The sequence below is a fragment of the Drosophila obscura genome, unplaced genomic scaffold, assembly GCF_018151105.1.
Source record: "Drosophila obscura isolate BZ-5 IFL unplaced genomic scaffold, ASM1815110v1 contig_36, whole genome shotgun sequence".
Classification (NCBI taxonomy): Eukaryota; Metazoa; Arthropoda; class Insecta; order Diptera; family Drosophilidae; genus Drosophila; species Drosophila obscura.
In genome coordinates, this window is record NW_024542824.1 from 2,122,438 (window position 1) to 2,224,288 (window position 101,851).

General features: G+C 45.5%; 8 protein-coding genes across 16 annotated transcripts; 6 read left to right on the top strand and 2 right to left on the bottom strand.

Annotated features, from left to right (window-relative positions):
- Window positions 1-776: 776 nt before the first annotated feature.
- LOC111080585 lies at window positions 777-25,827 on the top strand. The gene is made up of 12 exons (XM_022376292.2): window positions 777-1,087; window positions 17,807-18,434; window positions 18,708-19,271; window positions 19,351-19,556; window positions 19,725-19,866; window positions 21,182-21,355; window positions 21,444-21,745; window positions 21,815-21,970; window positions 22,023-22,184; window positions 22,241-22,412; window positions 22,473-23,178; window positions 23,966-25,827. The coding sequence occupies exons 2-12, from the start codon at window positions 18,074-18,076 to the stop codon at window positions 24,393-24,395; spliced, it is 3,375 nt and encodes a 1,124-aa protein (XP_022231984.2). The 5' UTR covers window positions 777-1,087; window positions 17,807-18,073; the 3' UTR covers window positions 24,396-25,827.
- A 4,769-nt stretch (window positions 25,828-30,596) lies between these two features.
- LOC111080405 lies at window positions 30,597-41,944 on the top strand. 2 transcript variants are annotated; one of them, XM_041594749.1, is made up of 18 exons: window positions 30,597-30,782; window positions 30,946-30,992; window positions 31,550-31,687; window positions 31,749-31,930; window positions 31,997-32,200; window positions 33,228-33,305; window positions 33,369-33,652; window positions 33,714-34,026; window positions 34,093-35,635; window positions 35,700-35,944; window positions 36,003-36,127; window positions 36,641-38,257; window positions 38,330-38,464; window positions 39,623-40,035; window positions 40,096-40,301; window positions 40,380-40,543; window positions 40,637-40,778; window positions 40,845-41,944. In XM_041594749.1, exons 1-18 carry the CDS (start codon window positions 30,677-30,679, stop codon window positions 40,894-40,896), a joined length of 5,994 nt encoding a protein of 1,997 aa, XP_041450683.1. In that variant the 5' UTR covers window positions 30,597-30,676; the 3' UTR covers window positions 40,897-41,944. The 2 variants fall into 2 exon arrangements, with proteins under 2 accessions (XP_041450683.1, XP_041450682.1); XM_041594748.1 differs by lacking the exons at window positions 30,597-30,782; window positions 30,946-30,992; window positions 31,550-31,687; ... (8 more) ...; window positions 36,641-38,257; window positions 38,330-38,464 and adding exons at window positions 39,089-39,287; window positions 39,364-39,489 and having other exon boundaries at window positions 40,845-41,942.
- A 2,691-nt stretch (window positions 41,945-44,635) lies between these two features.
- On the top strand, window positions 44,636-59,489 carry LOC111079751 (protein bowel). Of its 2 annotated transcripts, XM_022375030.2 has the most exons (4): window positions 44,636-44,703; window positions 45,437-45,736; window positions 55,337-56,194; window positions 57,433-59,489. In XM_022375030.2, exons 3-4 carry the CDS (start codon window positions 55,365-55,367, stop codon window positions 58,823-58,825), a joined length of 2,223 nt encoding a protein of 740 aa, XP_022230722.2. In that variant the 5' UTR covers window positions 44,636-44,703; window positions 45,437-45,736; window positions 55,337-55,364; the 3' UTR covers window positions 58,826-59,489. The 2 variants fall into 2 exon arrangements, with proteins under 2 accessions (XP_022230722.2, XP_022230732.2); XM_022375040.2 differs by lacking the exons at window positions 44,636-44,703; window positions 45,437-45,736 and adding an exon at window positions 54,156-54,366.
- Window positions 49,887-51,091, bottom strand: LOC111079761 (proteasome subunit alpha type-3-like). Of its 2 annotated transcripts, none has more exons than XM_022375057.2 (3): window positions 50,958-51,091; window positions 50,333-50,901; window positions 49,887-50,266 (listed from the first exon to the last, which is right to left on the bottom strand). In XM_022375057.2, the coding sequence occupies exons 1-3, from the start codon at window positions 50,982-50,984 to the stop codon at window positions 50,107-50,109; spliced, it is 756 nt and encodes a 251-aa protein (XP_022230749.2). In that variant the 5' UTR covers window positions 50,985-51,091; the 3' UTR covers window positions 49,887-50,106. The 2 variants fall into 2 exon arrangements, with proteins under 2 accessions (XP_022230749.2, XP_022230743.2); XM_022375051.2 differs by having other exon boundaries at window positions 49,889-50,275; window positions 50,958-51,083.
- A 1,473-nt stretch (window positions 59,490-60,962) lies between the features above and the next one.
- On the top strand, window positions 60,963-82,936 carry LOC111080508 (protein bark beetle). 6 transcript variants are annotated; one of them, XM_041594757.1, is made up of 13 exons: window positions 60,963-61,057; window positions 65,225-65,873; window positions 67,433-67,611; window positions 67,672-73,934; window positions 73,990-74,201; window positions 74,268-74,623; window positions 74,689-74,814; window positions 75,052-75,075; window positions 75,141-75,238; window positions 75,300-75,670; window positions 75,733-75,957; window positions 76,052-77,898; window positions 82,849-82,936. In XM_041594757.1, the coding sequence occupies exons 2-12, from the start codon at window positions 65,349-65,351 to the stop codon at window positions 77,123-77,125; spliced, it is 9,453 nt and encodes a 3,150-aa protein (XP_041450691.1). In that variant the 5' UTR covers window positions 60,963-61,057; window positions 65,225-65,348; the 3' UTR covers window positions 77,126-77,898; window positions 82,849-82,936. The 6 variants fall into 6 exon arrangements, with proteins under 6 accessions (XP_041450691.1, XP_022231867.2, XP_041450690.1 ...); XM_022376175.2 differs by lacking the exon at window positions 82,849-82,936 and adding an exon at window positions 78,212-78,412 and having other exon boundaries at window positions 60,963-61,063; XM_041594756.1 differs by lacking the exon at window positions 82,849-82,936 and adding an exon at window positions 78,212-78,412.
- On the top strand, window positions 81,581-84,727 carry LOC111080545 (uncharacterized protein DDB_G0271670). Its single transcript, XM_022376226.2, has 4 exons — window positions 81,581-82,767; window positions 82,849-82,936; window positions 83,333-83,658; window positions 83,724-84,727. The coding sequence occupies exons 1-4, from the start codon at window positions 82,696-82,698 to the stop codon at window positions 84,429-84,431; spliced, it is 1,194 nt and encodes a 397-aa protein (XP_022231918.1). The 5' UTR covers window positions 81,581-82,695; the 3' UTR covers window positions 84,432-84,727.
- A 2,361-nt stretch (window positions 84,728-87,088) lies between these two features.
- On the bottom strand, window positions 87,089-90,020 carry LOC111080535. The gene is made up of 4 exons (XM_022376214.2): window positions 89,902-90,020; window positions 89,128-89,826; window positions 88,035-89,064; window positions 87,089-87,976 (listed from the first exon to the last, which is right to left on the bottom strand). Exons 1-4 carry the CDS (start codon window positions 89,941-89,943, stop codon window positions 87,468-87,470), a joined length of 2,280 nt encoding a protein of 759 aa, XP_022231906.2. The 5' UTR covers window positions 89,944-90,020; the 3' UTR covers window positions 87,089-87,467.
- Window positions 90,021-97,175: 7,155 nt separating this feature from the next.
- Window positions 97,176-98,647, top strand: LOC111080087. The gene is made up of 2 exons (XM_022375493.2): window positions 97,176-97,387; window positions 97,448-98,647. The coding sequence occupies exons 1-2, from the start codon at window positions 97,243-97,245 to the stop codon at window positions 98,509-98,511; spliced, it is 1,209 nt and encodes a 402-aa protein (XP_022231185.2). The 5' UTR covers window positions 97,176-97,242; the 3' UTR covers window positions 98,512-98,647.
- The last annotated feature ends 3,204 nt before the right edge of the window (window positions 98,648-101,851 follow it).

Genomic DNA, 101,851 nt, shown 5'->3' on the forward strand with positions numbered 1-101,851 from the left:
GAATGTCTGGGAATGTAATAATCCATGAAATTTCAATTACAAGACCAGAGGAAATTATGCCCGAGGATAGTGAGGATAGTGGTGCGCCTTCGGTCTGTGGCATGTCTAGGGTGCATGCCTGGTGGTACAATTATATTGTAATCTTATGAGTGTAGAGCTCCCGACTCTTGGCTGCTGCTCTCTCGATGGAATGTTGTGGGGGAGCAAGTGAAAAACATGAACAAAAAGCGTTACTATATTTTTGCCGACAATTTTGCAGAGTTTTCCAGTTTTTCTTTTCGTTGCGCGGTGAGAGTTGTGGTGGTGGCGCTGGAAAAAGCTCTCTCTCTCTCTCTCTCTCTCTCTCTCCCAATCAATCTCTTTCTCCTTCGATTGAAATTCCTCAATGAAGCTTGCTCTCTGCCACAATCTCTCTCTCTGTGTCTCTCTCTCTCTATTTCTCTCTCCAGTTGGCCAAATTTCTCTGTAGCTATTTGGCTATTTTGCATTGCTCCGCAAAAGAAAGTCTCATGTCTCTGCCGCTCTCTGGGGGCACTCTCTGCCTCTCCAGTTGGGGGTACGGGATGTCTCTGCTGCCACTGCTGACTCTGTGTTGCCGGTCTGGTCTGGGTCTCTGGTCTCTTGTATTTGCCTCTGCCACAGCCTGGTCTACTGGCTGTTGCCTGCCACCGGCCTGCTGGCTGGCTGCTTGCTGCCTGCCTGATGTCGATGCCGATGACTGCCTTTCTGCCTGTCCGGAGTTTTCAAGCATTTTAGTTGAATTTCGACTGCGCGACGTGTAAGTCTCCTCCGTTTCTCCTCCGGAAACCATTCGTTGGCGGCGTCAGTTCGGTGGCTCCGTCAATTCCGTGGCACTCTTTGTGTATTTGCGTACTCTGGGACTTTTGGGACAATTTCGGTCGACAATTGTCCATCAATCCAGCCAAAAGAAGCAAAATAAAAAACGCAAGAAATCCACAAAGAAAATTCGCGTCTCGTCTGGGAGCAAAATATAAATATAAATTTCTTGTGCTTCAACAACGTCTGACAGCGGTGGCGGCGGCATTTTCCCAGTATGATGTTATTTCTGTGCATTCGGCGATTTTAGGTTGGTTTTTTTTTTTTTTTGGTTTATTTGGTCGGCCGCTTGGGTTTTGCCAATTTTCCTATTTTGAATATTAAAAGCCAAGTGCCGGGCCGCAATAGCGATGACGCTGACAGTTTTTGTGTGCCCCCCGTGGCCGCTCAAGTTTTGCACTGGCACTGGCACTCCAGTGGTACTCCTCCTCCGATTAAGACCAGTCTGGCATCGTGGCTGCGTTGCCTGGTTACGTTTACAACTCAGCCATGGACCATGGACCAGGGGCCAGGGACCACGGACCTCGGACGTCGGACCGATGCCATGCATTATACATAAGCTCTAGTGAGAGGTCTGGGGAAAGATTTGATGAAGAGTAGTGAGTGAGAGAGAGAGAGAGCGGTAAGCGGAGAAAAGTCGACAAAGTGCTAGAGCTGAAGTAGCTTCATCTACAGCTTCAACTGCTGCCTCTGCTGTTGCTGCTGCTGCTGATGCTGCTGCTGGGTGCGGGTCCCCCAACTCGATTAGGTGTGAGGAGCTGTGGCTTTTATTTTTGGAACTCTTTATTATTAGCCACGACTCCTACCACCAGTGCACTGGTCTGCTGTTAACGCTGCTCCACTTGAACCCGTCCTGCAATATTAATGACCATTTTCCCTGACAAATATTGAAACGATTGTAACACGCCTGCCAAAGGTAATTGTAACTGGAACTGCGGTTCGCTAAGGGGTATCTCTCTGCGGTTTGGGGTAGGCTTTATCCATCGATTGGTCATGCGAAACTGTGAAAACTCGTCGTGCCATTGGCATTACGTTTCGCTGAACCAAACTAATGAATCGTTTTCGGAATTCGACACTTGACATCTGTATCTGTATCTGTGTCCGTATCTGTATCGTGTGTGATGTTCATTTGGAAATTTATACAAACAGAACTATGAGTGGTGGCATACGAATATTGGCATACAACCTTAATTTATACGTATCCAATTGTTATGTATATTTCTGTGCCGATTCTTAAATTTATGCTAATTTGGCGGCTTACCATATTTTGTTGATCCTTAAATTTATACAAAAATTTTGGGTCTAGCGCATTAAATTGCTCCCTCAATTTACACAAATTTAGGTCTGGCATATTATGGTATGTTTCTACTTAAATCTATAATACATATTTACATTTCAGGTATCGCCCAACTTTGTTGCTCCTTAAATTTATACATATTTTCGGATGCAGCGCATTACATTCTTTGCTCAATTTATACAGATTTAAAGTTGGGATACAAATTTGTTAGTCTTGCGTATACAATTTACAGGAAAGTTAGGACAGAGTTTATTATTTTCCTTTTTAAATCAACAAAAAATGTTTGGCTATAGCATACATTATTTCTCTTTCAAAATAATCAAATTATGGGTAAAGCATAATTTGGTTTATTACCTAGCTAAATTCAAACAAATTTTAATGCAGTAGACCACCACTAGGGAATTGCTACGAATTATTTGAATAAGAGTTTATATTATGAAATATTCCTGCATATATCCATGCGAAGCTCCAGATGGAGCTTCACAAAATCTATACCTATTTTTCCCGGTATACCAGGCAGACAAATTTCTGAGCTCCATGGCTTGCCTTTACTATAATTTATAATACTCATAGATAGTTAAATTGCAAAAGTCGTAAAGACTTTGAATTAATGGTGTTCGTAGGGGTTTCGTTATGATGCTGTGATATTAAGTTTCACCCATAAATTTACCTTAAGAGTGGCCGCACGCCAGTTGGTGGGACACATTTTGAAAGTGCAACAGTTTTATAGTGCTGTATAATCTTTAGTTTTCACATAAATTTGTATAAACATTTAAGGATCAGAAGCACTTGCTTTATCTGCTGTGGCCATTAATGGACCCAAACAGAGAATAACTTTTGGGGAAAGAGCATTTGTGGAGAGCTTGCTGACCTCTCATACAAGAAATATGTGAGTTTTGTTATCGAAACAGTTGCTTTAGTTTTCCGAAATATGTATGCCAGAGCTGTGGAGAGTACGTCGTTTGAGGCTTAAATTTCAGAGGCTTTTGTCTGAAATTGAAGCTCTCGTTGCAGCCAAGGTAAGCTTCCTTGTTCCTCTGCCTACACCCTCGAACATCTCTTCTAGGCGGACAGCTGGAAAAGTGTAATATTGTTTGCTTCAGCTGATTTATTTTCACCCCTCAGCTTCAGTAAGAAGTTGTAGAAGCGTCAAGCAGCTGTAAATTGTGGGAAAAGTTGTTTTTGACACATGGATAATTGAATTTTCTTTACTCGTTCACTCACTCCTTGACTCGTTAAAGCCTTCCAAGAATACGCATTCTCATGTATGGTTTTTCAACAAATGCTGTTGAATCTAAACAGTTTGGCTGTTGTTTTATGTTTGGGTAGTGCAGTTAGTTGCGGAGTTTTCCCTGACATTTCCCAGATATCAAAATGGAATTAACAACACAACTTCTCTTGGCTTTGTGGGTGACTACCCCACAATTGCAGTATAACTAACCAAAACGAATCTGATCCCCGAATAAATGTTGAGCAAACGCTGTCCCTCAGCAATGCCAACAGCAAAGCCACTAAAACCCGACGGAGCATCGCATTTCTACCGTGGCACAAATCCCTGGCATACTTTCAGGCGAGGACACAGCGGGGTACATAAGGCGAAAAGCAACGGGCAAAACCATGAGAAAACCAGTGGTAAACCAGGAGAAAAACAGTGGCAAACCAGGAGAAAAACAGCATACCAGGACACAACCAGAACCGAGTTGAATTTGTATGAAAATCAAGTTATCTGCAGTTTCGAGGCCAGGCCATCGTTTAGCACAACTCGATGGTTAATTTTTCATACGATTATTTATACCCCTCTGCCAGTTGGCGAACTGTAATTGCATTTTAATATTGATGATAAATTGATGGCCTGTCCCTGTGATGTGTGACCAATGAGCGGGCCAATGAGCAACGCCTGAGCAGAGCGATCTGCCAATTGTGTGTCTCTTTACTTCATTTATGAAATTTGCATTTATTTCATTTAGTGACAGCCACACACCTCGAACGCAGTCGCTTGTGATTAAGGTTATTTTGCGATTGTAATACCCTGCAGTTGCGACGAAGAAGGTTGTTTATGACCATGAATCTATATGAATTAGTACAGATATCAGAATCTCGAGAGAAATACAGAGATTGAAATGGAATATATGAGAGGAGTTTACCTATCTTAAATCATATTTAATATTTAAATATTCTGTTTCTGTTCTAATTTAATTCATTGGTTTCAACACCATTATTGTTTCTTCTAATCTAAGTAGAGTTCCCAAATATCGGGTATCTTTTTAGTCGTTTAAAGCTGTGCTGCGTTGGGTCACGACTGGGTCAAGGGTCAGGCGCTGAGGCTGATTGTGCGTTGGGGGCGGGGGCTTCATTTGCATAGTTTGATTTCGCGTTCGGTAACCCCTGTCATTGTTGACACCCTGTCGTCAGCTGTGGCAACAACAGCGAGGGGCCACCAACATCGCAGCGAAAGGTGAGCATCAGCAGCAGCAACAGCAGCAGCGTATTTGTCAGAAATCAATTGTACGGTTAAGTGCCAGGACACTTTACACGAAATTTTCCACTCTCCTGGGCCACGCACTCACGCTGACACAGCTTTGGCTCCCGGTTCGACTACTCTGCTCCTGCTCCTGTTGCCAGAGTTTCTTCCTTTCTCCTGCCCTTTCGGGCTTTCCATTTACAATATTAAATTTGTGCTGAAGTCGTGTCGACTCCACACAGAGTTTTCCCCCCCAATACAAATGCATTATTTTCGCTTTTCCCCACTCACACAAACACCCTACACTCTCACACAATCTTAAATAACAAGTTCATTTCCCATCGAAAGGGAGGGACGACGACGACGACAACGACGACGACGACGACTGCTACAAACAATGGATTCCATCACGAAAATTCGTATTTGTCATTCGAAAGTATTTCATTTCATTTGGTTTGGTTTTTTTTTTGTTTCTAACAAATTTTGGTGCTCTGGTTTTGTTGGGTAAAGGAGAGGAAAACCTTTTTCGGTGTTTCGGTTTTTGTTTACAATTGGCTTATCTTGGATTTGTCTATGGATTGCGTACGGTTTCAATGAAATGGATATTTTTACCAAACAGAAAATGGCAATTATTTATTGATTAGATAGACATTTAGATTTATCTTTCAGAAAGGGGACAAAAGCATATCAATATCCCCAGGTTTTGACCCACGAGAGCAGGGCAAACATTGATTTGGTCCCAGTCAAAGTTGTCCAGTGTCCGAGAAGTGGCCTGACCTTTCGACAATGTTTTCCAATTTGAAGCAATTTGCGAGCAGCTTTCCCAGTAAAAAACTTTTGCCGTGGAAAGTCTAATTAGATGAGACATCAGTATAAAGTGTGCGTAATTTGCATATTTCTCGAAAATTCACGAAGCATTGAATAAGACTTTCAGCTCATTTAGGAACTTTGCGAGACTTTCAGATTGTTCAACTTGCTGTTCGAGATATGTTAATGAAGTTAAGCGGAGAACTTTGCTTTGTTGTTTGATTGTGCTCGTAATGCTTTGGGTTTTACTTACTGGCATATTGAAGCACAGAAATCGACACCTTTTGGCCATAGACTTTAATTTAGATGATTACTAAGGGTCACTAAGAGCGGACTTTGGGTAACATTTTTATATATTGACTCGTCATATATACAATTGAAGCATCTTAAATTTAAGGCTGCACTTTGCCTAATTATAAATCCCTCATAATTAATGGCCACTCGGTATCTTATCTCATCTCATCTCTCATATCTGATCCTTAAATTTCAAAAGGGTTTCTTCAGAGCTGCTGCTTAAAGTAAGAAAAATCCCCGCCACGCCATCGGTCTTTGAACCAATTAGTTTGAATAATTTGCTGGCGCTTGTATCATTTATAAAACGAAAACTTCTTAATCAAGCCGCACAAACCACACAAGGGTTTTCCTAGCTTCCCTTTCGCCTTCTCCCCTCCCCTTGCTTAATTGTCCTTTGGTGCGTTTTCTCAATGGGTTTCTCCATTCCTCTTTTGGGTTTAATCCCAGGAAACTTTGACAGGGAAGAGCTCTCCCTGTGGCCATGGCTAGTGGTTAGTGGTTACTGGTTGCTGGTTGCTGGACTGCATCTTATCTTAAGCACATCCCAAAACGCATTGACAGCCACTTGATGCTGCTCCTGGCTTTGTGAAGGGGAAACCGTTTTATTTTTAGTTTTGCCTTTCATGTCCTCCGCAGTACAGTCCCTCCTGGCAGGACGTAACTTGCAAATCCTTTATGATTTAGTAGTGTGTCCGTTGTGTGACTTCTAGCCCATAACACGCCCCCCTCGCCTGCCTGTCCCTCGGCTGTCACATAAACCGATTAAACTGTGAGCAGCTTATGCATTTTGTATCTGTCAGCTATCTCGTATCTGGCAAATGTGCAGCCATAAGCAAGCAGGCCTCCCACAGGACCCCCCGCCCCCTTGACAGAAGGGACCCTACCATCGATCAACATAACTGCAAATGCTTCCATTAGTGACGCAAATTTCAAGTTAAACTTTGATTCAACGAAGTGCATTCGTTGACTGCTTTCGTAATTATCATTGCCCCGATGCGATGGCTTCTCCTGCTCTCTGGCATCTTCTTATAGTCTTTCTTCAGGCTGTGGCCCAGACTTTTATTTTTCCTTCTTCCGCTCCGAAGCACGGCAAAATAAACATGCAAAACTTTTCCCTGATTTGTTTATTATTCCTCATTGCTCTTTGAGGCCTGCTACTCGGCAGCAGCCCCTCAAACTCCAACTCCTGATTATACACCCCTTCTGCTGCTGCTGCTTCTGCTGCTACTGCTTCTGCTGCTGCTGTTGGAGTGGTTCTCTTTTAGTTGTTGAAGGAATTGCATACAATGTTAAAGCAGAATAATAAAATAATGTGGGCATTATACATTTATTATGAAGCTGGAACAAAAGCTGAGAGGAACTGAAACGGAAGGAGGAGACATTTTAATGGAAATCATAGAAATTAGAAAAGTTACAGCTTAAATTACTACTTGTTAAACTACTGGAGAGCTGTTGGGAAACTATTGGAGAACTGTCAACTGGCTGGAGTGAAATTTGAGCAAGCCTCAAAGTTTTAGCCGAGCTGTCTGTCGTGCTCCATTATCAATATATCAAGGAAATAATACAAGAAAAAATACTTAAGAAGCCAAAACTTTCACGAATCTTCGATACAAAGCGACATCAAGCAGATGGACATTACAAGATATGAAATGTTGGTCAAGCTTTGTGGTATACTTTTACAATCTCTTAAAAAGGCAACCGATTTTCCTCTGACATCAGACATGGTACTCCTTTAAAGAGAGTCGAAGACAGCCTCTTAAAACTTTCTGTAACTTGTCATAAACTTCAACAAAATGAACGCCTTGGCTAGTGGATTGTCGCTGACAGGAAATATTGTATTTATTGAACTAGAAAAGGTGTTCGCTTACAGGAGCTCAACAAGCTAAAGTTCCTATTTGAGGTGCGCTCCATAATGAGTGCAGTAGTCAGTTTCTTTCTCTTCATTTTGTATCTCTGTTTCCACTTACAAGACCCAACAGCGGTGTCCGCTTACAAGATCTTAAATTGCTTCGAAAAATCTCTTGTTTTGTTTAATAATAAGAAGCCTCTTCCGTGTCCTGAGCTGTACTCTGATAAAGTCCTAGGGTATGACCAACTTTTCGTGTTCCATTTTCACTTTTTGCTGTACTCACAGTTGTGTGATTATTTTCACATAAGCCTGGGTGCCAGTCGCCTAATTTATTATTCAATTAAAGCAGCAAAAAATAAACTTTAATCGCAGCGCAGTCATCAGCAAAAGGCCCCAAAAGACAAACACATACACAGAGACACTCAGGCACGACCACACACACACACACACACACACACTCTCTCTCTCGGACTTTTTATCGCAATACTCCTTACAAGTGTGCCAAAACAAAAAAAAAACACAGAAAAAGCAAAGAGAGAAGAAAATGAAACCAAGAAAGGAATTTTTCAGTTTATAGAAAATCCCGACTAAAAGATACCTCGCTCTATGGGAGCTATGCAATGAGCTCATCCATGAGTCATCCATGAGTCTAACGAAGATAATGAGATTAGCTGACTTAGCTGATTATATTTATACCATGGGAACAGTATTCCACATTCTGTAATAATAACCCGATCTTTTCTTATGTTTTGGAATGAATAAATTCAATTGTACCTGCCCTCGTTCTTTAAGATATGGTACAGGGTATTCTCGAAATTAATATGGAAAATCGTGTGCCAAGAAAATTGCAGCAACAATTTGTTGCTTTTGTTGCTTTTTGTTCTCCCATTTTTTTGTACTCTCTGATTTTCGTTGTTCGTGACGAAGTTTTTGTCGTTGCTTTTCGAGTGTGCCAGTGTTAGTGTGTTTCTACATGTATGCATAATGTGAGTGCGGTGGGGTGGGTGGGTGTGTGTGTTTTGCAGTCTCCTGTAATCGATTAAAAGTGCATGTCAAACTGTGCGTGCGCTCGCATTTTTTTAATGGGCTGCTAAAAACCAACAAAAAGCGACACAAGGAGGAGTAGGAGGTGGACCACATAATAAAAAAACACACAACAACGACAAAAATAAGCTCAGGCGCATTAACAAGAAAATGTGCGATGAAACAACAAAATGAAAAGCGTAAAAAAACTTTAAGTGCAGAAAACAAACAACAAAATTTGAGACAAGAAAGAAAGGCATTGTCTGAGCCGAAGATTTCGCTACACTATCAGGAGATCTTGCCCTCAAAATATATGGATAATAATTCCAATAGATTTAATTGATATCCAGCCAATATCCAGGAAAACTTTTGAGCAGTATTCCATCGTTTCATTGTTCCGCGTAGGAGCTAAGTCCTTTTAAAGTTTTACTGAATAATAATCGTTTGACGGCTAATGATTCCCCATTACACTAAAACTATTTACTACTAAGGGCTACTGCAATCTACTTGAGATATTCTTTACGATTGACTGCTTGACTGCTGGACATTAACAAACTCTCCGCAGGAAACAAAGTGAACGAGTATTGATTGAATTTACCCAAAATATTATTAACCCCGCGTAAGGGTATTGGAAAAAAAAGCAACGTAAAATATGACAAAATTTACGAGCAGCATCGCTCGCTTCTCATATTTGTACATACCAGAGGACTCCACTTCTCGCTATAAGCCCTCGTGTTGGGGACCCCCTCCCGTGCTCATAGAGGACGGCGGCGCATCCTCTTTGCCATTCCCTCCATCTCTTCTTGCATCTGCTGTCCCTGCTGCTGCTGCTGCTGTGGTGACGCTTCCTCGTGTGGCTTGTTTTTAGTGCTTTGGCACGTAATGGGGTCGTTCCACAATCCCAGCCGGCCATGCCACACCACCCCAGTACCCCACACCCCACATGCAGCAGCCTCCTTTTTGCCCACATTTTCCTTTTGTGTGGCGCCTGTTGTTGCTGCTGTTGTTGTTTGCATGCCGCCTGGCTTTCTTTGGGGCGGGCACGGGCTCCTCCAAAAACTCATCGCTTGCCACTTGTGTGCCATATGATGATGATGAGATGAGCGCCGCGTTGAGTCGAGTCGAGTTGAGTTTTGGCTTAGCGGATCGGAAAGGAGGCCCAAACTAACAGCCACGTCTGTCTGTGATGGAATATAGAATATCCCATCCCTGCTCCTCCTCCTGTTGCCTGGCCGCACTTATCACTTGATGATGATGATGCCAACTCTGGTCTGTGGGTCTCGGTCTGTGTCTGTGTTTGTGTCTGTCTCCTGCGCTAGTACTTCCTTCTGTTTGATGTGATATGAAGAACCGATTAACCGACATTCAAGTGGCTCAGAATGGGGTTTCGTCTTTATTTCCAGTCTCCCTAAGAAGCTGTCTCTGTGTCTCTATCTTCCTTTTATCAGCAGCCATCTCCATCTCTCCTTGAGGGGTCGTCTGTACTTCCCCATTAAATGCCATCGCTCCATTAGAAGTTATCTCTATTTGTGTATTAGAAACCATCTTTCTCTCGGCATCGCAAGTTCTCTCACTGTCTCTCTTGCTCTCTCCATGGGAACACCCCTCTCATTCGCTCAATTAGGAGCCTTCGCTTTGTCCCTCTGTCTCTTTGCTGCCTGCCAGATTTGTGGAAACCACGAAAGCAAATTACGTTGACGACGAGCATCATTTTCCACTTTATTGAATTACCCCCAAAAACGCCACACAGAGAGGACAGCAGAGGACAGGAAGAGGAGTGCCTGGCCACAATATGTGCTGGATTTTTGGGTTCTGTCCGCATAAGGACGAGGACGACTACGACGACGACGACGACTACGATTCCTTGCGCCAGATAAACAGAATTTCAATTTAAAATAATTTTATATATTTTCTTTGGGTAATTTTCTACATTTTTTTCCTGCTGTCTTGGCATAATTTTAGCCAGAGGATGGGGCCCATCTACTTCCGTTGGTTGTATGTCAGCCACGGCAGCAATGTCTTTACTTAGCCTCAGACATAAAGAAGTTATCAGCATGGCGTTTATGGTTCTGCCTCAAGGGGTGCACCAACCACCGCGGCCACCATCCAAAATGGTTATGGGTGCCACGGCACCGCCCCGCCCACCACCAGCACAGTGGTTGAATAGGGGGCCTAAAACCTGCTGTCTGTCTGGCTGGCAGTCAGTCAGTCAGTCAGTTCCTTCCATGATGCGATGCCTTTCATTAGCCGCGTAAAACTCGAGCACTGCCAGTCGCTTTGTTTAACTTTTGTTTGGCTGTTTGTTTGTCGGCGCTTTTTTTTTTTGTCACAATTTTGATGAGGCCCATCACCTACACAGCAGCTGGGAGGTGGTGGGTAGCCTGTCTCCTCGCTATAGAGTATAAAATATACAATTCAGAGCTCTAAATATACATATACATAATGATCATTGTTGTGCGCCGTTTGAGGCACTTTCACTAGACACCCAACGAGGAGTTGTCGGGGCACAGTGGCACCAGTTGTGAAATTGATTTTTTTTTTTAATTTGCAATGAGTATAAGTATTGGGAGAATGAATATTCATTTTAATTTCTCTTTGGCTAAGTATTTCTAGATAATTTCCCATAAAAACCATCACACTCTCATATCTGCCCCATCCCACAATCAATTCCAAATCAATGAGCACCCCCGAGCCATATGCCCGGACCACTGTGCCGTGTCAGCCGCATTCCATTCCCCAGTGGGCGCCATTCAAGCTGCGTGCTTAAAAGAGCATTGCCCGCCGGCATTATGTTTTGTGTCAGCACTAAAAGATATAGGTGGCAGGAGACTCTACAGGGAGAGAGAGGGGGATGGGAAGGGGTGGCTACCAGCTAACTGAAAGGGAGAGGATGCGAGAGTAGGACATACTGTTGACGGCATTGCACGTACTTTTGTGGGTTAGCAGGCCTTTCATCCTGGTTCTGTTCTGTTCTGCTCTCTGTTCTGTGCTCTGCTTTTGGCTCTATAAGTTGGCCATGTTGACTATGTCATTTGCTAATTTAGCACAAACGGTTTGAGTCTACTTGGCCCAGCCACACACACCACACCACACCACGCCCCTCCACACCACACACTGTGATCAACTTGCATTTGCCAAAAGGTCAACAGAGAGTGATAGAGACTGAGAGTGAAGGGGGGCCACATCCAAAGCAAACGAACATTAATTAAGCAGGCCAGCAGCTCCTCCGACGATGGATGACAAATATGCCACAAGACGGCAGACGGGAGACGGGAGATGGCAGATGGACAGAGAAACACAGAGACTAAAAGGATGTCGGCGACATGGACAAAAATAATAGTGGACCAACGCCTATGGTCAAGTGAATAATAACGCCATAAAATGTGTAGCTGAGTGCAAGGGTTTATTGTACTCGTGGAAGTGTATGTTCAGGGTATTTTAGAGATAAATATTTTTAAATAAATCAAGCTCCCACTCGAACGTTCTTCACAGTGATGAAAAAATGACTAATGGGTTTCCTTTAAAACATTTTTGTAGGGTATATTAGAGTCGCTCTGCCGCTCTATATGTTTTCATTTATTATTCATCTGAGAGCCATTCATAATATTCAGAGCACTGAACTTTTGTCCCACATTTTAATGTACTTTTTTTTTTGCCACCAAAAGTAAAATCAATTTGTAAAATATTTTGCGAAATTCTCACGACAAGATTGATGAGGTGTGGGGTGGGGTGTGGTGTGTGTGCTGTGTGCTGTGTGGTTTGTTGTGTTTCCATTTATGTGGCCTGCACTGTGGCAACGACAACTTTTGGAGTCTGGGGATTGTCGCAGCGCCTCTATCAGGGGAGGCCCTAATGGCGCTGCCTGCTCTGGCACCCTGGCAGCATCATCGATGAGAGCCTGACAAAGACTAACGCTTTCTCGTCACACACTTTGACACATTGTTAGTCAAACAAAAGATTTTGCATGCTAATTCGTTTCTCCGGTCGAACACAAACCCACGATTGTGGAATGTGCAGGCCCAAATCTGGGGTAAGACTCATTTCTTTCTTGTGTTTTATTTCGGTCGGAAGCCCAGAAGCCAATAATAAAATTGTTTATGTGGGTTCGTTCCTCTGCGTCTGTCCCGCGTTCCGTCTGTCCCGCGGTCTGTCTGTCTGTATCCCTGTCTGTCGCTGATGTTGATAAAGCAAGACCCACGGGCTCAGGGCACACGAGACAGGAAATTTGTTGTGCAAACTCTCTCTCTCTCCCTGGTCCCCGGATGGCTTGTAATTTTCATTGTTTTTAGGCCGGGCCAAGACGAGACGAGACGATGCTTGACTTCCGCCCTTCCGCTCCGCTCCGTTCCGTTCCGACCCTTTTTGTCCTCTTTCCATATACAACTTTATATACGGAAGGAAAGTGTCGTTTTTCAGCTAAGAAGGGCTTAACTTTTTTTCTTTATGATGCGATGAGGCTCACGCCTCAGAGACAGGAAGCCCCAAGCCCCAAGTGCTTTTTGGGGGCCACAATTTGTGTGGTGTGGTTAATTTTTGAGGTCTTCGCAAGGTTGGCATTAAAAATGTATATCGAAAATAATCTGGAGTTTTACTCGCTAAACCTAATTATGCTTGTGATACGATTTTTGAGCTAGGTCTCATGGCTCGTTGGGCTTTCGATAAGGCCGAACACTTTCGAGGGTTTTTTGCTTTATTTATGGGGCATTGACCCTTTCAAATTGGCTGGCCTGGCCTATTGGGGACACGTTTTAATTCCGTGTATTTGGCTAAAAACATAAATCCATTAGCCATCCTTTCGGCCAACTCTTTCATGAAAGTGAGGTGGGGCTCTGGTCTCCACATAAAATATGCATGCACAAAGTTCCAGACACCAGCAAAAGTGGGCAAGAAATGGTCAAGTTGAGAACTTTTTATTTTGGCAAAAGTCTGGGAAAGTCTAAATGAAAAAAGTATTAATATATCCTTTTGCCGGAGGCTGCATTGAAAATGATTTCACCCTGGGGACTGCCAACAAATTCCACACACACTCGCTCTCGCTCTCGTCGCTCGTCGTTATGGCCAGCAACAAAAAGACATCAAAATTCGTATCCTTTTTCTGTAAAAGTTTTACATACACAACACAACGCACAGAATAAGAAAACGAAAAGCCATCTCCGCCAATTCGGTAGTTGTGTTCTGACAAACAGTTTCGCTAGTTTCGCGGTGAAATATGTCAAAGTTCTGACTCTTGTGTGGTACATACATATGTATAAATGTACTCTGGGGCCTTGTTGGTAACTCGAAGGGGAGTAGTATGAATGGTCCTTGGATGGGCGATGTGTGTAATCCTAACATGGAAACTATTTTCAAGTCTTTCGACTTGACACTCGAAACTCGGGCCATGGAGGTTCTATTCATCAGACAGATTCTACAGTTTCGTCTACAAAATCCTTTTAAATTGACTTTAATTCAAGAAGTTTTTAAGCTGTGGCCGTTACACCATTAAAGCTGCACCTCCCATGGGGAAATACCATTTCTGGACCAACCCCACACTGCGGCAAAGTTCTTGTCTTTTTATGATCTCTTTCGCTTCGCGCATTTTATTTTTATTTAAGGGTGTTGATTCAGCTCCTGCTGCTGCTGCTGCTGCTCCTGCTGCTGCCCGTGGATGCCAGTGATTCTGCTGTTGGTCCTCTTGCTGTCTCCTGTGGATGCCACTGATGCTGCTGCTGCTTATTCTGGGGTGTTGTCGCATATTGTCGTGTGTTTATTACAATGCAAAGTGCAAAAAACTAAATGTAGAGCCCCGAGGTAATATGATACCCATTATCTGCCAGTCGGTGGGAACACAAACACCCCGCCAAAGGGTGAACGCGTTGGAAAAACGTCAGCGAGAAAAGTTTAAATAATTTTTATGTGGCTGAACCACATTTTGTGTTTTTTGTATCCTTTTTGTTGCATATGTTTAATCAGCAGAGTAAGCCCCGGGAGTGACCCAGGATCCAGTTAAATCTCACCTTCTTCGTTGCGTCCACGTCCACGCCCACGCCCACTCCTCCTCCGCCACTGCCCTTTGCAAATAAAAGTTTGCCTTTTTTTGACACAACACACACACACACACACACACGAAGGCAGCTGGTGGCTTGTGTGTGCGTGTACAGTGCGTTTCGGTGCTCTCATAACAAATAATAATTATAAAGGGAAAGGCGTAATAGTTACTACAATTATTTAGTAGACTGCAGTCCGTAAAGGATCCTCGAAAGGTTGCTCAAAATATTAAGCATTTTCGATCTGTATTCATCTAATAATCTAATCTGTTCTGTACAGAAATAAGCCCCAAAGACGAGTACGTCCGGCTCACAGTCCAGCCAGCAGACAACTCCACTTAAGTTTGATTGCCTCAATATATGGCGACAACATAAGCGATTTCATTCGAGAATTAGCTCGTGGAACAATGGGATGGCTGATTTGAATTCTGCACAGAGAATCAAATGCAATGCCATAACTATTTATGGCTGGTCTCAATCTGTTCCATTTCGGTGATGCCATTGCCGAATGGTATTGTCCCAATAATGTCCTACAATAACGAAATGCAGTGTGGAATTTCGACTGCAGCATAAAGTTGCAGTTGCTAAAGTCAATGACCAGTTAAGTCAACACTCAGCCGCCTGTCAGGAGGAGCAGCAGCAGCAGCAGGAGGGGGGTGTGGTGTGGTCATGGGATCGGGATTTGGGACAAGAGCTGGGGCCCCATATTGAAATCGTGCTCGTCATCGCGGACGACATCCGCCTATGGCATTTACATTTTAATATTGCATTTTAAAGAACATAAAACTGCTGACGTGGCGACCGGCCCATTGAAATTTGTGTGAGCAAGTGCCACCAAAGGATATTATTGCTATGTGGGGTCCAGGAGTCCAGGGGCTCACGAGCCACAACAAAGGGAAGCGCCACAAAATGCTGGGGAAACGTCCACAAGAATGAAAAAAAAAAATATGGAGAAATATATATATTTTTGCAATATTTTCACTTGGGTTTTTCCCACAGAGAGAAAGAGAGAGAGAGAGGGCGAGAGGGAGAGAGCGAGAGGTAAAGGGATAGAAGAGGATATCGTTATGGATTGCTTGTTTGCTCCTTGCTACAACAATGTTGTTAAATTTTATGTTTCCACAGGTAATACTCGTAGTAGTCATGGCACACACCAGCACCAGCAGCAGCAGCAGCAGCAGCATCACCTTACCTCTTACTACTACATCCTGCTTGAGCTCCATTGCAGCGAGGTTTTTTTTGATTGATGTTCCATCCTTTTGGTGGTCCTTCCTGACTGCTTCCTGGCATCCTTTCTTGCTGCTGCTGCTGCTGCTGCCTTCCGCTTTCACTTCCCCTGCTTCTCACTTGCTTACAATCAATTTAAATGCGCCTCTGTGCATTGTAAAATTCTCTTTGGCTAAATCGTTATGTGCACAACCATAAAACGGGGATAACTGGGCCAACTGCGCTGCCCTACCGCCATACTGCCTGCTGACTGCTGCTGCCTGCCACACGGGTACACAGAAGGCGCAAGCAAAGTTCCTTCCTCCTGCAAGACTGATGCAAAATGATGCAAGTTTCCCTGTGACTGTGCTTTCGCTTTTCGATGGCTTTTCGTTGGCTTTTCGTTGGCTTTTCGTTGGCTTTTCTTCTCCAGATCAGATCATTTATCATTTTTATAGCTCCTCAATGGAACATTGGACTAATCTAAATGATAGCATCGCCTCCTCCATTGCTCTTCCCGAATGGAGAAACGATAAAGACATAAATCAATCAAGTTTCGGTAAACTGCGACAGAATCACAAACAGACAGACAGGCAGACAGAGAGACACTTGATGTTTCATTGCAACTTCTTGAAATTGTCGACGCTCTCCCGAAAATAATGATACCAAAGGTCTTTAGAGAATGCCTTTAGCTGCGAAATGCTGTGAAAAAAAGCTGTGATTTGTGGAGCTTATGAATTCACTGAGAAGAGAGCAACCAGAGGATAACTAACGCAATTTCCTTTTTTAGCATTTCTCTTTTTATGGCAAAAAGAAGCTCTCAAGAAAGGAAATTTCTCCCGGCAGCCCCACAAAGTCTAGTGTTGCCCTCGTGTGTCCGGCGCTAAAGGGATTTCCAACATCTGTAGGAAAGTACCGGCATATTTTCTTGATAGATTTCCAGAAAGAGTTTTCTTGGGAGCTCTCAGACCGAGTTACAAGTGACTGCATTCTGGGAAAATTCATGCTTCGAATTCAAATCAAATTTTTATATTTTTTCTTTCTTAAAAAGTTAATTTCAAGCACTCCTATTCTGCGTTAAAGTTTTTATTCCAAATCTTTCTTTGATATTTGCTGGCATATTAAAGACTTCAAACGATGAATTCATATATGTATTTATTATCCAAATTTTAATGATTATTTTCGCCCTCTTTACAGCTTAAATTTTGAATGCGCTTTTTCGCTAAAACATTTTCGCAATAATACCCGCGGCCACATAACTGTTTTATTGAACTAATAATAATCATTATGGAGATTGGTGTATTGTGCAATATTTAATGCGTAAATGATTGGCAAAATTTATTTAGCTAAGAACCCATAATTCCCATACAAATTTCGACATTAATTTTGCATATGGGTTGACTTTGATAAGGGTCCTTTATAAGAGCAGAGGGCTTAAGGGCACAGCGGAATTATAGATGGACTTTTGATATACCCTAACTATTCACATTTTTTAGTAAATTTCTCATTTAATATATGAATAATTTAAGCAATAAATTCCTGAAAAATACTCACAAGCTAGACACTTTTCATACTCTCTTTCAGATGGTTTAAATATTTATCGAATTGAACTAAAAATTGCATTGACACTCCCCTTGGGTGGGCCGGCTCGGCAGCACAGAATGTGCCCTAATTCTTATGCCTGAGTGACCGCAGAATTGCACTCCAATCATCTAATCCGTTTTTCACACTCTCCACTGCGCTCTTGTGGGCGGTGCTGTGGTGTGGTGTGGTGTGGCTAGGTCTTGGTGTTGTGGCAGGCAACGGAATACACGCAATTGAACAGCAAATTGAATTATGCATTGCATATGCTTCTTGTTTTGTGTGCGCCTGGCTGTAGAGTAAACAAATTGATTTTGATTTGATTTATTTACGGATCCCAAGCCCCCACTATAGCTCACACTCTAACCCCCACTCTAACCCTCACTATAGCCCCCCTCTAACCCCTATTTTCTATTCAATTTCAGTATTTGGCTGCTAAAATGTTTGAGATGGCCCGAAATGGTTACAGTCGTCGGCTGGTGGCTGTTGCCTAGAAATACGAAAAACCCAAAAACAGAACCGGAAAAACAAACCCCTGCCGAAACCGAGACCTCAGCCTCGAAAATAATGTCCTGCTGCCGCCGCATGCACTGAAGTTGACATCACACACACACACACACACACACAGATACACACCCACACACACGCAGGCAGTAAAAGCTTTTTGAGAAGAGCGGAGCGGAAGGAGTACAATGGTCATCCAGTGCACATGTGATTGCAACTGCAGTGATAGTAGAGATAACCGGAGCCTCATCTCCTCCTGCCTGCCGGCAGCCACAGTGCAGCAACGAGGAGGCCATCGGCCATTCGGTTCCCCAGCAGCCTCTGGTGGCGATGATATGGAGCATAGGATACCATACTATCGCCGCTTATCGAATACATCATCCGCCCTGTACGGCAGCTGTCCCCAATTGATGCCCACAGCAGCCGCCGCCGGTGCCACTAGTACCCTGCCGCATCCCTGTCCCCATCATCCGTCGAGGCAATTGGAGGATAGACAGTACTCGAGTCTGGTGAGGCCCAAGCATAGGAGTCCCGTGCTGTGCAACAAATGTGCGCTGTGACGAAGATACAATCTGAGCTGCGAGCATCCGAAACAAGGCCACAAGTCCGCAACGAACACACCGAAGGTGGGAGAGCACACCGAGCGAGAACCGAAACCGAAACCGACCCCGAAACTGGATCTACACGATAACCAAGACCCAGAAGGGATACGGATACGGAACCAGGAGGCGACACAGGCACTCACACAGACGCAGCAGCAGCAGCACCACACCCCCGCACGTTATTTGTGCACCGAGTGTCGTTTCAATAATCAGCCATTGGCCTGGTGGGTTTCATGTCCCCGGCTCTCGAACCTATCCACTGAACAGCTCCAGGAGCTCCGGGAACAGCAAACAAAAATGCAGTCACACTGCCATGCTGGTGGCGCCGCCACAGCCCCGTCAACAGCAGCCGCCCTGCCGCGTTTCCCCCTGCAAACGGCCAAGAGGCATTGTGACAATTTTGGCAGCTATGCCACATTGCCCACCAATGACCAGCACCAGGGGCTGGGGCAGGCCCAAGGCCATGGACAGCATCCTGTCGCCTGCAGTCGACACGGTGGCGGTGGCATATTGCCATTGCCTGCCCCACCGCCTCCCAGATGGTATGGTGGTGCAAATACCAATTTGAATGGCTGCTGTTACATGTACAACCCAGCAGTGGCGCCACCGCCCAGCACCACCCCTCATCACCAGCATCACCAGCATCAGCAGCAGTATGCCCCACAATATTGCCTCTGCGATAATTGGTATCAGCAGCAACAGCAGCAGCAGCATCAGCATCAGCAGCAGGTGCATCATCAGCAGGTGCAACAAAGAAGCAAACCGAATGGCGGCTGTTACTTTGGTGAGTAATGAGGCCATTGGCCGGTTGCCATTTTGTCCATCATTTAATCAGAGGTTCGATTGTTTTTCCGAATGTTTAGGCTATGAGGGCCACCACCCAACCATCCCCATGCCCATGCCCATGCCCATGCCCATCCATGCACCGACGACACATTTGCCAGCACCGCACATCACCGACGAGGAGGACTCGGCCTTTCCGGCCCTGGCCGATCGGGAGTTTCATATGCTCCATCGGAATATACCGGCATTGCGGCGCACGGGTGTCGACACCACACGCATCCGACAGGTGAGTCCGCCCACTGACACTGCCACTCTCATTGCCACTCCCACTCCCACTGACACTGCCACTCTCATTGCCACTCCCACTACCCACTCGCATGTCAAACTGTAATTGCCGGCATTTGTCTACTGTTCTTTTCGTTTTTTTTTCGTGCTGTGTGGTTTTTTTTTGCAGTACTTCTATCCCGATGGAGGCTGGGGCTGGATCATCTGTGGCGTGTCCTTTCTCGTTCACATCCTAACCACCGGGCTGCAGCTGAGCTATGGCCTGCTGTTGTTCTACGCCGTACAGTATTTGCATAATACCAGTGGCATAGGTAAGTCAGGGCCCAGAGGTCGGTCGGAGTCGGAATGGCGCCCCTTAAGAACTGTGCCATGGCCATGGCCTAATCGCAGTGTGTAATCATTGGCCATGGTACAGGCCCACTGTTGTTGTTGATTGTGGTATTTTGCTAGTCATTTGCCAGTTTTCCTCGGCATCTTCTGGTTTTCCTGGTTATTTTCTTGTTTTTCCGCACATTTCTGGAGTTTGAGTTGGGCCTTTCGGGCTGCATCGACATCGACTCCCTTGAATAGCAATCAAAATGTTTGTCTGCATGCATCTACAGGGCATATGGAAAATGCAAATATTTTGAATAATATTTCGATGTGTGGCATGGTGTGTGCTGTGTGCTGGGTGCTGATGTGTGTGTGAATATTTGCTTGATTTTCGTTTACATCCTGTGTTAAAGGCAAGTGTTGAACAAGGTGTAAGACCACTGTCAGCAGTCGGTGTTAGCTTACTCCTACGGCAACAATATAACAAGAATTCCGAAGAAGTGGAAGTTCATCCTCTTAACAAACATTTTCATGTCCGCTTCCTGTACAGTGTGAACACTGTTTATTGCTTGTACTTCCTTCCACTGGTATTTGTAGTGGTATATCGTGAGGAGGCAATGTGGATGCATACGAATTGCATCAGTATGAAAATACAGTGCAGGCCCCACAGTTCCTCTATTGAATATATCCGCAAGCGGAATAAATGCACAGATTTTTACAAACAAAAATTAGTTTGGCTGTAAATAACTCTGTGAAATTTAAGCTTTGATAGCAAACTCAATTATTGATTAGCATGTGTTGGGAACCAGTCGAAAGGAGCATGTGACATTAAAAAATCAGCTAAATTTAAATCACTTTTACTGCTACAGCAGCGCTCTGCTCTCCTGCTTTGAATTTTGTTTCCATTCGAGCAATAAAATCCGGACTCACACCCAACTCCAACAGAGGGATGTGACAACACAACCCTTTCATTTTCACTCTAATTACATTTAACACATCCCATCCCAAACAGCAATTAAAATCGTAGAATCAATTTCACAGGCTGTGACCACAGTTCTCCCACTCTCAAATTGTTTTATTTTATTTTAATGCTCCCTGGTGCTCCTTCATTTTGAGTTATTACGAGTAAAAAGATTACTTTTCAGCCTGCACTCGCACCACCCTTAAAATGTGTTAATTCACCTTGGTTTGCCACCTGGGGAATGACCTTCGTCAAAGTTGACTTTTCTGCTTTAAAATATTATCACTCAAAAGCTTAATTTCCATTCTATGCTCCGCCCTCTTCATCTGCCGCTTGTGCCTGCCCCTCCACAGAGCTCCTGGGCGCCCTGAGCTGGTCAATTTCCATGCTGGCCACACCGTTTGTGGTGTCGCTGTGTCGAAAGCGCTCCATTCGTCTGCTCTCCATTGTGGGTGGCCTGGTGATGCCCCTGGGCATATTGTTCACCTCATTTGCCACGGAATTTGGACAGGTTGTTTTCAGTTATGGTGCGTATAAATAAATAACTTTGCCAGTGCCCGGCACGGACTCCTACTCTACTCCACTCCACTCCACTCCACTACTAAATCCTGGCAGGCATCGTCTTTGGCATCGGTGTCGCCATGGTGCGTGAGGCATCCACCGTGATGCTCGGCAATTACTTTAAGCGTCGCCGTCAATTCGTCGAAATGGTGGCCATGTCCGGTGAGGGGGTGGGCATCGCATTGTTCTCCGTCATCCTCAAGGAGGGCGTGGGCAAGGCCGGCTGGCGCCTGGGCCTGCAGATTGTGGCCGCCCTAACGGCACTCAGCTTTTTCATGGGCCTCATGTATCGACCCGCCTCCCTCTACCATCCCCAGCGACGGGCCATCCAGCATTTGAAGAATCAGCGCAAGAAGGTAAATTAAAACGCCAGAATTCCATGGATACAAAAAGTTCATCACTAAATCAATTTTCCACCAACTTAGATGAGGGAAAAGAAGCCGATTCTCAGCCAGGAAGTGGAGTCGCCCACGAGATATCTTTTTTTGGACATATCATCACTGAAATCGGTGACAGTTAAAATTCTGTTAATGACCTCCAGCGTGGCGTCCTTTGGCATTTACACGCCCATGTTCCTGATGGTAAGAAATTGGTAATTGGTGCATCATTTATTTAAATATTCCTCTGTGGCAGGCTCTCAACGCTGCCAAGGAGGGCTCTGATGTCCAGGAGCTGGTGCTATTGCAGACATTTCTGGGCATTTCCATGGCCTTGGGTGTGGTTATAGCTGGAGCCCTGCTGCGTCGCGTTTTTGTGATCAGACACTTTGTGGTTAATACGAAAATCGTCACACAGGTGGGTACTAAATGATATATTTGCCAGAAATCGTATCCCAATTCGTCTCTCCGCAGCTCTTCATATCAATTGTGGCCCTGGCCATACTCTTTCTGTCCTTCGTAATGGGCTACAAGGGCCTGTGCATCCTCAGCTGGCTATATGGCATAGGTCTGGGTGGCTTTCAGTACTCCTTGAAGATTTTGGCACTCGAACGCATCAAACTGAAACATTTCTCCAAGGCCTGGGGTGGGTACAAGATTATGCTGCTCCAATTCCCATTGGCTATACGATTACGTGCTCTTTCAGGTTTCATTCGAGGCGTGGAATCGGTTCCAGTTCTGATCAGTGTGCCACTGACTTCCTTCCTCAACGATTACTCCCTGAAATACGGTCGTGCCGGTTACTATATTTGCTCCGCAGCTGCAGCCATCTCTGGCATCATAATTTTCTTTATCAGCGAACCGCAGCACCAGCAGAACCACCATCACCACCAGCAGCAGCAGCAGCATCACCAGCACCAGCATCAGCATCGCGGCGGACAGGCACATTTGAATGGCCACCTGCCCACTCCCATGCTGATGCGGCACTCCTCGGCGAGGCTGCATCGGCCCCCACACATGCACATGGACTATGGCTATGGGGAGTATCCGGCCCCAGATCTCCTCAGTCGCAGCTGCATTAGTCTCAATCAAATGGATCCGTATCTGCAGACCAGCGCCAACTATTGCCAGCGCCACATGCAGCAGCAACAGCAGCAGCAGCAGCTCCATCACTCCCATTCCCATTTACATGGCCCTGGTCCGCCTCAGCAGCAGCAGCAGCATCCACAGCAGTTGGGCTGCCACAATCTGGACATGCAGCAGGTGCGCGGCGGCGTCTATCAGGCGGGTCAGGGCAGCATCGGGGCTCGCATGGGCAAGCGTCTGCAGCGCAGCCTGTCCTTCATTCAGCAGCACAACTGCTGCGACGGTCTCTACTGCAGCTACGAGCTGGGCTGCCACAAGAGCAACAAGTAAGTACACACATTGCCAGCACTGCTGCGAGCAGTGCTGCGAGTAGCAGTCTGACGAATGAGCTCCCTAATCGGTGCCGGTCACTGGAGAGCAATGAGCATCGCCTGCCCATCCCAGGCATTGAGTGGTTGTTGGGTCGTGCCTGGCCGGTGTGCACTGAACCCTTGCCTTGAGTCTTAACTCTGTTTGTCTGTGGGGGCATTGGTATTGGTAGGTAGTCCACTGGTGAATCAAAGTGCACATTAAGCGGGTAGGAGAACGTTTTTACTAAATGATTACCATCCACATCCACATCCGCAGCTGGCCACTAGAAACGGGAATAGCAAAGGCAACTTAATTCGTCCATAGAGTGCAATGTGAAACTCGATTAATTATCGCTGCCGATTAATTATCGATAGATAGATAGATTAACCATTTGCAAAACATTACAAAAGTCTACCAATTCGACTATGTGGAAGCTCGTGAATTAATCAATACTCCATGGGGGGAAGTTCGCAGAACGTGGCATCCAATGCCGAGTCGAAACGAAACGAAACAATCAAAAACCAATTAAAAGATTTCCCGTTGAGCAAGACAATCGAGAGCAATCAGGCGAGGGAGAAACCATAGAGAAACACAATCAATTTAGCAACGGGCTTCGTGGCCTTATGAGGCACAAACCAAGCCCCCAGCCAAGCCCAGCCAAGCCAAGCCAAACCAAAGCAAGCCCCTCGATAGACAGCCCGCTGTTTCTGTGTGTTGACACTTTGCCTAAAACCTTCAAATTGCTACACTTGGCTCTTGCAGATCCCAGGACAGGCAGGCATTGATATGCACCTGCAGTCCCAGCACCACCACCACCACAGCCACCACCTACGGAGGACACATGGCAGGTGGAGCGAACTCCACTCGCAGCCGCAGCGTTCCCGAGGGCTTATCCACCATGTCGCAGCAGTGTAACTGCCGGCATGGACAGGCCAGTGGATCAGGCACAGGTCCAGGTCCAGGTCCCACCCGTGAGTTCATCTACGTGCCGCATGCCTATGCCTCGCTTCAGAGAACGCCACATCGTCATAGCCAGGGAGCGGGTGGACCAGGAACAGCAACGGGAGCAGGAGCAGGTGCAGGAGGATGCCAGACGATGCGAAGCAATCCACAGTGCCGTCTGAAGCGTTCCCAGTCCCTTTGTCGACCCGGAGCCGTGCAGTTTGTGGAGCAAATCACCACCTCGGTGTAGGATCTAGAATGTAGAATGTAGGATGCACCCCAATTGGGTCCTATAAAACTTATTTTTTGGTATTATAGTAGTCCACCACCCACGACACCCCCACACCCCCAACCCACATACATGTTACGTGAATCGAATTCAGAATTTGTCAGATCTCTTCTAGTCTTTTGTCGTAGCTCCATTAGAAATGTAAACTAATACTCCAGCGGGGAACTCAAACGGAATGTGGAAATCGTTGAAAACCCACTCCCACCCCCACAACCCACACACTCACACCTTAAAAAACAAGGAGAAGCAACTCAATGAATTTTCCCTTATATAAATCGCATTTTAAAAAAATTCACACCACACACACAGAATTCATTACACTAGGATAAAATTTTTACTCATTAGCATATGAATATATTATAGGGATAGCAGACAGACGGAAAAGCTTTATCGGGTGTCTCAAGCTGAAAATAATAAATGGAAAACGAAAAACGAATAACAAAACAAAACAGAAAACAAGCATTGAAATTATGGCAAGAACATAAATATTTATGAGGCACTTCTTCACATGGGGAATCGAAACGAATCGAACGCAAAAAAAAAGAAACTTCTCAAATGGTCCATTTTATAAACGTGCATACAATTTAACCACCGAATACCGATTACCAATCTATATATACTACAGCAACAAAATACATACACACATTACATACTCGTATATGAATATGTGAGGTCGAAACCATTAAAGATGTCTGCCCTGAGGCGGCACCCGGAGCGACCCAGAGATCCAGAGACCAGATCCAGTGCCAAGTGCCGAGTGCCGAGTGCTGATTGCCGGAGTAAAAGTACTTTATTTTTCAATAACATATACAGGTATACAAAATGCATAATTAAGATGCGTGAAACATCGGACACAGAGAGACACACAGAGAGACACACAGAGAGAAAGAGACCGTAACGCAATGAAAATGAAAATTACTTTTGCCACGCTGATTGAGTGAGTGAAATGAGCCTTATTTTCCGAACCGAACCGAATCGAACCGATGCAAAAACAGAAACCGAAACGAGGCATATGAAATAATAATGATTACCATTATGATAACCATAATTAATTGATGCTGCAAATTATCACAGGAGCCGTGCGGTAATCCACCATAAATTACATTCAAGAACAATGGCCGCCAATATTGGATATGAATTTTACTATGTAGTTGTAGTTAAAAAAACAAACAGCAGTGAAATTAGTATAAGCGAGACAATTGGTAAACCATTAGAAATTCATTATAAAAGTGCAGCTAAACTAAATAGAAATGCAAACTCTGAACAAAGGCAGAGCTAGGTGTACATATAATTAGTTGCAAAACAAAAATATTCTACAAAAATACAAAGGTTTCGTGCGCCAGTAAAACGAGAGCATGAAGCATTTAAATGAAAAGACCAAAGGGCAAATGGTAAATGGCAAATGGAAGAGCACAGCTGTTGTTTCACGATGCGTTTTATACCGACGGAAAGTCCTTGCAAAATATTAAAGCCACTACCTCTATTCAACCGAAATCTCCCATCGTAAGCCACTCTGTAGTCACTCCTTTGTTATTATTCAGAGAATTTTCGTATAGGCAAACACTTTGTCACGCTCTGTGACGGGATTTACATGTTAACCCGCTGCGAATAGTGCGAATGGCAAGCAGTATGGTACGGCGGCAGGCAGTACAACAACAACGCATCGTTTAACAGCAGCAGCTTTAATAAACAGAATGTTTTATGAAATATTTGAAAAGCTTAATGAAAGGGCAAACAAACAAAACATCAAAGAAAAACAACATAAAAGCGTCAGTATATTGTTGTTTTTGCAATAAAAAATGGAAACAATAAAAGTATGATAAATAAATGAAGGCTTTTAAAAGCAAATAAATGATAAAAATCTAAGGCAAAAATGCAAAAACAAATTTTCGAACAATATGTTATACGAATAAATAATCCCAAAAGTCATTGAAAAATCAAACAAAATTGGAGAAAAAAATGCATAAAAATGGTTGATGAATGTGAGCAGAATATTTGACTATAAAATGTTTGCCACGAATTGGAAAAGCCAAGGAAAATGTACTGCTCAACTCAGCGTTTTGCCCACAAAAATGTAGCCACAAAAAAAAAACCGTGAAAACGAAACAAAATAAACTGCCAGGAAATGCAATAAAAGAAAAACATTAGCATATATTATGAAGCAAACTAAAGTCCTACAACAAATTTTTCACTCTTTCAAGGTCATTAAAATAAATTAGATATAAATTTTGCCACTAAGAAAAACCACATACTCCCACAAACCAATAAATGTTCGCCATTTGTGTTCGGTGCGAAAAAACCAACGAACGAACGAAACGAATAATAAAACCAATGAAAATTTGCATCAAATAAACATACATTAAAAACGCATATCTGTGTGCCAATAAAAAGAAAACCAACAAAATTTGTCAGAAGAAAAGAACGATACTGTAAACTGAAAACTAACCAATTTTAAGGTACAACTTGTAGCTAAAACAATTTTTATCTGTGCCAAGATTTAGATATGGGAATTTTTCGGAGCAAACCTAAACAAGAAACTCAAGAACTTTGTAACTCTTTATCATTAGTAGTTTAGTGTGATAAATGTTAATAAAGGAAAACACCTAAATGGAAACTTAAGTCCCTATAAACTATATTCAATTCCATTCAATTAGGGTGGTCGTGACAATAAGTGACAGCCCCAGGATGGACATTTTAACCCCAAACGATGGCAAAAGGACGACGGATTTGCCATTGGCCACAACAAAGTTTTCATTTAATACGTGCTAAAATTGAATAAACAAGTTCAACAGCACTGCCAATGTCATATTTCATTTATTAATTAATGGCATTAACATAAAGCGTCAATTTGTGTGTTGTGTGTGGTGTGGGGCAAACACACCACAACACAGCACCCAAAAAGAGAGAGATGAGGTGGGGGCAAGGCAGCACCCTGTGGCACTGTAAAGCCAGGCCGATTAAAAAGTTTACCCTAGCCGTTGCCAAAGTCAAGACCTCCCCTTAATGTTGCATATATTGTACATACAGCCCCGAGGTCCCCATTATGGTACGTGCCTAGACTGTAAACAGTCGACGAGAGGCCGCCATCGACACAGAGCACATATAACAATTCCACACAACGTCAATGACATGCTCAATTTTTCATGCATTATGCCGGGGCTTCGGCACATTCACATCCACATCCACGTCCACAGTGCGTATGCTTGATATTTGCCTTATATTGACTTGGGGCCGCCGTGGTCGTGGTCGTAGTCGTAGTCGGCGCAAAACACATTTAAGCCTCGGAATATTTGCGTAGTAGGCGGCTCACAGGGCGAGAAACTTCACAGAGCCGTCTCGAGGCACATGGCCAAAAAGCCATAAGACAATTTGCTGCAAGCATACATACTCCTACTCATACATATGCATGCCACACAGAACGTAGCGCAAACATAGATATGGTTTATTATACACAGAAAACCCACACACACCCACACACACACACATACATACATGCAGTGAGGGTTTATCCTGGCCATACAGACAGACCCTCCCCCCAGACGGGGGGTTGATTTTGGGTAAGCAAACACACGGGGCCCAAACGGAAACTATTGTCATCTATATTGCGGAAATGGTAAGGGCAGCGTTCGGGGCATTTTGGCTATATAACTGATTAAAGATTGTCATAGCTCAAGGGATCAAAAGTGGGCGGGGGCACGGTCATGATCCCTCAACTTGTTGACTCAGCAAAGGTTATGCTCTGAGAAATTATGATTTACTCTGCTCTTACAGGGGCCCATTGTCTTTGTGTGTCAGCCATCATTCATGGGTATATAAATATAATCTTATTGATATACTTCTGTATCGTTTTATCTGCAAAAAGAGAGCGTCAACTCTTTGTTAGTTAAACTGTGGTCTGCCATTAGACATTGATCCCTTCTGACGAATGGTTCGAAATAGCCAAAGTTTATAGGCTTTTTATGGGTTGCTGTTAATAGATGAAGTCCAGATCGTATTGCAGTGATATCAAATAAAGGAAATTGTCTACAAACTATGATTTATCCTTAGATTTGAGGGGACTTGGGCCTCCATCAACGTGTCAAGCCTCTTAAGACTCTCTTAAGATGAGAGCCGAGACCAGTATACCAGTATACATTCATAAAGGATCTCCAAAATGTCGTTCATCCCATTAGCGGCTTTATAGCCAACATTCTCGGCCATTCTCTTACTTTACCCAAATGGTAAATCTTCTAAAATTTTATGCGACTACTTGTAATAACACTATAAGGCAGACACCGGGCCAGGCCAGTGATAGTGATTGCCCCCAGCATAAAACAGATTTAATTCTGCCCCTAAAAGTGTGCCACACGAAATGTTTGGTTTTATTTTGGGTGGAAAATACTTTTGTGCCTGGGAAATGCTTCCAGCTGCAGCATCGCTTCCGTTCTGGGGGGCTTCTGTGTGGCTTTGTTCTTTCATTTGTGGCAGATATCTCAAGCAAATTAACCTAACTACTCCTAATGCCGACGCGAGCTGCCCTGCCTGCGCCCACAGACACACGAAAACCAATTAAATTCTTCCGCAAGGCAAGGGCATAAAAGCTTCGTTGCTTCGATTAAAGCTTTCCGCAGCAGGAGGAGGATGGAAAAAAGACAGGGGAGTGTGTGTGGGCGGAGGAGGGTAAAGTGATGATGTTTTGCCTTAAAGCTGGAGGGCCGTCGTGTGAAGTCAACTTTGGTCGACGCGTCCAACACGCGTTCTAAGTGAAATTTAGCCGCTGGCTGGGTTTTGGGATACGTGCCGCGCGGAGTAGCCTCCACCGAAGCTGTCACGCTGCCACACTGCTGCTGCTACAATTTCTGCTGCTGCCACTTCTGCTGGTGCTGCTACTGCTGTTGCTATTTCAGTTGCTGCCAATGCTGCTGCAGCAGCCCCATGCCTCAGTCGACGTCTCTGCTGCGCTGTCATGCGCATACGCACGCTCTGTTGCCTAGTTCCAGGCGTCCGGATCCAACACCCTCCCACAGCGACACAAAAACAAGTCCATTGTTGCGCTTTTGCAGTCGCTGCCGCTGCTGCTGCCGCTGGTGCTGCTGCCACGCACCACACCACACCACAGATGCCGAACATCTGTTTTATGTTTGCCTTGCTTCCAGGAGGAGTCTCTGCTGCTCTCTCTCTCTCTTGTTTAGTGAGAGGTGAGACTGGACTCTCTTTTGTGGCAGAGCTCCACTCTGCCACTCTGCCACTCTGGCACTCTCGTACTCTCGTGTGCGTCTCGGATGCGAGACGTCCTGCGAGTGAGTCCCATCCGCAGTTGGTTTCAGTTCCAGCATCAACGCCACGGCGCACGGAGCGTGTTTTTTGGATACCACTTCCATTCCGTAACGCTGTCGTCTGTCGGGTTACCTAAAGCCACACGCAGCGCCCCCACACACACACACACACACACACACGTACACAGAAAATCTTTGTACGCAAAAAAGAACAGTACTACGATATGGAAATAGCCCAAGATATAAGGAATACTTAACCGAAAAACTACAAGGAAAACGCACTTTTTGGCAAGAAAAGACAGCAGCAGCAGAAAGAAAGTCTACCGGAAAACCCAATTCTTGTCGGTGCGTTTTTCCTACGGCTTTTTCCACGGCACAACGGTCCCCCTTTTTTTTGGGCAGCGCGAATATCGATTGCTGACGACGACGACTGCCTTGCATAAGTCCACAGGGAGATTAGTGTACAAAAGGCAGCATCCGAAAGTGTGTTTGGGAGCAAAGGACACAAAGGGATAACTCAAATGAAACCATTCAAGTCGAAACAACGAAGCTCTATTCTCGGAGAACTTGTAGGAATTAAGTTCTTTTAATTATCAATATTGATGCTGCGATGCTCTGGATGAGGATGCTCTGGATGGTGATGACGAAGCAGGCGGAGATGCAGGAACAGCAGCTGAAGCGAATGGTTTCAGACAATTGACAGCAGACAGCAGACACAACGAAGATATTCTGTCCCCGCCTCCACAAATATATCTCTATATATCTGCCGTATATATATATATATATATAGACTTCAGAAGGATATCTCTACGCTCTGCTCCTCCTCGAGTGTCTGCGTGTGTGTGTGTTTGGTGTGTGTGTGTGTGTGTGTGTGTGTGTGTGTGTGTGTGTGTGTGTGTGTGTGCCTGCCCTTGTTTCGCTTTTCGTTTTCCTCTTCTTTTCCATTTCCATTTTTATTTCTTTTACTTTTTGTTTGTTTCGCTGAAAATGGATATTGCCTTGCGTGGCACGGGCACGGGCACGGGCACGGCATCAACGACTGGAACTGGCACGGGCACAAGCTCTGGTCCTCGCAGCGGCACTGCCGGCAGTGGTAAGTCCTTGAGTCCTTGAGTCCTTGAGTCCCTGAGTCCTGACTAAAACATGGCAGTTCCAAGACACATAATCACATATTTTATGTACGCCATGTTTTATGTACTTCTCGCAAATGGCAAATGCCAAACGGCAAATGAAACGAAATACATTTTCATTTGCAGGTCTACACCATGCTGTGTCATTGGGCAACATTGAGGTCTCCGCCAAGGTTCGTATCACCGCAAAACGTGTGGCAGACGGGGGCGGGGCAGACAATTAATTTGTGCCAGAGATGTGACTAGCGGGAATCTCAAGTGGCAATTGGCAAGTGGCAGGAGGCAGGAAGCAGGAGGCACTGTCACTGTCACTGGTAATGGCAATGCCACTGGCGAATGATTGACACAATTATTTCGATGCGAATCTTAGTTCGCGAATCACGCAAAGAGAAATGAGAAATGCGAACGACGAAAAAAAGGGACAAAAAGGAGGGAATAGATTTCAAATGAATCAGTTGGAATGGTAGTTGAGTCATTAAAAGAGATAACAAATGAATGGCAGGGTGGGTAGATGGATGGAATAAATTAAGCAAAGGGCAGACCAAATGGAGAAGTAAATTGCCATGATCAATATCACAGAAATGACAGGGTTGCAGAGAACCAGCAGAAAGTTAAAGATAGGAAAAGAGCAAAGTTATATGCAATGGAAAAGATTCTTAGAAATTCAGATATATTCTTAGCATTTTTCCATTAAAAATTAAGTGATTAGAACTTTCTTGAATCATCGCAGGCCACCTATTCCAGCCACATGGATCGCAGCTACGACTCCGAGGATGAGAACACGGGCCGGCGACGACTCCGTCACACGCTTTCCACCGAGCTGCAACCACGCGCCTCCGTCTACTCGCGCGGCGATATCAGGGAACAGGTGAGTGCCAAGCTGAGCCTGCACCAAGATTGATCACTGAATGAGTGTGCTCCTGTTGCAGTACTGCCTCACAGATCGACAGCTGCATAGCATAGAGCAGCGACCGCGCAGGGAACGCTTCTTTGGGTGCCTTTCGCGGCGCGGACAGACGCAGTCGGGCAGCTTTCTGGGCGGCTGTGTGGGGCGGCGTGTGCCCTCCGATGAGAATCTGGCAGCGTATGCGCCATTCGAGAAGTATCCACGGTGAGTTGCAGTCAATACATCTGCTTCTGCAGCTATGACGCGTAAATAATCACATCGGCTGGTTAGATATCAAAACAACTACACGGACACACACGAACTGGATAGTTCCTATTTTCGACGACAGCCAGCCTCGATTCTAAGCACGGGAAAGTCGAGTGAGCCGGATCTGGGTGGACGATACACCTGGATAGGACAGCAGGCGGCGCAACAGCAACAGCAGCAGCAGCAGCAGCAAACCAACAACAACACCGAGTACCAAACGAACCATAGGTATGTGCTCCGCAATGGTGATTCCCGAACCGAAAAACAAAGAACAGAACCGAAAAACCCAAAACTAAAATCAAAACTGTAAAACTGCTATGCCAACTGTCGCTAGATCATGCCTCAAACTGTCGCCCTATCCGTAGTCTCTAACTCTCTACTGTTACACTATCCCCCCCCATATATATATATATACTAGATACTATGTGTTAATGACTATAGTAGTACGCTTGCAATGCTTGCCTGTACCCAAAGACAACACTCAGCGCTTTCCTCTCTATCGCATCTCCATATATGCATCATGCCGCTCGCTTTTGCTTCCAAAGTTCTATCCAAACCGAAATACAATATTGAATACCTTCTGCCCGACACTGAGAACTAGAAACGCTGTATAAAAAATACCTTTTTCGTATACTCTTTCGTTATTCATTCACCTATCCTTCTCTCCTCAAAAATCAATCAAAAAAAAAAACGACTGTAAAAAATTTAAAAAAAACCAAAATTGAACCATGCAAAAAAATACCCACAAATACTAAAAAAAAAACAAAACAAAAAATGAAAATGATCAAAATGTGTAAAGGGCAACTTGTTGTACAGCACCACTTGAATCCTTTTACCAGGATGTTTTGCTACGGAATTATTATGTCGAGCTTTGCGCTCCACCAAATCCTACACCACCAACATCACACACCAATCAAATCGCTAATCTAAATGTTTGGTATGTAAAGTGATCTAAAATCTAAACCTAAAATCTAAACAAAAATCTTAGACTAAAATACTTAAACTTAAATAGTATCTGAAAAGAAAACGAACAAGCAAGAACTCTATTAACCAAAGAAAGTGCGCTAAAAATGTTTATTTTATGTTATGTGTCTGCACGTGACCAAAAAGCAAATGAAATGAAAAAAAAAAACACCAAAGAGAAAAGCAAAATATAGTTGAAATAAAGTTTAATGCGAATTAAATGTAAATTAGAGTCCGAGCGTCCAAGAAGCGAGTGCAGCTAATAGTCCTGTGTGATTTACTTACTCCACAGCTCGTATCACTGCCCCACATATGCCACGATGCCGAACACTCATCACCATCAGCAGCAGCAGCAGCAGCAGGCGGGAAGGTATCTATACATATCTAGCTTCTGTATAATATATCCTCCTTAATCGATTTCCTTTTTGTGCAGAACCAAACATGTGAGCTTCGCTCGCTCGCATACGCTCACCAGCTTCGACAATGTGAATGCGGGTTTCCGCTCCTCGGGTCGCTTGAAGACGGCCAGCAGTCAGGAGCGTTTGATTGGCGGCAAGAAGCCCATAATTGCCTCTGGTTCCATGTACGAGACGCTGCAGCCCACAGTCACAGTGCCACAGAGCTCGACGCTGCCCAAAACCTGGCTGCCACAGTCAGTGCAACTGCAGACATGTCAGCATCATCATGCGCCCATTCATCTGCATCAGCCCTTGCCGGGTAAGCCCTTGACCCATCCCTACACTTGTCGATTCTTATTGCCAACATTTCTCGTCTCTAGACAACATGCTGGGTCTCATCATACCACAGCCGCTGCCCATGGCCTTGCCACCGCCCAGTCCTGAGGTCCTTATTGTGGAGAAAAAGTTTCGGAATGCCATGAAAACTCAGGCCACGCAAACGGATTTGGCCGCGCGCCGTCAGGCTGGCTACAGCACGCAAATCATGTCGTTGAGCCCCAGGCCGCCACATCGCATTAAGGTGGTGTCCCAGGGCGCCCAGACCAATGGCCTGCAGAACGGCAAGAAGCTAACGAAGAGCCTCTCGGAGATTCCCAACGGCAAGGACGTGCAAACGCATCACTATCAACCGGGGTAAGCCAAGCAGAGAAGGAAAGATCTCATCATCTCATCTAAAGTGCAATTTTCCCCCACCCATAGAGTGATCTACCCCCACGAAATGATCTACCGAACCCAGTCGCAGGATGTGACTCCACTGCAAACGCTCTCGGATGCGCAGAACAACATCATGTACTACAAGCCGCCGCCTCCGCTCTTGGATCCCCACAGCTATGGTCTGGGCATGGAGCACCTGAGCAGGGGACGTCCCTGTCCGGCCGAACAGAATGTGGAGTACGTGAACGTGAATGCCGCGGCGGTGGCCCTCAATGAGAGCTTCGACTACGAGAGCAACAGCTTGCCGCGACGGGCCTGTAGCTCGCATGCGCGCACGGAGACGGATTACTACTCGAACAGTTTGCCCCGCAGAGCGGATGCCCTGCACGGCCATGACATGTGCAAGCATATTACGGAGTGTGTGGACTTGATGCCGGATCACGGGGTGGCCCTGGACTTTACGCGGCCCCACTTGCTGCCGCCGCCGAGTGAATACTGCAAGAACGACGACGAGGCGGAGGATGTGGAGGAGTACTATGACGACGAGGAGGAGACGCATCCACACGAGACGGAGAGCTACAGCTCGGAGGTGTGCATGGAGCAGGCGGCCCGTCGCATGTCCATGCTGCCCCAGATGATGGACTCGCCCTTTCGCCGGGATGACCTGCGGCGTCAGTCTATGCCGGTCTACGGCCAAACGGAGAAGCTCATCGATGGCTTTGGGCCGCGCACATCCTTCCGGCGACGCGACAAGGTGAGCTGCTTTCCGGACGAGCCCCAGGCGGGGGGCATCAGGCGGGACGAGCAGGAGATTTTCATTGACTTCAAGCCGCATGTCTCGCCCAAGCCGAGTCCCAAGCTCCAGCTGAAGCATCGAAAGCAGCACAAGGCGGAGATTGCCATGCGGAAGATGCAGCAGCAGCGACTCGCGCAGGCCGCTGCTCTCACCCTCCCGAAGCTGAAGTCAGTCGAAGTTGAGCTGGTGCCCAGCGACGAGGACGAGAACGAGGATGAGGACGAAGAACAGGATCAGGATCCGGACCAGGACCAGGATGACGAAGAAGAAGCCGAATCGGAGCGGAACAGAACGGAGAATGATCATCCCGAGGACGAGGATCCCATCTATGAGAACATTATCCCGTGTGGCTGCAAGGTTGAGCCACCGCCGCCGCTGCCGCCGCCACTGATTCTGGAGGACATTCAGGATAAGCGGTCGCAGTTCCGCAAGCGATCCGTCAGCCTGGACGATGACTATGCCGCTGCAGCGGGCATCTTCCCGGCACCCGGACCCGGACCTGGACTCCGTCTGCCCTCCACTCCGGCCAGTCCCTGCCGCGAGGAGCTGCTGCTGGCCAATGTCTCCACGTATCCATCCTCAGACTCGCTGGCCAACGACACGACACGCGATCACTCTGATGGCATCTGGAACGAGTCGCAGGTCACCGTTCTGACCGCCGATCAGCACATCTCCGACGGCTCCTACAGCTCCAATCTGCTGCTGACGCCATCATCGAAGCGAAAGAATCTCCTGCTGCAGCACCAGCAGCGCAGCTCCGTGGACACGGATGCCTTGGACTTTGAAGAGCAGGTGGGACACCACAGCTACAACTCGCTGCCTGGTCTTCGTTGTAATTTTATTCTCTCTTTGGTAGAGCCCCACCTATGGCCTACAAACACTGCCAAAGATCATCAAGACCCCGACACCGACAACTTCACGGCCTGCCTCCACTCTGCCTCTGGCACCGCCGCCAGCCATTGCTGTAACCCCGTCGAGCAATCAGCCGCTGGACTCCTCCATGGGCTCCTCGCCACTGCCCAAGCGTGCCATGGTGCCAAGGGGATCCGTGCCGGATGCACGTCAGCTCATGTATCCGACTGTGGCAGTCAGCAAGCAAAGGTAGAAGGGACCCTAGAACCTAGAATATCTACTTAGAGTTCCATTTACTCCCTTACAGACACTCGGATGCCTCGTTTCTGCCCATGGGTGTACCGGACTATGCAAGGAGTGCGGACATCTCGGAGTGCAGCACGAATACAGATGAGTATGCCACCTGTACGGACAACTCGAAGCGTACACCAGGTATTAAGACACCGCCGACAACGACAAGTTCATCGTCCGCCACACAAGTGCCAGGTTTGGGCCCCTATCAGACATAGATAGTACTCTGTGTGTGTATTCTGTGTGTGTACTCGTAATTGTCCCCCTAACCTAAGTGTTAATTTAATCCATCATCAATGTTGTGTGCAGCCTCTCTAGTGCCTTGTTCCATCAGCAGCCAATCCAACCAATCAAGCCAAACAATCAATCAATCAAATGAATCGTACTTTGTGGACACCACTCACCGCTTTCACGCTTACAGCCCTACTAGTTATACATAGTGTTAACCTGTTAGCCTATTAGCGTATAGTCTTAGCCACATCATCCACCTCCTCTCTCTCTATAAATCTCTCTCTCTCTCTGTCTCTCTAGTTTGTTGTTGTTGCCTGATAAATGCCTTGCTCGCAATGCTTTAGCTGTGAAATCCCCAAAATATTATCCAGAAATGTATCTAACATTTGGAACTATCTTTCTCTTTTATTTTGTTTTAAACAGTTTCCACTCAAAGCTCACAGCTGGATAAAACGCATGCGGGCAGCTCCTTTGAGAGTGCCAGTTCTCTGTACTCCATGCGGGAGGATCTGCTCCATGACGGACCATCTGAGAGGGAGAAGCAGATGAAAATGTCGCAGAGTTCCCTCAAGTCCCCCATGGGTGGTTCGGTGGCAGAGCTGACACGTAAGTCGCCATCGCATTCGATCAGCAGCACCACATCCTCGGGCAGCTGTCAGGCCATCAAATCTCCTGCCAAGGAATCCCAGCCACAGACCCAGCCACAGGCGGTGGCCACCAGCCCCTCCACCAGCAGCCAGCAAGTCAAAGTAGCCGCAACGGAGGCAGCGGGGGCAGCAGTGAAACCCAAGCCCGAGTCCATTTCCGAGGACGAGCGCAGTGAGGTGCGTTATTCCTCGTCCGGCTACTACGAGAGTCCCCACGACGAGGACGATGAGGAGCAGGTCACGACCACGTGCAAGGCGCGACGCCTCAAGCACGAGGATAACAAGAGGCGCAAGACCAGCATGAAGCTGGACATCGAGAAGGAGAACATGCGCGCCCTCACCAGTCCCATCAAGAAGGCCGTGGCGGGCAAGCAATCGCTGCAGTCGCCCGAGCAGCACAGCGCTGGCGCCCTGGAGAACGGCAGTCCCAGCAAAATAAAACGTTTCCGTCCGAAGATACGACGACAGCTGCGCAAGAGCTCCCGCGAAGATGTCCTGGCAGCACCAGCAGCTCGACGGACGAGGCCCACTATCTACGGCCTGAGCAGCGCCAGTGGGGATACGGAACTGCTGCTGGATGGCAGCATGACCACCACACTGGTTCCCAGTCCCAGGCCGAGCATTGTGCCCACCACAGCAGCCATAACAACGGAAACCACCACCACAACAGTCATTGGAGTGGCACCGCCACCGCCGCAGGAGCGGGTGCGGGAGCTGGAGCAGGTGAAGAAGCCACAGCCGCACAGTTGTGCCACTCCCACGTCTCTGCTGTCGCCCAAACTGCCCCCCATGAGCAGCACCCACTCCAAGTCCGCATCGGAGACGATGTGTCAACTGAAAGCCAAGTCCATCGAGTCCCTGCGTTCGGTGTCGCCCGGCTCCGACTCTGTGTTCTACAGCGAGGCCGATGGCACGGCGGCCAGTGCCACCGATCAGGGCCACTGCCATCACTGCGGCAAGGAGATGGAGGGCAAGCAGCAGGATCTGGTAGGTGACTCCGTGGAGTCCATACCCTACATCGAACAGGAGGCGGACATTGTGAAGCCCCCATCGGACTTTGCCGACTCCCCCGTGACCACCAAAACCACTCAGCGGCTGTACAAGAAAATGGACAAGCGTTTCCGATCCGAAGAGCGCTATCACGCCGGGGAGCGGGGCAGGCACTACAAGTCCCGCCAGGAGAACATCAGAGCCAAGAGCGAGGAGCGTGGTCGAGCTCCCAGCTTGCCCAATACCCCAGTTCTGCGTCCTGCTGGCTCCAGTCCCTGTGTCCTGCCCGATATCAGCACGGAACAGAACCACCATATCATCTACAAGGGCCACTACGATGAGGGCAGGTACACTCGCCTCACGGATGACGATCTGTGGACGCAGCTGGATCATCAGTGTTTCGGTGAGTGAAAATCCTCTGCTATCTTTAGCTACATAGATCTAGAATCTAGATTGTTCTATTTTTTATCCACAGATCGTTCGCGGGAGCGCAGGGCCTCCACAGAGTCCGAGAAGGGTTTCCATGCCAAGTACCAGGTGATTCTCCATCGTCTTGTTCAGCGTCGATGCACTCTGGAGATGTATCATCGCCAGAAGAATAATAATTTCCGTAAGTAAGACCAAAGATAACAAAACACTCGGGAAAGCTTTCGAGCTGTGCTTTCGAGCTGTGCTGCCTCTGATATTTCAGCTTACTCTCCCGTTCTCTTCGCCAGACTTTGTTGTTATGATCTTTATCCACTTGAGGTACCCTGTTGTGTACACACACTTCGCGCACTCGGGAAAGCTTGCGAGCTGTGCTGCCTCTGATATTTCAGCTTACTCTCCCATTCTCGTCGCCAGACTTTGTTGTTATGATCTTTATCCACTTGAGGTACCCTGTTGTGTACACACACTTCGCGTACTCGGTAAAAAGCTTTCGATCTGTGCTTTCGAGCTGTGCTTTCCAGCTGTGCTCTCCCGTTCTCTTCGCCAGACTTTGTTGCTATAAATCTTTAGTACAATCCACTTGAGGCACCCTGTTTCGTACACACTCTTCGGGCACCCTGCTTGTTTACAGCCAAACAATATTCTAATTTTGGCACAACGTGCGCGATGTGTTCCGCTGAGAATCAGAGAGGAGAGCCATTGGCCAGAGCGGGAGAACTTTTCATAGATAATGAAATGGTTGGTCGGTCGGTCGATGGCGCTCCGAATTTTCATGACCGGCACTTGGCACAGAGACAGGCACAGACAGACATATGCTGCAGAATCATTAGAGCGAAGTGTAAAAAAATAAACTATGCTCGCAGTTTTTTGCGGCTAGTTGGGGTGCGTGCTTTGTTGTGTGCCGACCGTAAAACGCTTCCCAAATGTGAAATAAAAGTGCGAGAACTGCGAGAGATTACCAAGGCTAGATTCGATATTTACACAAATCTTAGTTCAAATGATTGGTGGGTAAACAGTGGAGCAGCCGCGCATGTTTGAGGCCATGATGGTTTAAGCCTTTTCCTTTCGTTTGTGCCACAGAATTAATAGCGTCTAATTCCACGCCGGATTCGGTGCGTCGCAAGTTGGAGGAGGTCTTAAAGCTAATGCTTTTGGTATGGGCACGCGAAAGTTTTGTGATATCAAAGCTGAGCAACGGCACGAGTGGTAAATAGTAGTGGTGTCGGAATATATATATATTCCGGAAATAAAATCACACAAATCAAACAAATCTCTTTATCTATATCTTTATCTATTCGCTTGATTGTACCTGTGTGTGTGTTCCTCTCTTCGCACGCAGGCGTGGACAAAACCGTTGTGGTGAAGAGCGATTCGGGTGAATTCGGTTTCCGCATCCATGGCTCAAAGCCCGTCGTTGTGGCCGCCATCGAGCCGGAAACGCCGGCGGAGAGCTCCGGCCTGGAAGTGGGCGACATTATCATATCGGTTAATGGCGTCCAAGTGCTGGACAAACACCACACAGAGGTCGTGAAGATCGCCCACGATGGCTGCGAGAAGCTGGAGCTGCAGGTGGCCCGCACCATTGGAGTGCTGATGCACGAGCAGCTGGAGCCACCCAGCGAGCCCATCTTCAGTGGCTATCTGTGGCGCCAGAGCGGACAGGCCAAGGGGGCGCCCAATGCCCAGAAATGGGTGCGACGCTGGTTCTCCCTGAGGCCGGATAACTGTCTGTATTACTACAAAACAGAGGATGTAAGTGGGATCCCTGCCAGAGTTTAAGGTTTCAGGTTTTTATAATTCATAATTTTCCAGGACTCGCAGCCCGTTGGTGCGATGATCATGGCCAAGCACACTGTGGATCTGTGCCCCGTGGACATTGGCAAGCCTTTCGCCTTCAAAGTGGACGCTGGCGAGGGCATTCCCATGTACGTGGCCGCCGACTCGGATGATCTGGCCAACAGATGGCTGAATCTGCTGCGCCAGGCCGCCTCCCAGGATAACCAGTGGCTGGACAAGAGGTGTGTGGGTTACTGATCTTTGAGAAAAACACTAACGTGAGGGCTGGGCTCGTTTCTCACATCATTTTCCCCTCACAGTGCGCGGTGCTTGTACCAGGCTCCGACCAACATTCAGAGGCCCGATTGCTTTGGCTATTTGCTCAAATTGGGCTCAAGGTGGTGCGGCTGGTCGAAACGCTATTGTGTACTTAAGGATGCCTGCCTCTATTTTTACCAAGACGCAAATAGCAAGAGTGCATTCGGTGAGTCATGGGGGGGGCAGCAGCCAAAAGCCCAAAGCCCAAAGCCCAATAGACAGTGGACAGCCAGACAAATAATTAATTGAATTTCTCTAGGAATGGCCTGCTTGCACGGCTACAAGGTGGCCTCAATGTCCACGAATGCGTCCGGCAAGAAGAATTCATTCGAGATAATACCACCAGAAACGAAATTGCGTCACTATTATTTTTGCACTGAAAGCGAAATGGATAAGAAGCGGTAAACTAACACCAAACATCACATAATCCTAGTATCTACTGTATCTAGTGTCTATTTTTTTATCAGCTGGATATCCGCCTTGGAATACTCCATTGATCGCTGGATTAAGTCCGGGTAACTAAGGTTGAAAACACGCTCCAGATCGGCCTTGGGCAGCCGTCGAAAGCGTCGAAGTTTTAGCTACTTCATGGATTAAAATTAAAACAAAACATTGTTCGACACTAGTACGGGTACTACATTACATGCATACATTACATACATACATACATAAATACATATATTTATAGAGTGTAAGCCAAAGAAAAACCACAATTAGTTCTAGTCGATAGATGATTGCTTAGTCCAAGGAATTTAGTCGGTCATTCAAAGCGGGTTTAAAACTATTTTGAACATATAGTAAAGGCATACAATTGAATTTTTGGTGTGTATTCTTACAAAAGATATAATATACACATATACATATACACATAAAAATACTTATGTTTAGTGAGGTTGTCATGTCATACACATACATATACGAGTATGTAGTATATATTTAGCCACGAGGGAAAACGAGAGAAATGATCATACAGCAGACCAAAATTGATTGTCTAATGTATATAGGAATTCGTATAGATTGAAAATGTTTAGGTATTCAAAGGCTCAAAGTTTAGATAAATGTCTATTTACAGAAAAAGCGTAAACTAGAGACCAAAAAATTCGAAATCACGAAAAGGAAAAATAATATTTCAAATATAATGGAAAATATTTACTGTTAAAAAATCGAATCCGCAATGTTTTCCCATATTCCCTTAAATTCCCATAAACGATTCAAAGTGAAGGATTTCTTAGTTAGACACGCTCAAATTATGATACATGTAGATTTTTTTATAAGCTTTGACTTTTTTTTTGATAAGTTGAGGTTTTTTTTAGGATGACAGAGACATTTCCAGAAGCCAGAAGCCACAAGCCACACATCATACTATTTCATTGTAGATCAAACAATAATTATATAGAATACATATATTTAATGCATTCAGAATCCAGTAGTTACTTTGTCATTTAAAGATATGATCTTTAAAACGCTGATTTCCCTTTTTTTGGGTTCAGTGTTCGTATGAGTGAAAAAGCTTCATTTTTAGTAATCAAAAAAATAAATATATATATATTTTATATATTTTAAATAGAGATTTCCACGATAATAAATGTATGCATTATGATTATATTATATTAAATTATATACAACACATACAATATATACAAGCAGAGGCGGCCAACAAAAACAAAAACAAAACAACAACAACCAAAGACAACAACCAAACAGAAATGAAGCAAAAAGAAAACTAAATAAGAGCTTTAATTATTAAATAAAGAATATACCAAGAACAAATGACAAATGCGTGTACTGCTGACAGCCCCAGGGGCTTTTCAAAAAATGCACCTAAATATCATTAATTAGGCTCAACGATCCCCCCATTCCCCCCATTCGATTCGATGCGATGCGATCCCAGGGCCCAACCCAAAACGATCTTATGCCGCTCTCCTACCTGCCTTCTACCTGGCCGCTAATGTCGGGCCAACGAAGCATTTCAAATGCGATCAATGAACCTGTTGCCGGCCCCCACACTCTAGCCCTCTTTCCACCACATCGCAGCCAAACAGCCAAACAGACAGACAGGCAGACAGACGCCCAGTTGGCCACATGTTTTACACAATTTTCAAGTAATTTATTTTAAAATCGTAAAGCGATGCAAAATATGCACACGGAGCAACGTAGAGGAACCAAAGCAATGCAATGGGGAGTGATGTCTATGGGATACCCTGCAGTCTGATTTAATTCCTCATCCCATTTGGCTGAACATATTTTTCTAATTATTATTTATGGATCTGCACACATATATATTGTGTATATATATATTTTAAGTGTATATTGACATTAGCATTAGTTTATCGGGCTAAGATGACACTTGGAGGAGGTCTATGGGTAGTGTCCATGTATCTAAGAACACTAAATAGGATTTCTGCGTGTTCCCCCAATAATGTGGATACCATGGCTCTGGGCTATGGGCATAGAATTGAATCCTATGTATATGGATTTGAATGTAGAATTAATTTGAATGTAGAATATTGCCCATATACCCTTCTAATCTATATACACTTGCTGGGTATCAAAGCAGCAGCAGGCAAACAACAGCAGCAGCAGCAGCAGGCGCAGGCAGCAGCAACAGTTGCTGATGGGGGGAAGTCAACGACTAGCATAACAATTCGCTCGCCCTATGAGGCGGCTACCGTTTTCTCTTCTCTTCCCCTTCTTTAACTACTTCTTCTTTCGACTGCTGCTGCTGCTGCTGCTGCCGCTGCTGTGGTTGTTGTTGCTTCTGCTGTTACTTCTACTGCTTCTGCTTCAGTTCACCGTTTACTGTTTTGCTATTCCTCCAGCAGCAGCAGCAGCAGAAACAAAAACAATTTAGTTCCACTGTGCACTGCCTTAATTACAGACACAGCAGCCTCTGCCTTATGCTTTTACCTCTACCTCTACCTTTGTCTCTGTTTTGTTCAGAGACTTTTTCGGGGTCTGCTGGCAATCATCACCATCGTCATCATTATCGTATCGTGATCATGACGAACGTCACTCCCTCTCTTTTCGGACGCACATACACCCTCTGTATTTTTTGGACCACAAACTGAAGCCAGCCAGCAGCGCAGCTCACCTCACCTCAGAAGCAATGCCAACGAAGACCCTGACTGTGTTTTGGGTCTTTTGTTTCCTTCTTTCCTTATGGCACTTGACCGCATTGATGCTGTTGCCTCGAGAGATGAGAAGTTGCACAAGAGGTTGCCAGATTGTTGGATGCCAAAACAGTTAGATGGGATATGTGATAAATGCATGTGTATAATGTTCTACATAACGAAGTGATCTTCCTTTACCCTTATAAATGTACATATATAGCAAGGATAAGGATCTTACTCTGCTCCAGAAATCTTCAGTTTGTTGCTTGAAACCTTTTCGCAATGTAAGTCCAGACATCTAGCTACCGCATCAGCTATCTTTTGCTCAAAACATACACACATGTAAGAACACACAACCGCCCCATTTATACGAGTACTTCTGGTAATCTCCGTCTCCGATCAACCGATAATATAACCAATAAAAACCAATTCTTAAAAACCCCACGTTGGAAGTGAATCATTTCTTTACAACCCTTTTTATTATGTAAGGCTTCCTGCCTTATCATCCTTATTTGGCCAAAATAAATTCCGATTAGTCATTTCCCCACCATTATCGCATATCACACTTCTATAAAGAAACAACAAAAAAACTTCCCCTTCAAATGAATGAACAATAAACGGAGAGGACTACCAGAATTACACCCTCTCCAGTGTCCAGAGCCGAACCCCTACCCCTGCCTCTTACGACCATGAAGCAGCGGCAATCTGGCAACACTCGGTGCACCACACCACCATTCTCCATGCTACCCTCCGTCGCACCCTACAACGAACAGAAAAACAGAAAAAAATAAAAATAAGAAGGCAGTCGGTAGTCGTTGGACGGTAAACTGGTAGCGCTCTAACTGACAATAACTCGTCGTACGTATGCACGTTCCACGCTCCGTAATATCTGTCCGCCCGCTCTGTCCGACTGTCCGTCCAGCAGCGTGCGACTGGCGGACGGTTTGGGATTTTTGCTTCTTACTGGTTTTTCTCATAGCTACTACCGCTGGTTGGTTTCGTATCTCTCTCTATACTCGTTGGATTTTCGTGTGTTTACTCTCCATACATTTCTCTCTGCATCTCTCCGACACTTCTCTCTCTGAGAGACAGTCTCTCTGAACGTGTTCTGAGCCTTCGTGGCTAGTTTTTTGTGGCTCATTCTTCGACTGTTGATCGTGGTTAAAGCACCTGCGCGCGGATTCGTGTTCCACCGGAAAAAAGTGAACTGCATTTTGTATGTCTTTTTCTCTCTCTTTCTCTCAATATCAATCCATCTTTCTCTCTCCTATTGTGTATGTGTGTGTGTGTGTGCATGTGTGTGTGGATGAGTGAACTTGTTGCACAGAGAAAAGCGCTTTTCAACTGCAACTGTTGCCGCTGCGCTCCGCTCCTCTCGCTCGCGTTGTGTGTGGGAAGAGTTTGGGGACTACTTGAGGAGCGAATTGGTAGCTGCACTGGCTTCAGCTCCTATTTCAAACAAAATGTAGAAAAACACATTTCAGCTGCCGTGTATCTTTCGGCTTGTGTTCGTTTCGAGTTCGGTTCGGTTCATTTCGTTGCGATCGCTGTGGGGTACGTTCGGTTCGGGTTTTTGTGGATACGAAAGATACTTTTGTATCTGTGTGTGCGGCCCCCGTTGTTGTACGTTGTACGTGGTTTCGGTCGGCGTCGGCATCGGCATCGCCAGTCGGCCCCATCTACGTGGTTTTGTGGTAGCTGACTGCCGTTGATGCTGCTGCTCCCGTAACACCCCCTGTCTGCCCCCCACACCGCCACCGCTACCGCCTCCACCCCTCTGGGTACTGGGAGACCGTGATCGTGCCGTGATTTGTATCTCAAAAGAGCCAGTATCTGTGTGCGTGCTCCAAGACGTGTTCGTGCGTGCGTGTGTTGGCTTTGGAATGGAAATGTTTAGCGAAAAACCACAAATATATCATTTATTAATAATACTATCGTTTCTATTATAGAAAATTCTGTGGAAATGCATTCAAAATTCCCGCTAAAGTGAACTAAAAAATCCACAAATATACACCCAACAAAATTTCCTGAAACTAAATCAAGTTCTGTACGGAAGTTCAATGCGAAAATTTCTTCGTCAATCATAAAACAATGCCAAGCATTTTAGAGCTTAAAAACTAACAAGAAATACCATAAAAAAACCCACAAAAAAACTTGTTCAAACTACTTTGGATACTTGGGAGCTCCACTGCTCAACCACCATCATCATCATCATCACTTGCAGAGCCTGAGGCTTTCTTCCCCCAAAGGTAAGACGGAGAAGCAACCCAGACGACAGGCCCTGCCCACTAATATGAACACTGAAATTCCTTAGCAGTTGTTTTTTATTTTCCTTAGCTGTTTCTTAGGGCTAGCTAATTATTTTCTTTTTTATTTTTGTATTTTTGCGTTGGCCAAAACCAAAAGCCAGCGAGTGGCAAAACCAACGAGTACATAGCGAGAGAGAAAACCTGCTCCCAAAGAGACAGACAGAGAGAGAAAGAGAGAGAAGGAGAGAGAGACAACGTTGGAGGCAACTGTCGACCGTCTGCCGCAGCGGCTTCCACTACAACTGCATGTGCCACTGTCATTGCCACCGAACTCAGTGTGGTGCCACAGCAGCAGCAGCAGCAGCAGCGTTCTGCCCCAGCCCCAGCTCCAGCCACAGCCACAGCCCCAGCGTTTCCCCCATTGACAGAGCCGCTGTCTGTGGCGCTCGCCCGGCTCTGGGCTCTGTCTGTGGACCGGGCTCTGACTCGAGTTGGGGCTCGGGCCTGGCCCGGACTCGAAAAAACCTTCGCTTGGAATTCTTCGGTTGTTTTTTTTTTCTTCCACTGCTTTGTAAACCAGTTCACTTGTAGCCAGTGCCAGTGGCCAGTGGCTCTCTCTCTCTCTCTCTCTGTTCCATCGTGCTCGATTCGGATCCGGTTTTTATACCGTTTGTCACTCGTAGGCTACAAGGGTATACCGTGTTTTTGTAGAACTATGAGACGGGAAAGAGGAATTACAAAAAAGGATTCGTAATCAGCATCGAGATTTATTTGGATCACTTATATTCTTATATTCGAATAGTGTGGGAATATTACAGTCTAAAATTAAAAAAAATATATATTTTTAATGTTATGAATTTGGAGGGATATTATCTGCCAAAGTGTCAAATACTACTGATAAAATTAAGAACAATTTTTGCCATCAAAAATGAAGAGAGAACTTTGCTACGCTTGAGATCATTAAACAAATAACAGATAATATCTTATCCCCTAATAAATATTATTAAATTGCTTAAATATTAAAAAAACAGTACGAAATTCGAATTTAAAGGCATCGCCTCGCATCTTACATTAAGTGAGTTGGTTTTTCAAATACTGCCCATTAGCGGGTATCTTATAGTCGGAATATCCATAGATATAGCCATCTCTCACTGGTTTGGGTTTGGTTGTTTTTTTGGATTTGGTTTTGGTTTTGTTCGTGGTCGCGGTCTTGGCTTGGCCTGCCTGCCATCCATCCCCAGCCCTGGCTTCAGTTTCAGTTTGCCGCGCGCTTTAATTGTTCAGAACGTGTGTCCAAAGAGGAAACGCAATTGCCGCAAGCTTCTGTTGGGTACGGCTCGCTTCAGATTCAGATTCGGATTCGGTCTGTGGCTCAGCCTCCGCTTCAGATTCAGACTCCAGGCCCGAGCCCAAGCCCCAACATCAGCTTCAGATTCATTCCCAGCCCCAACTTCGGCTTCATCTTTGCTTCAGTTTCGGACCCTGATCATCATCATCGTCATCTACATCTCTTGATTTCTTTTAAATGCTTTAGTTTTTTTTTTTTTTCTTCTTCGGTTTTCCTCCGTTTTTTTTATTTTCTCTTTTTCTTGTAGTAAAACGCCTCCCGCGCTCTCACAGTCTGATATATTTTTTTTTTTTAGTTTTCTTGTTGTTTGGCTGCGGTCGGTTCTATAAAGTTATTGGCTTTTGTTTCGCTTCAGTAGAGATCTATTTTGAATGTTCATTGTGTCTGGTTTATGGGCAATTTGGTGTGTGTCCAAAACAGATTTTTAGCATAAGAATGGTCCGAGCCATAACATTTTATTGCATTTAAGCTCTTTGGGTGGGTTTTTCTTTCTTTTCGATCTACGGTTACCAGTTTTTCTCTCCCTCTGCTTTTCGGTTGCAGCGACTGCTGCTCTGCTGCTGCTTCAGAAGGGGGAAATCTGTTTAATTGCCTTTTGGCAGGAAAATCGAAATTAATTAAAAGACGTTAAAAATCGTGATTAAAAAAAACAGACAGACAGAATCCATAAAGCGAATGGAACAATGGCCACTCAATTGATCGTTAGGATTTTTTCGCCATATTCGGATAGAGACACAGCAGACACGCCTCGGCTATGACACGTGTCTATAATTCACTTGATCAATTCAATTAATTCGATGTTCTTCGTGGAGGATAGTCGTAAACTTCGAAGAGGAAATTAAATGCTGTCTGCTGGAAATATGAATATTTTTAGACTGTAAGCTACAGGTTTTTTGCTAGGCAATCGTTCAGGCAGGGTGGATCATTCAAGATCATTTTCGGGCCTTTTTTTTGGATATTTCGTAAGTAAAAATTGTGGATATATCTTTTGGATACATCTTTAGCATAAACGCTACCCAAAATTATTAACATAAATTTCATCAAATAAACAAGAATAACCTCATAGAAATCTCCACACAAAAGACAGCATGAAAAAAGTAGCAATCCCATACACAAAAGAATCTTAAGAACTCTATTGATGGGTGAAATTTTCGAATGGATTTCGAGTTCGAGTGAATAGAGCAGCACAATATGCTAAAGAAATTTATGAAGAGATCGGCTTAGCATAGAAAAGTAGATTAAAGAAAATGTGTGTCGGATTAGGGTAGCCAAGGAACATCTTCTCCAAGTCAGACTGAAGTCAAGTGTTTTTCAGATGGAAGTGCGTTAACGTCAAGAATCAATCATTTGGAATTAAAACTAAAAATACATTATATTTGCATAAAAGGGTGTCAGTCGTAATCATTCCGAAATACTATTCCTTGGAACCATCTTCCCTTTTAAAAATAACAAATCTGATGTCATAACTTTGAAGCATTTTCCATTTGGACTAACGACAGTATCAATCCCTGTAAAGGCAGACTGCAGCTGCGTTCCCGAACCCATAAAACTTCATTAGCAGTTGTCCATTTTCAGGCCCCAGTTTTCCCCACCCCAGCCATCAGGCAGCAGGCGGGCAGGCAGGCAGGCAGGCAGAAAACATGGCCGCGAAATTAGCAAAGCTTTTAAATTAATGGCCAGCGCACACATAGAGCGGTAGAGCCGCTGAGCAGTAGAGAATGGGAAGGGAGGGAGAGCACTCCAAATGTGTAAATCTTATGGATATTAATCAAGAAAATTATATGGACAAGGCAGTGGCTCAGAAAAGCCAGAGATCGAAGGCAGTGGCAGAGCGCCTCAGAAAAACAGGAGATGGGAGGCAGTAACTTGTTTTTCCATCTCTCTGCTGGTTGCTGCTGCTGCTGCTGGACCTGGGCACAAGGCAATGATTATGCTAGATTTTTAATAGCTTTGACTATAATCTGTGATGCCAGAGCATCCCCCCCCCCTTCTCCAGCAGCAGCAGCAGCAGCAGCCTTCTAGCCGAAAGGGTTTCCAGATTAACGCATGTGCAGTGCAGGTCTCTTCTCTTCTTCGACTATAATTATAAGTCTGGCGATCCGCCTCTGCCCTGCCGCATTATTCCCCCCCAACCACCACCATTCCCCTCTCTGCTTTTTGTATCTTTTCGGTTCGTTTCGTTTTCTTGATTATTAGCTACCTCCATAGTCCAAACCTCTACACACACACTCACACACACACACCCTACAGAGAGAAAACGTATCCCGAAGGGATTAAAAAATGCTTGCCCAAGAGCATTCCTTCGTGACCCTTTTCTCCCCCGACCGCTGGCTGGTCCCTTCTTCATGGGCTGTCGTTCCCGTCGCGATGTTTGTTGTTGATGTTGTTGATGTTGTTGTTGCATGGAGATGGTGTTCTGTAAGCAAACTAAAGTGCAGACCCATAAGATGGCTCGTATGTTGTTTTGGTACTCTCTAGAGAATAGTACCCTGCATGCTGCCAGTTGCTTGCTCTCGGAGAAAGCTGTACCAAAAATGTGAATACGTAGTAGAACATTTTTGTTAGCCAATTTTCTCATGTGTTTGTTAAAGTTAGCACCCATTTTATCATGCATCATGCAGTTAAGCATAGGAAAACAACAGCCTCCATTCGCATATGTTTGTTAAAGCTAACAACTGCCAGTTGAATACTATTTCACTTTAAAGCTATTCCCTCTTAGCTTTTTATGGTTCTAAGGATGTTAAAGTTGCGTCTTAGCAGAACATAAACTTTAACAAGCAGTTAAATAGAGTTCGGTTTTTGCATTTAATTAAATGTTCCTGAATTTATGGAAAGTACTCAAAATTATATATCCAAACACACACATGCTTAACATATACTTCTACAGTTGTTACGGAGTTTAATTAACTTCAGATTTCAGTGTGTAAGTGTTTCGTGTAATGCAGCAGCGCCCCTCTGTTGATTTGCATATTTGTTTGGTATGTTGCCTTGTAGTGTTGGTTCATTAGTTGTAGATTGTACATTATTTGGCGTCTTTGTTCTCATTTGCCTCTCCTGCAACTTGGGGTCTTCTGTTCTTCTTGGGGAATGTCTTGGATTTGTATTGAAAACATCCTTTGGTTTCGCCACCGACTAAGCCCACATCCAAACGAAAGTTTTTGTCGTTACTTTCATCATGAACGCTGTAAATTCTGAAAAGTACAATGAGCAATCGATATGGGAATCAAATAGGGATAAGGGAAACGTACACTTCACTAGCCGCGTTGACCAGCTGATCTGTAGTGAAATCATTAAACTTAAATTTGTTCATTTCGCTCTGGGCCCTCTCTCCTGCCTTGCCGAAGGAGCAGGAAAAGTGTCCCGTGGTGATGCCTGATGTCTCAATTTTGTAGAGTCTCGGTCCCTTTTCCGAATCCCATCCGGCCAGCATAATGGTCAGAGCAAACGGACGAGTGGAGCTGTACAAAGTGTAGGCATGCAGAAATATGTCCACGCGCTCGCAGAGCGCCTCCAGGGCAATGCCACGCTCATACTTTTGCCGGAAGTTGGCGGCCTCCAGGCGGGTGCGATCCACCACAACGTTGCAGTCGCCCAGCAGCCCGCCGACGGCCATGCCAATGGAGCCATCAATGTTGAAGATGCGTTGATTGGCATCGGGCTCAAATAACTGCCTTATGTTTAGATTTTCAACGGCAAGCACCACAGAGTCCTTGCCACAAATGCCAATGACAGTGCCACTATTGTCAGCGGCCCTGGTGGCATATTCGATTTGCAGGACACGCCCACTTGGGGCATACTGCGCGACCGACAAATCAAACTGCAAATAAATCCATAAAGGATATTTATACTCATGGATATTCGTCTTGTACTTACTCCAGAGCCCTTTGAATGCGAATACATTGCCGATATTTTAATTCAATATTTTCAGCAAAAGATCAAGTCCAAATAGTGACAGCAATATCGGAGAAATTCGTTCCTTACGCTCTTATTCTCTTTGCATAACCGAATATACCCTTTCAATGACGGGTATTGCAGCGCATGGACATTTCCAAACGAAATATCGTAGGGTAGGCCATCATCATCATCATCATCATCTGAGGGACAAAACTTAGCGTCTACTCTTTTGCCACTGCTGCTCTACCAGCACTCCTCCTCCTCCTCCTCCTCCTCCTCCTCCTCCTCCTCCTCCTACTCCTCCTCCGCTGGCCCTTACACACTCTCTCTGGGTTTTCTATACAAACATCAAATCCGTTTGCGCAGTGTCCATACGTGTGTGTGTATGTGCCAGAGTGCCTGAGTGGCTGAGAGTGTGTGTGTGTGTGTGTGTTTGTATATTTTTCTGCTTTTTTTTATCAACCAAGAAACCTTTCCACTGGGCTCTGGCCTGGCTCGGGGTCTGGCCTCCGATGTGTGTTTACACAAAAACCCAGCAAACGACTCGATCCCGGACCCAGAGACCAGACCCAGAGCCCACAGAGTGAGGCAGCAGAAGCAGCAGAGGCAGCAGCAGCAGCACCACCAGCAGCAGCACCAACAGAAAGAAAGAGGGGAACAAAAAGTGGCAGCCAAATTGCTCCTCGATATCTTTTATTTTCCTCCAGCAGTAGTTGGGTCTTCTGGCGGGTTTTTATTATATGTGTGCATATACCCGCGTACCGTACCGTACCGTACCGTACCGTACCCTGCCCTCAGATACTCTTCTCCCATACACACAAAAATACATTTTTAAGCCTTTGGCTTCATTTGGTGGGCAACGCAACCGTTTGCGCAAACGTTTCTGGGTCTGGGCCCTCTGTATATCTCAGTATGTCTCAGTGTATCTTTGTATCTCTATGGATGTATCTGTAACTCTCTCTCCCTCGCTCTCGCTCTCGCTCTGTCTCTCACTACGTGCCGTCGCTTTTGCTGATGATGTCCATTATTTACATTAATTTTATTTGTTTTTCTTATTTGGCTTGACGTTTTTCAAAAGTGCCGATGTTTCAAAAAGATAATGAACGCTGGAAATCGTACATTGTATGTACACACACACACACACACACACACACACACACAGTGTGCTGTCTGATGGGGTGGTGGTGGTGGGGGGGGAGTATCGGTAGTAAAGACGGACGTCGGTCAGACGACAGTCATAAATGCAAAAGTGAGATACCTAGAAAAAGTACTGTGGAAAAAAAACCCCCAAAACGGGTTACACATTTTCGAGGTTTTCGAGGCTACCAGAAATGCTACGTGAGATTATCGGGAACGGAACGTAATCGCCCTGAGATATTATGGGCCATCGCTCATCTATTATCGGGGGGAATCCGCGCTGATTAGATCAGCATTTTGTGTGTGTGTGTGGGGGGGTGGGGGATTTATTGGATAATAAAGAGATCAGATAAGTTTTTTATGAAATTCAATCTATGGAGATAGAAGGCCAGAGATTACAGCGCAGAGGGAATATTGGTTATTGGTTCCATTAATCAAACCCTAAATGAATTAGTTAATTAATAACATATATAGTTGGGATTAGTTAGGAATGTGCTCATGATATTGGAAATGACGAATAAATAGCATGGCGATATATCTATACAGATAAAAGAGATAATTGCTAATACTTTGATTGAATTTGGCTCAAATTATTCCAATAAATTACCTTAATTCCCTCCTAAGACACTCCTCTAGTCCCAATATCTAGTTCAACCAGTAATTTTTCTGATAAAGCCATTAACAAGAATAGGAATAAATTGTACTTATCCCAGTCATGATGTCAACTACTTTATAGGGCTAATCTGACAGCGCACTCTTCAGTCAGACAATGCCAAAAATCATTTCTATAGATAAGACCCCCATCGCCCCAAGAAAGGCAACAATTCCATGGCTAGTCACCGCCCAAAAGAAACGGTATCTCCGACAATGGGGCGCCTCTTCAACTGTCCCAAGAGATCTGAAGCTGGGGCGGAGCCTAAGCTATAGGAAATCTAATCTGTGGAGGAGCCCATGACGATCAACTCTGACGATCACTGTGGACGGAGGTTACCTAAGATGATCACTGCTCGGAGGTTTGGCTTGAGGTGGTGGCTGTGCATGTTGGGCATCATGACGCTGCAGCATTTTGCATTACGATCCACTCTGCCAGACAGAGAATGATTCTGGCAAATGATAAGCAAAACTGTCATTGCACACAGACCCCAAAGATGGTGGAGGCACCAAGTAGAAGAGTCATTCCCCGTGCTTTTGCGCAACTGGTTATATATTTAAATGAGGCTTAAACAAAACGGCAGACGGAGACAAGAAACGAAGCCCAAGTATTGGGCAGCAAATATTTAAATACCCTATGGATACAATATGAATTTTGAGTGGAAGATTGTTTATACGGGAAATATATCACAGCAAAACGATTTTAGTTCCTTTTAGCTGCAACTTTCAGTCAGAGTATGGTCTCAGCAACATCTCCAACAAGTATTACTACCCTGACTGTAAGAGTATTAAGGCCTAAAGAGTCTGACGGCGGCGATGGGGAGGGTATAAAAGCGGGCAACAAATTTTATGGTTTGGCCATCATAATGATCATGATTATCTGCATTATTTTGTTATTATCGTGATGATCACGTTTCCCAGTGCTCCCTCTGCCGCCAGCTGCTGCTGCTGCTGCTGCTCCACTCTCCTTCACCTCCTTCTCCACTGCTGCTGCTTCTCTGCTGCTGCTGCTGCTGCTGCTGCTGCGGCATGGCACTCAGAAGTCGCTCCTGTTGCGTAAATCCAGTAAGCAGTCGGTCGAGGTGGTTCGGAGTCATTTACCAAAGCGGACGGGACGGCAACTTGGCCGCCGCGACTACACTTTTTTTTCTATCTTTGTATCTGTGTGTGAGCCTCTGTGGTATCTGCATTTGTGTAGTATTTGTGTGTGCCCCTCTCTCTCGCTCTCCCTCTCTCTCTCTCTCTCGCAGGGTGTGTGTGTGTGTGAGTGTTTATATGATTACTACTGTGCTGCTGCCTCTCCTCTATAGAGGTAGTCAGGTTTTTTTAGGCGCACAATCTTATCTAACCTGCCAGCAGCACCGACAACTGCGACTCGTTTTCAGTTTAGTTTCACTCGCCATCGACGTTGCCGTCGCCGCTTGCCGCTTGCCGCTGCCGTTCCTGATAATAATTTAACTTCAACAAAATTCATATGAACAACAAAAAAAAAAGCAACACTAATATCCAAGTACAACAGCCCACGCGTAACTCGAGTGTGATGAAATATTTACTTACCCTGTAAAACAAAAATAGATTCTGCAGCATAGAACACATATGGGTAATGATTCCTAAAAATGAACTATCGTGTAAAAAACGATTCAGTGATCTAGTATTAATTTTCAGACGTGTCAAGTGTGTGCCCAAAGTTACATTAAAGATACAAAATTTGTATATATCTCATGATATTTAATTGCATGATAAGAAGTGCAAAAAACAAATTTGAGGATCTTAAATCGTATAAAATCTGAGTTACAGTGGGATGTGATAAGACAGAGTCTTTAATGAGTTTTGTGAATAATCAAGGCAACAAGATGTACAGATAATAAACTTAAAGCCCTGCAGGGCATAGGGGAGACGAGCTAGTTGCGGCTTATGATGGATAACTTGAAGGATACTATAAGCAAATTAAACAAATGGAATGTTTACTCACCTAATTAGCCATAGAACTCAATTTAGGCAATGCAGCTACTCCAGGAGTCGAGTTACTTGGTTCTAGTATGGCTAAATGGGCCAATATACAAGCAGAATATAAATAAATCGATTTGCGATGCATTAAAAAACTGTGATAGCCATTTTTAGTACTCTAAATTAAACAGAAGCAGAGTTAATTTTCGAACAGTAAATACGTTTCAAGGGATATCCATGCAGAACATAACCAGTTTGTTTTCTTGGCCATAATGACACTCAAATAACAAAATTCAGCACTCTAGCTCCCACAGAAGCCGAGTTACGCTGGGCTAAGCCCCATAAAACACTCCCAAAATAACCATGGAAGACCAACTGCGATTCCCCCTGTGCTTGTCATGCTCCGGTGTACCCTGTGCCCCATAAAAATACAACGGAAAATAGCTGTTTATTGCACTTGAACCGTAATTAAGATAAGCCCCCCATTCCATTCCCATTCCCATTCCGATTCCCATTCCCACTCGCATCGAGAGGGTCTGCGACAATTAACACGGCACAAAGTTTTTACTAATTGTTATTTACCACCCACTCACTCAGCCCCCCAATCTCTATCTGTCTTGCAGTTCTAACGGAATGTGAAAAGCCTCCATTATGCCCACGGAAAGCTCATCCAGCGATGTCGCCGGCGGCGGAGGAGGAGGAGGAGGCGGCGCCATTCCCATGCTACGACCCTCACGCATGGACCAGTTCATGTCCACGGTGGCTGCTGCAGCGGCAGCAGCTGGCGGTGGCGGCGCGGATGGGTCCAACAGTGGAGGCGGCGACTCGAGGAGCTCATCGGCCAGCAGGATCTCGGCGGCAGCAGCCGCCTACGAAACACAATTGGCCTACCAGCAGCACCTGGCCGCCGCTGGACTGCATCCCGGTCCACCGCCCCACCATCGCGAGATCTCTGCCTTTGTGCCCGTGCTGCCCACGCGACAGGCACTGGAGGCCAAGGCGCGGGCCGGCAGCAACTCCAACTACGAGATCATTGCCATGATGGCCGACAAGCGGAAGGAGCTGGCCCTGAGGGAGGCGGCCGCTGCTGCTGCCATGCTTGGACGTGGCGGCCCGCCGGGCGGTCCACCGCCACCCGGTGTCCTGTACGCACCCCCACCACCACCGCCATATTTAACAGGGCCGGGCCCCTCGCCCACGGGTCCGGGCAGCTTTCCATTCCCCCCCGGAGCCGCCGCAGCAGGACTCTTTCCGCCCGGTCTCGGACCGGGCATGCATGCCGGACTGGATCGTCGTCTGTTGCGTGCACCCGGACGCGCCTCGAGGCCCAAGAAGCAGTTCATCTGCAAGTTCTGCAATCGACAGTTCACCAAGTCGTACAATCTGCTGATCCACGAACGGACGCACACCGACGAGCGACCCTACTCCTGTGATATTTGCGGCAAGGCGTTCCGGCGACAGGATCACTTGAGGGATCACAGGTGAGCGAGAAGAGTACAGAGTACAGAGTACAGGCGTAACAGAAGACCCAAGCAGAGGGACCATGGGGAGTGTCTGCATTGGTAATTGCTGTCATGCCCACAGAAATAATGGTTTCAGTACTGGGGTTGGGGTGCTGGTCGAATGTGGGAATACCCTAAGGTGGCATCATCACACGAGGCAGAGTCGGCGGAGAACGAATCTGATGGTGGAGGTTCTTAGAGAGGAATAAGCAAAGGCTAATGATAGAATGGGAAAATACTCTTTTGGAGAGATATTTTTAAGTGGCAGTAGTTTGGGAATTCTTCCATATTCTATTGTAAAGTGTTCCTTAGACCGACTAGAAGATAATTATCTCAAGGTTTTTCCATTTAAATTTAACTTCCAATTAATAGAAATTCCATTCCAAGGACAAGTTACAAGATCTCGTATTTACAAACAGACCTAATAAGCCAGCAGAGAGTATCTCCATCTCTGTCCGAGAGTGCGAGAGTACCACACTTGACGCTGGATCTCCATACGGCGAGCAAAGTTAATTAACTTTGTTGGTTTTCCGTTTGGGGTTTCGACCAGCGTCGCATTCGTGGCCAAGTAGGGGAGTAGGAGTAAAAGTAGGAGTAGGAGGGAGGATGGATTTAGGCAGGTCTGAGAGACTCAAGTGTCGGCCTGTCCGAGCGGAGCGTTCTGTCTTTTGATCGTTCGGTATCGGTCCATTTGTCGTTTGTTTGCTTTCTGCCGCGGGGCTAATTCCTCTTTCGGTCTCCGCGTCGAGCATCAAAGCAGAAGAGACAGGCAGGCAGGCAGGCAGCAGGCAGGCAGCAGCAGCAGCCGCAGCAGAAACGAGAAGAATCTGGAGACCCCAGCAGATCGGAGAGAACCTGTTTTGTTTCGGTCTCTGAAGCAGCAACAGCCACAGCAGCTGCTGCTGGCTGATGCTGGGGTTTAGGTTGAGGCTGGGGCTGGGGACAGCGACTGGGTACTGGGGACTGGGTACTGGGGACTGTGGACTGGGGGCTTATGTCCAACAACAAGTGGACGCCATTGCCAAGATGGCGGCCATAAACATAAAAAAAATACACAATAATATCAGTGGGAGAGCACTGCAGTTGCCAGAGCAGAGATAACTGTCAAATGGAGCTACCAACTTGGGGCTTGGTAGCCGCCACAAGCCACACGCCCACGCATTCCTTTCCTGCAATTCCATGTCTCACCTTTTGTGTTGTCTTCTCTTTCCTTCCAGGTACATCCACTCCAAGGAGAAGCCATTCAAGTGCACCGAATGCGGCAAGGGCTTCTGCCAGTCGCGCACTCTGGCGGTGCACAAGATCCTGCACATGGAGGAGTCGCCCCACAAGTGTCCCGTGTGCAGCAGGAGCTTCAATCAGCGCTCCAATCTGAAGACCCATCTGCTGACCCACACGGATCACAAGCCCTACGAGTGCTCCTCCTGTGGCAAGGTCTTTCGCCGCAACTGCGATCTGAGGCGACACGCCCTGACCCATGCCGTGGGCGAAGTTAGCTCCGGCGACTACGTGGACGTCGGCGAGGAGGATGAGGCCCGTCACCTGAGTGGGGACGAAGAGGACTCCCTGCTGGAGGTGGACTCCCCGCGGCAGAGTCCTGTCCACAACCTGAGCGAATCAGCAGCAAACGGCGAAAAGGATGAGGCGGAGCGCATGCGCCTGAAGCGGAAGGCTCCCATCGATCAGGAGGAGAGCGAAGAGGAGTTCGATGACTACGATGAGGAGGAGGAGCTGCAAGAGGCAGCTGGCAGCTTTCCAAGGGAAGAACTCCGGGAGGAGGACGACGACTTTGAGGCCGAGGATGAGGTGCAGCAAGAGGTAGCTCCTGCGGCACCACGACAATCATCAGCAGCTCCGGCTGCTGCCACTGCTGCGACTGGAAAGCCGGAGCGCCAGGGCGTCACCCACTGCCACCATGAGGGCGGAGAAACCTACACCATGCGACCGCATGGCGAAAGACAGCAGGAAGAGCCATTGTCCATGCCTCCCAATCCCAATGGGCCACCGCCACCTGGTTTTGTGGCCACTCTGAGGTATGCAGCGCCAGGAGGCGCACCACCAGTGGGAGGGCCACCTGTTGTCCCGCCCCCACCGCACCACCAGCCACATCCCCATCTCCTGCCACCCAACGGAGATCCCTATCTGCCGATACTCCATGTGCGTCGGGATCTGCACCACAAGAGCCTCAACCTGAGCAAGGGCGCACCAGCACCCCCACCCACACCGCCCACGATCGTAACCCAACCACCGGAGACGAGTAAGCCACCCAATCAGCCGCTGCACTCGCCCCACGAGGCAATGCCCAGCTTTTTGGGCTCCATTCCGATGCGCAAGAGGATCCTGCCGCCGCCGACGATCGATCTGATGGACCATCATCACCATCATCAGCATCACCATCATCAGCGGGCGTATCTGGAGAATCAGAGCATCTATGCCCTGAACATGTCGCGGCATCCGCCACGCCAGCTGCTGGGCAAGCCACCGAGCACGGAGACGAGCGGCGCAGCCACAGAGAAGGGTCCACCTGCAGCGCAGGCGCCACCGCCAGTTGCACCGCCCCCGGCTCCCAGACGCACGGGCTTCAGCATTGAGGATATCATGCGACGCTGATATCGCCGAAGAAGGATTTAGTACACTATGACAAGATTGTTCCCATGGATTCCAGGGGAGTCCTACACCCCTGAACGCTATTTTAGAGACAAGTGCACTTTTTAGTACATTTTAGTACAATAAACCCCACTAGACTAAGAGCTAAACGTAGTGCTTAACTAACTGTTGTTGCATTTTATAGACAAGTAGGATCCCAGCATAAATATCTATATATATACATATATACGTCGATTAAGCTACGATTTAGTGCGAGAGTCTATCGATTAGTAATCGATTTCGGCCAACACTAAGTGTTTGCTGTATTTGTATTTCCTTTCCAAGCGAGTGAATTCCAACCCTTAATTTATGTTTCTTTTTAGTGTCTAAGATTAATCTTAATGAGTGAAGATAAAATGAAGATGTGAACGAAATCGTTAGGCGATTTTGCTGTAGGGAAAAAAATGGTTGAAAGTAAAAGTTGGCTAAGTGAAAAATCAAAAACAAACAAAAAACTAAACAAAATTCCAGTTGAGTATTTTTGTCTAGATTTAGTTTAGAATTTAAGCTTCGATCGTAAGGATTTTTTGTAGTAGCCTTAGCGTATCCATAGCATTCCATTCCATGGTCTTCCTTGAATTTTAAATGATTTTATTCAAACTATTTCAAATAAAGTTTGCCTATTATACAAGTTTATACAGATCTCTGGGTTGGTTTATCAGTGTTCAGTGTTTTTTATCGGGACTCGGGGATCTGGTGAGTCATCACAAGCAGCGCGTACACGCGCATAGAGGCCGGCCATCAATCACCGTCCGCAGCCACACATCAGACTTCATAAAACTAATAATACTTCAGGCACGTTTTCGCATAGGTCTTTCCCGTCCCTTGGTCCCCATCTGCCCCTCTAGACACGACAGTTTGCGGTTTTTGTGGCAACGCCTTTAACATTGGACTCTCCGCTGTCGAATCGATTTGATTCCAAGGCAAGGCAAGGCAAGGCATGGCAAGGGAGGAGGCAAGCACACAACACACAAGTACGCCACTCAAACACGTAGAAAGTTCAATTAAAATGCCACGTAAATTGTCGTCATCGTCATTCAAAACAAAATGAAGTTGCAATGTGGATTTCCTGGAAATCTGATGGGTGCCTGTGCCCGTACCGTACCCCCTGCCCGTGCCAGTGCCCCTGATGATGGCCGCCCGCTCTACACTCTGATGACATCAATTTCTGGTTCAACTATAAAATAATTCCAAGTTTCTCTTCTGCGGCAGATGATATCATACGGGGTCCATGAGGGGCACGTGATTTGATTGCAGAAATCTCCCCTGCGGCAAAAGTGTGAGAACATTTGCTAATTGCCGAAAGCTAAAATAAAGTTTAAAGTTCCTGGCAGACATTTTATGGGGCTGCATTTTTAAGCAGAATATATTTCTGACAATTTTATTGTATTATTATTTTTATTTTTATTGTTATAGCAGTTTATAAACAGTTTCCAAATCCTGAAAACATTTTTCGTTCCATCAATATATTCGACAATCTAAAAAGGAGGACTGCTAATGATGACATAGCCGCCCAAAAGTATGCAACAACTTCAGATAATTTACGGAGTTCCAAAATCAAACGCTATGGCGCCACTGCATACCCAAACTGCTGTTATCGAAATCGACTTTAATATTTAAAAATTGCAATCCGTTGCAATCAGTTTAAAAGGAGAACATCAAAATTACTACTGCTACTTTTATTGATTGAATTTGAGTACTTTCTTTTACCCAAAGTGATTTTTAATGGGTGTAGTGCTTGTGCTTATATGTGTCTTCAGCATAAGATCCTGGGCAAAATAATTAAGTCGGAAAGCAGCGCCCACGAATGTTAATGAGCAACAGGCCCTGTAACGTATCCCGCTAAAAGCTGTTGGTTACTGGTTGCTGTTGCTGCCACTGCGGTTGCCACTGATGACATTTCGGCCAAGGTAACTCGAGAGCAACGCCAGAAACCTCTCTCACCTCAAAGCCATTAGCATTTTGCGCTCTGGCCGTACGAAAGCTTCTCTGGCATACGGCGGCGTCGTCTCTCAGGGCGACTCAGCGTGCTCAGCGCCGCTCCACACAGCTCTGCCAAGCTCTCCCAGTCAGCAGCCCCAATTCAAAAGGTGTACGACGGCGCGGCCGAGAAGACGTGTGCGCTCTGGACATATTGATCTCAACGGTGCTTTTCATTGTAGTAGTCTGTCACGTATACGTGCACTCGAGCTTTGTGTAAGTGTAAGTGAGTGTGCGCTAAAGATCGCTGCTGACCGCGCCTTAAACGCCAAAGCGAATAGCGTCGTTTCATAAATCCCACCAGACCGATTAAAATTGTGAAGAAAAATACAAAATAATGAAATAAAAGTGAATCAAGTTGATGCATTTTCAACAAATTGAAGAAAATATCATGTGCAGATATGTGAAAAAGCGTTAAAAGCTTCCCAAAAGTGAGGTTGTGTTGGTGCTGGCTTGGCCAAAAAGTGTTACCAAACACACACACACACACACACTCAGCTATAGCCATGCTAGCAGTGCCATATACCAGTGCGCGGAGTACACAAAGAAAACATACAAGAGGGAAAAAACACAGCGAGGCAGTATCAAGGCAGCGGGTTCTGGCCAAAAGAGATTGGGTTCTTGGCTATGTTCACGAGATATTTTCGCTATTCTTTGGGGGGAACACTATGGATTGGCAGAGCGCAGATACAGAGTGGAGATACAGTCCTCAGATCAGCCATGTGTAAAGATTGCTGTTTGAAAACCCCAACGAACGTGAAAATTCTGCTGCCAACTGCTTTTGCCACTTCTTCTGCTTGTTGCACGCTTTCTTGCGTTTTGTGGAGGACTGTGCCTTCTTTTTTGTTGTTGTTGTTGTGTTGCTGTTCAGTGCCTAATTGCCACATCCGATCCACAACATCTATGCCGATTTCTGTGGCCAATAAACTGCAACTTCAACTGTGCAAATGCGTTCAGCCAGCCGCAACGTTTTTGTTGCACTTGCTGCGCTCCCTTTCATGCATACCATTCCCCGCTCTCTCTCTCTCTCTCTCTCTCTCTGTCACTATTCCTCTCCTTTTCTAGACAGGGACAGGTTGCACCTCTGTAAGTTCCTCTGTTACTTCCGTTCTGCATTACTCATCGGAAATTGTGTATAGGAACCCGATGACGCGTTGCCCCTCTCACTCTCTCTCCCTTCGGTTGGTTACAGGAATTAAAAGTTCATTTGGCTTACGTGAAAGGAAGTCGGACATTATCAATCATGTGGAATACGTTCCTATAGATAAGGTGACCAGCAACGACAAAGACTCCGATAGTCAGTACAATAGATATTCTCAGTGCATTCTGTGGTGGGGCTATAAGTTCGCCTAGATAAAAACCAACGAATAAAATAAAATATACTTAAGACAGTGGGTTGAGTAAAGCAAAGAATTACGACCACAAGATATCCATTAGTTGGAGAGAAATTTCCATGAGATATGGCACGCAGGATTCAGAAAATACTCTAACAATGAAGAATTAGAAATATCAGCATTTATTTTGCATTTCACCAAATTTTCACAGATTTCTCCAATACCCTGGAGAATACAATTTTTGAGTTTTTATTATTTAATTATGTTTATTTCGAAATATATAGAACTATTGGCATATAGTTAGTATAGTCGGTAGATTCCCTCTTGTAGATTTACGCTGTATGCACTTGATTGTATGCATTTGATTACAGGTTTCCTTTTCGTACACATTCTCCCACACAGTACACCCTGGCACTCCGCAAGGGCAGGGTATCAAAAGCTTGCTGGTCAAACTTATCACCATTTAAGCATCAAGTCACATCATCAATGGCTGAGAGAGGGAGAGAGAGCACATAATATACCGATAAAGATAGAGCTAGCACTAGGTGACTCCTATTGTGGGTTGTATTAGTCATTCGGCGCTCATCTCATTGATGCCGGCAAATGACTAACAAATACTAGATGCAAATAAAAACAAACCGAAAGCAAATTGAACAATGATGAGGCGAGGAATCAGCCTCAAACTACCATAAAATTGTTTAGTTAATTGAATGGCTGCCACAAATGTGGTCTAACGGGTTGTTGAACCCCTCAAAGAACGGAAACTAAATTAAATTGCTGTAAAATTGGTCAAAAACAGCCGCACAGCAGGAGAACCACTGCAGTGAAAGCTTGAACTAGAATCGTGGAATAGAACTTGGCTATGGGAATTTCGAGGTATCAGCAGATTGGGTTGAGTTTTGAGTTGAGAAACTGTGTTGTAAAAAACTGAAAATATGGTAGAATGTGAATAAAAAACAGATCCATTTGCAAGGGTATAATTAGAGAGAAAAATTAGTCGGAATAAAAGCTAATTTATGGAAGAAATTTAATTGGTTTAAGCATCCCATCCCAGCTTACAAAGGCCTATAAAACACCTTTAATGCTTATTGAAAAATGAGAAAGAAATGTATTTCACTCATAAAATACCAATCAGCGGTAAGAGCATGCCTAGTCGCAATCACAGTCCCCGGCCCCCTTTTTAACATTCACTTGGCCTATGGGTTGAACGCAAAATGCCAAACCAAAGCAAAGTTAATAAACCCATAAAAAGGCAGACAATAAACTTTTGAATGCACTTCAAAATGCAGTCACTGCAACAGCAACCACAGCAACAACCACAGCAGCAACAACAACAACAACAGCAGTGCAACAACGTTCAACGTCAACGACTTGCATCGCTTGCAGTTGAGTCACATCCAAGACCGAGATACAATCCACACACGCATCGCTTGCCCCCGGTACGGTGCCTCCGCCCGAGACAGGCCCCACCAAAGCCACTTTGCATATTCGATAAATGTAAAATGCTGGCTGCCCCAAAAGATACTCTGGAGTTGGGGGAGTTGGCAGAGAGGTGGAAATGCTTTCTTCTTTCTTACTACGCACACGTAGCCCCACACAGAAGACGAAGGTGCAGATGCAGAAGAAATGAGAAAACAGACAGAAACAACAGCGGACCGTTAGCTTCGAGGAACGAAGCTACAAATACTCTTGCAATTTGATCTTTCATATAATATGGGAATAAGTCGATCGTTTCTATAATACGTCATCCCAATTTGAGAACATTTAACTTAATGATCCTTCGAGGCAAAATTCCATATTCCATATACTCCGTCACTCGATCTGTTCATTGTCCGAACTGTTTTCTTCGCTCCACTACAAACCGCTTCTGCAAATATGAATACCCTCTTTGGGCAGGGTAAACCTTAAACTTGCAGTGCGTGCGTCGCTCTCGCTCTGGCTACTCTCTTTGTTCGGCTGCTCTCTTTCTGGCATGAATGAAATGCCTACACATTTACAGTTATCTTGTAAAAGCGCTGGGCGAGGGAGGGAGAGAGGTACGGTACGAACAACTTCCAATATTTTACATGTTGTTGTTTTGTTTGGTTGCTTGGCGTCCACTCCGCTCTTTCGCGCTCTCCCTCTCCATGTTGCTTTCTCTGTCTCGCTGCCCTGTTGTGCCCCCACTTAGTCGCTCTCTCTCACTCTCTTTGTGTAATGCACGTAACATAATATATGGAAACCCTCTTGGAGCTCAGTCGTCACAGTCGCTGCTAACGGTTCTTTGCGTATAGACGTGTTTTTTTGTTGTTCACGAAACAAACAAAAGCTGCGTGAGTGGGTTACCGGAGGGGGCCGGAAGGGGGTTGGGGGAGTGCATTGGTATTTGTGTGTTGTGGCTTTTTGTTGCTGTAAAGGTGTTTCTTTTTGTTGTTTTGTGGGATTGGTAATATTTTCGGGCCCTGTTTTCCGTTGCGGCTTATCAGAGTTGTTAACAATGCCACAAAATTCTCAGGTTTCGAAATCTTCGAGAGGAAAACACAGCAGAGAATGTTGTGAGGTGTTAACTGAAAAGTGCATTGAAATCTAAAAAATTAATTTAAATTTGTTAACGTAAACCGTATAACTGAACCTTAGGAAAATTGTCAGAACAAGAAACTGAACAGTGTATTTTGAAAGTTATAAGAAAATTCGATGTGTTATTCCATTATTTAAACAAGAAACTTAAACTTTAATTGATATGTGACTAAAGAAATATTAAAATTATTCTGATATTATAAAACAAGTTTTCAGTGTAAAATAAAATATAAATAGCATTAGAAAATACTCAAAATATAATTACAAAGCAATAAAATACATAATCAAAAAATTAAAACAAAAAATTAAACTTGAAAAGTGTACGAAACAATAAAAATATGAACAGTAATAATGCACAAGCGAATGAGTGCACTATAAAGTGTATGATTTAATAAATATAAAACCAACCGTTAAACAATGGTATATTTCAGTGAATTAAATGTGAAGTAAATATTTTATCTATAGCCATTAATATTCGCTTTACTTCATCCAGCTTTTTAAACAACAATCCAACTGCCATGGAAAATATGTGAGAAATAGTTTAGTGCAAATTTTAATCTAACGAGAAATCAACGATATTCAACGATAAGGAAAAGCGATATAAAAACAATGCACAAATGAAGCTGCAACGACATAAAACGAACTGTCACAAATCAGAAAATCAACAAAAACACTGCCTGCCGCCCACTGCCCCACAATGGGGCAACATATGGCTCCTGCCCCTGGTGGCGCTGCTGCTGTTGTCCTCGTGCCAACTGGGTCGCGCCCAACAGCCGCCACAACAACAGGGGTTGCCCGCAGCAGACTTGGATGTGGAACTGCTGCAGGAGAATGATATCGAGTTCGCCAGTCTCGATGGCGCCACACAACTTCTGCCCGCCACACGGCACTCGGCAGACGCCACCATGACGCCGCCGCCGCCGCCTCTGCTGTCGACGCCAGCCCCGCTGACATCATCGTACACGGAGCTGCAGGGTGGCGAAATCCTCAGCGAGCGCACTCTCCGGCGCAGCGAGAGCCCATACCTGGCGCGCGACGACCTCGAAGTGATGCGCGGAGCACGCCTGACCATCGAGCCGGGAGTCACCATTGAGTTTGCCCCCACCAAGGGGCTCAAAGTGAAGGGAGTTCTCCAAGCAGTGGTAAGTTTTGAATGGAACAGAATAACGTTTGGGGTTCGATGGGATAGTGGAAAGAATTATTGGAAATTAGGTTGATTTGCTTGGATAAATTTAAATCTGATAAAAGAGAAAACTCGAACTATTCTACGATCGATAATTGAACTTAAGGTTCTATATATTTCTTCCTATTCTTACCATTCCGAATTTGTACAAATAACTACAAGGTGCTCCTCTCATCGACTAGCTCCTATTCCCATAAGCACCTGTAGGCACCGATTTTGCGAATGATTAAGCGAGGGGCCACCAGGCACCTGTTGCTATCAGAGCAACCTGCTCGGCGAATGAGTAACCGTACTGATAGATAAGCCCCACCAGACACAACCCTCGTACTGGCGTTCTCTCAATGTTGACTCTATCGGAGGGGCGATAAGATTGCGATTGTCTGATTTACACATCGTTCGGAAGGGGGGGGAGATACCCCATTCTGGGATACGAATTCCATACGGAACGAGAGTAAGTGGTGGTAGGTTAGGGCGTCAGAGCATGCGCAATGGCTGTGGCTGTGACTGTGGCTTGTGGCATGTGGCAAGTGGGTCACCAAGTTCAGGCGTCGAACGACTGACTTCCTTCCAATTACCGTTCCGACATCAAAAAGCGACGACGATGGCTGCATTCACTTTGCATGTTGTTCCGTTCTTTGAGAGTCGCTTAATCAGCGGTCAAGGGGTCATTAGGGGTTAATTAGATTTAAGTGAATGTCGGAGTCGCATAATTGACAAATTCATAAGCCATAGACCAGACCCAAAGGGAAATGATTAAATTAGCTCTTGTGCTCGCTCTCTGGCTCTGGGCTCCTCCCTTTCTTTCTTGAGATGATCTTCCGATCTTCCACTCGTATTGAACTAATTTTTCACACTTTTATTTTTTTGGTGGATATGCAAAACAGCTGCGAGTCATATGCTCCATTTTGGTGGGTTAATAGTTCACTGGTTTTTGTCTTTAATTAATGAAAATTTACTTGTTTTTTTTTCGTTTGGAGTGGGCGACTGTCTGTCTCTCTGCAGCTTTAACGATCTTCGTCAAAGACATTGCATAGGTGTTAATTGATGATGCTCGTACTATGTACTTTTCAAGATGATTTTCATTGGCAAACGAAGGCCAAATGGCGAGAAGAGATCATAATTGAAAATGAAAATAATTGCAAGACAAGACCCAAGTCGTGAGCAAAAGAAAAGTCAAAAGTGAAAATGTGTGCGAACTGGAAACGAAGCCACAGAAGAGCGTAAAAGAAGCGAGCTAATAATAGAGATACAGATACAGTTTCAGAGGTCACAGATTTTCCATAATTTTATGTGCGTTTTCTCAGCAAATTACTAATTTTGGGAGACATTTTATGGCTTTTTTATGTTAAGAAAAAATATAGTTCAGGAGGTTTTTCATTCGCCCCAAAGAAAGTTGAATTTATGCTGCATAAATCACAGATAATTATAGAATAGCTACCGAGAGAGAAGAGATTCCGACATATTAGATCTCTATGTTTCCTATATTCTAATTCCCTCAACTTTTCTTTCCATTTCCAGGGCACACCAACAGAAAGAATTGTGCTGAAGTCGCAGGGTAATACAGCAAACTATAAATTGGAGCTGCCCGATGACCAGGAGAAGGGCATACGTCTGGTGGATGGACCCACTCCAGTCGAGGGAAGACTGCAGCTGTACCACAAAGGTGCTTGGCGATCGGTGTGCTCCAATTCCAGAAAGTAAGCAAAAGTCTCCTGGAAACTATTAAATATTAAATGTTAAATGTAAACCATTTCCAGTTGGACTCTGGCGGATTATGGTGTGGCCTGCAAGCAGTTGGGCTATAGGGGCGGTCGCTTCTGGAACTGGGTGGAGAGGACGCCAGGATACTATCCGCGACTGCTGTACGAGCAGCCCAAGTGCCGGGGCGGAGAGAACCAGCTGGTCGACTGTGGTGCCTGGAGCTCGCGGCAGATGGGAGCCGGAGCCTGCGATTACCACAACGACCTGGGCATCCAGTGTCTGCCCGTTCATGCCGAGCCCCTGGGACACTGGCGTGGCATCTACTTCGATAATGCACCATCCACGAAGGCACTGGGCAGGGACAACACCGTGTACGCCGCCAGATCGGAGTCCCGTCTGAAGTACGTAGATATCATACGAGCGGGAAATGGCGATGGCTTCAGTGCCAAGTCCGCTGTGGAAGTCCAGGGCTTGCCCCCGCAAATGGAGCATGTGGTGATTAGTCATTCGGCCTACACGGGATTCAACAGCACCCTGCCCTGGGCCGGGTTCCACCTGCAGAATGTCACCGTGCGAAAGAGCAACGGCATTGGAGTGTTTGTCAATTCCAGCCAGGGAATGGTGCAGCTCGACGGCTGTTCGATTGTGGACAATGCGGCAGATGGCGTCAAGTATGTGGGTCACGATCTGCGGGGCACGGAGCGGAAGGATCGGGCGAGCATCTATGACTTTTGCACGCTGCCAACGACCTCGGGGCAGACGTACCCCATATCGCTGTCGTTCACCCAGAAATACTATGCCGGCTCGGCCAAGGAGTGCGGCAAGTACTTCTTCACGCGCCCCGGCTACCTGCTGACCCTCCATTTCGAGCACTTTGTGCTGATGCAAAACGAGACGGCCACCGTGGAGATCTACGACGGAGCCTCCACCAACGATCGACTGCTGTTCCAGTGGCAGGCGCGAAACTACACGCGGCCACAGAGTGTGACCACCACCAGGGAGAAGATGTTCGTTCGGATACGGGCCGATGCCAGGCAGGAGATGAACGGCTACTTCCGCATAACCTCCGGGGACTCGGTGGCCTACGATCTGCGCGTGTCCCAGTCCACGGTGGAGGACAATGGGGGCCGTGGCGTGGCCATTGACAACATCCGCTCGAAGATACACGTCCACAGCAGCTCTGTGTCCGGCAATGGCCATGTGGCCGGAGTGCATGTGACCAGCGGGGCGGGAGATGTGAACATCACCAGCTCCAACATCAGCTTCAACAATGGAGCGGGCGTGAACATCACGTACTACGGTGGCAACAGGAACATCTCGCGATCGGCGTTGACGGCCAACAAGGGCTACGGCGTGGCCACATGGCTGAATCAGACGACAGACATCGACCGCGTCGAGTACATACCCTTCAATCAGACCAGCGTGGTGGAGTACTCGCAGATAGGCGGCAACCTGGAGACGGGCGTGTTCCACGGCAACTTTTGTCGCCCCATCTGGGTGAACATCACCGGGAACAGCTTCAATGGCAGCCAGCAGAATGATATCTTCGTCGAGTCCTGCTACCAGGCCACGGCCAATGGTCTGCCCAATATGCAGCTGCAGCTGGGCCACAACCAGTTCAAGTACTCCCAAGCGAATTCGATAAATCTGAGCCCCGCCCTGAATCTGCAGGGCAGGATCGAGTTCAATGTGTTCCGCTTCGGCAGCTACGGATGTCTGTACGTGAACAACGATTACATTTATCCGGAGTTCAACTATTTCCCCGTGAAGCTGACCATTCAAAGCAACTACTTCATGCGGAACAGCGGTGTCCATGTGGTATCCCTGGGCCTGTCGCCCCACAGTCGCGCAGAGGTGCAGTACATACTCTTCACGCGGAATTTCGTGCGGAGCAACAACATCACAGAGGCCTTCGGGCCGCTGATTGCTGGCAGCGAGGGCTCCGATGGCGCGGGCCGGCTCAATCCCAGATCTCGTGTGGCTGCGCCCGTGGTGGTGGGCTCCAGCAACGTGGACATCTACCGCAATATACTGCACAATCTGGACTCCATGTACGAGATTGGGTCGCAGCTGACGGATCAGAGCAGGATCATCAATGCCACCTGCAATTGGCTGGGACACACCGATGAGAATCGCATCTATGCGCGGCTCTTCCACCGCAACGACCGCTACAATCTGGCCAAGATCAACTACATTCCGTACCTGCTGCACAGCTCCAATCCCGGCTCCACGGCCATGATCACTGTCTCGACCGTGGTGCCGCGATTCTTCCACGAGGGCAGCGATGTCATTGGCGGCGAGGTGGATGGCCAGGACATGGTCCCAGCAGGCACTTATACGGTCACCAAGGACATCAACATTCGGCCCGGGGGTAAGCTCATCCTGCAGCCGGGCACAACGCTGAGATTCGAGCCGAGTGTCGGGATGATGGTGGCGGGCAAACTGGAGGCCAGAGGCCGCCGACCCGACGACATACTCTTCACCCTCAAGCGGGAGACCATCATTGGGGCGGACAACGACACGGAGACCGTCGATCTGGACAGCGAAACGGAGGCCATTGACATGGACACGGAGGCCATTCCTGCGGATGGTGTACCCCGGATCCCAGTGCGTCTTGTGGGCGGTGCAGGCGCCAATGAGGGCAGGCTGCAGATGTACATCAAAGGCCGCTGGGGCACTGTCTGTGACTACGGCTGGAATGTGCTGAATGCTGCCCTGGTGTGCCACCAATTGGGCTACTCCCTGAATCCCCAGGACTGGCGATTACTGCGCTCCCAGCTGCCCAATGCGGGCACCTCCGAGGACATCCTGGTGGCCAATGTGCGGTGCACACTGCAGGACAAGGACGTCACCAAGTGCAGGGCGGAGTACGAGTTTGAGAACACCTGCAGCCACGAGAACGATGTGGGCTTGCGGTGCTACCAGGGTGCCTGGGCGGGTGTGCGCTTCAGCATGCTCGCGGAGCGAGCAGATCTCCAGTACGTGACCGTCGAGAAGGCCGGACTCTTCGACTACACCACGAACGCCTTCAAGCCGGCGGTGCAAATGGATCACGCCCGTCACAATCTGGAGAATGTGCGAGTGGTGAACAATCTGCAGGACGGCCTGGGCGTCATCTATGCGGACATTTATGCCGGCAAGTCGGTGAACAACATCAAGAACTCGGAGTTCTCCGGCAATCAGGGCAGCGGCATCAGCTTCAAGCAGCTGGATTTCCGCATCTCCGGCTCCATCATCAAGGAGAATCGCGGCAGCGGCATCTCCCACGATGCGGTGATCTCAGCCCTCGACCAGAAGGAGATCGGCGGTTGGTTCAACATGGCCAGGGACTTTAATGCCTACGACACAGACTACGATCCCTACCTGCTGCCCCATGAGATAGCGAACATCGATCTGGGCACCTTTGAGCACAAGTACATCCGCACGGAGGAGCTTCTGGGACAGGCCATCAGTCGGAAGATTGTCGTGCAGTGTCCGGCGGGCTATGTGATTGGCATACAGCTGCTCAATCCCATCCACAATCTGTCCACGGAGAGCATCAGCATCCTGAACGCACGCACGGAGAACATAAGGAGCGATCTGTGGCAGGTGAAGCGCGATCTGAATGTCTTCCCCGTGACGAGCAGCAGCTACGGCATCATCATCTACTATGAGAGTGGCTTGCAAGCCCTGGGAGGCGCTGTCCTCATGCTGAGTACAGTCACCGCGCCCGTGCAAAACATCCGGAATCGCATTGTCAGTGGGCCAGTGCCCACACTCCTCATACGATCCACAAAGATCCAGAAGAATCTGAGGGGCATCACGGGCATCTACTACAACAGATATATAGGCGACAATGGAGAGAGCTACCTGCGCAAGGCCAACGAGTCCATCCGGCTGATCAACTCCGAGTTGAGCTACAACGAACGGGAGGCCATTCTGATACGGTCCCCCTTCTGGGACGTGATCTCCAGCAATCTGTCCGAGGTCACCATCCACGTGAATGGTTCCTTGATCTCCCAAAATGGCCATGGCATCCGTCAGATGTCCAAGGATCTGCGCTCCTCCAACAATCTGTTCCACTACGTGATCCAAGACACCACCGTGGAGCAGAATACCCATGGCGGGTTCCAGGTGGCTCTGCCCTACGTCTGGCAGTACAACGAGAACTTCACGCACTCGATCTACTTTGGGAACAGCACCTGGCAGCGCAACCGCGACTTTCAGATATCCGCTCACGGCCACTACACCGTATTCAACATCACATCGAATGTCTTCCGGGAGAACAACTGTCCGAATGCTCTGATCGCGCTCGACGGCATGGAGAAGCGTCTGAAGTTCGACAACAATCGCTTCGAGGCGAATAATGCAAAGTTTGTGCTGCTCTTCAAGGCCGATTCGCTGAGTGAAATCATCGGACAGGTGCCCGCCAGCATTGAGTACAACAGCTTCAAGGGCAACCGCATTGTGACCCACTCGGCTGACTACAGACATCACTACCTGAAGGCCGTGAGGAAGCTGCGGAAACAGCACCGCCTGCCCACCGCAGTGATCCGGCTGGATGGTGTCCAGAACGTGAGACTCTATCGCAATCTTATAGCGGAGAACGACATGGACTACAACCTGGTGGCGGGTGTCAGATCCGCCAGACTGAACAACTACTTTGAGGCCAGGGAGAACTGGTGGGGCACCAAGGATACCGCGTACATAGAGGCCAAGATCTTTGACTTTGACAACTGGAACGATCACGCGGATGTCATATATCAGCCCTTCCTGATCGAGGACAGCTACGATGCGAGTGTCTCCGTGGTGGTGCCCTTCAACCAGGACCAGGAGATCGACCTGTACACGTATCGTGGTGGCAGGGTCTACAAGGATCTGACGCTCCTCAAGCAGAGCTCTCCCTACTACATCACCTCGGATGTCACGGTGATGCCTGGCAAGACGCTGACCATTAACCACGGCGTCACCATGGAGTTTGAGCCGAATGTGGGCATCCTAGTGCTCGGCACGCTGATGGCCATTGGCTACAAGGAGTCGCCGATTGTGATGCGGCCGTTCCGGAATGCCACGCGCGAGTCCATGGTGGAGGCACAGCCCCGAAAGCGTGCCCTGGAGGACATGAGTGCCGCACTCACCGACTTCGATTCGATTCGACTGTGCACCAGTGCCAACAACTGCACGGGCGAGGCGGACGGGCTGTTCGGCCTGAACGAGGGATTCCTGGAGTACTTTAATCACACGACGCTGCAGTGGGTGCCCATATGCGACGGTCGCTTCACCGAGCGCAATGCCCAGGTCGTGTGTCGGGAGCTGGGCTTCGATCCCCTGAATGTCTACTACGGGCACGACAGGCGCATTGAGTTCCACACGAATTCGCTGACTCGCATTTGGTCCTGGGTGCAGCCCCTGGAGTGTCGTGGCGATGAAGAGCGCATGGAGGACTGTGCCGAGCGGCTCAACGGCCAGCTCTACGGGCATCGTCACGAGTGCAAATGGGACGACGTCTACGTTTTTGTCAGCTGCAACAGTGTGGCCGACGACGAGGTGTACTGGGGGGGGATACGTTTCGCCAACTCAAAGTTCGAGGAGATCCAGTACGAGCATCGCCTGCACAACACTCGCTCCCATGCCCGTCTGCCCCTGAGGGAGAGCCAACTGGAGTACGTGAAGATCGAGCAGGCGGGCATCCTGCACAATCACAAGGCAGCCGCCATCCAGGCCATCCACAAGAATCCCACCATTAGTTCCGTGAGCATCGAGAACTCGGCCAACCATGGCATCAACCTGATCGCACCCAGTGGCAAGCTCAATCTCAATCATCTGAACATCAACAAGACCCTGGGCACAGGCATCAGCATTGTGTCGCTCACTGGCGAAGGTCGGGACAGCGACGAGTCCAGCTTCTCCCCATTGAAGAAACTCGATCTGCCCTACAAACTCTTCTCTCTGGTGGACATCTGTGATCCCCAGAAGGTGCTGGACATTGAGGAGCGCATGCTCATCTACTACAAGTACGACAACAATCCCGTCAACTGTGTGAAGATCTTCACCTCGGCCTTCCGGGCCAAGCCCATTGGGTTCCGTCTGCTGCAGTCCAATCTGTTCAATCACTCAAAGCTCTATGGCAGGACGGACTTCATCAAGTTGTACGACGGCGACATCTACAATGTGACGGCCACGTATCTGGGCAAGATCGAATCGGACACGGACAACCAGCGATCCTTCTTCAAGACCAAAGGACCCACGATGAGTCTCCAGCTGGTGGCGAGTGGTGCCCCCGAGACCCATGGCTTTATAGCGGAGGTGGTGACAGTTCCCATCTCCACATTGGGACAGAGTAAGTCGTGGAATGCCCGTATTTAAATGCACTTTTAACTCTTGATTTTGCTTAGATCGCGATGCCCTGCACAACATCACGGACACACACATCTCGGGGGCCATGAAGGGTGCTGTCAGCTACGCCTCGGCGGGCGAAGTGACACCCACATTGACCCTGATTGGCAATCGCATCGAGAAGAACTGTCGCCAGTTGTACGGCAACTTTTCCACCTGCGCCTCGGCACTGAATTTGGATGTGCAGAATATGAATTCCATGTACTTTATGGTGAGTGAAATGTGCCCTGGAGACCCTTTAATATCGCTTAATTCTGATCATCTCTCCGCCTTGCAGAACAACCTCCTTTTGGAGAACCAGGGTGGCCTGCGCATACGCGCTGATTCGCGTGGTTCTGCCACCTCCCTGCGTGGCTACATCCATCACAATCTCTTCATGAGGAATCGCAATCGTCCTGCCCTGTACGTAGAAGGACGCCAGTCATCCCCTTACCAGGAAGTGGAGCTCTATCGCAACTACTTTGCCCAGAATAATGCCGGCTACGAGGATGTCATTAGGCTCTGCCAAGTGGTCTCCAACTTCAGCTACAACTATGTCCACAGCAACATGGGGGGACGCATCATGGAGGTGTCCGGTTTTGAGAAGGTTCGCTTGCAGATCTATCAAACCACAGCCCATAATGGTTTCTATAGGTAAAAACGATACGCTGCCGATAATATTCCAAGAAGTTTACTTAGGATTTCTCCTTTCCTTGCAGAAATGTGGCCACCAATTGGATGACTAGGGCCACGGTTGTGGCTGGCACAGCGGGTCAGCAATATGTGGATAATATATTTGAAAACTACGAGAACGACTATGAGCTGCTGACTGTTAATAATTCCATGTAAATATGTGATTTAATTTGGATTTAAAACAAAGGGCTATGGAGTCGATTTTCTGGTTTTTGTTTCGATTTTTAAATGCTTTGAACCTATTTATTGCTATTTTATTGCTCTATAAATATAATTAGATACATAGATTATTTATATCTCGACTCCTGAGCTCTTCTCTAAGCTCTTCTTTGTGGGTTACTCTACTAATTTCATTCCTTACTCTATTCTTCTTCTATATCTACTTGTAGTATGAGTTTTGACTATGAAAACAGGTAAGATATATCTATGAGAATTACCCCTAAGCACCTCTGCTAATCTGTAAATCTCACACCCTTAGGACCTTTGAAACCTGGAGTTCGAGAATCGATGCCCGTCACAATTACTGGAGCTACAACAATACCATTTCGGTGCAGTCGCGCATTAAAGATAAATCAGGTAAACTTTCCACGAAATATATCCACTTGAGATCAATATTAACCTCTCGTTTCCCTGCCAGATGATCCCATGCTGCTGGAAGTACTGGCCGTGCCCTTCCAAATGAACAATGAAACCATTTTGGATGGCAAGTGTCCACCGGGCTGGGCGCTGGTCCATGACACGTGCTTCATTTATGTTGGGGCACCAATGACCTTCCATGAGGCGCGTGATTTCTGTCGCTCGGAGAACTCCACGATGCCGTTTATTAGAACAGATCAAACCACCTTGTGGAAGTATCTGCAGAGCCAGATGCGGCATCTGAAGTATCCCGAAAAGGTGTGGATACAGGACTACAATCACATCGAGCGCTGCACGAGCTTTGTGTTCGGGGAGATTGAGGTGGAAGACTGTGCCAAGGAGAGGGGTTTCATCTGCGAAATGGATCCAAGAGTAAGACTAAATTTTAACCATGCGGAATACTGAGTTTTAATACATAAATCCCCTATCCCTAGGTAATCATTGATCCCCTGTCCTGGCGTGCGGACATTTTTGCCATTAGTATTATCTCGGCCTTTGTGTTGGCCATCATCCTGCTCATTCTGGTGGCCTTCTGCTGGTTCGCCAAGTCCAAGCATCGTCACGTGCAACGCCTCCAGCGGCGCAACAGCATCCGGCAGAGTCTGCGGAGTCTCAACAGCATCGATCCGCAGGGCTCCCTGCGCAGGCGTCCCAATTATGTATGATTTCCGAACCCCTTTCTATTGGTTTGAATTTTAGTTGATTTTTGTTTTGTTTACCCTTTGGTTCCATCTCCATCATCATCATCATCAGAATATGTCCAGCAATGGCACTCTGTCCAAGAGCCAGGACTACAAGCAGATGGTGGCCAATGGCTCCATCGATTCCATGGACAAGAGCGTCCTCAGCTCCGAGGCGGGCAGCTTCGAGGGCTACGAACAGAAGCCCCACTACAACGAGTATGTGAATCAGAATGCCCTGAGGCCGGCACAGGCGCCACAGGACCATCAGCAGTCATCCTCCCCCCACAAGGTGGCGACCATTTCCAAGGCCACGGGTCATAGGGCACGCGCTGCAGCTGCCGCTGCCGCCCTCGCGCCATCGGATGCCTTTGAGTTGAGCTACCGGAACGAGGGCTTCCGGGATAACTCCACCTACGGCGGCGGAACCAGAGCCAACTCTGTGAGCACCAGTGTGGCCGAGGACACGCCCATTATCCATCAAACGGATGCGGAAGGGGAGGATGTGGGCTCCGATTACTACGGCAATGCGAGTACCCTACCCTTGAGGACGGATACGGGCGGCAGCAGCATGGGTGGTGTCTCACGCGGCAGACGCGGCCAGCCCGGTCTGGCGTTCCTCAGCGAACTGAAACAGAATCTGCCAGAGTACCAGCGGAGCTCCCACAGCAGCTTCATGCCACAAAGGAGCAGCGGCGAATCGCTGCCCTTCGATCAGAAGTTGGATCAATTCAACTTCTCCAACGAGTCGTCGCTGTACCGCCCGGCGCCATCGGTGCCTGCTCAGACGCCGCCGCAGCAGCAGCAGCAGCACCAGCACCAGCAGGATATGCGACGTCCGGACTCGTACTATACGGCCGTAAGAAGCAGCAAGGCGCCCACATCACACTACCGGACACCCCGTCCGTTGGCCCAACCGCCTGCGGCGCCCACAGCACAGGCGCGTCCCAAGACTGTCTACCAGACGGCCTCCGAGGAGTCCTCGCCCACGACGCCCTCGCCGCTGGCCGTGACCAATGCCTATCATCGATCCAAGTCGGAGGCGCTGCTGGAGACCGATTTCGATCACGATGACGGTTCCGGGGGACTGCAACCGCTGCAAACGAACGGACGGAGTCACAGTCAGCCCCTGGAGACGGCGATGTGAGGAGTCTGGCTCCATTTCATACTCTATTTAACACTCACTTTACACTGCACTGCACTACACCTCCTTCAAAACCCCGAGATTATGCTAGCCGACACGATCGATATTGAGAGACGAACACGAACGCCCGCCCGCCCGTTGTTTTTTGTGGTATACTTAGATCATTCCATCCATTAGTTATAGTCCAAATTTAATTATAGTCGAAGCGAGAGCAAACGAAAACACGATTTAGCTGTAAGTTGTTGTAAATAAACATATGAGAAAATGACTACAAATTACAAAAAAAAAAAAAACAAAGTAATCGATTCAAATCTGAAGAAATATTATGCTTTTAAATTCAAATTTGAATGAAACCTGTTTGTGCGCAATTGTGACGTCAGTGGTGCTGCTACTCATCACCAAAACAGCCAAAACCGACAAAAACAAAAAGCGGGCTCAATTTAGCCTCGCCAGATCTATCGGGAAAAGGCTGAACTGGCATCACTGGCCTCAGGGTCAATTGTGACGTCATCTCAGCTCACACACTCTGTGATTACTTTTGTTTTTGTTGTTATAAGCGGGCCATTAATTTGTTGCTGCTCTCTCAGTTATCGCTCGCAAGTGTGGAATCCGATTTAATTGTGAATCGCCAAACAAATAGGAGCACAGAATATGTATGTACATATGTATTGCCAAATAAAAGATGTGATTGTGCAGTAAAACCGTAGCCGTTAAATGTTAAAAAGTCCCAAGTGGAATATTAATGATGACGCGTTCCAAAGTAACCACAAAAGCGGGTGAGTTGGTTGGTATTAGTGGGGGGTGTGTGTTCTACTCATTTGTGTTGCATTGCATAGTGTGACGTGTACGACTTGACATTGAAAATTTTATTGCATTAGACTCCATGGTCAGCTTGGCCAAGCCGGCAGCGGGAGGCAGCTCCTCTTGAAGTTTACATGGATTTTATTTTTGCTGTTTACGGCATAATTCGGGAACAGTATTTTATTTTTATCAGGTCTATTTTTTTAATGTATTTTTTTTGTTCTATTCTAATAAAAAAAATTGCATTATATTTGCAATTTCATACAATTACACATACACACACACCAGCGACGTTGACGTCTCCAGCTGGCAGAGGCAGCGCTCACAGACGTCCAGGCAGAGGAACGACGATTGGCGCGCACAGTGGGCCACAAAAATAGAATCTATTTCAAAATCTGAAGTGAAAAATCATAAATATATGTTTCAGCGAGTAATTGCTGAATTTTGGAGTGTTTATTAAAAAAAATAAGGGCAACGTAATAAAATTGTTTTTTTTAATTAAGTGATTTGAAATGCAGCGATGAAGCATATACCATTATATTGGCCATATGAGTCGATAGCAATCGGCCCATAATTTCGAACTTGCTTGAATCAATACGGTTTATTTGTAATGTTTGTCTGCCTGGAGTATCACGAAGTATTTTTTTTTATCATATTTCGTATGCCGTCCACCTCCTCATATTGCTTGGATCCATCCGTCGGCGTTTCTTTTTTGTAGTTTTTGGCGTAAAAGCGCTTACAATAGCAACAATTTACTCACGAACAGAGCGAACGAAATGTGAGCAAGAACGAACGGCTCTCTCATTGCGCTTGTTTTGTCAATTCTCCAAAACGCGTCGCGTGCTCGTGCTCCACACACACACACACACACACACAGCACCCACCCACCCCCACGGCCTCCAGTCTGCTGCTGTGGGGCTCCGTTCGCAGTCGCAGCCGCTGCCGCTGCTGGTAAATTGTAGTAAAGAGAGCTCCAGTCCAGCCATTCATTCACTCACTGCCTGCTGCTGTTGCCTGCTGGCCCCTGGCTGTGTAGAAGTTTTTCCATTTTCCTGTCGTGTCGAGGATACAAAATTTTTGTGCAAAAAGCAGTTGCAACATTTCGTAATTGTGCCCCCTCCGTAAACCGCTGCCCCAGGGCCCCATAGGAAAGAAAAAGCAGGCGACCCAAGTAAGTGTAAAATGGTTTAACGGTGTTATTTTCTGTTCAACATTTTGTTGGGCATTGCATGGCGTGCAGCCCACTAATTTCGAGTGTGTGTGTGTTTTGTGTGTAAAGTGTAAGAGTGCAAAATGTTATAGAAGGAAAAATTGGAAAAATCCTTGTGGAGTTGCAAGCCCCAGTGCTAAATTTAGACCTGAAGCAAGGCTGCAACACGCAGTCGCTGCGCTGCTGCCTCCCCGAAGAACACCCACACCAGAGTGGAAAGCTCTCTTCTGTCTTCTGTTGTGTATACGTGTGCGCTTGTGTGTGTGTGGTATGAATGGAACAAAAGTACTTGCTGCTGCTGTCGCTGCTGCTGCAGTCGCTGCTTCTGTCAGCAGCGACGTCGGAATCGATAGCCAGACTTTGTTCTCTCTCTCTCTCTCTCTCTGAGTGTGGGTGCCAGGGGAGGGGGAGCTTCGGATAAACGATGCTCTGCAAAAGCCGTTTGTGGCACGTAGTGTATCGTAGTATTTTCCCCGTAAATTGAAAGCAAATTGAAAGCGGATTGCACAATGGGATCCAGAGGGGGGAAAGGTGTAACAGGAATAAATAGAAAAATGTGTGAGGGAATACGAAAATATGTGAAGAAATAGACAATACAGGAAAAAAGTTGAAAACTACACTGAAATGGGAAAAATGTAGGTATGATAAAACAAACCAGAAACCAGTCACCTCCTCGTTGCACGTTGCAAGTTTCTGTTGCAGTGGCATAGCACATTGCCACATTCGGCGGATCGTTGTACATACATATATATTTTTTTTTATAGCTGAAGCTCAAAACAATTTCTCATATCATCATTGCAACGAGTTTCGCACGCTTCGTTTTATTTGGCTTTTTTGTTGTTGTTGCACGAATAGTGCTCGTACTCTTCTCTGGGGCTCCACATTACTACGAGTCCGCGTGTGTGTGTGTGTGTGTGTGTGTGTGTATTTGCCTGCCACAACCTGCCCGCTGTTGCTGCTGCTGCCGCCTTGGCTTCTTCTTCTGCCTATAAATACTAAGGTGCAGATCAGAAGTTTAAAGCAGGAAAAAGATATTGACACTATTCTCTACAAGTATATCGGTAATTCTTTACATATTTGTTTTACGATTTGATTATGGTATTAATTCGATTCCCCCGATTGCCTATAAAAACCTAAAGCTCGAGCAAAGAATGTACAGACTTCAAGGTCAATCTGTGAATCAAATCTCGTCTCCCAACGCTGATTCTGATTATATGTATGTATATTTCGAGTGACAGCCGCGTTTCAGCACACTTTATTAGTCCCTTTGTTTGTTCGTCACGATTAATAGGTGTTTGTTTGTAATTTCCACAAGAATCAAATTCAAAACGTTTTCATTATGCATTATAATAATGCCAGTGTTTACAAAATTGTAAACATTTACATGATTATACAGCGCAAACACTAAACATTCAACTGAAATTGATCTTTAATGTGTCATTCATGTCGCGTTCGTATCAAATATGGTCTGTAGGCACCGAGATAAGGGTAGACGGTTGTTTATTCTAATTGAGAATGAATAAATAAACCTCTATGGTTTGTATTATTTGCAAAACGACACCCCAGCAATCAAGTGACAACTTTCCCACAACTTGCGAGTGTTCATTTCTTATGGCAAGCACCTTATGAGGCTGTTGGGGGCATGAGTTGGGCGCGCATGTACGCGCAAAACCAAACACGATGCCTCTGGCCTGGTCGGGCCCCACAAACCGACCTAACCCTACACACCCCCTTCTCACAATCTTCCTTCTCTTTCTCTCTCTCTCTCTGTTTCCATCTTCTCCCTCTCACACACTCGCATTCAAGTAAGTGCACTGTAGTGCTCGTAGCGTTGCCAGACTGTTGCAATCGTTTTGTGCGAGTGGGAAAAGAATTCAATGAATGGGAAAATAATGGGCATACAAATGGGAAAACATCAACGTAAACTTACCAAGAATGATAGTTTGTAAAAATTAATTACGATTAGTATGAATGCATTATATACCCTTAATTAGTGTGTAAAACTTTGTCGCAACTATAAGCAATGGTTAAATTTTAATTTGGTAAAAGTGCAATTGCCTTGAATCTATTATTGCGTGAGGAAAAGTCACATTTTAAATAAATTATTATCAAATAAAGAATATTTAAAATTACCATCCATTTCCATTAAAATCATTTCAAGTGCAGTCACACTTAAACTTTTGATTAAATTTAGTATTTCCTATTGGAATCATATTAATATATTTTAAAATATTGTCTGGTAGAACATTATTCCCACCCATCTGGCAGCTCTGTGCTAGGCCGCTGCATGCCGCCTACACAAACAGCCATGCACACACACAAACAGAAACTGCAAGTGAGAAGAGAATCAGCCGCTGCGCCAGGGGGGCAGTAGGGGGTCTTGGGGCAAGCTCCAGCGCCAGCGCAGAGATTTCGAGAGACAGTGTTGCCCTGCCACATTGTGACCATAATTTTTCAGTTTGAGCGCAGCACTAGCCGGTGACGGGCGAAGCGATAGTAACACGTAGTAACCAAAATCCCAGCCAGCCATCCGAGAGTCCTGGCGTGGGCGGACACAACCGTTACAAAACCGTTTTTGCAAGTGCAATTTTGAAGCTGTTTGAGGCCCAGAAATATGGATAGAATGAGAGAGAGAACAACTGAAGGAAGTGAAAATGAAAAATAATGAACTTTTCTGATTGCTGTGCAAAAAAAAACCAGAGACACCACACAGTCGGATACGGACGGGACACGCACACGTTGTCCCTTTTTTTTTTTTGATTCCTGGTCGTCTGGCTTCCGTTATACGAAAATCAATAATTCCGTGCTGTATAACTTACGGCGAAAGGTGCGCGCTCGCATCGGATTCGCGTGGCGTTCGGCTCTTCCCGTTACTGCAGTCGGGTCGCCATCCCAGTCGCAGTCTCCTCCGGTGGGGGTGGGTGGCGGGTGTTACAACAAAAATCGTACAACCCAGAGTCCGCGTGGTGGAGGCGGAACGTGATTGAAATATTTGCACAAAAAGGAAACGGCGCTTACACTTTACACGCGCCAAGCGCCCCACACACAGCGTAGGCGGCAAACGAGAGAAAAAGAAACAGCAAGAACAAGAGAGAGAGTGGGGATAATTGGAGCTCGTACTTTGGCAGAGAGAGTGTAGCAGTAGCTTCGTAGAAAGAGAGCTGGAGCTCGTGCTTGACAGAAGAGAGAGATTGAGCGAGCGGCTCTCTGTCGTTCGCGTGAATCAGGAAGCAGCAGACCAAATACATTCTGCTCATGTGTTGGGGGCACAGTGACCAGTTGGAGCAGCAGGGTGGGACGGACGGGGCATAGAAACAGCGTGTAAAGCGTAACGGGGCAAAAAAGTAGTAGTATGTAGTAATAGTAGAAGAGAAGCAGAGAAGAAAACAACAAAACACCGTTGACGTCGACGTCGACAGTGACTGTGACTGCGACTGCAACGTAGTCGTAGTAAGTTTTTCCGCCGTATTTCTGGGGGTGTGTATGTGTGTGTGCGTGAGCGTGTCGGTGTGCGTGTGTGGAATGTATAATATATACCATATAAAGCACATAGCGAGGAATCATGATAAAGTTTGTCAGGCAGAAAAATCGCGAGAATCCATTAAAGGCATCGAAAAATTTTCTTCGTAAAAAGGTTCGATATAGGAAATTCCCCTATTAATTTGCGACATCTGAATAATCAAAAAATTTCTCTTCGTTTTACCCCCACCCGCAGCGTGAATCGAATGACTCTGGCACCGAATCGGATGGTGAACTCCTCGATGTGGAAAAACAACGTCACTTAGACGTGGATATGGAAACTAGTAAGTGCGATAGAGCAAACCCGTTTTTAGAAACCAAATTTGGAAATTTTTGGGCTTATAAGTTTTTGGAATTGCCGAAATAGACATTGTTTCGTAAAAACCGGTTACGCACAATTTTGTAAGCTTAGAAACTTTACCGTGTTCCACACTGATATTACTGAAATCAACAATTAATTAATAAAAATAAAGTCTTTAAAAATATTTACTTCAAAAATAAATATATTTAGGAGCCATTTGTAGAAAGCACCTATTTCACAAGATTGAATTTTAAATTTTTTTAACACTAATAGTGTTGGTTAACCAAAATGTAAAAATTTTCCAACACTATTTCTGTAAATTCAACACTGGATGGGCTAAGAACGCGAAATATTTATAAAGATTTTTTTACTTTTTTAGCTGTCGCTGGCCAAAAACCAATTTCTCCTGCAATGATGTGTCACCACCAGACATCGTCATCCTGCGCCCATCTCATGTACGATCAGCACAGCTCCGAGGAGGAATTGGAGGTGATCAATGGGCCATCGACGGTGGCAGGCCATAGCACCACGACCGTGACGGGCGCTACGTGTGCCTCGCGACTCTCCAATCGTGGGTGCACCTCCTCCCTCGACACGGAGGCGCCCTACGAGGAACGGGCCACCACATCCAATTCGAAGCGTTCCAGCTCAACGCTGATGGTGGAGAACCGCAAACGGTCCCTGGCCCATAGCTCCGACGATGAGGTGAGTATGTGGCAGAATATTGCAAGGATTCCATGTCTGATCTGTGGCATATGTTTGTTTTATAGTTACGCAATTCGCTGGAGCCGATATTGACGCCCGTGAATTTTCGCACATCGCCGCCATTGGAGGCATTCAAGCCAAATCGTAGCCATATGATGTTCCGCTCCACAACGCCACTGATATTATCGGAGGCCAGATGTGGCATCGAAAATATTAAATTATGTGATAATAGTGTAAACGAGGAGAATGGCGACAACGGCGGCGGCGGCGCCAGCGGCGGTGGCAATGGCAACCATAGTAAATGCCCAAAGCTGGGCGGAGCTGTGGGTGGTGGCAACGAGAACGAGCCCAGTGTGATCAAGGCGTGCAGCAGCTCCCTGAAGATGAGCAACAGCAGCCACCACATCTATCAGCCGCAGCCCAAGTATAGTTTCCACTACAACAGCTCGCGGAGTAGTCCGGCCAGCACCACCGGCCTGGATATGGAGGTGCGTTCGGTTAGCCCGCCCGCGAAACTGTTCCATTGCGCCATCTCGCCCAGGCGTCGTCCTAGTAATAATTCGGGTGGTGGTTCGGCTGCAGCAGCAGGCACAACAGCCCCAACCACGTCATCATCGACAGGAGCAGCAGGAGGCACATCATCATCATCCACAGCAGCTACAACAACACACAATGCTGCCAATGCCGCAAGCGCTGCCGCTGCCACCCAGAGACTGCAGCGACCGCATCGGCCGTGTTTAGATTTTGATAAGATGCAGCAGGTGAGCCTCTAATGCAGAGCGCGCTAACAGCGAAGCAAAGGATCGAATGGGATGGGGAAAGGAAAAGGCAAATCAAAGACTTTTTATACGAAACAACAACCACAGCTACAGCTACATCTACAACAAGAACACAAACTGCAAATAGAGACAGCAACTGTACCTACCGGTTAAGCGCGGCCCAGCTGATGCTTGGCAGCACTGGCCGCACAATTAGGAGCGTCCTCTACACGATCGTACATCGCGTCTTCAGGCAACAAAAAAAAAAAACAGAAAAGAAAACAGCAACAGAAAGAGAAACCAGCAACACAACAGCAGCAGCAAGGAAAAAAAATATCATCAAATCAAATTATATAAAGCTAAAGGTAATTCAAATTTTAAATGCAAACAAAACCTAAAATTTACAATAGATGCAGCTATTTTTTCACAATTTTAAACTGAACAAGAAACAAGAAACAAAAATCGTATGAAAAAGCTAAGTAAATGCAAAACAAGATCTGGCAGCAGAGCAGAGCCGCGCAGAGCATAGATGGTGACAGCAGTCGGGGGCTGTGTAAAGAATGATTTAAGATTTAGATGTAGCAACTACAAAAATGGAAAAAATCTGAATATTTCTGTAAAAGAAAAACAAAAACTGTAACTGTAAATATTGTATTTGTGTGGGAAAACCAAAAAAACTTTTGAAGAAATTGGCAAGCCATGACAAGAGGAAAACATTTTATGAACTGTGGAAAGAAGAAAGTATTTTAATTTTTTTTAAAACCAAGAATCTATGTGGTGATGTAGACAGAAGACTCAAACTTATAAAACAAAACAAAAGAAGAGAAAAAGAGCAAAATTATATTTCTATAAATTGAAGACGGAAATGTGAGCGGTTAGAGGGAGCAGAGAAAGTGAGGAAAAGACAGAATGCGGTGGGGAAATAGCGTAGCAAACACTTGGGACGCATAAAAATAGTAACAGTAACAGCAACAATGTGAAACAACAATAGCAACTAAAATAAAAACAGAAACACAAATACATAAAAAACTTAATACAAAAATAATAATGAACAAAGAACCTTTTGTATGATGATGTATGTATGATGAAAACAACCGAAGGCCGATGCAAACTGTCCAACCACGACGGTTGTAAAAACAGTTAAATATGTGTTTAATGTACAACATAAAATAGCAAGCTATTTTATAACACAATATTCTAATTATCCACAATGTAAAAAACCTGAAAGGGAAAAACAGAATATAAAACCAAAAAGCTGCCATCAAACCATCATGCATACGATTAAAGCTCTTCAGTTTTACCAATATGATTGATGAGAGGAGGCGGACTATAGTAAACGCAACAACACACCACACGAACAATTGGCAACTGTTTGCAGGCTCATATGTGTATTAGTAAAGCATAATTAACATTTTCTTTGTCAACTCAATGAAGAAACAAAAGCAAAAGCGAAATGCTAAAAAATAAGCCCATATTCAATTTAAAGAATACCAATTTAAAACAAAAACTAAACAACCAGTAAATGTGTGCATCCATAGCAAAAGCAAAAGTAAAGAAAAAAACATAAATTTTTAAGTACCATATATATGTAAATCCAAGACAAAAAAAAAACGAAGAAATATTCACAGTAATGCTATTTTTAAATCATATTTACGAACAACAGGCAGGCAAAATTTCAGTTCACTCCAAAAAATTAGTCGCAAATGTTTCGTATGCTAATTTATCAAAAACCATACCATCATACCCACTAAAAATATTTCACACACACATAAGGATCCATAAAGACACATACACACACTCAGAACACTCAACCTACCAAAACAGCATAATCCACACCACCAAGACACCAAGAAACCAAGAATATAAATAAAGATTAATAACGAACGAAGAATCAAGAGAATGAACCATCAGGCAAAGTTAGGATCAAGCTGGGAGAGTGCAGGATACTGATACTAGGATACTAGAATGCAGTTTTCATAATTTTTAATTAATTATTAATTAACACAGACAGAAGAATGGAGAATGTGAAGAGCGATTATCATCGGATGGAGATGAAGAATTATATTATATATGTGTAATAAAATGGAGAAATGGAAGATATCATGGACTGAGCGTACATTAAAGCAGGAGAGAAGAGAAGCATGTGAAGCAACCAATACTAGGATTTTAGTTTATAAGTTCTTAAAAGAAAATATTGTGAAATAACGAAATAGGGAAAAGCACACACAAATCTATGGAAATGTATGGCTGCGTTTATGTTGAATATTTTTGAGAAACAAAAAAAAAAACTGAACGAAAATGATGAATAATAAAAAAAAGAGAAATACAAATTATGTTGTAAACAAATGAATACAAAGATTTCATTGAGTTTGGGAACGATGTCAGGCGGCCCCAGACACTTGTGTTGTACATAGTTACATTAATATTAACGATATATATTTAATATATATATATATATATATATATATACACAAACACATATATATATATGTATGTATATGTATCTTACTCATTAACATCTAAGTCGATGAACGGTACAAGTGCAAAAAGAGAGAAAGAAAAATATTAAAAAGAGAAAACAGTGAAACTTTTGAGTAAAACTGAAAAATGAAATGAAGACAGAAGAAAAACATGAAAAATAATAAAGAAATGCTCTGCAATAGAGTTTCGAGTGACTTTTTATTTAATGGATATCCGTGGACACTTGCAACGTGTACAAGATGCATTGTGGAATGTGGCGAGTGATTCCCCACTAACGGGAACATGTGGAGAGAATAGATTGGAACATTTACGAGGAAGTATAATTATGTATAATTACGTACTTGATATTTACAAATATGTTGTATGGTACAAAAATCTTAGGATTTATAATTTACTAGTACAAACGATTATGGTACACATAGTTGGCGCATACAAGCAATACTATGCAGTATTCCGATGGCTCATGCTTACATTCTCACTCTCTTCGTGTACTTTTCGACTCACATGCGACATCCATGTGTTCTTAAATCTTTGCTAATACTATATTGAAGAAACCTTGGCACAGCATGGCTATAAGCCTAGGATTTCCTGCTCAGATTCGTCGCACGGGGCGTCAGACTTATGTTTACGGGTGGCAACCACCACCTCCTTCTCTTCATTCTCGTCGTCGTCTTTGATTTGCTTCAGCTTTTTTTTCTTCACCTTTGCGGCGGGAGGTTGGCTGCTTCTAGCGGGATCGTGAATGCGGGAATGCCGCTTAAGATCCCCCGAGACGCGAAACCTCTTCTGGCAAACGGAGCACTCGTGCGGTCGCTCTCCCGTGTGCACCTTGACGTGGCTCAGAAGGTAGGAACTCGCCCGAAAGGTTTTGTCGCAGTACTGGCAGGCGTAATTCCGCTCGCTGGTGTGGATCCGTCGGTGCAGCACCAGGGAGTACCTTCGGGAAAAGCTCTTGCCGCAGAACTCGCACATGTGGGCCTTGATGTCGCTGTGCCTGGAGATGATGTGGTATTTCAGATCGCCCCATTGTCGGAACTTTGAGTCGCATTTCTCGCACTCGAAGGGCTTTACCCCAGAGTCTGTTGGCGGAAAAAGAGATTGTATGAATTGGTTTTTACATAAGGGACTATCTCTTACGCATTTTCTCGTGAGCCGTGAGCGCACTCTGGTTGTAGAAGGATCTTTCGCAGCTTCTGCACTTGTGGGAGCGCTCCTGGTTATGTGTATATTGATGGTATTTGAGTGCATTATACGAATTGAAATCCCTGTTGCATTTGTCACAAAAGTGTTTCCTCCTCGTTTTGCTCGGCGAGTCCTCGCTCGGACTCGTGTCTTTGCTCTCCATGGCATAGCCATCGGTAATGTCTTCATCCTCTCCATCGACGTCGCCATTTTCGAATGGTGAGGGCGGTGCACTGTCGTCGGGCATTTCATCAGCCTCCAGTTTGAAGGCGGCTTCGTGTATGAATAGCGGGGATCGACGCAGCTGTTCAATGACCGAGCCAGGCGGTGGCGCAGCAGGAGGAGCCGGAGAGGTACAGCACATTGGTGGCGCCACCAGTAAGGGCTGTTCCATCCCCTCGAGGGGTTTTTCCAGCCCCTTCTCCATTTTCACTTCATTTAGCTCCTCTCGTTTGGTGGCATTGAGGAAATCCAAATCCATCTGCTCTGTTTCATTTTGATGATTCTCTTTAATCAGCGGCGTCGCCCTTTGCTCCGTTGTCGCTGGAGGCGGCTCTCCTGGCAGCAGCAGCCCTGGGAATGTGATGTCACTGAAGTTGTTGTTAAACCAGGGCGCTCGTATTGTGGCAGTGGTTAGCTCCAAGTCCACCAGCTCATCGCAAGTGTCCTCGATAGACACCTTGTCCACTACGTTCCGTATGCCCTCGAGCATGTCCTCGGTGTCACTGAACTCCACATCATCCACAACGGGCACAACGTTGACGTTGACATTGGGCGTGGTGCTGGTGGCCACCACGGTATTTAGTTTGTCTGTGGCTTCGCCATGCATGACCATATTGACGCCAACATCGTTGACATTTACAGGCACTCCTACACCCACGTTCACGCCCACATTGTGATCCACATGGCTGATGGGGTGAAAGTTCTCAAAGTTCAGCTGAACATCGTGAAAGACTTGATCCAGCTTGGCTTGCTCCTGTTGCAGCTGTAGGGGAATAGGGACAGATATTAGTATGCGAAATATATCTCTGGAAAGCCAGATACTCGCTTTATCCTGTGTTGAGAGACCGCACATGTCCAGTGGCTCTTTTTGCTGTTCTTGCTGCTGCTGTTGTTGGATGGGAACTTCCAGTCGCTGTTCCATGGCCATTGGTGGCTCATAGTGCTGCTTAAGATGTGCGAAAAAATCCAACTGTGTGTGCACTGCATATCCGCAGATCTCACAGCTATAGAGGGATGCCACGGGGGGCACATGCTGGACGACATGCTTGTGCTGCTGCTGCTCCATCTCCGCCTCGATGTTGCCCTTAAGCTTCCTGGAGATGCGTTTCTTGTGGGGCAGCACCTTGCGGGCATTGGTCATTAGCGCATTGTGGACATACAAAAGATCATCATCATCAACAGCGTGGAGGCCCGCAGACACATCGATGGGAACGGTGGGCTCTATGGCCAGGGCTGGGAAGGCAGGCTGCGGCACTTGCTGCGACACCACCGGCCCCACCACGCCGTTCGCGGAGGAGGACTCGTTCACATGCTTGTTTACAAACTGGAAGATTGTGTTGTGAAAGTTCAGTTCCGGCGTCAGCGGATCTTTCTCCACGTAGCCGCTACTCCCATCATTGGGGGGATTTCCTGTGCTGGTGGTCAGGTTAGTGGGTCCCTCGGCTTTGGGGAATACTCCTGTGTGATCGATCAGATCCATGATAAAGTGGTTTGGATCCCGCATTAGCTCCGAGGCCAGCAGCGTCTATTTATAAGATACACAATGAAAAAGCAGGTAAATCCAGCAATTACATACCACAATTCCATTTCATCTACTTACGTGATCAATGTACTGCTGTGCGTCCACTTCTTTGCGCTCCATTTTGCTTGTTTCATACGGCAATTCATTAAATTAAAAAATTATATTTTTTTTGTTTTGGTAGTTAACTTAGAGGTGTCAAACCAAAGAGGGCACTATCGATAGTATCGATATTTTGCTGCTAGCCTCTACCATCGATGGTTTTCAGACTATCATGATGGTATCGAGCTACAGTCGTTGCGATTTTGATATGTTTGGATTGGATGCTATAAAATACGAAGACAAATTTGTAAACAAATTTTTAACTATTTTTTAACTAATTTGTAACTAATTTTTACAATGGACAAGTTCCTAAAAAGTTTCAATGGTTTTTTAATAATTATTTGAGCCCGATACTATTACAATAGTATCGATTGTTTTTTTTCAAAACATTCAACGTTGATATTCTCGATTTTGATATTCCGTTTAAGATTACCAGCTAGTTGGCCCTCTCAGCCCTAAAAAAATAGTTTTATTCGATAGATAGATCCGATGATAGTTCGTCCCCAGAAGCGAATCTCACGTTTCTTCTCGTTTCGATCTAATTTTTTTCATTTTCTGCCTCCACTTTCCACCGCTCAAATGGCAGAAAACCGTTAAATTCAAATCTGAGATACCAGGCGCACAGAAATCAGCAGAAGGTCGCTGCTTTTTTTAATTCTCTTTTTTTCTTGTTTCTCTTTGTTTCACGTTGCTCTCTCTTTTCGCTCTAATTTTTCACATTTTTGCCTCCACTTTCCACCGCTCAGATGGCAGAAACCGTTAAATTCAAATCTGAGATACCAGGCGCACAGAAATCAGCAGAAGGCGGCTGCTATTTTTAAATTCTCGTTTTTTCTTGTTTCTTTTTGTTTCTCGTTGCTCTCTCTTTTCGCTACAATTTTTCTCATTTTCTGACTCCACTTTCCACCGCTCAAATGGCAGAAAACCGTTAAATTCAAATCTGAGATACCAGGCGCACAGAAATCAGCAGAAGGTCGCTGCTTTTTTTAATTCTCGTTTTTTCTTGTTTCTCTTTGTATTTCGTTGCTCTCTCTTTTCGCTCTAATTTTTCGCATTTTCTGCCTCCACTTTCCACCGCTCAAATGGCAGAAAACCGTTAAATTCAAATCTGAGATACCAGGCGCACAGAAATCAGCAGAAGGTCGCTGGTTTTTTTAAATTCTCGTTTTTTCTTGTTTCTCTTTGTATTTCGTTGCTCTCTCTTTTCGCTCCAATTTTTCTCATTTTCTGCCTCCACTTTCCACCGCTCAAATGGCAGAAAACCGTTAAATTCAAATCTGAGATACCAGGCGCACAGAAATCAGAAGAAGGTCGCTGGTTTTTTTAAATTCTCGTTTTTTCTTGTTTCTCTTTGTTTCTCGTTGCTCTCTCTTTTCGCTCCAATTTTTCTCATTTTCTGCCTCCACTTTCCACCGCTCAAATGGCAGAAAACCGTTAAATTCAAATCTGAGATACCAGGCGCACAGAAATCAGCAGAAGGTCGCTGCTTTTTTTTTAGTTCATGTTTTTTCTTGTTTCTCTTTGTATTTCGTTGCTCTCTCTTTTCGCTCTAATTTTTCTCATTTTCTGCCTCCACTTTCCACCGCTCAAATGGCAGAAAACCGCTAAATTCAAATCTGAGATACCAGGCGCACAGAAATCAGCAGAAGGTCGCTGTTTTTTTTTAATTCTCGTTTTTTTTTGTTTCTCTTTGTTTCTCGTTTCTCTCTCTTTTCGCTCTAATTTTTCGCATTTTCTGCCTCTACTTTCCACCGCTCAAATGGCAGAAAACCATTAAATTCAAATCTGAGATACCAGGCGCACAGAAATCAGCAGAAGGTCGCTGCTTTTTTTAAATTCTCGTTTTTTTTTGTTTCTCTTTGTTTCTCGTTTCTCTCTCTTTTCGCTCTAATTTTTCTCATTTTCTGCCTCCATTTCCACCGCTCAAATGGCAGAAAACCGTTAAATTCAAATCTGAGATACCAGGCGCACAGAAATCAGCAGAAGGTCGCTGCTTTTTTTTTAGTTCTTGTTTTTTCTTGTTTCTCTTTGTTTCTCGTTGCTCTCTCTTTTCGCTCCAATTTTTCTCATTTTCTGCCTCCACTTTCCACCGCTCAAATGGCAGAAAACCGTTAAATTCAAATCTGAGATACCAGGCGCACAGAAATCAGCAGAAGGTCGCTGGTTTTTTTAAATTCTCGTTTTTTGTTGTTTCTCTTTGTATTTTGTTGCTCTCTCTTTTCGCTACAATTTTTCTCATTTTCTGCCTCCACTTTCCACCGCTCAAATGGCAGAAAAACGTTAAATTCAAATCTGAGATACCAGGCGCACAGAAATCAGCAGAAGGTCGCTGCTTTTTTTTTAGTTCTTGTTTTTTCTTGTTTCTCTTTGTTTCTCGTTGCTCTCTCTTTTCGCTCCAATTTTTCTCATTTTCTGCCTCCACTTTCCACCGCTCAAATGGCAGAAAACCGTTAAATTCAAATCTGAGATACCAGGCGCACAGAAATCAGCAGAAGGTCGCTGGTTTTTTTAAATTTCTTTTTTGTTGTTTCTCTATAGTAGAAATAAGAAAAAGAGAATTTAAAAAAACCAGCGACCTTCTGCTGATTTCTGTGTGCCTGGTATCTCAGATTTGAATTTAACGTTTTTCTGCTATTTGAGCGGTGGAAAGTGGAGGCAGAAAATGAGAAAAATTAGAGCGAAAAGAGAGAGCAACGAAATACAAAGAGAAACAAGAAAAAACATGAACTAAAAAAAAAGCAGCGACCTTCTGCTGATTTCTGTGCGCCTGGTATCTCAGATTTGAATTTAACGTTTTTCTGCCATTTGAGCGGTGGAAATGGAGGCAGAAAATGAGAAAAATTAGAGCGAAAAGAGAGAGCAACGAAATACAAAGAGAAACAAGAAAAAACAAGAACTAAAAAAAAAGCAGCGACCTTCTGCTGATTTCTGTGTGCCTGATATCTCAGATTTGAATTTAACGGTTTCTGCCATTTGAGCGGTGGAACGTGGAGGCAGAAAATGAGAAAAATTAGAGCGAAAAGAGAGAGCAACGAGAAACAAAGAGAAACAAGAAAAAACAAGAACTAAAAAAAAAGCAGCGACCTTCTGCTGATTTCTGTACGCCTGGTATCTCAGATTTGAATTTAACGTTTTTCTGCTATTTGAGCGGTGGAAAGTGGAGGCAGAAAATGCGAAAAATTAGAGCGAAAAGAGAGAGCAACGAAATACAAAGAGAAACAAGAAAAAACGAGAACTAAAAAAAAAGCAGCGACCTTCTGCTGATTTCTGTGCGCCTGGTATCTCAGATTTGAATTTAACGGTTTTCTGCCATTTGAGCGGTGGAAAGTGGAGGCAGAAAATGCGAAAAATTAGAGCGAAAAGAGAGAGCAACGAAATACAAAGAGAAACAAGAAAAAACGAGAATTTAAAAAAACCAGCGGCCTTCTGCTGATTTCTGTGCGCCTGGTATCTCAGATTTGAATTTAACGGTTTTCTGCCATTTGAGCGGTGGAAAGTGGAGGCAGAAAATGAGAAAAATTGGAGCGAAAAGAGAGAGCAACGAAAACAAAGAGAAACAAGAAAAACGAGAATTAAAAAACAGCACCTTCTTTTTCTGTGCGCCTGGTCTCTTTTTTGCGGTGGGTGGGGCAGAAAGAAAATTGGGGAGGAGCAACGAGAAACAAAGAGAAACAAGAAAAAACGAGAATTTAAAAAAACCAGCGACCTTCTGCTGATTTCTGTGCGCCTGGTATCTCAGATTTGAATTTAACGGTTTTCTGCCATTTGAGCGGTGGAAAGTGGAGGCAGAAAATGAGAAAAATTGGAGCGAAAAGAGAGAGCAACGAGAAACAAATAGAAACAAGAAAAAACGAGAATTTAAAAAAACCAGCGACCTTCTGCTGATTTCTGTGCGCCTGGTATCTCAGATTTGAATTTAACGGTTTTCTGCCATTTGAGCGGTGGAAAGTGGAGGCAGAAAATGAGAAAAATTGGAGTGAAAAGAGAGAGCAACGAGAAACAAAGAGAAACAAGAAAAAACGAGAATTTAAAAAAACCAGCGACCTTCTGCTGATTTCTGTGCGCCTGGTATCTCAGATTTGAATTTAACGGTTTTCTGCCATTTGAGCGGTGGAAAGTGGAGGCAGAAAATGAGAAAAATTGTAGCGAAAAGAGAGAGCAACGAAATACAAAGAGAAACAAGAAAAAACGAGAATTAAAAAAAAGCAGCGGCCTTCTGCTGATTTCTGTGCGCCTGGTATCTCAGATTTGAATTTAACGGTTTTCTGCCATTTGAGCGGTGGAAAGTGGAGGCAGAAAATGCGAAAAATTAGAGCGCAAAGAGAGAGCAACGAAATACAAAGAGAAACAAGAAAAAACGAGAATTTAAAAAAACCAGCGACCTTCTGATGATTTCTGTGCGCCTGGTATCTCAGATTTGAATTTAACGGTTTTCTGCCACTTGAGCGGTGGAAAGTGGAGGCAGAAAATGAGAAAAATTGGAGTGAAAAGAGAGAGCAACGAGAAACAAAGAGAAACAAGAAAAAACGAGAATTTAAAAAAACCAGCGACCTTCTGCTGATTTCTGTGCGCCTGGTATCTCAGATTTGAATTTAACGGTTTTCTGCCATTTGAGCGGTGGAAAGTGGAGGCAGAAAATGAGAAAAATTGTAGCGAAAAGAGAGAGCAGCGAAATACAAAGAGAAACAAGAAAAAACGAGAATTTAAAAAAAGCAGTGACCTTCTGCTGATTTCTGTGCGCCTGGTGTCTCAGATTTGAATTTAACGGTTTTCTGCCATTTGAGCGGTGGAAAGTGGAGGCAGAAAATGAAAAAAATTAGAGCGAAAAGAGAGGGCAACGAGAAACGAAGAGAAACAAGAAAAAACGAAGATTTAAAAACAAGCAGCGATCTTCTGCTGATTTCTGTGCGCCTGGTATCTCAGATTTGAATTTAACGGTTTTCTGCCATTTGATCGGTGGAAAGTGGAGGCAGAAAATGAGAAAAATTGTAGCGAAAAGAGAGAGCAACGAAATACAAAGAGAAACAAGAAAAAACGAGAATTAAAAAAAGCAGCGACCTTCTGCTGATTTCTGTGCGCCTGGTATCTCAGATTTGAATTTAACGGTTTTCTGCCATTTGAGCGGTGGAAAGTGGAGGCAGAAAATGAGAAAAATTGTAGCGAAAAGAGAGAGCAACGAAATACAAAGAGAAACAAGAAAAAACGAGAATTAAAAAAAAGCAGCGACCTTCTGCTGATTTCTGTGCGCCTGGTATCTCAGATTTGAATTTAACGGTTTTCTGCCATTTGAGCGGTGGAAAGTGGAGGCAGAAAATGAGAAAAATTAGAGCGAAAAGAGAGAGCAACGAGAAACAAAGAGAGACAAGAAAAAACGAGAATTAAAAAAAAGCAGCGACCTTCTGCTGATTTCTGTGCGCCTGGTATCTCAGATTTGAATTTAACGGTTTTCTGCCATTTGAGCGGTGAAAAGTGGAGGCAGAAAATGAGAAAAATTAGAGCGAAAAGAGAGAGCAACGAAATACAAAGAGAAACACGAAAAAACGAGAATTAAAAAAAAGCAGCGACCTTCTGCTGATTTCTGTGCGCCTGGTGTCTCAGATTTGAATTTAACGGTTTTCTGCCATTTGAGCGGTGGAAAGTGGAGGCAGAAAATGAAAAAAATTAGAGCGAAAAGAGAGAGCAACGAAATACAAAGAGAAACAAGAAAAAACGAGAATTAAAAAAAAACCAGCGACCTTCTGATGATTTCTGTGCGCCTGGTATCTCAGATTTGAATTTAACGGTTTTCTGCCATTTGAGCGGTGGAAAGTGGAGGCAGAAAATGAGAAAAATTTTAGCGAAAAGAGAGAGCAACGAGAAACAGAGAGAACCAAGAAAAAAAGAGAATTTAAAAAAACCAGCGGCCTACTACTGATTTCTGTGCGCCTGGTGTCTCAGATTTGAATTTAACGGTTTTCTTCCATTTGAGCGGTGAAAAGTGGAGGCAGAAAATGAGAAAAATTAGAGCGAAAGGAGAGAGCAACGAAATACAAAGAGAAACAAGAAAAAACGAGAATTAAAAAAAAGCAGCGACCTTCTGCTGATTTCTGTGCGCCTGGTGTCTCAGATTTGAATTTAACGGTTTTCTGCCATTTGAGCGGTGGAAAGTGGAGGCAGAAAATGAAAAAAATTAGAGCGAAAAGAGAGGGCAACGAGAAACGAAGAGAAACAAGAAAAAACGAAGATTTAAAAACAAGCAGCGATCTTCTGCTGATTTCTGTGCGCCTGGTATCTCAGATTTGAATTTAACGGTTTTCTGCCATTTGAGCGGTGGAAAGTGGAGGCAGAAAATGAAAGAAATTAGATCGAAACAAGAAGAAACGTGAGAGTCGCTTCTGGGGACGCGACTCTACTCTACTGTTTATGAGTATATATACTTTATGTGGTCGGAAACGTTTCCTTATCTGCGTTACACACATCCACTTTTACCACAAATACAATATAACCCTTAACTCTTTTTGAGTACGGGAATAAAAACCAATTTCGGTTCAAGGGGCCAAAGATTGTAGAACCCACACAAGCACAGCATGTGAGAATACATGGCACACACACATTTACGTAACCTGAAATCTCAAGACAGAATCGGTTTAGGTAGTTAAAAATTATTCCATGCATACAATCATATATTTTGGAGTGTTATACGTACACACATACACGCTTGCTGCCAGTCGGCTCGTGTCACGTTATGAGCCGAACGCGGTCATTCCCAGAGCCGAACGCGGTCAGCCCCAGAGCCGAAGACCTGGGAACGTACGCTGGAAACTCAGCTGCGACACGTTCGTTGTACGAACTGGCACATCTATATACTGTATGGTTAGTGGCCGCATCATTGTCTTCTTCTATCCACAGGGCTCTTAAGGGGATCATTGTCGCATTTTCCATTTAAAGTAAAAATCCAACGATACGGCCCAGTGTAAAAATGCTATTAGCTAGTTGGGCTAACTGACTAGATACTTCTGTTGGCGATGGTGCTATCGATGTTTTGCAAAAAATTAAAACCGAAAAACAGCTGTTATCCATTTCCACAACCCACAGCTGGGCGCGGAATTTGAAATTTGGTTTTAAAGCCAGCGCTTCCTTGGTAGGTCTTTCTTAGCGAAATGGTAGCGAGCGCTTCGCTCGTATGACATTCTTTATACATTTCTAAAAACTACTCAACTTTATGTGTTGAATTGTCATCACTTCAACTGGGTAGGCTGAGTGCTAGCCAAAAACCTAACTCTGTAAGTCATTCAGACAGCAGAAAAAACGATAAATTTAGTTGAATTCAGTACGTTAAAAATGGAAGCCCGTAATCTCGTTTCGTACCTTAAAGAATTCTGTGTAAAACTAAAGCTAAATGCACCGATATTCGAAATTGAAGCCGAACCCAATAGAGAATTCCGCTGCAAGCTAGAGCTTCAAGGTATCAAAGGCTGTGCCACTGGTAGAACTCTCGATGGTAATTTTTCCGGTTTCAAAAGTTTATTAAATTCCCTTTCGACAGGCCGTTCGAAGCAGTGTGCCTCGCATGTGGCGGCAAGGAATGTTTGGGCGCAGATAATGTTGCATCCTGCGGTCCGAGCGATCATACAACAAAAGGACTGTTTGCCGTACATTCAAAAAGGGGATATCTTCTGGGAGGTGCGCTTACTCAAGATCAAGCAAGTGAAAGGTCTGCGGGAGCTGCTGATCCTGGTGGCTAGTAGTGAGTCCATCGGTAATGGTTCGGACATGCCACAGAGCAGCATCTTAGAAGTGGCCACCACCACGGAAGTGCGAATGGGAAACAGAGTCCTGGAGAATGTTCCCATCGTGGAGGTGCCAGGCAAGAGTTTCCTGGAAAAGCTCGCCCTACCGGTGTTGCTAGTGAGGGGTGGATTGGAGGAGACACCCCTAACAGAAGTAATAGTGAGCAGTGTTGGGAAGCAGGCCTCCAAGTCAACCTCCACGGAGGTACAGTGCTTGGGCAGTGTCTTGGAAGTACTCCGCATTGCGGAGGGTCCAGAAAGTAGTCCCGTGGAAGTAGCCCATAGCCCAGTGCTTCCAGAGGTGAGCAGTCAAAAGTCCCAAGACTCGGAAGAAGAACAGATAAGTGTGTCGGAAGAGGAGGTGGTCCCCGTTCCCGTCCCCATCCCTGACATTCCCGTGAGCAGAGTCATTGAAAAGGCAACCCCTGCCAGTGTCGCCACTGACATCCCAGACATTGAGGATGAGTTCGAAAAACAGCGCATGTTCGAGACCTTTCGTAAAATCATCAAAACTTACGAACATAAAACTAAAACTGTCCCAATCTGCGAACGTCACAACTATTTCAAGAAATTGCCGCAGGAGCTCAAAGCGGAGGGCTTCAAAGTTATCAATTCGAACGACTTTAAGACTGTGAGGGAGAAGGCAATCACACTTCTGTACGCTTTGAAGCTGCCTCATACCATCAGCAAGATGCCATCCATTTCTGGTGTGCCAATGGTCAAAGTCGAACTCGACTGCAGCTACGAGGGCATATTTTTGGATTTTGAGAGCAATATTTATCACTACATTATTGATTTTATGCGTAATATGCTCGTGTAGGTTACTGAACAGATAACTGACTAACATGACGATCTGCCCAGGACGCTCTATCATCTATGTACCATCCACAATGTCTACCTGAAGAACTAGTCATCTACTCTTAATTTTTTTTTAATTAAAAAACCAAATGCTATCATCCTGTAATTATTCTATGCCATCCTACATCCAATGTTTCAGCAGCTACAATTTAAAATTTTCAATTTTCGCTGGGATCTCTAAGCACGAAATATATATTTCCCTGGAAAATTGGAGCTCATACAAGTCTAACATCAAAGTACAGTTCTGCGGCTCTTTGGAAACTCGCACTCCGGGAGTGCTGGCTGTCAAGGTGCCTCTTGATCGATTCCTTCGCAGACTCCAAATGTTATTGTTATGATTCGATGGAATTCGTGTGCGTAATTTTCGGATTTTGATCTAAACAAAAGCCGCGTGATATTTATTTTTACGCCCCCGCCAGACTACAGCAGTGAGTCAGTCACTCAATCGGGAAGCAGATCAAAGATATATTGTCTAATAATTGTTTATTAAACATTAATAGACTTAAGACTCTGGCGAAGTGCTAAGCAGCCGGCGGTCGTCACATGGGATTGTCGAAAGAGTGTTCATTAAATTTTATGGAGTTTTTGCGGTTTGTCTCCACGCACTTGGAACCGCTGTGGAAGCGAGCCGAGCATTTCAGAGCTATAAATATCAACTGGAACATATGGTTCAACCACCGACTGGGCTCCCAAATTTGTGCGCCCTAAGCCCTCTGATCCCGTTTACCATAAATATGTTGATATATCACTGAGCAGGATTAGCTTCCTGTTTGCGTCCATATGGAGATCGCGTATGTTCATGGGGCTAGGGGGGAATTCGGGCTACAGTTTCGGATTATGTGCCACTTAAGAATGTGGAATATAATATTTATGGAGTGTTAATTTGTAATGGGAACATTTATGGGTGTGTTTTGTTGTTGAACTTTATGTATCACCAATTGGTTGGGTTTTTCTTTTTCTTTTTTTGGTCGGGAGGGGAGGCACTACTGCGATTTATATGGTTTCTTTTTTATTAAATTTAATATGTTTTGTGTCTACTTTCCCTTAATAAAAAATCATCTAATCCCAAACATTTCCAGATGGTTTTCATATTCAATGATCATTTCAATCATTTTTCGTGCCTTTCAAATTCCACTGTTGCCAGTATTTCAATGCAATATTTTTGTGTAGCATATAAATATTATTTTTTCATTAGGAGAAATGCAAATTGTTTGCTTTTTGGCTCACACATTAGTAACGCCCACCAGCTGCGATCCCATACCCGTCCAATCTCTGTGGAGATATTTCCTACCTGCCTGCCTGCCTCCTCTTCTGACTCTTCCCTATTTTCCGTTTGTTGATTTTGCGTGCTACCATAGATTTTTGTTTGTTTTTGGTTTAACGTTTGTTTAAAATTTTATATAAATAAATAGAAATAGTCGTCCATAGTTTTCAAATATTTTTCACAAATACGCAAAGTCAATATTTGCTCATGGCAAACTAATAAAAATAATAACCTGCCATTGGAAAGCAGAAAGGGATTATAATCTATATAGAAGAAAAGTCTTTCAATGATTCGTTCCATGAAGATTTCTGCGTATATTTCATTTCAACTGGGTAAATTGGACCAACTTAAATATATAATTCCCCCTCTTGAGGCCCAATCCAAATCATATGGCTCAGCTCGTTAGAGAAGTTTGTTCAACAAAAAGCAAGCAGCAAAAAAGGACTGCGGCTGTCAACATTTCGTACGTATCACATAGTATATGCCATACATAATGTCATTATTATCATAAGCGTGCTTTTTTGTGGATACAACAAAAGCAGCAGCAGCCGCAGCAGCAGCAACAGCAAGTAAGTTTTGTAAAAACCAGAAGCACAAGGACCCTCCCATTCCCCGTCTCTCTCTCTCGCTGGCCGGAAACATGCAAGTGCCCAAGTGCCTTCTTTTGTTCTTCGTCACGTACTGCGGTACTGGGCCCGTGCCCACCGCCTTCGTGTACCCCCCCAAAATGTAACAAAACCACCTTAGCCATAGCCATACGCAAGCAGGACCAGAACCAGAACCAGAAGCAACCTACCGCAGCTTCGAGTTTTTCGCTGGCGCAGAAGAGGAAGCGGAAACAGCCACAGGACACACACAGCAGCAGCAGCAGCAGCAGCGCCAGAAACAGCCACAGCAACAACAACAACAGCAACAACAGGCTTCATCAAGTGCTGTTCGATCGGTGGAGAGTTTTCAGATGCCCTGTAAGCCCTGCCATGGGGAGTAGATTGGGTTTTAAAATTTACGCGGTTGTCAAAAAAATGAGGGGATAGAAGGTATGTATGTACAGGTTTCTGTAAGGAATGTAAGGAAGGCTTTAATTACTTACTTACTTACTTACTATATCTTCCACGAAAACACCGTCCAATTGCCATTGATTTTAGACTTAGCTTCGACTTCAGAGGATTCGACTTAAAAGAATTCGAGTGAAACAAATTATTTGTACCTCTAAATTAACTTAAATGTCTGTACATACATATATGTACATATAAAATAAATGCAACACTATTATGTGGAGCATTATTTAATCCGTCTTGTCTTTCTGTAGCACTCTATTCATTCTAGTTTTTTCTGTCCATTGAGCACCGAATGAAGTTTCTGGGTATCTCCCATTCGACTATTCTGCCCCAATCTATATTTGTTTTCTCTTTTTTCATAATTCTCTTTGTTTTTTTCCTCCTCGAGTTTGTCGCCTTGCGGGTCCAAATTATAAAACAAAAGCTGTAAAATGTATGAAAATGGAAAAACAAACAGTGGAAAGACAACCCCCAAGCTCAGACTCCTTTTGGGATACCATTCCCTTTCCCATTGCATCCTTCTGAATAGCATTCCCATTCCGTTCTCCTGCTGGGGTACCACCGCCACCACTGCTGTTGCTGCTGCTGCTGCATAAATATTGTCAACGACTACAGCAACAGCAACAGTAGAACCTGCAGTCTGGGGCCCCTGGCCATAGCCCAAACCAAACCCCATTCCCATCTACAGATCCTCTTTCCACCTCCCACATCTGAGACCATTCTCTGCTCACGTTTTTTTACTTTTGTTGCTAACAATTTTGTGCTCATCTCAGCGAAAAATCTGTTGACGCAATTGTCACGTGCTGTGTTATTCTGTCAGTTTTTTACTGTCATCTCTACGCTGCTGTTTCGTGTCCTGCCAAAAGGATGTGGCACGCTCACTTTTCCCTATAGTTTTATCCACACACACACGGACATACGTTCAAGTATATGTGCATTGTACATACATGGAATGTCTTGCCTCGTGCCACTTTGTCCGT

What these genes read in the sequence shown, in the direction of transcription:
- LOC111080585 (XM_022376292.2), top strand. Translation starts at nt 18,074, where the DNA reads ATGGTCATCCAGTGCACATGTGATTGCAACTGCAGTGATAGTAGAGAT. An exon ending in TCCCGTGCTGTGCAACAAAT is followed by an intron (nt 18,435 to 18,707) that starts GTGCGCTGTGAC and finishes ATCAGCCATTGG; the next exon opens with CCTGGTGGGTTTCATGTCCC. An exon ending in GCATAATACCAGTGGCATAG is followed by an intron (nt 19,867 to 21,181) that starts GTAAGTCAGGGC and finishes GCCCCTCCACAG; the next exon opens with AGCTCCTGGGCGCCCTGAGC.
- LOC111080405 (XM_041594749.1), top strand. Translation starts at nt 30,677, where the DNA reads ATGGATATTGCCTTGCGTGGCACGGGCACGGGCACGGGCACGGCATCA. An exon ending in GCGGCGATATCAGGGAACAG is followed by an intron (nt 31,688 to 31,748) that starts GTGAGTGCCAAG and finishes CTCCTGTTGCAG; the next exon opens with TACTGCCTCACAGATCGACA. An exon ending in CCATTCGAGAAGTATCCACG is followed by an intron (nt 31,931 to 31,996) that starts GTGAGTTGCAGT and finishes TCGGCTGGTTAG; the next exon opens with ATATCAAAACAACTACACGG.
- LOC111079761 (XM_022375051.2), bottom strand. Translation starts at nt 50,984, where the DNA reads ATGTATTCGCATTCAAAGGGCTCTGGA. An exon ending in CGCATTCAAAGGGCTCTGGA is followed by an intron (nt 50,902 to 50,957) that starts GTAAGTACAAGA and finishes ATTTATTTGCAG; the next exon opens with TTTGATTTGTCGGTCGCGCA. An exon ending in GTCAACGCGGCTAGTGAAGT is followed by an intron (nt 50,276 to 50,332) that starts GTACGTTTCCCT and finishes TGTACTTTTCAG; the next exon opens with AATTTACAGCGTTCATGATG.
- LOC111079751 (XM_022375030.2), top strand. Translation starts at nt 55,365, where the DNA reads ATGCCCACGGAAAGCTCATCCAGCGATGTCGCCGGCGGCGGAGGAGGA. An exon ending in GATCACTTGAGGGATCACAG is followed by an intron (nt 56,195 to 57,432) that starts GTGAGCGAGAAG and finishes CTTTCCTTCCAG; the next exon opens with GTACATCCACTCCAAGGAGA.
- LOC111080508 (XM_041594757.1), top strand. Translation starts at nt 65,349, where the DNA reads ATGAAGCTGCAACGACATAAAACGAACTGTCACAAATCAGAAAATCAA. An exon ending in CATCTCCACATTGGGACAGA is followed by an intron (nt 73,935 to 73,989) that starts GTAAGTCGTGGA and finishes GATTTTGCTTAG; the next exon opens with ATCGCGATGCCCTGCACAAC. An exon ending in AGTTTTGACTATGAAAACAG is followed by an intron (nt 75,076 to 75,140) that starts GTAAGATATATC and finishes TCACACCCTTAG; the next exon opens with GACCTTTGAAACCTGGAGTT.
- LOC111080545 (XM_022376226.2), top strand. Translation starts at nt 82,696, where the DNA reads ATGATAAAGTTTGTCAGGCAGAAAAATCGCGAGAATCCATTAAAGGCA. An exon ending in AAAATTTTCTTCGTAAAAAG is followed by an intron (nt 82,768 to 82,848) that starts GTTCGATATAGG and finishes CCCCACCCGCAG; the next exon opens with CGTGAATCGAATGACTCTGG. An exon ending in CCCATAGCTCCGACGATGAG is followed by an intron (nt 83,659 to 83,723) that starts GTGAGTATGTGG and finishes TTTGTTTTATAG; the next exon opens with TTACGCAATTCGCTGGAGCC.
- LOC111080535 (XM_022376214.2), bottom strand. Translation starts at nt 89,943, where the DNA reads ATGGAGCGCAAAGAAGTGGACGCACAGCAGTACATTGATCAC. An exon ending in GTCTCTCAACACAGGATAAA is followed by an intron (nt 89,065 to 89,127) that starts GCGAGTATCTGG and finishes ATTCCCCTACAG; the next exon opens with CTGCAACAGGAGCAAGCCAA. An exon ending in CACGGCTCACGAGAAAATGC is followed by an intron (nt 87,977 to 88,034) that starts GTAAGAGATAGT and finishes TTCCGCCAACAG; the next exon opens with ACTCTGGGGTAAAGCCCTTC.
- LOC111080087 (XM_022375493.2), top strand. Translation starts at nt 97,243, where the DNA reads ATGGAAGCCCGTAATCTCGTTTCGTACCTTAAAGAATTCTGTGTAAAA. An exon ending in TATCAAAGGCTGTGCCACTG is followed by an intron (nt 97,388 to 97,447) that starts GTAGAACTCTCG and finishes CCCTTTCGACAG; the next exon opens with GCCGTTCGAAGCAGTGTGCC.